General features: G+C 49.6%; 1 protein-coding gene across 6 annotated transcripts; it reads left to right on the top strand.

Moving 5' to 3' along the window:
- Positions 1-30,405: 30,405 nt before the first annotated feature.
- Positions 30,406-127,644, top strand: PTPRS (protein tyrosine phosphatase receptor type S; the record flags this gene model as incomplete). 6 transcript variants are annotated; one of them, XM_082011066.1, is made up of 34 exons in its annotated part: positions 30,406-30,493; positions 49,442-49,587; positions 50,545-50,686; positions 58,751-58,939; positions 68,539-68,649; positions 81,442-81,711; positions 83,871-84,452; positions 85,377-85,510; positions 85,680-85,824; positions 91,799-92,104; positions 93,535-93,728; positions 94,170-94,196; positions 96,006-96,123; positions 99,679-100,269; positions 100,930-101,027; positions 101,553-101,806; positions 102,229-102,322; positions 102,554-102,769; positions 104,554-104,711; positions 105,734-105,745; positions 107,549-107,661; positions 110,047-110,094; positions 114,249-114,346; positions 117,088-117,211; positions 119,896-120,071; positions 120,738-120,857; positions 120,987-121,141; positions 123,145-123,430; positions 123,921-124,099; positions 124,977-125,103; positions 125,186-125,311; positions 126,322-126,476; positions 127,153-127,288; positions 127,576-127,644. In XM_082011066.1, the coding sequence occupies 34 exons, from the start codon at positions 30,406-30,408 to the stop codon at positions 127,642-127,644; spliced, it is 5,787 nt and encodes a 1,928-aa protein (XP_081867192.1). The 6 variants fall into 6 exon arrangements, with proteins under 6 accessions (XP_081867192.1, XP_081867193.1, XP_081867197.1 ...); XM_082011067.1 differs by lacking the exon at positions 94,170-94,196; XM_082011068.1 differs by lacking the exons at positions 30,406-30,493; positions 49,442-49,587; positions 50,545-50,686; positions 110,047-110,094 and having other exon boundaries at positions 58,771-58,939.
- Positions 127,645-141,437: the final 13,793 nt, after the last annotated feature.

Here is a 141,437-nt window from a genome sequence, read left to right as displayed (position 1 = left end):
CGAGGAGCAGGAAATTCATGTGTAATGAAGGAAACTTTGGGATTGAGATGAGGGGGACTGGGGGATATTTTGTCCTTCTTGTGCTGCTGTACCCATAATGTCAAGGCTCTTGAACTGCCTTTTGAATTTTGCTTTCTTCTCCATGTTGAACAAAGTGGTGGCTAAGGGCTGTGGCAATGCAGCAAGTCTTATATCTGCAAGGTTGCTGAAGTCAGAAAGCCTTAAAACACTGGTCTGAAAAAAGAGTAATGAAAACTTCAGGAGCAAAAGGCAGAAAAAATTGGGGGGAGGGGGAGAGGAGGGAAGAGCTCACTGTAAAAATGCACACAGGGAAGTGAACAGCTGTGGTGTTCTGTGAAATGGGAGCTGCTCCAACTCCAAGGATTATTTCACTAACCAAGACCTGGTGTTTGCGCTGGGGCTGCAGGCGGGAGGAGACCTTGCAGGAGTCCAGGCTGCTCCAGGCTTCCCCGGTGGGTTAACTCCTGCTGGAGACGGGCCCTGGTAGCCAGGAGGGCTCGGGTCTCCCCAGCCTCTGCATGGCAGTATCGTGTGGGTGCTGTTCTCCTCGGCTGCTTTCATGCCATCCATGCCTTGGACCACGTGCATTGAGTATGTGTCGAGGAGTGAAAACTTGGTTGTTTGCCCTCGTTTCTCCAGTGGTAATGGATGTGGTGTCTTGGATGCTGCGGGACGCCAGAGGCTAGCACTCCTCTGCAGCCCCTGCCCCACCGGACCGATCCAGTCCTGCTTCAGGTCCTCTGCCGAGCAGTGGTGGCTTGGAGCTGGGAAGAAACTTAGCGCAGACGGGTAATTCCTCTGAAGCGTCGGCTTTTGGGTGCTGCCGGCGATGGTGTGCTGGACTAGATGAATCACCGTTGCCTCCAGCCCGACGTGTTTGATGGTTGCAGCACTGCCTTCTTGGAGGGGAAGGAATTGTAGTCCATTACCAGGAGTCCGTTCCTCTTACCGAAGGTGGAGCGTCACACCAAGCACCAAGTGCGACTTGCTGAGCGCGCCCGGTTCCTTGCAGCAAGCCTTGCTCGTGTGCCATGAAACACTTGCTTGACAGCTCGTTCCAGGGCAATATCCTGAAATGAATGATGGGCCCGCGCCGTGCTTTATGCACTGCCCTGAGAGGTGGGAATGTGTAAATCGCACCATCCGAATGATTTAGCCCCTGGTATAGTTGTGATTCAAAATGAATTTCTGTCCCTGCTTCTCCCTTGTGCCAGCACTGGAGTAACTGCTTGCTGTAAAGCAGTAGAAAATGGCGACAGCCGTGTGCTGGGGAGGCTGCACGGGGCTGGGCTGGGAGGGTGCCTGGCTGTACCCTCCTCTGTCCCCTGCGCCCGCCTCCCTGGTCGCGATGTGCAAGCGCAGGGTTGCCGCGTGTAGGTTTGGTATCGGTCCCTCTCTGTCTCTGGGCGACTCGTCCGCACCTGTGTCTGTCCCCCGGCGGGGAGCCGCGCGGCACACGGTTTCCATCAGGCCTAATAGGGGAGATGAGCGACGTGTTAAAAGCGACTTTAGGTTTCACGCAAAGCCGGTGATGCTTAAGCCAGCTGGTGGATTTTAGGTCTTTCAGCAACTCTCATGGGCCAAGAATTTCCTCGGGGAGGTGTCTGAGGTCCGGGTGAAGTTCTGAGGGACATCAAGGCCACGGGAGCTGTGGGTGGCTCATGTAGTGCTTCACACCTCGTTGCCCCTTTGGGGAGTTGATCGTCTTCCTGCTTTGGGGGGAAAATGGCAAAATCATGAGAAAGCTCCAGTTTTTTCTTTGTGGTGAGGAATGAATATTAATATTAAAGTATTTGGGTGTTGTGGGATTTTTTTCCCCCAAAGATTAGTTTTGCTTCTTGGCTGTTACCCTGCTTTAGAATCCCGGAATAGCTTTGGAAATGCAATCTAGGTGAATACATAGAAAAGATGAAGCATGGACTCTACTCTCTGCCGTTTTCCTCACAATTTGCTTTCGCAGGGAGCTCTTCTAGAGCTTCGCTGCTCTCCTGGTGCTGCCTGATGTCCAGGAGTCGGTTGTTTCTCAAAATACAAAGGTCAGAGGTACTGGAGGAGGGATGAACCCATCACTCTTTGCGGCTTCAGTCATCCTCCTAAAGCAGGTGTGGCATGGGGGCTTTCTTCTCGGGGAATTCTTACATCTACCTGTATTAATTTCACTGTTTTGAATTCTAGAAATTAAAACATGTCTGTAAATTCTAGAACAAAATATGCATTTGCTGTTCTTTGCCTGTTACGAAGCATGGTTTTGTGGATAGCCAAATAAAATTCTTGGTTCAAAGTGTTTCAGTAATGTGTTAAAGTTTATGGAGCATTTAACAAACTTTTTTAGTGTGCAGTAGTTTATAGTGCCAGCAAACAGCCAAGTGTCACATCAAAGTTGTAGACTTTTCTCACTTAATGGCTCAATGTTTAGTGCTGCTTCACTTTATCCTCGGTGGCTTTTCAGCACACAGCTCAGCATGGCTATTTCTTTCCTTTTTCTCCCCAAAAACTCAAACAGGCAGATTATAAATACTGATTTAGGGCCCACAATTCAAGCAGAGTGGTTGGATTTATATTTATCTTTAAAGAAAAAAAAACCCAAACAACTAATCACAGTGACTTCAGTGGAGTTCTTTCTCCCAGTGCAGTTCCCTGCTGGGCTGGGAGAGCAGAGCAGTGAGATGGAATCTGCTCTCATTGAAGGTGAGGGCAGTTTTACCGTCAGCTCTTACAAATCTGTAATGATTCTTCTTTTAACGCAGGAGCTGGGCTGTGTTTCGGAGCGGGATGGTCTCTGCAGCTGAGATTAGCGGATACGGTCGAGCCAGAGCCCACTGACACCAGCGTCAGTGAGGCTGTGAGTTTGGTGCCTTTTGCCCAGATTTTGGGATTTGCTCCTCCTCTGGACTGGGAGAGGATGAGCTTTGGGGAGCTCTGCGAGGGCTTTCCTCTGCCCCGGTGCTTGGGATCGCAGTCACGTAGGAGAGGAAAGGGGAAGGAGTAAAAAGGAGCTAAACCTCCTAAAGCAGCTGCTTCCACTGGGAATGTCCTAGAGCTTGGGGTTGTCATTTCTACTAAATTTAAGCTAAATAGGTGTAAAAACTTGATAACAATGTCTGGATAGTGCGTCATAAACTGTCTTATTTACTTAATTGTAGATTTAATTATGATAATACATATACACATAATTATGTCCACACGCAAGATCTATTCAGTAGGAAAGGCTTTATATAACGTTATAAATAGTGAAACCTGAGCTGTATCAAGGGCTGCCTGTAGCATCCTTCATCATATCCCAGCTGAAAGTAGGAAGTCTCCTCTTCCGTGTGAATTACACACAGTTGGGATTATGGAGGTTCAGCCCCGTTGAAGGGGTTGGGTTATCTGGCCCGGCCTGTGATTTTCATCACACTGCCTGCATTTCAGTCTTAGTTTGTTTTGGAAGTTTTCTGTAGAGTGGAAGACAGAATAAAGCGTCTTACTAATGTTGATGTGATCTGTCATCGGCAGTAACCAGTGAATTGGTATATAGAGAGGCATGTAAACGAATTTGAAACCAAAATAATCTGACTGTGTATTATTAAAAAACAAGCCAATATGCAGCAATATAATATGAGGAAATTCTATTTTGAGTTTTTAACGACAAACCTTTCGCATGTTTCTCCTATGATTTATATAATTGCCGAATCGCTTTGGTGGCTTGATGGAATTACAGCTCTGCATTACACGATGGATAATCAATCAAAATAAACTGTGTTTACCCCTTTGCTGCAGCATGTGTATGAAACAGATATGTTAAAGTGTGAATTACTCTTTAACGCTGGTATTCGTACGGAGTTTCGGGTGTGATCTCGGGATCTGATATCTGCGTGAACCTGACCTCACCTTGTAGGCTTCAAAATCATGTTGGCTTAAGCAGGGTCTGTAGTAACTTGCTCTTTCTATGGTGCATGTAGGAACATTTCTGCTTAAATATGCAGTGGGCTTGTTTGTTTAAATATCATAGAAAATAAAACCGCAGCAAGGAGGCAAAAGGTGCCAACACCTGAGCTCTTTGTAAGGGCTGGGTGAGGCTTGTAGGTTGAAATTTTGCCTTTCTAGGCAAGCTTGGAGTTGGTTGCATCTGATATTTAATAGGTTGTTCCCTGCCTCATTTGCTGCACTTGAGTTTTAGGCTATGGTTTTAGAGGAATTTCTTATCCTATTTACCAAATGTGCTGTTGTGAAATGTGAAAACCTTTTTTCTGAGAAGTTGCTGGAGTAAAAATTAAAACCAGTCTTTGTAGCAAGCATAGCTGGGCTAACGTATAAGTGTATTATGTCATCTGGTTAATATTTGTATTTAAATAGGTGACTTCTGCAGGAGGTGAGCCTGTTTCCTATAGCACAGAGCACAGTCCTGTCCTTCAGTGGGCCTTTCACTCTTGCCTGCCCCCATTTTTGGTCCGTTTACCTAGTGGCAGGGCGTTTTGAGGGAGGTTAGGAAGCGCGGCGTTTGTGTAAAGGGCGTCCGTGGTACTGCAGACCCGAGGCTGCGCATACGCAGCGTCCCTTCGGTCTCTCTCCTCCTCGTGCAGAACCTGCCAGATTCTGATGAAAGGGAGATAAAATGGAAGGACTCGGGCAGGGCCGCAGGCACAGCACCTCGTCGCTCACCCGCTCCCTTATTCTTCGCTGCAGCGTCTCCATCTCTGGCTGGGGTTTATTTTTGGGTCTTTCTCCTGCGGGAAGGCGTCTCTCCCCATCGCTTCTCCCTGGAGAAACCCTTCTCCTCTCCCTCCTCACCTCACTGTAAGGGGATCACAGCTGCTGAGTAAATGTTAAGATAATAGTGTTATTATGGAGTAATTATACTGCAAGTTATTGAATTAAAAGTGATGTGACTGCCTGTAACGCTGAATGGGGAGAGGGGGGAGAGGCTGGGTGGGAGAGTGCAGAGCCGGGAAGGTGGAGAATAGAGAAAACCTAATAAATTTCCTCTTGTTGAGAGCCCCTCGCTGCCGGGACTGGGTCTGGGACTGAGAATGAATGAAAGGGAAGCTCAAAGAGCTAATAAATAAACCATTTCCCTGAGAATAGAGGGTATAATTAGAAACCGTGGCCCTGTGGTTTTGTGTCTGCCCTGGGGTGGAATCTGCTCAGCACTGTACTGTGGCGATAAAACGGGGAGACAATGCGGAGATGGTGTCGCACAGTTGTTAACTTTTGAGGACGGAGATGCTTTGTTCCTCTCTTTTTCTAGAAAAAAAACCAAAAAAATTAAGCTTTATGTTGCAAAACTTCAATAACTGAGTATACCCTGGAGCCTCTCCATCAGTAACTCTGGCTGATCTTGCATTTTTCATTCTGTATATTTTCTTGGGGGGAAGGTGGTTTTCACTGTAAACTTTAGAAGACTACTCTTTTTTTCATTTTTCTTTTTTTCCCCAAATAGGGCCAAATAGGACTGTTTCTTTTTTGTTTCCCCTGTCTCAGGCTGAGATTTACCTACAAATGGAACATCTCTTATGTCTCTCCTGCTACAGCATTGGCATTGCGGTGCTTTTCAGGATGGTTTGCTAATGATGGTGCCCATTCCTCCTAGCTTTTATTTCGTCCCTGCTCGCTTAGCCTGTGTCTGCCCTGGAAGATCCCACCATCTTGGCTGTGGTCCGTTGGCCACGGGGCCTCCCAGCTTACAAGTACGAACAGCTAAAACTCGACCCAAAAGGAGGATAATAATGTGTTAAACTCAGGTTTGCGGTTGAGCCTCAATCTCCCCCTTACACCACAGGGATCGTCCATGAGCTTGGACAAGCTGCTGCCTCCTCTGGTCCTTCCGCTCTGCATCTTTCGGATGGCGATAGCGAGTGTGCTGGCAGATGCACAAAACATCGTGGAGCTGTGCAATAAATGCAGCGGGAGGCATGTACCGGGAATGCGTAAGTGGAAAGCCACAGGAGCATCGGTAACCTTGCAGTCGCGGGGAACAGAAGGAAAAGGGGATGGGTACCGTGCCCTCTTCGGGTCTGGACAGCCTTTCATAGCCACAGGGGTTTCACAGCATAGAGAAAAAAAAAAAAAAAGAAATTGCTGTCTCTTTCCTCTCCTGCCGGAAGACGTATCGCTGCCTGCCCGTGGCTGGTTCCTCTGCGGCCGTCTGCGAGGGGTCAGCAGCCGGTGTCCTGCCCGACTGCCGGGCCAGGGGCAGCCGCTGCCCCGAGCACTGGAACCGGCGCATCTGCAGGGCTGGTGGGAGGACGGGGGCCTGGGGAGCTGCTGCTTTTGTTTGTAATACTCGGTGGATCTTTAAAGAGAGGAGACGGTAACTAGTAATGGAAGTCTGGGGGAGGAGGGAGGAGAATGCGCTTTGCTGCTGTTCCACCTCAGAGGATTTTGGGCAGTTTTGGATAAAAAGGGGGATGATGTACTTGTCTCTAAATAGGAAGGGTCCCCCCATGTCCCCCCATGTGGGTGTATTGAAGCTTAAGTATTTCTGAGAAGCGCTTTGGTAGGTGCTAGAGAAATGCGGAGTGTTTACCTTACTTTACAATCTAAAAAACCCTAATAAAATACACAACAGGAATATTAACAATGAAACTATTTTGAGGATTATTAAGCTATTACGAAAGAATGGAAGAAAATCTGCCTGACATTATGTTCTATGCCACTAGATATTTAAATTAATGCCTTCCCTCTAAGCAGCTCCTTCGGAAATCTCAAGGCACTTAAACATCTTCAGTGAATTGGATACTTGGTATTGTTAAATGGCTCTTCAGCATTCTCTATTCATGTAGCAGACGGGGGAAACTGAGGCAGAATGATTTGGCCAATGCATTCATCACGTGCAGGGTAAAGTGGGGATCTCATTCATGTGGGTTTCCATGACCCTTTGGCATGATGAATGATAGAAAATGTCCGTGTCCAGCAGTGCTTCCCACTGCCCAAGGATGCTGGACCATATTTCTTTCTTCTTCCCCATCTTATCCTGCCGTTGTAGAGCAGAGCCATGTTGTGGGCACCAAGAAAATCCCTATGGTTTTGCCTTTTGCCTAATTGATGCCGTTGCAGTATTTCCAGCGCTGCCCATGCCCATCTCAGGGAAGCCCATAAACCCTGATGTAATGTTACTTACTTGTAAAAGGCAATTTGTAAAGATCTGGGGGGATGCTGTCACCATATCCATGGGATTTATTTCCCGTTTATTTAGTTTGTGCTCATGTATATGCGTTTTTTCTTTCCCGTCATAATCCAAAACTTGATTATCCCTTGGACTTTTCTGTCACTTGCAGTGTCAGCTGTGCGAGTCCCAGGGCTGCCTCTCTCACGCAGGTTGTTTTTTATTTTTATTTTCCTTTTTGTAGAGATGGAGAGGAAGATCTGTAGGCACTACATCAGCCTTGGTCTTGAAATTTGCTTCAGGAGGAGAGAGAAGGGCATGGAGCTGCTAGAGCAGTCATGCTGGGAGTGAGCTTCCCTGAAAACAGACCTTTTTCTTCCTTGCGTTCCTTGGTCTGGCTGCTGAGTGATTTGCCCCAGCCTCTTATTTTCCGCAGAGTCACAAATCCTGGGCTTGACAAACCTTCTTTTTCCGTCCCCTTTTCAGACTAAGTTTTCTGTTGGAGGTGGAGAAACGTAGCCGAGCAAAGGATGGGAGATAGCACCTCCAGGGCAACCTGGGTCCTTCAGCTCCCTCAACTTTTTTCTGCAGTTACCCCTGCCCAGAGCTGTCTGTGCTGCGAGGTAGCTAGAATTACGGGCTGCTTGCTTCCTGCAAAGAGGGAGGACGTGGTATCGACCGAGCGTGGCTTAGGACAGGGGCATGTGTGCTACGGTAGCACTTTTCCAAGTGGTCTTGAACTGCGTCTGGCTGGGTCGGGTGAGGCTGCAGCTGCTAGGCTGCTGTCAGTGGGACGAAGCTGTTAATGTGGAGCAAACCCCTGCCCTCTAACATGAAGACTGGGTGTAAAATTGCTGGGTTTAGATTTGGGTTAATGAATGAAGGATTTTCTGGCATTGATGGTGCACAAAGTGTTTGGTTCAGGAGTGAATGACTGACTTTAAGGACTGATTTCTCCCTGGTCTCTGCAATCTGCTTGTGATGGGGTTTGGGGACTCTTCTTGCTTTACCTGTCCTTAGAAGCACTGAGTGTCAACACCTGGAAATGGTAATTTTAAAAATAGGATTATGGCATCCAGCTAAAGGCTTTGATGCCTTAAATGTCTTTAATGGCCGAAGTTTGGTATATGCTCAAGATTTTTACTTGCTTTCACTCATAATGATCCCACCCAAAAGAAAGCCTCAGCTCTTCTCCATGCTGGATATCCTTGGTGGAAGACAACATCTGCCTTGAAGGGAAGGAGCCACTGCAGATCTGTGGCTGAGCTGGTAATAGCTCCTAGATCTTCAGCATCAATGTGCAATCCCTTGCCCGTTGAGCAAATCTCAAAATACATTCCGGCGCAGCCGTGGTCCTGGGCAGACGTCTGAAGGGGTTGTGGTAGCTGCTGACCCAGGGCTGCTTTCTTCAAGGAATATTTCAGAAAAAGGGACTTGAACTGGTGGAGTCATTTGGTACATGGAGGAACACACTGTAGATATTCTGAAAAAACAAAATCAAATGGGAGAACTGGTAGCGGAGCTCTTTGAAAATTGTTCAAAGGGACCCTGTCAATGCGAAACTCCTATTTATGTTTTTTCTTCCTCCTCCTTTCTTTTGTTGATACAATCTTGGAAGTGGGAGGATTTACAGAAATGCATGTGTGTTTAAGTTGCTTCTTCAGACACCTTTTTTCCCTTGTAAATATTGTGTAAGAGGCCGAAATGAAAAACACAGAAAACAAACATGGAAAAGTCCTCATCAGACCCCTCCTCTAATCACTTCAGAACTGGAAAATCGTTGTTGCATGTGGCGTAAATGTACCCCTGCACCTTTGCAGATGCACCAAGGATAGACCCATAAAGTCCATAGCTTGGACCCACCTTTAAGCCAAACTAGTGACTTCTTTAAAGGTCTGGTCTGCCAGAGCAGGGATGCTCAGCACCGCTGGGGCTCTCAGGGGAGGCACCTCCAGATTCATCAGCCTGAGGGTCCTGCCTCCAGGAGCTTCAGTCCTTCTTCTGGTGGACCTATCCAAGTCTGTGACTGGGAAGGATTACTTTGGTGTATTCAAGGGCATCTAAAATAACCCTGAAGTCGAAGGAAGAGGAGCATCCTTCAGCCTCCCCTGTGCTGAAGGAACTTTCAAACCTCACCTCCCCATGTTGGACCCCATCAGGGCATCTCCAAGGATGGAGACAAGGACTGCTCGAGCGGAGAGAGGGCTGCCAGCACTTCAAGCAATAAAAGTGAGTTTCAGAAGGTTTTCTGCCACTGGTTTTGGCAGCAGCAGCGCTAGGGTGGTGTGAGCGATGTACAGACCTGGCACACAAAGCCAAGAGGAACTGAGGAAACTATTTACTGAAGTTAGCACCGAAAGCTCTGCGAATGCTGCTTTTTTCTCCTTCAGGTGGCTTACTGGTTACTTGGGCTGAGCAATCTCAGGAGAAGGTTATTTCAGAGCAGACTTACATTTTCATGCGAATTAACAAGTGAAGGCAAAACTTGTGGGGTCCCTTGGCTTTTCACTCACCGCCTGGCTCATGGGAACTCTGTTTACTTTGGCTTCTGGGCGATGCTCTAACAAGCTCGTGCTAAAACCGTGCCAGCCCTGAGTTCGCGAGGAGCAGGTTTCTTAAATCTAAGTAAGTGTTTTTACTGGGGATTTGCATTGGTTTGGCTGAACCGTTTGCAAAGGTGCATGTGAAGGGGGGAGAGGGGATGGCAGAGCTTTCCTCCCTGGCCAGGGCTGTGTGGCTTTGTGCGGGCAGGGTAGTCCGTGCAGCACACGTGGGCAGAGAGCCAGAGCAGGCGATGAAGGGCATAATTACAGGGAAGGATGTGGAAACCAGTGCACTGAAAGGCAACATGGTTTGCCCAAGGACATGGGGTGATGGAGCTGGGGTTGGAGCTCGGCAGCTCTGTTTCGTGTGCTGGAGCACTGTGTCCAGGCTGGTGCTTCTGCCGGGAAGTGGTTTTGGGGTAGATTGCCAATACCTTTACCTTGATTTTTCTGGCTGTTGAAAAAGCCGTAAAGGCCTGGAGGACTTGAGTTCAAATGACTGGTCTGAATGTCTCTCCCTGGAAGCTATGGAAAGCAGTACTTGCAGTCCTGTTTGAACTTGTTAGTTGACAAGTTAAAAGGTTGTTTTGACCCTTCAGGATATTTTAAAAAAATATATTTCTTTCACCTTCCTTCTCCCAGTTTTATGAGAGGGCCGAGCCAAGAGTGTTGTATTCAGCAGTAGGAGTGTAATTACAGCAAGTCTGGGCGAGCAATTCTCCCCCAGGGCTGTTTCATAATCGGTTTTTTACTTCTCCCCCCCCAGCCATGTTATTGCTCTTACTCCTCCACCTCCCCACGCACGTGCGATGCCGCAGCAGCTGCGGGACCCCACTCCTTCCCCCAGAGCCCTGGTGGGAGCGGTCCGGTTTTGCAGGGGGATGCGGCCCTCACACGCAGGAAGCAGATGAAGCGAATCGGAGCCGGAAAGGAGCAGCCGCCAGCAGGGTCTGCCGCCAGCCGACCCCGAGCCATCGCCGCGGAGCGGCTGGACGGGGCCCAGCGCAGCTGCTCTGGCCGGGGGAGCCGGGCCCAGCTTTAAGCCCACGTGTCTGTGCAGGCTTGAGCAGGGCAGGACCAGCGGGCAGATGGAGTGCTGCCCGCCCGGGAAGCGGCTCCCAGCTCCCCGTGCCCGTGGTGCGGCTCGGTGGGGTGGGCATGTTGGGCGCGTGCCGCCGGCGGGGCTTTGCGAGCTCTCACTTTGCTCGTTTGTGCTGCCTTTAATGAGCAGAGAAGGTTTCTTTTTGCGTCTCGCCTCTTGGAAAGCGCCTGTCTCCTGCGGAGGCTGTGCTGCCTCGGCGGCTGTCGGCCTGCGCACCCTCGGTGTCTCGGGCCCTCCCCAGAGAGCACAAGGACGAGGAGGCCCGGGGAGCAGCGGGTCTCACGGCATGTCTCCGTCTTCCTGCTCTGAGCGGCGTGGGTCTGGTTACACGCAGCTGCTGGGCGCCGTGCACCCCGCTGCAACACTGCTTGCTTTTTGGGGGGTAAAAAGAAGCACTGACCGTTTTTGTGGGTGAGAGCAAGTGTGATCAGCTCAGTCTCCTTTGCCGCTTCTGCCAGCGGGATCTGAGAGTGTTGGAGAAACTGGGGGATGGATGTACAGCTCTGCCACTTCCTTGCTGTGTGACCTTGGTCATGCTCAGCAGCGTATAGGATGTGAAATCATTATTCCATGGAGAAGATAGAGCGTGGCATGTACCCTGCTGTTCACCCGTGGCACCCCGGCCCCCCAACTGCCCCGTGGACCAGCTCTCCTGCCCACATGGCCACCTCTGGCACATGTCTGTGCGGCACTTCCCTGGTGTGTACAGGTGCTTTATGGGTGTACATCCTCTGTCTGAAGGGGTTTTCTTTAGGGGTGGCTGCCATTAACCCACCCGAGCGCATTTTCAACCAAAACGAGCATGTGAGCAGGAGCATGGAGGAGGTTGACGGTGCTTCTGCCTCCACAGCGTGGTCTGTCTTGGGCTTTATGAATGTGAATTGAGGTTTGTGGTTCCTCATTACAGAACAGGATATTATCCCTGTGTTTAAAGAGGTGAGGGGCGAGCGAGCGAGTCCCCGTGGTGCAGACGTGGGGCTGGTGGCCGAGGGCTGCTCTCTGCCGCCAGCTGCTGGAGGAGGGCCAGGCTCAGGCTGGAGCAACACCATGGCTGTGAACAGAGGAAAATGCCAAAAGAAATCATGAATGCTTTGCTTCTGCAGGCGAGCTTTCTTGGGCTGAAATGGGTGCCTGAGAGTGCCTTGCTGTGCTCACTGCCTTGTGCCCGCTTTATTTAATCGCCAGCCTAACCGAGCCCTCTCCGGCCAAATACCAAAGCTGCTTGGCGTCGTTGCCAGCCAGGGGCACGCAGCAGCGCCTGGGGAGGTTGGAGGCATGTGTGGGTGTACAGAGCTGCAAGTGCATTTGTGGAGCTGCGGTTCCTCCCGTTCCCTAGCCAAGGTCTCTCACCCCAAGTTTCTTCCACCTCGAGGGCTGTGTTTTGGGGCCCCTTGGCTGGGGGCTGGAGGGGCAGCAAGCTGTGCCTGAGACCCGCGGCGTCGGCACCTCCTCCTGCACCTGAGAAACTCCCTGGTTGGAAAAGGTCCTAAACGCTCCGCTCTTCCTGGGGCCAGACCGCAGCTTGTGGCTTGATTTGTTGTTGTCCAGGGAAGAGCCGGTGTCTTTGGGGTCTGGTATTCCCCTGTGCAGCTGTGCCTTTGCAGCTCATCTGGAAGGCTGGATTTATCCTGGAATAAACTGGATGCAACCCCTGATTGGTTCTGCTGGAAGAGCAATGATCATCAAAGTCCCCTTAATACTCAATTAGTCTGTCTGCCCAAGGCTTTAAAATTGGTTAGATAAACCGCATTAAAAGTTAAATCTGAATTAACCTTTCCTTGCATAGGCGACCCCTTGGAGCCCTGACTGCAGCAAAGCAGGGCTGGGTGCAGAGCACAGGGGGAGGCAGCCCCTTTCTGGGGCCAAAGTGGGTGCATTTGGGTGCATTCCGCTCGCAGGACACCCGTTACAGCAGGGCTGCTCCTCTCTCCTTGGCTCAGCCCTGCTGCGAGCTGACCTTTGGCACAGGGCTGCTGCACTGGGGTATTTTTAGAGAAGATAAGAGCGATGGCAGGGGAGAGGGCTCCGTTCCAGGGAGCTCCGACTCTTTAATTATATTTTTGGTCTAGAAAATTATATGGTTCCTAGAGCGTAAATAGGGAACGTATGGAAGGTAATTGCACCTCTGGGTGCAGATTAGGCGGTAGCAGGGAGAGGCTGTGTGGAGGCCGGGATGAGAGGGAATTGCTGGGCAGAGGGAGAGCGAGAAGCCAGCTCCTTGGGGCAGCTGGGCATTGCCCTGCTGCGGGGCGGCTGCACCCTGGACGCCAGCGGGACCCAACAAGTGCCTGGCGTTGGCCCAGCCCCATAAAGGTGAGGACCAGACCCCTGAGCCACCCCACTGCCATTAGTCCCTGCGTTTTGAGGGCAGTTTCTTTCAAACCCGGCTCGGGGAGTACCTAGCCGGGGCCTCCCTGGGCACGGAGGCTGGGCCAGGTTTACTGGAGATGGTGGCACTCTGCCCCCCGCCTCTGGCTGGTGTGTGCCCCAACCTGCACTTGGCTCCGTGGGCTGGAAAGAAATTAAAACATGTTTTCATGCTTGTGCCTTCCACCCTGCTCAGGAGTGGGGTACACGCGAGGAGAGAGCCTCGACTTTTCTCTGTGTTTTCTTTTTCTTTAGCGCTGCCCTGATTTCAGATTTGTAATCCAGAAGTGCACGGGTGTGGGGCTTGGCATGCATCCCGCACCGCTGCATGCTGCCAAAAAAGATGCTCTCATTCTGCAGCAAAAATGGCCAAAGCAGGAGCTTTTTCTTTTAAGTGCCTGTTTTATATGGACAAGCTTAATGTTTGGTGTGTCCTTTTCTTTTAAAGAACTCATTAAGTTAAAAAACACCCAAAGCTCTGCGTTGGCGGCAGTGATTTTCTGCGTGGTTCGCTCTCCCTTCCCTCCTTCCACGAAGTGCGAGCGATTTGGATGGAGGATCCTGCAAACAAAGAGAAGGGTGTGAGCTTGGGCTGCCGCCGCGCGTGCCCAGGAGGATGGTGAAGGGCAGCGCTTTGAATCCGCCGGCTGCTGCTGAGCGTGACTGGTCTTGCAGAGCCGAGTACCTGAAGCAACGAGAGGCGAAACCTTCATTAGGTGCAGAAGCGTGAGCAGGGACCTGTGGTAACCCTGTCCTCGCATTTGCACGGTTCCCTGCTAATAGAGGCAAGGAGGTTTCTCTAGGTGGGACCTCATGGTCCAGGCAACTCCCTCCCAATCCCTGAAGTCCTGATGTTCTTGGGTCTAGAAGCCTGTATTCGGGGTGAGTCCAGCAAACTCTTTGCTTGAGAAGAAAATAAAAGGTCTTGATGATGGGAGGAAGCCTGGCTGCTGGTGCTGGGAGATAGGAAAGGGCCTCTGGAGAAATCAACTGGGATTGGATAAGGAAATTTGGGCTTCAGTCTCAAATCCGTCTTCGGCTGCAGTTTGTGAAGCAGTTTTGCAGAGCCTTCCCCCAGCCTCCATCCTCCGATTTAACCCTCCACCTGGCCAAGTGCTGGAGGTGTGGGATTTTCCCCCCCCGCCTTCTTCCTCACGGTTCCCAGTATAAATACATGGAGCAAAGCCGCCAGCTCTGTTTACTGAACACAAATAGAAGATAAAATAGTGGAAAACTAATTTTTTCATGCTCATTGGTGGGAAAGATTAAAATTATGCAAATCCTCGGCAGCGAGCTTGGTGCAGAGATAAGGGGATGTTCAAGTCGGCTGGCTGCCTGCTAATTCACTCATTGAAAAAGAAATGAGCAGGAAAGCTGTGATCAGCGTCACCGGCCCCTCATCGTGCTCACAGGGCTGGGATTTCTTTGCTGTGCTGGGAGGAGGAAGCTGAACAAAGGAAACCTTTTTTTGGAGGCGTGCAGGATCCATGCTGAGATGCTCACCCCAAAATCACGTGTCTGCCCATGCGCCAGCCATGATTGCTGCCTGATGAGCTCTGGGATGTAGCACCTAGACCTTGTCCAGGGCATTTCTGCCAACCTCCAGACAGTTTGCAATGACCTGAAAACCCCTAAGAGTGGTGGGTTTTCTTCCCCCTAGCATGATGATTCTGGGGGTGAATCGGGTGAAATCTGCCACCTTGGTGCTTTGTTGGATGCCATGAGCAGAGCAAGGCTGGCACCAAACACGCGCAATGCCGGTGCTTGGTGCTTTCTGCTGCACTGGTGTGGCTCTTGGGAGGCTGCAAGAAGCAAAGTGGGACTCAACAGCAGTTCACTAACGCAATATGAAGGGTCGTGCAAGGCAGGGAGAGGGCAGGTCTGTGCCGTGGGCTGGGTCTGGACTTTACCCCACGATCCCCCCCGATGAAACGGTGCCCATCTCTCCCCTGGAGCCACCCACTTTGTAGTGGAAAGCAAGTCTTGAAATTCCCCGTATGGGCACATGAGTTTTTTGCAAAGCAGCAATGCTGTGGGGGTTTTCCTGGGATGAAAGGCTGTGTGTGTGTGTCCGTGAAGGATCAGGGTATGTGCAGATGTGTTTGCGGTCAGGAAAAAGCGAGTGTGAAGCAGCATCCCATTGCCCCCCTGACTGCGGGTCTCTGACTCAGCCCCATGCTATGGCTGAAGGAAAGATTTAACTCCTTTTGACCAAACTGAGCCTGTAGTGCCGGAGAGCATTAGCTGCCCACCTCTCCCCTCCCGGAGAGAGATTGGGGCGAATGGTGGGTCTCTTGCTTCTTTTCTGCACACTTTGCCCAGCGCAGGCTACTCGGCCATCCGGCCCGTGCATTTATTTCTTGAAATCTCTCAAGACGATGCTGGTGTGCGATGCCCGGCACAGGGGAGACCGGTACCCCCTGGAAACCGAAACCCTGCGAAGCAGCTCAAACTGCCGACCGTGCGAAGGCACCCGGAAAATGATGACGGCTGCTCATCATGCTGGGAGAGGGACCCGGTGCCAGCGTGTGTTTTTGGAAGGGTTTGTCTGACTTCCTGTCAAATCAATATTTATTCACAAATCTATTTGTTTGCTTTTGTCACTGAAAACTCTTGTGGGGGTTTTTTGTGTGTGTGTGTACTGTTTTGTTCCCCTTGTGTATTTTTGGCTGCGCAAGTGCTGGCGAGAGGGGCTGCTACAGCTTTTGCTGGCTCCAGTCGTTCCAGCTGCTTCTCCTAACCCATGGTTTTGAGCCTCTTTTGTGAGGAGGGACTCGGCTGGCAGCTCTCCTCCAGCTGGGCACGTCTTTCTCCCCGCTCCCCCCACGCACCCTTGGGCTGGAGGGGACAGTGCTGCCGGGACTGGAAGGGGTTGACCTTAGCGAACGTGGACAGCGTTTTTCCATGGCTGCGTTATGGATCACAGTGGATGAGGAGCGTGGAAGAGATCAGCTGCCCCCCAAAACGCTGTGACAGTAGTGGTGCTGGCTCTGGACCTGTGCGTTTGGTTTTCCTTCATCTCCGTAGCCGTAGCCAAAGCCATTGCTGGTTCATGGGCACGAGGGGAGTGTGCTCTGGGTCCTGGGGGGTGTGGGACACCCCCGGCATCCACACGAGCGCCCCGGTTGCAGGAGCTGCCTGGATCGCAGCGTGCCGTGCCACAGCCCCTGAGCCGTCCCGTGCAGCGCATCTGCCCTGGCAGCCTGCCTGGGAGCGGGGGGGTGCGTGCGCGAGTGTTTCCCTCCAGGCCTGCCATCGTACTGAACTTTCACCGTCGCCACGAACCTTCCCGTTGATCTATTTTTCCATTTCACCGTGCGTGACACAAATAACGGCCTGAGCTTCGCCCTCCCTCCAGCCGCTCTCCCCCTTCTCTCTGCCTCCATCCCCTGACTCGCTCCCCACCGCCTGAGCCCATCCCGCTGGAGTTTGCGTGCTCTCACTTTCCGGCTGGTTTATTTGCGCAACCATAGTGCTTGGTGTACAGATGGGGACCGCGGGTGTAGCACCTCTCCTTTGCATCCAGCTGGCGCGGGTCCGGCTGTTCGCGGAGCTCTTTACACCTGCTAAAAGACATGTCTGATGGAGATGGTGCCATGATGCAGGCACAGCCCCGGGCCAGGGGCTGGAGCTGCAGGTGGAATAAAAAAGGGGTTTTTTAGCAGTCAGCCGAGGCCCTACAGTGCTCCCGAGCACCTTGGGCACGAGGAGAGCGTTGCCTCCTCCTGGGGTTGTCTGCAGAGCCCCGTAGCTGGAATATTATTTATCTCCCACTAGCCAAATCACGCAAAGCTAAATTGAGCTGTGGCAGGCAAAAGTGCGAAGCATATTATTAGGAACAGGGAGCTCTTGTTCCACAGCTGCTGCTGCTGCCGCTGCCGTTCGTAATTAATGTTTGAGGAATTGCAGATCTTCATTAGGAGAACAATTAGATTAACGAGAGAACCCGAGCTGAGGCTGTAGTGGGAAAGGGTTGGGGGGAGGCTTTAAAAACAAAATAAAATCCCTCCCTGGCACCCTGCCTTGCTGCGCCCGAGACGTGCCGATGCTCTCGGAGGTGTGCCCGGAGGAGACCAGTCCTTTCTGCTCGAGCAGTGACAGGCGCTAACGGACTCGCGTGCGGGGCAATCGTTAAGGAGAGGAAAGAAGCAATCTACGATTGTCATAAATATTTAAGGCAGCCCAGCACCCATCATTCGGCCACGGCACCAGGTTATTAACAGAGAGAGTGCTGGGCGAAGGCTGCTCAGGGCTTAGCGAGGTCCTGGGCTTCCATCGCTAAAAGCTTTTAATTGGTGTCCTTGTTACTGGAAACAGCAACCCCTCCAAGGTGAGAGCCACCCTGGCCATCGGGTATTGCCTTCAGGGTCTGGGCTTTAATTCAGGCCAGCGAACGGGCCTAAATTTGAGAGATATAAGATGATGCTTAACACTTTTTTTCAGCAAGAGGTGTTTGGGGTTCCCCCCACCCCTTATTTTCTTCAAGAGGTGTTTGGGGTTCCCCCCACCCCTTATTTTCTTCTCTGTGGGCTCCCCCATGCTGGGGCCGCCCGTGCACCTGCAGCGGGTTTGCCCTCGCGCCGCGCGGCCGGTGTAAGGTGCTGCACAACTGGCTGATGCGCCGGATGCAGCAGGAATCTGCTCAGGATAAATGAACCATTTAGAGAGGTTGTAAAATCATAGAAAATAACGACAGAAGGGAGGTGGGAAGGTCAATTAGTCCCTCTCGGTGGCCCAAGGCGGCATTGGCGTTTGGAAGTCGTTTGAGGCAGAGCATGCCTGGCCTTCTTAAAAACAGCTAGCGATGGTATTCCCGTCGCTGGGCTGCGCTCGCCGGCTGCCTGCGCTGCCTGGCTGCGCCCCGCCGCCGGCTCAGCCCCACACAGCCTCTTCCATGGGGCCCCAGCGATGTCCGCCCCGTGGGAAATGTTCCGTGTGGTTCCTCCGGACCGACCACACCGTCCCCCGCTTCTGGTGAAAGAGGGAGGATGGGGGATTCTCATCTCCTCTTGTTTTAGGAAATTTGAGCACAAGAAACTCTGTTTTCCTGCAAGGTGGAACCCCTGAGTGGTGCAGAGGGGTCTGTGCCAGGATGGGGGAAGCTGTGGGTCGGCTCCCAACAGCAAAGCGTGTGGGGGCTCAGGGTGGGGTGGGGGGTGTAAAACCCGAGTGTGTTGCAGAGTGGGCTCATCTCCATTTTGCCCACCTCCGCTCTCCTTGTGCGGGGAGAACGGGGAAAGCTTTGCCTTTCAGCGGACGGCAGATTTCTCCCTTCAGTAATTGATGGGGGCAGAAAAAGTTGCATTTCCCGGTGACTCCAGATGGTGCAGCGAGAATAAAAGCATTTTCTGCAATATGGTGGCTTTTGCGCGTCCGAAGGGGAGATTTGTTGTTGGACCCGTTCCTGTTTGGCTCGGTGCCTCAGAAGATGGACAAGTCATTACTGAGCGCTCTCACTGGCTGAGCGGGCGAGGGGTCGTGGGCTCTGGAAAGCTTCCTGCAGCCTCACTCATCAAGAGTGAAAGAATCTGCTTCTATGAGGCAGCGCTCCTCCTGCCCTGCTGAAAATGGAGGACAAAAAGCATCCTTCTCCCTGGCCAGGCTTAGCAACCATCAGTTGCATGCTGATGGTCTTCACCTGCTGAGTAAATATTATTGCATGTTTAATTCATTGTCCGCTTCTCACAGGGGCGTGCATGCATGTGCACGTGTGCTGTTCGGCATTACGAAAACACCCAGCCTACTCAGAAGAACCTCTTTGCCTGATCTTTGTGACGACTGACTGGTAACAAAGACACTTAGGTGATCTCACCAGCTTGTTAAAAAACCCCTTATGCTGGTTTAAAGTAAAATATAAAATGACGTGCCTACCAGGTAGAGGCTTTTTGAATCCTGGGTAATGGGTAGGTTCTCCCAGGGTCCTCTCTCAAGCTCCGTTCCTACAGCCTGCTGTAGGAGGGATATTATCAATCTCCAAATGCTTATAAATGTTTTAAGCCGCCTCTGATGCATCGCTGGTGTGGACAGGCTGTGTATGGGTTGCTTTATCTTAACCAATGAAACGCAGCTACCTCTGGGGTGGGATGTCTGTTAGCCCGGCAGGACCCTGCTGCTGCAGCTGCTCAGAGCAGCAAGGGAGGAAAATCATATTTAATAGAAGTAAGCCAGCGGGGCGAGGTCAGGCTGTCAGGCAGGAGCTGGAGTATCGCGAGGATGATGTTACTCCCAATTTCTGCTTTTCTAGCAGCCTCTTAATTTTGCTTCTCATATTGAAGGTAGAAATTGCAGCAAAGCCCTGCCTGGCCGAGCGGCTCGGCTCAGGAGCATTCCTGGCTTGCACCGCTCAGGCGTTGCCATGCGCTGGTGTGCTCTGTGGGCTTTCATTCCGTGCATTAAGGCAACTCCTGAAGGCACCTGCTAGAGATGGGGCTCTCTACAAGGATGTGACAAGAGCCAGAGGCTTCCCTAGGCAGACAGGCCAGAATTAAATCAGAGGGAAAGCAAGCACGGAGCGTGGATGCGGCTTTCTAGTCCCGTTGCTGACCTTGAGCAGTGCAGCCTAAGACTCTGTCCAGTCTGCTCTGGTGTCTGCTGGTCTGCAGGGCTCCACCAGCCCAAGTAGTGACCTAGCATCCTCCCAGCTTAGCTCTTAAATTCAGATGAGATCATGGCAGCGAGTGATGGATGGGGTTTTTTTTCTTTCTCTCCTCTTTTCTTAATCTCCCCTGGCTGGTGGGTCTGAGACACAGGATTCCTGCCAGAGCAAGGGAAGGGATTTGCTCATCTTCTGTCTTGCAAGCTCAAAACCAAATCCTCTTTATGGAGTTTAACCCCTTGAGTTGGCTGGCGGGGCTGGAGTGCCTGGCAAGGAAATGGTGGGGGGAGAGATACTGAAGGAAAAGGCAGGGAACTAGAGAGGGAGAGGGACCGGGCATGGCACCCCTGAGCCCTCGGTACCCAAGGGGTGCAGTCCACCTTTGTGTTGGTCTCGATTGTAGTGTGCTTGATCCTGGGGTGGAAAAAACACATACGGAGATGCTGATGGGCTGTGGCTGTGGGAGCCGTGCTGCCCTGTGTGCTGGCCGGTGCTGGGTCCCCGCGGCGGGGTGGGGCGTCCCCGATGTGCAGAGGTCGGGTGAAGCAGAGTGGATGAACATCCTCCCGTGCAGGGCTCCCGAGCAGCCTGCCACAAAACCCGGTGAAGACAGCACTTACTAATAACCTTGATTAACTTTACTTACTGGTCACTAATCAGCAAGATGCAAGCCGTGGCGGCGAAGCCGGCTCTGCGGTGTGGAGCAAGAAAGATGAGCCTCTATCCCTCTCACTGCTGCTCAGGATCCCCGTCTGCGCTTGCTGGGGGATATGCTGGTACGGTTGTGCTGCGCAGAGCAGCCGCACTCGCCCTCCTGTTTCCAACGCTGCTTCTAACCCTTCCTAATTGAAGCACGACAGTACCTTTTTCATGGGGCATGAGGAAACAAAACAGATCATCAGCTGCACTGTTGCCACGATGATTTTCATTTACCACCAAGTAGTAACTAGGCTAAACGTTGCATGTTTGCTTCACTATTTTTATTTCCTCTCATTTGTTTTTATGCTGATAAGCAGAGTGTGTGCAGGCGGCTCCATCCTCATGCAGGGACCGCAGCACTCCTGTGCCATCTCCCAGTCCAACTACCCAGGGATTTGCAGACAAGAGTGGCCATGTCACTTAAAGGCCGTGGAAGGAAATATATTTTTTCCTTTTTTTGTTTCCCAAGGCTTTTGGCTTGCCTATGTGTCGGCTTGAGCTGTTCAAGCCTCTGAGGTTTAATTGCCTCTTCCTGAGTGAGAAAGCAGGGGTGGTCCCTCTGCATCTCTGGGCCATGGGATACCCTAAAAATGATAAGCAGGGGATTAAGTTTTCCTCTGTCTCAGTGTATATCCAGACCAGCTCCATGTTAGTCCACAGGAGCCTCTCCGGGTTCAGTGGGGTGTGAGGGAGCAGGGTGCTTGCCTGGGTCTGTAGTGGTTAACTGAAATTCTCCAGGGTGTTGTGTTTGGAGAGAGTTTTGTTGTTTGGTTTTGGCCTGAGGTGTGCGTGTGTGTGATTTGGGGATTTCTGAGGTTATTTCTATTGTAGCTTACAGTATTGGGGACTGTGTCTACCTGGGGAAAAAAGGAGTCATGCAAAATCTGGGCAAAGCCGGGGGTGTTAGTGCCTCCCTCCCCGGGGTGATGCTGGTGGCAGAGGGGTGCCTGCTCTGCATGGTAAGCTCCTGTAAGAGCACCAAGAGGGTCCCACTGCCTCCCTCCCATGGGGCCCATCAAGCTGCCTGGGTGCTTGGCATCAGGTTTGATGGAGAGCTCCGAGGAGCCCAGGCACGGATGGAGATAATAAATGGAGGCAATCGATCAGCGATTGCCTGTAATGAGAAGGTCGTTCTTGCGAGAGGGCTGGTGACATCCTACGCTGGTCCAGTGCCCTGAGCTGGAACTGATAAAGTACCCCCATGTTCCTAATTAACTTTCTTACTTTAATTTTTTTTTTCCTTTTTTTTCCATCTCTTTTCTGTCTTCTGCTTGGGCTGAAGGCTGGTGAAAGACGCTTTGCTTGGACACAAACCCATAGCTGCAGGAAGTGAGCTGGTTGCATCACTCGGCTGCAGTCCTGCCCTGGAGTGATGGACCTCTGTGGGGCAGCGACTGGACTTCCACACTCCTGGCCCAGCTGCTGAGGCTGGGCACCCACTGCTTATCCTCGGGAGAGGGTTTGCATGAGACTCTTTGGTACTACCTACCTGTTTTGTGAGGAAGCAGCTTGCGTTGCACTCAGAAGGCAGCAGAAGTCTGCGCAGGAGCCGGAGGAAGGCCAGGCAGGTTTCTGTCAGTAGCTGAGCTGCCGTCAGTGAGGAGCAGCGTTGTCAGCCCCAGAAACGGGGTTTGTCCCCCCTGCTTGCACAAGGTTTTGGGGTCAGAGGGGGCTGCTGCTCCCTCCTGCTGCTCACGGCAAAGGGAGTCCCCATGCAGACCTGGCGGAGAGGGCGAGTGGTTTGGGGGGTGGAGAAGGTTGCAAAACACGGCGGCACCCAAGTTACTACGTAAAGGGAGCAGTAAGCCAAAGCTGGAGGGATTAGCCTGCTCGGAGGGACAGATGCCATCTGGATGGGCTCTTCCCAGTACAGGTCATCTTCCTGCCATGCTGCAAGTCAGAAAAGCTTGGTTCCTCATTGTTTTTCTTGTACATTCTTAGTTCGACACACACAGATGTCAGTCTAGGAAGTCTTTCCTCCCCAGGAAGGTAGAGCACTGATCTGGGATGGAAAAATGCTTTTTCTTAGTGTGGACTCCAGACATGAGAAATTCTGTTGCACCTTTGCTCAGAATGGTGGTGGCTATTGTTTGGTGGGACTCTTTGTTGAGTTTTTTTCCTTTTCCTTTTCCTTTTCCTTTTCCTTTTCCTTTTCCTTTTCCTTTTCCTTTTCCTTTTCCTTTTCCTTTTCCTTTTCCTTTTCCTTTTCCTTTTCCTTTTCCTTTTCCTTTTCCTTTTCCTTTTCCTTTTCCCTCTGCTTTGTTTGAGTGGTGGTTGATACCTCTGATTTAGAAAAGGTCCATGATGATTATGGCCACTTTGCCCAGGTCGGGGAAGGGACGGCTGTGATGGGGAGAGATGTTAGCGCTCCTACCAGCACAAGAATTTCGGAGCAAGGACTTATGTAAAGGGACACAGACCTGCAGGTTGCTAGTGACCAACATGGCTATGAACAATGTCACGTCCCTTGTGAGGAATGGTGTGTGTATGCAGGAACTGCAGCCTGGTGCATTTGCTGTAGGTCAGAAGTGGGCATATATTCCTTTTCTTTAGACTTATTCAGGAATCCCTACCTGCTGAAAACGTTTGTGACAAAGGAAGAAAAGATCTTAGTGGTTTTTTTAAATCCTATGTCGTGTTAGCTGGCAGTGTACCTAGTGTCCCAAAGGCCAAAGCGTTTTGGTGCCGAGTGTGTGCTCCTTTGCTAACCTGTGCTTCCCCGCTGGTCTTCGAGCACATTGCAATATCCCGGTGTCACCCATCTGCCCGGCTCCCAGGCTTGGGGTGCGGGTGCTTTGGGAGGGGGATGTTGGTGATTTTCTCTCTAGCCTTATTTTCTCACAGATCATGTTTATTCCCCTTGCGGAGGCTGGCTGGCGCGCTGTGCTGAGGATGCTGTGAGATGAGGCTGACGGACGATTATTTACCCAGTGCTGTCGGCGTGCGCGTGGCGAGCGCGGAGATGAGATGCAGTCTGTGCCCCAAGGAACTCCCAGTCTGTCAGGCAGCTAAGCTGGGGCTAATGATGAATGACTTCCTAAATAAATAAATAAAGCTCCAAGGCCCGAAAAAAGAAACGCAAAGTATTACCCTGAACCACAAGGAAATGTAGTTGTCGACGGTCGCTGATGCTGCCAGGCGCTCAGCGGAGGTCTGCGATGGGTTGTTGGTAAATGCTGAAGGACGGTGTGTTTGTGTGTGAGCGAGGGGAAGGGGTTGGGGCATAGGGGAACATCATCCTGGGTCAGATTCTTCCCTCCCTTAGTGGGAGGCTGCGCCTTTGTGCATCCCAGAGGAGAGCCCAGCTCCTGCCCTGCGTGCACAGAGGCAGAGGAGAAGCCACGTCTGCAGCTCTGTGCCGTGCCCAGGAGGATGCTGCTGGGATTTCTGGTGCTCCAGCATTGCCTCCCTCTCGCTGGCGATGCTGCTGCCGGCACAGGCTTTCTGCTCTGCCTTCACTGCAGCAGGGGTGGTCCCTCGGGGCCCTCCCAGGGCTGCAGCCACAGCACCCTACAGCGTGGGTGGGCTCGGGCTTAACAGGGGTGCAGCCTGGCCAGGGGAGCTGAGCTTCTTCCTCCTCTTCCTCCTCCTCCCTCGCTGCCGGTTGCCTCTGGCTGCGGCGATGTCCCCTCTGCCCCGTCCGTGCTGCGCTGCACCTGCTGAACACTGCCCGGCCGCCGCAGACACGTCACCGCTTGTCAGAGCTGTCCCTGCGGGGAACGTGGGGGGGAAATTAATTTCTCCTGATGACTGGAACCCGACTCAGAGCTCTCCTCTCTCATTTCTCCTGCGGTGACCAGGGCTTAACCCTCGCCATGCCATCGTGTCCCCGGGCAGGGAGTAGCATCTCTTGCAACACCCACACTGCTACACCCCAAAATGCCCCTCATGCCTGTTGCCTGGGGACAGTGCCGGGCACTTTGCATGCATGGAAGGATCTGAAATGCCGCAGGAAGAAAGAAAAAGAGAGCGTGTGCGTGTATGAGTGCGAGCACAGCGAGGGGCAGTATGACTTCATGCTCAGAGCACTGTCTTGGTGTGCAGTTTCCACTGGTTTCCCACATTGTAAAAAGGGATAATGCTGTCTTATTAAAGCATTTGGAGATCTGGGGATGAAAAGCAGCGTATAGGACCAAGACAGTCCTGATCAAAGCTCTTTTTTCTCCATCTGTGTTTGTTTCCCGATGGAAGATAATACTCTGCCTCTTTCTTGTAAATATTTTTTTTAAGATCTAAGTAACTCCCTGATAGATAAACAGTCATGCTTAGCTCTGAAGGATCTCTGCTGGCTGCTGGAATTGTGTTTGCCAAGACTATGGCCAGCATTTTGAAGTGGGTTGGGGAGTTGCGTTCGAGTGTAGAGGGGGAACTGCGTCCGGCAGCTTCGGAGGGGAAGGGGCTGTCTTGGTAACACTCCGACACCTCATTTTTTGGGCAGGACCATGCATCTCTCTGCACAGCCCTTGGAGCTGGGCATCTAGAGCCGCCGGGTAGTCTTGAGGTGAGCTTTGCTGGTGGATGGGGCTTGTATTTGGTTTAGGAAGGTGTATTGAAGCGCTGTGGGGAAGATGGGTCCCGTGGAGAGAGGAGGCAGTCCCATGTGCCCCAGCAGAGACTGGTCCCCTGAGCAGCAACAGGCTCCCACATACCCAGGGCGTCTTTGCTGAGCTGAAGTGGCTTAGAAGGCAAAGCCATTTTGGGGGCTTTGCTGGCCCAGTGAGTGTGATTCAGCGGGCATGGGGAGGTCTGCAGAGCGTGAGGAGTCTCCTTGTTGTGGGGGGAAGGATGTGCATGGTTCTGGCACTGGGTCTCACGGGGACTTGTAGCATTTTGCTTTTGTGGCTGGCAGGTTTGTTTTGTTTTTTCTCTCCTCTGAGCTAACCCTGTGAGCAGCAGCAACGAGGCTGTTGGGTGCAGACCCAGCTCCCTGGGTGAGCTTCCCTGGGGGCTCTCCCATCTCTGACCAAGATTTGAGGTTGAGCAGAGGCATCAGCAAGCATCTCCCTCTCTGCCCCGACACTGGCTTTCAAGTGCCTGACAAAGAACTGCGATGGCTGCGGTCTCTCCCCTCCTATTAAATATGGTTTAGCTGGTCAGCATGTTAGTGGGTGAGGGGGAAATGAGTGTCAGAAACACATACTTTGAAGCTCATGTCTTCATGCTCTGTTTCCCCAGGAACAGGGGCTAACACTTGCCAGCGAAGCAACCTGAGTGTGGAGGCATGGGCCACACGGGCTTACAGGGACAGCACTGCATGTTGGCATCTCCTCGCTCCCCGGCACCCACAGGGAAGGTCCCGTGGTGGGGTCCTGGGCCAGGTCCCAGCAGGCAGCTGCCCACATCACACAAGCCACCAGTGCTGGCATCCCCATCCCAGCCCTGGTGGGGCTGGGTTTGCCGAGGGCAGGGTGTTAGATAGGAGCAAGATAGAAATGTGGGGTGGCGGAATTTAAATTTCATCTCTCCCCACCCAGGGGAGGTGACAAATGAGCTAGTGGTTGTGCTAAAAGCTTTTCTTTCTTTCTTTAAAGAGGTTGCTGGGAGGAAATGAAGTGACCCACTGACCTTTGTTAATACGCAGCACAAACTAAGCTGGTGCTGCTGGAAGGAAAAGAGACCTCAGTGCAGCCCTCTGCCTGCAAGGTGTTTGCTTCGATTGATATGTCTAATGGGAATAATTCTCCCGCAGCAGCTACTGAAAATGAAGATGTTTAATCATCCGCTAGATCTGTGCGGAACTTTTTGCAAAGGATTTCTGTAAAATCGCCCTTCTCCTTTTTGCGTACAGGTGAAACAGAAGAGAAGCCTAAATGCATTTTTGTGATTTTTTTTTTTCAAGTTGTTGTAGTCTAATGAATCTGAAGTGAAGGCGTGATCCCTCTCTCCTGGATTTTTTTTAAATGCAGAGCAAACGTTTCAGTTGCTGGCTCCATGGGGGCCGAGAAAAAGTAACAAATGGCAAAATACCTGCATAGCTCTGACCCATCCCAATCTCTGTAGCTGTGCAGACACTTGTTTTTAGCAGTATTTCCCACAGGCTCCTTCTTTAAGCAGCAGGAACCAAGCGAGCCGAACTGGTCTGTAGATGAAGTCCCCTCCTCCTGTATCCCCTTGGATACCCAAAGTAGCTTAAGGGAGTTAGATGCCCAGCACCCTCTGAAATGGGAGTTACTGGGAGGAAAATCTTCAAAAGCATCTTAGCAGCTTAGGTTAAGTCCCTTTGACTCTCAATGGAACTTAAGCTCTTCAGAAATGTAGGTGCTTTGGAGCATTTTACCCTTTGTGCCTAGCACCCTTGGGTCCTTGGAGATCCCTAGGTCTGTACTGGCTGGAGGAGCCACAACGGGAGGCTGCTGCTTGCGACCGCTCCTCAGTTGTATTGTTTTTAATAACACTCTTCAAGACTCTGTGCCCAGCGCTTACAAGATGCACACATGTACCTAACTTAGAGCTACAGATCAAGCAGTGCACAAGAATGAATGCCTTACAGGAGCTCTTTTACTGTAAGAATTAATCTTAGTCCTGAAATGTGACCGTATCTAGCACAAATCTGACCCCACTAGGGGCCATGGCTTCACTTAATTGCATTCTTTAGCAAGGATTGAGGTCTATTAGGTGGTTTACTTGTGTTGCAGGGGATCCTGTGCCAGAGAATTTAGTGAGGCTTTGCAGGTCTGTGGAGCAGCGCAGGAAAACTGCCATTATGTTTACGTGTATGGTGCCAGGAGCTTGGCTGGATGCTCAGCAGACAGGCAAGAGGAGTGATGCAAACCTGCTTCAGAGAGCATAGGCAAGGTAAGCTGTGCACATGCGAAGGAAGGGAGAGGATGGGTGATGGAGCCCTGGTGATTTGAGCATTCGTCAAAGCATTTCCCACTTGAATTCGGCACCGGGGGGAGGGCAGGAGAACCTTGTTGCATGGTGGCTGGGTTTCCAAGTGTTGCTTGTTCAGCGTTGTAGGGAGGAATCGTGCAGTGGATAAGAGTTTGTTTCCGCTCTCCCTACTGCCAAGGTGCTAACCAGAACAGCAGAGCAAACTCCTGTCCCAGTCTCTCCTTGATATCCACAGGGGAGCCAGGTTGGGTGCACATCTTGCTGCTCTGAAAATCCCATGTCCAGGGGGAGACGGCCAGTGATGTACCTGCTCTAAAGGATGAGGTGCTGGATTGAAGTTGACGTGTCCTAATATCTCTGCCAGTACTTTCTGTCTCCGTGAAGGGCTTGGGAAGCACATTAGCACCGGAGCGGAAGTGTCACCCTCTGGCATCTCCTTCTCTGATCTTGGAGCAGTTGCTATATCCCCTTTACCAGACCTTCTCTATCGGAGCCCATTATATGGCACGAAAAGCTGTGCTAGATGTGGGAGAGCAGAGATGCCAGGCTCCTCTCTTCAGAGGAGGTGGAACATTTCCCTGACATGCCTGCGTTCAGCTCCATCATCGGGGGGACTTTGGGGGTATGCTGCACGGGGCGGTGCAGCCTCTTGGCTGCTCTGAGCTGTGGAAGGTCGCTGGTGCCACATTTGGAGAGCAGACGAGGCTCAAGGAGATGTTTGGTGACATTTACTGGGACTGCAGGAGTAGGCGGGGGGATATTGCTCTGATAAAGAAAAACAAGAGTTTCTGAAATGATGGCTGAGCTAGGCCTAGGGGTTTTTTTGCTTAATGTAAAGAACTGAAATGGTTTGGAGGATGCTTGCTCTCTTCAACTCCTGCCCCCTCCCCCTCCAGCCTCGCTGGTGGGAACTAGGAGCTGAAGCACAGAGAAGGGAGCGCAAGCAAACAGCAACTCTGTTCCATTTGTTGTGCTGGCATTGAGACCACATCCCCAGTTTAATTAACAGTTACCATCGCAGCTATTGATAATGTTCCTGGTCTCTGCTCGCCTCTGACAATGACAAAAGAAACCCCAACACGTTGTTCTGTGCCCTGGAACCCTGCGAACCCCACGTTAAGTCTGGTTGGAGCCTCTGTGTGTTTCTCTAAAAGCATCTAGAGCAAACATTTTAAGAGATTCCCAGTGGTACAATTGAGAATTTTTCTCTTTTTTGTGAGGGTATCAGTATTTATGCTTGGTTTCCACAAGCCAGCTCTGAAGCGCGATGGATCTAGACCAGCACAGAGCACACAGCAGAGGCTTTGTAATCCTCAAAGTGCAAGTCCAAAGCTTCTCTCTGAAAAATTTCTCTTTAGGGCCGAGTACATATGAGGACTTCTTGTTTATCCTGGCTTTTCTTTTAATTCTGTACAGTTCAGCCTTGGAGAGTTAATGGGACAGAAAAAGATTAAAATGCCCCTTTACACCGCCTGTCCCGATGGTCTCACACCCTGATGTGTATCAGAAAGCTTAAGCAACCTCACTATCCCCTTAGTCCTTCTAAAGCCTTTGATTGCTGTACAGTATCTCCTACCTGGCTTTTCTCCAAAGGGTGATAAACCCCGTTTTTGATTTTTAATTGGGGTAACTGATAGCAGAAAGGAATCTGTACAGATCTGAGAGCATCCTTCACACACCTCTGGCCCATTATTCTGGTGCTCAGAGTCTGTCTGATGGAGGAACCTCTTAGCTGCCGACCCTACGAGAAGGTTGTGGCTGCAGTTTTCACTCTATTTTCAGCCCTTCTGGGGCAAAGCTTGCCTCTGTCACTGAAGGAAGCGTTTACCAGTATTGACACACAGGACTGGGGTAGTTGCTAAGAATACAGCTCCCTTAATGCCATTCCAGCTTTGCAAAGGGATCAGGATAAAGCTGTAGGCAGGCAGCTCCGTTCGGAGCCAGGAGTTGTCTCCATGGAAATGTGCCGGCAGGACAAGGGGAGCAGGCTGGTGCTGAGCTTGCCCTGTCGCAGCCGTGCTAATATGCCGGTGCTGTCCTGCAGCCATGCTCTGCCATGTCCAGGACAGAAGCGGTCAGGAGAAGATCTCTCCTGCATCCTTTGGAGGTTATGTTTGCTTGCTGTGCCTTTTGGTCCATCAGGATCAACTGTGGTACCCCCTGCTTCAGGCTTTTTCTCTTCCAGTTTTGTATTACCTCAGTAACACGGTTCCATGTGTTGCAGGTGGGGAAACTGAGGCACTGAGCGGGGTAGGGACTGTCAGACATGTATAAAAGCTGCTGTAATCCCAGCCCTGGTAAGAGCCTGGGAGGCTCATCAGCGTGCGTTTGCCTTGCGTGGGCTCTGGGACGCCCACGCTGTTTCCAGGGCTGGGGCTCAGGCTTGCTGCGTTGGGGTGAGGGCTGCGCTGCGCAGAGCCTGCCCGGGCGGGAAGGAAATCCCTCCCCAACAGCACGTATCCTCAGCAGACAGAAGGGGACACAGAGAGGACACCTCCTGCTTCATCTTGCCTCTTGCAGGGGATATTTTTTATTTCCTTTCTGGGTTTTTCATGTGTGAGGTTTCAGTTTTTCTTCCTCCGCCCTGCGCTTTTCTGGAAAAATCGCCCTTTAAGGGGGTCCCTGGGCCCTGTCGGGTCAGATCCCTTCACACTTCATTGCTCGTGTGCTGCTTGGCCAGTGCTGCTTTTCTCCCGTGTTGGGGAGGGGAGAGAAGCCAACGGGTGTTAAACTTTAAACACGGGCTCTGCACCGTTGGTGCCTCCTGATGACGCTTCTCTTTCTTGCGCCATTCCCTCCCTTTGTGTGAGTGCGTGCACGGCAATTCGCCGTTGCCTGCCGAGGCGGGGAGGCTGGAGCAGGCTGGCCTCGTGCCCCCACCAGTCCGCGTGGCGATGGAGCTGGCCAAGTCCTTCGTGGCATCAAGGCGAAGGGCTGCCTGGCCTCCTGTGCACCACAATCGCTTTCTCAGGACCCCGCTGCCTCTCTGGGCTCTGCTTGGCTGCCCTCTCTCTCTGCGATGTCGGCTGCCCTCGTTCCTCCCTCTAAGAGCTCTCCCCTTCGCATTTGTGCATCTGCAGGTGCTGACAACGCTGGGGAGACACTGTGAGTCCTGCTGACCCGGAGCCGTCCCGGCTGGGGCTGAAGGCTGTGGCAGAGAATGAGGATCCTTCCCAGCCCTGGGATGTCTTCGCTGGTCTCCCTCGTGAACCTCCTCTCTGTGCTGCTGATGGGCTGCGTAGCTGAAAGTAAGTGACTCTGCTGTTCCCTGCCCCTTTTTTCCACCCATGCTTCACCTCCCCTGGAGAAGGACAGCACGAGCAGGCTCTAGTGCTTAGAGCCAGCAAACACATCCCCACCTTTGTAGCATTAACGAAGTGCTCAGTACCTGATCATGTCTCTTAATTTTCCAGCATATTTAGCTTTTCACCAGTGCCTTCCTGTTGTTCCCAGTCCTGCCTTAGAGGGACGTTACAGGGCAGCCTGCTTTGAATCTCGGCTTGCCCCTAAGGCTGCCAAAGAGCTGGAGAGAAGGGGAGGGAACTGCCTGACAGCTCTTGCCAGAGCCTTCCTCCCCCTTCCTCTGGCCCCATCTCCACCCAGCTCGCCCAGATTGTCCTCTCCTGCTCTTGCCTTTCAGGCATCTGTCAGACACTAGTGACCGTTGTCATGTTACTCGCTGGGGCTGGATTCAAAAAAGCATCCAAAGAAAGAGTATTATGTTTCATCTTCCCCTGAGTGAGCCAGTTCCAGTTTAACACAGTTTTTATCTTTGCTGCCTTTCAATTCTTGCTTTAAAAAATGAAAAGGGGAAGAAAAAAAAAAAGTGAAAATCTTCAGCGACTTGAATGTAATGTTCCTTCGACATGAAGGCTGATCACTCGGGATCAGTGGGGAATAGACTCTTCCAAGCTGATTGAATTGTGACTTTTTTTCCTCCCCAGCAAAGCTGCTTGAAGCTGGTGAGAGGGCTGCTCTGGTCAGTGTAGCCCTTCACAGCTTTTAGCGTAATCGCTTCGTTATCAGGGTTTATTAAAATGACGCGGTCACTGGGGATTGAATGGATCCTCGGCCTTTTGTTGCTGGGAGATTTTTTTGAACGGTGCTTTTTCTCTTCTCTGCAGTAGACGAATGAGGATATATTTGCCCTTGCCTCTCTCCTGAATTTTGTTCCGTTCATTCTTAGGCCCTCTTTTGCAGGGAGACACATTCATGTGCAGAAAGATAATGTCTTCTTTTGTTCTTTTTTGTTTAATAAGCCCGGGAAGTGAGCCGGGCTCCGGGAGGTTCACTACAGGACCATTTTTCTGGTGTGTAGCTGTGGGTCAATCTGTACCTCAGATGGTGCCGCTGGTGTTCATAAAGACGTACCCAAGCTTCAGTTTGAGCTGCCTGTCTTGAGTAGCAGGAATAGTGCAGTGTTTGGCAGCAAGGCCAAGCTGGCACGAGCCTTTTGCCCAAGTATTTATCCAGGGTCCTACTTGGATGTTGCAGCCAACACTTTTGTAGGTTCTTTATGAGCACCCAGGGTAGATGGTTAAAGCTAGCTGCTGTGTTCCACCTGGACTCAGGGTGACCTTGTTGGCTTGCGAATGTGGGCACTGGTGGCAGGTAGGCTGCTGCCTGCGTTGGCTTCTGCAAAAGCAGGAGACTGCAAGCAGAAATCTCCGTTCCTGGCTCTTTGTGCAGTAGAATCAGGAGAGGAGGGGACGATTACGGTGGAACATCCAGTATTGGGGCTCCAGGGTCCCATTCCTGCCACTGGTTTGATGTAACACTCCTGGCCAAATCACTTTGTCCTCTTGTTTCCAAGGCCCACAGTGCAGCTTTGCAGGTGCGGATGGAGAGTTCATGTGTGTGCAAGTGCCTCTCTGTATGAGCAAAGCCCTGATTCATCTACTGTGATGTCTGAGTGCCTGTGAAAACTGGGGTCCTTTTTTTCTTAAGTGTACACCAAGCCCTGTGTGCTCACTGCTGGGAGTGGGCATTCTGCAGAATCAGGGCTTCTCAAAATCATGGCTGTGTGACTTCACTTTTTCTGTGGATTTGGTTTTCCTGGGAAGAAACCAGCATCTTGTCTGTCCCTGTCTTCTGCAGGGTGAGATTTGCTCAGAGATTCCAGCAGAACTGGGAGATCCCACATGCTGTCTGAGTGCTACAAAGCACTTTTGGTGGAAATGTGCCCTCAGGAAGGGCTGATGCTGATCAGACGCAGAAGGCAGCCGTTGCGTAGCCCAAGCCCTGCTGAAATCTGTCAGTGCTCAGCAGACACCTTGCTGCTAGCAGCCGAGTTTCTCGCTCCTGTAGCTCTGCAGTGTCCTTGGATCCTGAACTGTGAGGTTTTGTGCTTTTTTTTCCTCTTGCTGCTCACAGATGTACGTACTGGAACTTTGCAGGTTGCAGGACTCGGAGTCTGAGGCGGGGCTGCCCTTACCTGCTTGGTGTGCAGATGGAGTTGGGCCGGGCGTTGTTCCTTCTCCTAAGCTGTAGAGCATGCCAGCACCTCCCTGAGCTGTTTGCCCCTGGGGATGCTCCCCGTTATGTGCCAGTTGTTTGGGTTGCTCTGCGGCTGTTGCTGTCTGCCTGGTGATGAGGAGTTGGTAGCTCCTGGGTTCGGAGGGGCTGTTGAATTCTGCCTGGCGAGGTCTGGCCTGTGCCGGGCCAGTCCACAGCATCCGAGCCGGTCTGCAGTGCTCGCCACCGAGGCGTGCGCACAGCAAGCAGCTTTGTCTGTCACAACTGCAGAGACTGTGTGGGGAGCTGTCACTCTGTTCCGACTATGTCCTCTCCCATCGGATGGCCCTGGGCTCTGTCACACTGCCTCTCGCGTAATCCCTTGGCCGGCATCCATTTGGCTGGCGCTTGCCATGACGCTGACCCGATTTCCTGCCCTAATTCACCAGAGGGGCTGCTGGCAAGGTCTTGCAGCCCCCAGGGCGGGCGGTGCCAGCAGCGCCGGGCTGGTGCCCCTGCCGCGGTGGGAAGCCCACATCACAGGTAGGAAAGCCCTGGGACGTTGGCTCTTGGAGGGCACCGTCTTCCCCGCTTCGCGGGGGAATGGCTCCCCTTGCAGCAGAGCATGGGGCTGAAAGCTTGAACCTGCCTCCTCTTCCAGTGCAGCGCTGGAGACGCTGTGGCCTCTGCGATCAAAGGACCATTAAAATCCTTCCCTTGTTTCCTAGGCTAATTGATCTCAGTCAGTGATTTAAATCTTTCTATGGCAGGAACATTCTATTTAAAGGAAACTGCTATTTAAATTAAAGAACCAAAGCACCACACTGCTTTCTGCCTGCTGTTCTTCCTTGTGAAGCTGAAGAGGACAATAATTGAAAGGTATAAGGCAGACCTGTTTCTTCTCTTTTTCTTCAATTGCATATGGACACTTTCTTTGTCTCTTCTCTATGGTCAAGGGCAGCCACAGAACTGGAAATTGCTAACTCCATGGTTATTTTCAATGGCCTGTCATTAAATGGAACACACTATCATTTTATTAAGGGTTCATCTGGTTGTACGAGTAACGTTAAATGGCATTACTGCAGTGAGTCAGGGGAGGCCTTCCCCAAGAGCTGCACCCCAACGTGCTGCACAGCCAAAGAGGCAGGTCTGGTGCCCCGTAGAGCTGATAGAAACCAGACAGCACAGGCAAAAGAGGTCTGGATAAGGGTCCGGGGAGGGAAATAGTTTCCCAAATTGCTGATGTACCTGGGCACAGAACCAAGCCTTGCTGTTTCCCGGTCATGCCCCCAGCCCGAGTCATAAAATCTCTGCAGTGGGCACCTTAAAACGTCTCATTCTGTGCGTACGCAAAATCAGTCTCGCTTTGCTGGCTGTAGCCGGATGGGATGTTTTCCTGCGCATGCCATGCAGAGCGCAGCTGCCTTTGACGGGGGCTTAGGGCAGTGGTCAGGTACTCCTGCCCTCCCGTGCTACCCGAAGGAACGACGCGCCCGCTTTTAAGTGCTCCTCAGTTGCAGATAAAAAGCCACTTACTGTATGGAAATGTGGTAATTTTTATAACTGAAATCAGCATGCTCGCTGTTTTCAAGTGGATTTTTCCCATTGATTAAACCTTTGCGTTTTACAATAGTGCTTTGCTAATTGGTACTTTGCATACACAGAAGGCTGGTGTGTGGCTCTCTCCGCCCCAGCAAAGATTTGATAGCAGATGCAGTAGCGAACATTACTTATTACTTAGGTTTCCTTCCTTTTATAAATCACGTTATAGGACGCTTACTAGCACACTCTGAAGTATTACCATAAATAATTAAATCTAAATTGCAATTGAAAAAATAAAAGAATAAAATCCCTTTTATGATGCATTACCCTGGCTTTCTTCCCTTTTAATTGCCCTTGCTCCATCGTTAATTTGCAGAACCCAGTAATTCATGCCGGGCGCATGTGTGTGGGGGGCTCCTGCGCTCCAGGAGCTGCCATGCATCCGTGGAGGCTGGCGGCAGATGGCAGCGAGGGTTGCACCACGCGTGGGGGGCTTGCGGAGAGGAGGGAAAACATGTGTGGTGGGTTGGGAGAGGAGCTCATGTAGGTCCATGTTCGGGCTGACAAAGCGCCTGAGGTCCTGCGTTTTGGGAGCCGGTACAATGAGAAAAGGCGCATGGAACATGTGTGCTCCGTGCCGCGAGATGTATGAGCTGGTGGGTGGCTGCATGGCTCCTCACGCTGAGATCCAGATCACGGCGACTTACAGGTGTATCTGACTCGTCTCCTCTGGCTGGTCCCTCGTGTGCTGTTATCCACCGAGGATTAGCCTCTGCAGCAGAGCTCACAGCTTTTAGCTCCGGAGTTCCTCGCTTTGATCTGTTGTTGGCCAAGACAGCAGCTGTCAGATAAGATGGTAAAAATCAAGGAGGCTCGATCTTAGGACTTGATAGACGTGTTAAGACGACATCAGTGGGAAGTGAATCCTTCTCCACTGTGAGAGAAAGCCGCTCCATTTATAAGTGTTTGAGACTGATTTGTGACAAGGCAACAGCATTGGCTGGGGAAAAAGGAAGGTGTCAAAATGTGGTGAGGCTGAATTGCCCCACAAGCAATTCTGGTACACGACAGTGTACCTGCTGGGGGCTGAGGAGCCAGGGCGATGCTGCAGAAAGACTTTTTCCCCTTGGTGGGTGCAGGCAGGAGGGGTAGAAGTTAAGGTGGGGACGTATAGGAGGTTGTGTGGTTGGTTGGCAGGTGGTGGAGTTTCTACTTGGTGTTGTACGTTGTTCCTTAAATGAGTAGAGTCTAATGGTGTGCAAGAGGAGGCAGCATCTGAATTGCATCCGCCCAGAAGGCAGAGATCCCCGAGTCCCTTCCCCGGATCCACTTGCAGCTTGCGTTCCCCATGCACCGGTTGCTTTCGCAGGCAAGGAGACACCTTGCTGTCCTTGTTTCTGAATTGCCCTTTCCTTTGTTGCCTTCTCTGTCTGCCAGCTGCGATCCAGCCTGTGGTTGCTAAGGGTTCTCGACTAGTTGTCATCCCACTCAAGGACACCAAATTAAGCTTCTGTGTCACCTTAAGTGCCTGATTAAATTAAACCTTGCCTGCCTGGATCGAGTGATGTATTTTTTTTTTATTTTTTTTTATTTTAAGATAACTCAAATTGAAAAGTTTGTGTCTTCTGTAGGAGCAGGAGAGGAAATAAATCACCTTTTGAAAGAGCTTTCTTGGGCGCAGGGGGGCTGTCATCTCCCAGGTCTCAGCTGTGCCCCACACTGCGAGTGCTTATTGGATTAATCTCTGCTGAAGAGCACCTGGGGACAGCAGCAGCCATGGGTGTTTGGGACCCAGTCATGGGTGTCTCCTGGTAAAGGATCTTTTCCCAACCAGAGGTTCTTGCTGCTCAGCTTCATTAGATGGCTAAGTTAGGGGAAAAGAGCATCTGTTTGTTGTGTAAACAAGCAGCTTGTGTGAAAATGTCATCTACATAGTGTTTGTGATGGAGAAAACGTGTCTTCACCATACCTGGATGCCAAAACGAGGGCTTTTACTCTGTGTCCGGATTTACCAAGAAGCCAATACTTATTTCTTTGTGACTTTCCCCTTTGGGTGTGCTTTTCACCAGACAGTTCTTGCACGTGGTGCCAGGAAGGACAGGATCTTTCTGGTATCTCACCAAGAGCCTGGGTCACATCAGCTTTTCATCTGTCTGGCAAGGTCTGTGTGGTTGTGTCTTTTCAAGATCAATTAGATATGAATGTCCTGGGTCACTAAAGGGAATCTACGAGGATATTCCCATCCTTTTTGTGGCCTGGCAAGCCCAATATTATTCTTAGAAGGCAAAGCAGAGTGTTTTTCAAGGATGCCCGACCAGAGGAATGTCGTTCTTCAGTGTGCGTGGGATGGAATCTGGGCTCGAGCTGGCCTGTGAGACACAATCTCCAAAGAACAGTTTTATTTACTCTATGCCACTCTCCCCTCCAGTCAAGGATGTTCTTTTGCAACATAATTGGTCCCAGTTCCCACCTTAGAGAGCTGTGATGTTCCCTGCATTGCAGCTGCCTTTAATTTTTCGGGGGTTGTTAAAGTTCATGAAAACAGTCACGTTTTATGCCATCTGCTGCATGTGGAGGAGCTAACCATCGTACAGGCTGCAGGCTGGGTAGTGGATCACAAGTCAGGAGCGTTCTCGCTCCGTGAATGCGCTTTCTCAACCTTTGTTCCTGCTTTTTGCTTGTCTAGATTTGCTTTTTTGAGCGAGGACTTCTCTCGCCGTGTTGTTGTGCGGTGTAATTAGTCTCAGTCTTGGTTTGGGGTTCTCATACTGCAAACACTAAATAGTCATGTTACAGTTTGGCAGGAGAGCCACCTGCTCCGTCCAAGGGCACAGCAGATAACAGCGTGACTATGGAAGAGATCGCAGCTAACCTAGACCTGAAGGTTGCCAGGACAGAGCATTATAAATATACTTTGGGCGTCTACTGCTAAGATTTTGAAAGGGGATATTGCAATGAATGATTTGAACAGTTGACATGAAGGAATAAGGATTGACCTGTTTCCACAGTATCGTTGCGTAGAGAATTTTTTGCATGTCCCATCTTACTTGTTGCAGACATGAAACATTGCTGTTTCATGCAGGCTTGGTTAAAACCAGTCCCACTAGTTTCAGCTCTAATGCACAAAATCATTTCTGTTTCCTTTTGAGGCCAAGAGGAAAAGCAAAACTTTAAAAAAGAAAAAAATAAACAGAAGGAGCTGCAACTGGTTTAGCATTCTACAAAGTTTCTCTGAGTCCTCCAAACCTTTAATTGACTCAGGAGCATAAAATTGAGAAGGGGAGAGAGTGAGAGAGCGTGTGGAGTGGCGCGAGCAATTTGAATAATTTATTGTCCTTTGAAGTTGCAAGAGAAATTTCAGCTGCCTTGGGGAGTAATTTCTCCCCATTCTGAAAGGGTTTCTCCTTATTTTAAACTCATTCAGAGGATGATAGTTTTGCATTTTCTGCATAATTAATGAGCATAGCTCCCCCCCCACTCTCACACAACCTCTAAAGAGTGGTAGGGTGATGAAACTTGGTGGTTTTTTTAATTAATAAAGTCAAATTAATTTGACTATGTCCTCTTCCTCCCTCACCTCCCTTAGAATTTGTGGGTTTATTCATAAATTAGTCTGAGCATGCTGTTAAGAGTGCCGACACTTACAAATCTTTAGCCTGGACTTTGATTTGTTTGAATGAATTTCAAAAAAGACGGTGTAGGGTTTTTTTCAGTTCAGCTATTAAAGATCACCTTGAGACTGGCTCTCATGAGATCACTCCGTGAGCCAGGAAGATCCTTCGGCTCTAGTTTTTCTTTGTTTATCTGTATGGGCAGGATCCGTTTGGTTTTGAGGGCTTTCTCTGTGTGGTTTTTTTTTTCTCTTTATGAATGCTATGATACTCCCCTTTCCTTTTAAGACCTGCTAATTGTGGTTAATTCCAGTAGCTGCCACTTGAGGGACTGCCTTCACCTGAAAGAAGGCGACATCTTCTGCCCTGGTGCCTGGAGGGGCTATATTACAGCCTTCTGATAAGAAGCCTTCCCTGCACCTCTTGCAGGCATCAAACATGAACAGAAAAAAAGCTCACCTTCCTCAATCACTGTCTTTGACAGAAGAATTTAAGGGGTCCTTGCTGCTGCTTTTCCATGTTTCCATTTCTCTCTCACTCATGTGTTGCACGTTTTTTCGAGCTCACTGAATCTCTAGTTATCCCAAAACTGAATTTGTTAGGTTCCCAGTACTGGCAGTTCTCAGCACTGTTGTTGGATTCTCCCTTTTTTCTTTTTTCGTGTTGATGTGCCCACTGCAAATCTGAATGATGAGTATTGTGGTTCAGAGACAGAAATTGAAATGACTCGTGTGGTAGGAGTCGAAGTTCATGATTGTTAAAGGTTGTGTTCATCCATTAGTCATGGCTTTATTAGGTTTTGGTTTCTTGTTTTCAAGATCTCCCATCTTAAGCTCCCTTGACATCCCAGTCCCAATAGACGAGCAGTTCAAGCTCATAATATACTGTTAAGATCCAGGGTAAGGTTTTTCAAGCTTATATACTCAGAATCTCCTTTTGTCCCATGGAAAATGTGGGCTGGAGTCTCTTACCAGAGGTTGGATAGGACTGATGTAACAAGCTTTTGAAAATACCCAAAATTCTGTGCTCTAGGAATTGTACCTTGCCCTTTTCCAGTAGACCAGGGAGCCTGAAAGCAAGCAGCAGACAACAGCTAGTAAGTGGAAGTAATGTAGCTTTTATTTACAGGAGTAAAAGCAGAGTTTTATCAGGTGGTATTTTATGTATCTGGTGTGCTTTTCATCCCCAAATGATCCCTCCGTGCATGTATTAGTTAGCAAATCGTGATTGGGATCATTCATTTGCTGCACTCCCTTCTGACCTGCCAGTGGGGACCTAGCTGTGTGGGTACATTTTGCAAAGGTCTTTGTCATATCGCTAAACCGAGGGTCCGAACTGATGTCCCCAATCACATCCTTAGGGCTCCTAGCACTGCGCTTTCTCTGAAAGGCCGTGAGATGCAGAAGCTTGTAGCAGTTTGTTTTCCCCATTGCTGCTGAGTCTGCTGTCACTTTTCAGTGGCTCGGGACCTCTGCTGGGCTGTATTAAGATGGCATGGCCCCGGGAGTTGGGATCCTTGCTCGTTAAGCTTTTTCTTATTTCAGGCTTGTCCCATAGGAGGTGGTTTTTCATGTTCTGGTATCCCCCATGGACTCTGATCCTTTAGTGACTCAAACAGAGCAGTGCAAGTTGGGCGAAGAGCAAGTCCTTTCTAGCTGTGTCTTTTCTAGGCAGGGGGTGAATTGAGCTTCTCCGGGTTGCCAATATCGATGACATGGATGGAGTAGAAGCTGTCCTAACAACATGGCAAGGGGAGAGATAGGTCCCTGCCTTAAGCTTCTGATTGCAAACAATCTGGGATTGCTGTCATGACACTTGATGGACAAAGGGCCCTCATTAAGTTGCCAGGATAGGTCCGGGGGTTTCTTGCTCTTGCTCTGCTCTGGGTTGTTACGCTGTGTGATAGGACTTGTGGACAAAGACGAAACGAGATGTTGTTAAGGTTGATTGAAAGCACTTATGTACCCCCAGGGTCCTGACTGGCCACGTTGCTGAGGCTGCATGTGCTCCTGTGCATGCTGATCCCAAGGCTGCCATCTTCCATGCCAGCACTGCTTGTCTGCTTCAGCTCTTGCTGGTCAGAGGGAGCAACTTTCCTCCTGGCATTCTGTTGTAGTGCCAGAACGTGAATGGGAATCCTGGCCAGAGGTCCATCTGCATTACTACCTTCTTGCTCCCTTGCCCGTCAGTTTGGTTTGCACCAGGGAGGGAGGGCAGAACTGCTCTGTGCTGGGCGCAGGCAGTAAGCAGGGAGAGAAGTGGTTGGTACACCTGAAGCTCTTCAGCTGAACAGGTAAGAGAGGGGAGGTGGGGAAACTGAGGCACGGGAGGAGGCTATTTGTGGAGCGGGGCCACAGAATGCACTGAAAAGCAAACTCAGTCTTTTATCTTCTAGATCACATTCCCTTGTGCACATACTTCGTACACTGCTAAGTGTTGCCTCTTTTCCATCCTTTCTTGCCTTATGTGCAGAGTCGTGCTCTGATGGGACTCTGGCAGCACTAGCTGCCTGCCACGTTTGCTGTCCTTTACTGCCAAAATACAGATCCCTTCACCCCCAGTGTTAATCCCCTATTTCTTATTCATTAAGGTGAAGCCCGTGCAGTGCTCTAAGCTTCCACCATGCCACAGCTCTCACAGGATGGGTAGTTTCTGGGGTGTGCACGCTATGTGGCATGAGGCACCAGATAGCCAGTTTTCCTGTGTTAGGGAGGGAAGGAGGAAGGTGGTCCAGAATACCATCCCACTCCCTGTAGAAGAGGGACAGCTCTCTGTCCTGTAGAGCAGTTTGCATCCTGTGTATGTGTATCGTTACAGTGTGCCCTGTACATTCGCATAAATCACAGTTGGAAGGATGTTTTCCTTGGCTGTATCAGGGTCACTGGGGCTGGGACTATCTGTGGCAGTGACAAATACCCCTTGTGCTATGGAGAGAGGTGGCTCCTTTCCATACATACGGATGTACGATGGTAGCCTGGAGAAGTCCTGCTGAAACTGGATGACTTTGTACTAGCTGCTGTTCCCATGCGATAAGGCACAGTCCCATCCCCAAAAACTAGCAATTTAAATAGACCAGAAGGAAGGATTACGCTTCCCCTCCAGCGGGGAGGATAACGTGGTTTTTCTCACCTTGGGTGACAGAACTAGGAATAGATCTTTGGTAGCCTCAGTCTCATCCTGCCTCCATGGCTGCAGGCTCGTACCTCTTCTTCCAAAGGGTCTGTATCTGAGTGCTTTGCAAATAGGAGCCTGAAGGCTGTGTGTATGTGCCAGATCCTCAAAATTACAAGCCTCATGGTAAGAACAGCTTGCATGGTGCTGGCTATGAAGGGTCTGCTGCCTCATCCTGGCTGAGGGGAAAGGTGGGAGCTGGCAGCACAGGCAGGCATCAGAACGGAGCAGATGTTGGGGTTGTTGGACAGCCAGCGTAGTAAAGGTGTATGAAATGAATTCTTGATCTTTCTCACCTGTTTTCTGCTGTGTTAAATCCTGTGCTGGGTTGCATCCTTCACTGCTGTCCTCCCTTCTCTGGGGCCTTGCAAGAAAGGAGAGGGGTAGTCTTACAAGTGACATTCCTCCGTGTCCCAACAGGGGAAAAGCCTGCATTCACCTGCATATAGCCCAGCTTTTCTGAGTCAAGTAAGGGCTTGTTGGATCAGCAGCAGGGGAATAGCAAGGTGGAAGTATTTCACTTCTAAAAAAAGGTCCTCGATCTTTTTTTACCCTCCTTTCCCCAACCTTGCCAGTCCCATCTCCCTGAAGGGAGCCAAGAGCTGCTGACAGTAAGAGGAAGTCTCTGTCTGAAGCCTATAATTATCCTGTCTGCCTTCCCCGAAAAGGCCAGTTGGGGACCGAGCGTGCTTCTGTTTCATGGACCAGCCCTGCGTTCTGCTGCCTCCCCAATTACTGCTTAATGGACTTTTTATGATGATAAGACGACTGGGTTGGGGAGAAGTTATTGACGGGGAAATGGAATATAATTCACTCTCTGTTTGTTTGTTCTGTCAGAAAATCCTCATTTTAATTTTATTTGTGAGGCACTGAGAAACAGCCCTTGGAAAAAAAGTGCAAAATATGTCAGTAAACCCGTGGATTTCAAGGGGACCAGTCTCTCTGCAGGACCTCTCCAAGGGGTGTTTTCAATCTCGTTGAGTATCTCCACAGAGACTCTCCCCACAGCCTGCATCAGTCCTGCTACCAGTTTGCAGCTCTCACACCTCTCACGAAGAAAAATGTAAATTATGGAGCCATCTTTCTTGCCTCTACCTCTCTTGCAAGCTCCCCCGCTCCCTAATGCCGCTGCTTTGAAATACGTACCCATTCCAAACATCGCATTCTTGCTCCCCACTCTCCATCTGTCTCAAATTTGGCTGCTCTCTCTTGTTTTCATCTGCTCCGTGGTTCGTCTCCTCTATCTAATCTTCACTTCCTTGCTGTCTCTGAACACCTCCCTCCTCTCCATCTTGCTCCAGTTCTTTTGCATTTTCCCTGTTGATCTCTTCTCTCCTTATCCCCACTCATTTTCCCAGCCTTTCTACCCTCTGCTCCCCTCTGGCTCCCCAACTCACTGGTGTGACAGAGCTGTTCCTCTGCTCCGCCGGCCCCAGCTGCTCCACGCTCCCAGCCCGATCCCTCAAGTGCAGGGCTTGCGTCTGCTGCGTGCAGGCAGACCGCAGCAGCACGTGCGTGTAAAACGCGTTTCCTAAACCAGCAACCAAACGCTCAGTGCGTGGCCGGACCCCGATCTCACATTCTCGGAGAGGTTTTTAGGAGGGGAGATGAAAGCTCTACCACCCAGGGCTGTAGTTCGGGGAGTACCTTGTGCTCCTTCTCCGCTTGTGAGCCTGTCAGCAGCTGTGGAAAACAGGGATGGAGTTTCACTAGATCAGCAGAAAGTTTCAGCCCAAAAACCAAAGGGGAGGGGGAGGAGGACGAAGAGTAGGGGGGTTTAACCCTTTGCATCTCAGTGAGAATGCTGTCAGATTCCTTCCTTGTTGTTCTAGAAGTTAGCAAGGGGTGAGAAATAACGAAGAGAGATGTCCCCGTTCAAGCTAACAGGACCTGGTTGTTGAGAGATTGCAAAGCTTTTGTCTGGCTTTTGGTTTTTATCTTCTCCAACCAAGAAGTACATGTGGAAGAAGGTCCGAGAGTCCTGTCTCTAGTGACTTTTTTGTGGTTATTTTCTTTTTGTATTACAGTATTTAGAGGCTGTAGTTGTGTGCAATACCACCTGGGGTATTGAGTGCTGGACAGATTTGTTCTGAGACCATCCTTTGCTCCAAATTGCTTGTAGTGTCTAGACCAAGACAGGCAGGCAGGCAGGTGTGAGAAATGAGGATTGTCACCTCCGCGCTACATGTGGCAGACTGAGGTGCGGGGAAGGGCGAGTACCCAAGGTCAGCCGAATTTGCGTCAGAGCCAGAGATCTGAATCCCGATTATGGGAATCATCTGGAGCCTGGAAGAGCGGATTGGGATGTGCTAATGCTTACAGTGAAATACCATTGACCATGAGTGGCTTAACGGACTCATCTTTTACTTTTGTTCTGGAAAGATAGAGGTGCATATGTGTGTGTGTGTGTGTGTATATATATATGCACAAAAAAGGGTACATTTTGATCCGTTCAGTATTTTTGAGCTAGGATACAGGTTGTCATTGGCTAACGTGCCCTGAATCTCTCTTGTAGCGTGGGCATGCTCTCATGGTGGGCAACTCCACGGGGAAATGTCGGGCTCAACACCACGGGGCCGTTTGTGGAAGGTCAACTGGGAACAGTGAGCAACATGATGGCTGCAGTATGCATTTAGGAAGGCTACGATAAGCCAGCCAAATGGCAAGAAAATGGCCTGCCTGCTATATTCTTGCTTTTGCTTTAGTTTCTGTGGCGAGTCTCAGGTACAGTGGAAAGCCCTCTCCGTTCCCCAGGGTGGCAATAATGAGTGTTTCTTCACCGGTGAAGGAGGAGCCGAAAACCGGCTCCTCGTGTGCCAGCGCCGTGGGTCAGCGGCACCGGCGCGTGGGCCTCCACCAGAGCGCTGACAGCGGGGAGCACAACCACCAAAAATGGAAGCAAAACCTTTTAAAATATGCGTTTCGCAGCTAGCTTTCTTTTGTCTCCATGGATTGTTGCCACTGTGGGCGAGGGGCCCTTTCAGCCAGGCTCACGCTGCTCTCTGTGCTGGGGCCAGACGAAAGAATAAGTGGTTTGTCTTTATTTGTGGTCCATTGTTGAGGTGCTTTCCTGGGGGTGGCAGGAGGAGGCTGCAGAAGCGAGGGGTTAAGCAGAGAGGTGAATTTTGGCAGCTAAAATCAGCACTGGGTCCTTGCTGTGGGGCTGGAGATGCGGGGAGAGTGCTGGGAAGGTCAGGAGGAAGCAGAGATATGGAGGCGCATCTCTGCAGCCCCCTCAGGGAGAGCCTGCAGGGTGGAGGGACAGCTTACACACACACTGCCCCTTCCCTCCCAAGGCTGGGGCAAATAGTACAGTAATGTGGCCAGGGACCATCCTCTGGCCTTTGCTTTGGTGCCTGTGGGGTGAGATGGGCCTGTTACTATGGTGGTGGTGCCTCCCGGCCTCCCCTGTGGGGAGTGGGTGGAAGGGGACACGGCAGACATCTTGTCCCTCTCCCTGTAGGAGCAGCTTTCTGCCTTGGACCTGCCCCAAAGCTGTCAGGCTGTAGCTCAGGAGGGAGGAGAAATTTCAGTCAGAGTTGGGTCTCCCAGCCATTTTGGCAGCAAAGTGTGTGGGGTCTTCTCTTCCCTCATGGCAGAAAGGTGGAGGGCTGCGTGCCGCCGGCTGATCCCACGCCTGTCAGTACTGAGGGCTTTACCTCAAGAGCTTCATGGTGTAGGGCAGGTTCTGGCCATATGTGTGTGCTCCTGCAGCCCAGGCTGGAGGGGCAGGGGGCTGTCTTCAGTCTGCTCTTGTTGGCCCATTCCATACGTTTCCCAAATTGTCCATAGTGGACAATCCCCTGAGCCAGCACCAGAGCGTTTTGGCTGCGGGTGGCTGGGACGGTGTTGGGGTATTGATCTGTCAGGCTGACACAAAATGCTTTGAGAATCAATTTTGTCTCAGGCCCAGGGGAGTCAGTATGTCCCCACCATGACCTGCCCCTCTCCTTACGCCCATTTGGGCTAACTCTGGTCAGCCTTCCCTGAAACTACCCGGAGAGCTGGGAAGGGGACTGGCAGCTGCCGTACTGGTTTTACACAGCCCTCTGCACCACCAGGACTTCATTCGACTGCCTTTAGCTGGGCCGGTGTGAGTTTTCCCCTCAGCTTTTCAGGCTGTCTCTCCTGTTTTATGGCTGGAGCACACTGGGGTAGAGTGAAGAAAGCTGCTCCTACCCAGTGGTGTGGTCTGTGAGGCTTAAATGCATTCCCTCCTTGTCCCTCCATAAACCCACTCACAGTGCTGGCAGGAGGGGCGGCCGGCTCAGTCTGGGGACCAGGCTTACGGGAGGCAAGGGAGGAGGATCCATGGTGCAGGTTCATAACTGTGCTTTTCCTTTTTCTCCTCGCCGCACCAGCTCCCCTTCGGCTGTCAGCTCAGATACGTTAAGCCTGTTTGTGCTCTTGCCTCTCTCCCACCCCTCAAACCACCTCTGAGTTCTCGATCCCTTTCTCTGTCCTTGGGTTTTGATGTTTCAGACAGGCATATGGTGGCCAGCCTGTCTCCCTCGTTCCTCGTCCATCACCCGCCATTCACCATGGCAGCGGTTCCTGAGGGGCATTCGGGTTTAAAGGGTGAGATGTCCCCTCCTTCTCCCCACTCCTACATCTTTCAAGCTTCCTTGCTGCAAAGCTTCCAGACTGTTTTGTCGTCTCTGTATCATTAGCAGGGAGATGTTGGTGGTTTTTTTTTTTTTTACATGACTGCGTTTGAAGAACTTTTTCTGCTTTGGTGTCACATGAAAGAAGGAAGGAAGGAGAGGTGAGGCAGCAGCATTTTCCTCTTCTGTGAGGAAAGCTGCCTTGGTGTGCAGCCCTTGTACGTGGGCTGATGTCTTACCGTGCTCCTGTAGTGCATGTGCCTCGGGGATGAGTAGGAGACCCCACCTGTATCACCTCGCAGCTTCTTCTCAAAGTCTGCGTTAGAATTCACGAAATCCCAGCAGCAAATGTGGGCCATTACCCTTCTGAACAGATGCTGGCACCGCCCATGTTTCTCTAGGCCTGTGCTTTGGAAGGTGAAGCCAGCTGGAGGTTGTGTCCGCGTAGGGGTGACCGGGAGGTGAGCGCATGGTCCCATCAGCTGCCCTTGCCAGCAGTCGGGGACGCAGGGCGGGAGCAGAGCTGGCTGGAAGGGGTGGCAGTGGTTAGGTCAGAGGGCAGACCGTGTGCGTGCTGATGGTCTTTGCGGACACAGTTACAGAGCACGAGATGGATGGTGAACATGTGTCTCTTCCTTACAGTCTGTGGCAACTATCCAGTGTGTCACTTGCCCTGGCTGTTGCTTTTGGGAAGTGCGTAGGCGTTGGGCAGGAGTGAAGGGCTCAGTTTGACTTGATGGCTTTCCATTAAGCTGTAGAGAAGAATCGCAGGTACACAGCAGCCATCCGGTCTTTTCAACCTCCTCTCCGGAGACCCAAACCCAGCAGGAAACCTCTCATAGTAGGAAAATTCTTTTAAGCTCCAGGTTTTTCCATTGCTGTTTTGATACTGCAAAAAAACAGGTTCTGCTACGTTCCAAGCGGAGAAAGAGGAAAAAGAACTATCTCTTGTGACAACTGGACCTAGGTGGAACTCAAACTCAGTCTTTCCAAGACTGACTTGTTCTCAGCTCTCCATGGGGGAAGATTGGTGAAGTGATATAAAATCTCCTGGATTGCAAATATGTCATCTGGAAAATGCCTGTCTCTGATTTTTGTTTTTTTATTTAAAACGGAGGTCCTGCAATCTTGACAAATGAGGGGAAGCACGTAAGCCCCTCTGAGTGGGCTGATAGTGTTTCACTTTCGCACTGCACCTTGTTCCTGCTTTTGGAGCCTTTCAAAGCAATTTGCAGAGCTGGAGACTGAATTCTAACTGCATGTTTCACTGCAAGCCAGACCTGGCACGGCAGAGCTGTGGCAGTCCTACGCAGCATGTAGGAATTTGCTTCAGCTTTGTATCATCACCACCTCGCCTGCGATAGCGCTGCCTTTCTCGTTCCCGGAGGGGAGAGGGTGGCTCTGCGACTGGCGTGGGCAGAAGCGCCGAGTGCCGCAGTGACTAGGACGCATAGGTGGAGAGCGCAACGGGTGATTTGGCGGAGGGGGGGAGAATCAAAGTCTGGAGCTCAGAGGCTTGGGCAATTTTAAAATCAACAATTTAGCTTTGATTTTCATTGATTTTCCAAGTGAGTAGCAAAATCTAATGGATTGTTTGATAGGGATTTTTGTTTGGTTTCGTGTGTCTCTGTCTCAGAGTGAGTTTGTCGTAGGCAGTTCAACATCACAGTGAGCTCTGGAAAGCAGTGTTCGCAGAGCAACTCACCTTCCCCGTTACCACACTCTGGGTCAACAGAGGTCCCCAGAAGAGGATGCTGAGCAATGAATCCAGGCTCACACTATTTTTTGGAGCACCGTCCCTTTCTTCAGGACAGATATAGAACCTTATTTTTCTCCTTAGCTCTGCTCTCATCGTACTGCTTGCACCCATTTAAATGTATATGTGACGTTAAGGATTATTAGGAGCTTTTATTTTAGGAAATGAATAAAGTGTTCTTAAAATCCCTGGATGTTTTTGGCTGTACCTTCAGAACTGACTTCTGCAAGCTCTTCACATATTGAACTGAGGCGAGAGGAAGGAGGTCGGGTTGTGGGCAGAGTGAGCATTTATATTTTAGCCTGAAGCAAAGTTTTGGTTTTACCTTCCTCAGGTGGAAGACAGATTCCCTGGTGCCAGTACCTCCAGTGGGACTTGCTTGATAACCTTTAGCTGTAACATTGCAAAGACGACTCTGACCTCTAAATATAGATTTGGATATTTATAAATCTGATGCTTTGTACACACAGCATTCGGCGGGATGTAAACAGCTCCAGCAAATTGTATTTACCTCCAGCATGGAAACAAATGCTTGATTGCATCACATGAGCTTGCTCAGTGGCTTTTATTTATATACTGCTGGCCACACCAGGCAGGGAAAGGGAAGAATGCTTCGTTTTGTCTTTCGACCCCTAAAAGACCCTGGAGATGTCTCTCTAGCTACCATTTGCCCTCCTCTTAAGCTCTTTGGTAGGCTGTTTACATCTTATTTTATAGACTTTGAGTATGTACGTATAAAACACACATTTCAGAGTCATGTGGTCTACGTTTCTCAAGAATAACAGACGGAAACTTTATGATCTGAGTGATTTTATTTGAACACAGCTGTGGCCTTGTGATTTAAATATTTCAATAAATTTTAAGCTAACTACATGAGAGAAAACTGTGCAGGGAAAACAGGTTAGAGCACAGAAGGAGGATTCCCTGAGGTTAGAGGCAATATGGGCTCTGTGTGAACGCTCCTGGCCTCGTCTTCCTCTCATGAGGAGGCCCTTGACACCTTCCTTGGTCAGAAAGCCCATCCCAGCATCCTCTTCCCTCCTTGCAGAGGTGCTCTTGAAGGCAGTCAGACATGCCTGGCAATCAGTGCCAGGGGGTGAGGGAGAGGTGCTGCGAGCTCAAGTGTTGTTCTGTTGCATGAGGTTTGGCTAAAATGCAGCCCCAGACTCTGAGTGTGTTTGTTCAGGCATCACTGCACCTTTAAGCATCTGGTTATGAGAGGAATTCTGAGGAGCTTTTGGCTTCTTCCTTCAGCAGCATGAATTCCATGTTCTTCTCAGATGTTTCTCAGATGAGAAGGGGGAGAAGAGGGGAGGGGGGAACTGCAGGAGCAGACGGCAGACTTGGCTGCCATGCTCTTGGTCTTGACAAACGGATTGTTTTGAAATGATCATGACTGTCGTTTGTTGGGCTGTATCCTATCAACTTGCCTGTTCCAAAGCATGGCGTGCCTGTTGCTGTGTAAGTGTACCAGTGAGGGTCAGGGTAAAGATTTGCAGCTAAAAACAGAGGTGTACTACGAGCCAAGGAGGTTTCACACCCTAAAGCCACTGGCATCAGCCTGTTTCACACCATCATCCTCAGGATCTCATGTGCTCCGTTTATTTCATGGTCCTTCTCCCACCTTTTAGCGCTATGTTCCCATAAATCTCCCCCATTCCTCGGTGTTTTGGTCATCTGCTTGGGTATGGGGAGGGCAATTCAGTGTTTCTAGATGTTGTTTTCAGCTCTGTCAGCCTTTGGTGATGATCATTAGATGGGTTTTGCAAGGGCAATTTCACCTGTGCAAGAGAGTTAAAAAATCCACTTTTTAAGAGAGGCTTTGCAACACCATCATATTGCAATTTCTTGGTAGGATCAGGCTCTTAATTATTTTGTGCTGTAGCTTCTTCGTATGTAAAATAGAGGTAAAGACTTCATTCCCAAAAGGCCAAGAGGTTTAATTCCATCTGGGGTTGTTAGAGAATAGCAGTGATAATGCTACTATTAATTACAAACAGTGTTTATTAGAGTTTGTCTTTCCTTTTGCCAATGATGACATTTCTTTTTTTCCTAAAGGTCCCCCTGTGTTCATTAAAAAGCCTGTGGACCAAATTGGTGTGTCGGGAGGGGTGGCCTCCTTCGTATGCCAAGCGACTGGGGACCCAAAGCCACGGGTCACCTGGAACAAGAAAGGGAAGAAAGTGAACTCTCAGAGGTTTGAGGTAAAATATGTCCTTGAAATATGTGTATGTGTAAAGAGAGAGAGACTGACAGAAAGCAGCTAGCGCTCTTCGTTGGCCGTTCTCAGACACGATAATAAGGGGCGTTTGGAAGGGGATGAGTTTTAACAGCAGCAGGAGTGAAATGCAAGCTCTTGGCCATGTCAACAGCTGGATTTGTTCCAAAGCCAGAGAGAATTTGGCTCACTTACATTATTTGAGTTTTTCTTTTGTTTTGTTGTTTTTTTTCCCCTCCTGGGATATAATATATAGCTGTCTTCTTCCTTCCCTAAGAAACAAAGTAAGTACCAACTAAGCTGGTGCTTCTTCAGCTCTGTACATGCACCTTTCATTACCCATCCATGGCTCATTATTTTAACCCTGGGACAGCCTGGAGTAACCATTACAGTTGCTGGCAGCCAGACCCAAGCAATTGGTATTGGTGAGATAGAAATGAGAGTGGAGGAACAAGGACCAGGAGGTCATCCTGTGGAATTTGCTGTGGGACTCAGCCCTGCCACGCAGCTGTGCGCTGAGAAGAGCTTTGTGGTGTCAGCTGCCCATGCAGATAGAGGAACAAGGCAGGGGTTCATTTTTATTTTGTTTTCACTTGGTCCATTTTCTGCTCCTTCATCACAGTTGTACCCTGAACACCCACTCCCCCCAACCCCATCACCATGGCTCATTCTTTCAGAGCGTTTGAGATATATGTAGCAGTTTCAGTGGGTCAGTGGTCAAGGACAGGGTTTAGCATGGGACAGTTCTCTGGCACCTTGACGTCAGTGGAGAGACAAGTTGACCACGTTGGTTATGTGTAGCGTATTGTGGGGCAGCTGCTGAAGCGTATTTGTGAGTATGCATGCTTGTATATATGCTGATGCCTTCTTCAGAAGCAGGAATGAACCTTTTACTTGCAAGCCAAGGATACTTACTATGTGTGTGTCTCTCTTTATTCCCCAGACAATTGAATTTGATGAAAGTGCAGGTGCTGTTTTGAGGATCCAACCCCTCCGGACTCCCCGGGATGAGAACATCTATGAGTGTGTTGCTCAAAACCCCCATGGAGAGGTCACCGTCCATGCCAAGCTCACCGTCCTCCGAGGTAAAGAGCATGCCTGCCTGCCATGCATCTGTGTTACAGGGGAGAAGGGACCCTTCAGCTTCTCCCTTCCTTCAGATGTGGCCAAGGCATGAAGTCCTCCTTTTTTTGGTTTGTTTTGACCTGTCAGATCTGTTTGCTGTTATTCTCCCAGAGAGTCGTAAAATTGCTATGTAAGAAACAAAGCTAAAACTGGACTACTTTAGGAGGTTTGACTGGATGATGTGCCCAGGTTCCTTCCAACCTGAATTATCCTATGATTCTGATCTTCCCTCCCTCCCAGTAAAAATTCCTTCCCCAGGTTTATGAGCAGCTCCCCATCATTCTCCTTAGAAATGTGGCATTGTTCATCCAGCCACCCAAGAAAACTTTGTTCATTGAGTAATCGCTTAATGGGCTGAGGTTAAGATGATTATGCATCTGCATGGGCTTTCATGTAGTTGGCAGTAATGCCAGCCTCTTCCCTTATGCAGGATACCTATTTTGCTTTCTGGGCATCTTCCCTCTTTCCAGAGGTCCTTTGCTCCATGCGCTCTCCAAGGAAACAGTTCCCCTCTCCATTTTGTTCTGGTTCTTTTTTTTCATTTGTCCCCACCATAGAGGATGTTTACATGGATGCCTCCTTCATGTCATCTGTTTGAAATCTGCTCCCTGAACTTGATGTGGGAGAGGGAACAATATGTTATTGCTGTGGATGCCTCTGGATGTTTACTGTTACTACCCCGGAGATCTGTAAAATTGCTATGTGAAACACTAAGCTAAGCTGCTTGCTAAAACTGACCTATTTTAGGGGAAAAGATGTGTGGTGTTCTCTATTCAAACCACAGGGCAAAGCAAGTGATCCTGGCAGAAAGGGTGTGGTGGATAACTGCCTGAGAGCTCCTGAAGGGAGTTTAGCTTGGGAGCATCAGCTATTGATGAAGCCATCAGCAGTAGGTGCTATAGAAAAGTCATAGGCTTTTGAATAGGGGTACTTGCAGTAAGAGCCATCATTTCTGCAATGAGCGTGGCTTACAACAGTTTTAGGTGCTCCAGGCAGTGTGTGGTCCTTGTAAGGCCAAGTGGTAGCTCTGCCTGTATGACAGTTGCCTTTTCTTCAGCAATTTCAGTGTTCTCTCCAAGAACGTCCTAAATCTTTTTGTTTGAACAGACAGTGAGCACATCCTTAATAGTGCAGAGCGAAATTAGTGTGCAAATCCCCAACGTACAGCAGTAAATGAAGACCAGACATAAAGGGCACATGGCAAAGCCCTTGACCTCCCCTTGTAGCAGGGAATATTCCTTCTGCTGCCCACCTGGAAGGCTCTGTGTTGTCAAGACGCTGGCTGCCTTTGTGCATGCAAGCCCATGGTCCAGTCATGCCTGACAGATTTATGTAGGTGCACTTAAATCTCTGTGTAGCTCCTTTGCCTGGCATGGCATTTAACCTTCTGTTAGCAGTACATGGTGGGATGTATCTGTCAGGAGTTTGGAACAGCGCTTTATGACAAGAGCATGCCTAGCTGAGGTTATCCCAGAGGGCTGGGAGCCTTATTCTTCACAGTTGTTCCCATATATTCCTTGGGAGCTGTGACAGTTTGGGAGAAGTGCCCCTGCAGTCATATTCAAAATTTCTACCCCTTGAATTTAAGTACAAGCAGTGGCAAGAGAGAAGGTTGTCCTCTAGCTGGTGCCCTCACAAATCCTCTGGATTCTCACAGCATTTTTAAGGCACTCTCCACCAAAAGAAAGCTGCAGTGTATGGGAAATGATGAGCTGAGCTCAGTGACTGTCCTTTGGGACCAAGGTTCTTTGTACGTGTCTTTTTGCAGCTCTTCCTTCCGGTATCAACATCATACACATGTCAGCTAGAGAGAGAGAAATGACAGAGCAGGAGCTACATCTCCCCACTGCCTGACTAATTACACACTTTACTGATCCCACCAGAACATTATTACTGTGTGCTTTGCTCCCGCGTTGTGCTGCTTTCACAAGCACTCCTGTTCTGTTTGCCTAATAGGCCCTTGTTCGGTAGCTTTGCTAACCGACTGTGCAAGAGCAGCTAGGGTGCCCTGGTCATGAAACTGGGGGGAATGGTAATTAGCTGCAGGCCTGGGCCAAGATGTTGTTGAAGAGCATCAAGGAAGCAGTTTTTATTGCATACCCTCCCGTTTCCTGCTCAGCTGGAGTTACTCCATCCTTAATCTTTCCTTAGCTTTCACACAGCAAAGACTGTCTCCTCTTTATCTGCATTTTTAAGTGCTGGGAAAGTTAAAAGGACCAAGCACAAATCCACTAATCTCCACAATGACAAAGTTAGCATGCTGGCATTTATTCCCCTCTTTTTCCTTCCCAATTCTGCATTCACCCACTCTCCTGTTTGTCTTTTCTCGATCTTTCCTTGCAAGGCCGCCTCCTCCTTTCCGTCTCTCTTCTCTCACTTTCAGAACTAATGCTTAGCATAAAGATGGGGGCTGCTCCTCAGCTTGGAGATGAATGTGAGCTGTCATTTGCAGAAGCTGTTACCTTGGAATACTGTGGAGTATGGAAACCTGGGCCCCAGCTGTTACAAACTCTGCAGGATGGGCTTTGTAGTAAATCAGCCTGTTGGCTGTGCTGTTGTAATCACAGTTCGACATTCATGTGTGTACCTTCATGCTATACACATGCATGAACAGTTACAGGATTTCCTCAACACCGGTGCAGATAGTCTCATGAACAGAAGAGAAAAAAAACCACATTCTTCCCTACTAGATGCAGCTGCTGAAGGGATTGAGAGTAAACCCCTTTTGAGCTTTTGCTCATGACTACTCCTGGATCAGACCCTGATAGAAATCCACATGCATCCACTTAAAAACAGAAAGCTGCAGGAGAGGAAACCTTTGGGAGGTTCTGAGAAGCAGAACTTGTGAGATGGACACCATTCAGCTTACACAGAGTCTCTTAACACCAGCTCTCCTGGCTTGTTTGTCCTTCCTGCTCAGCTTCTCAAGGGATCTGAGTTTTGATAGGGCTGTGAAGACTTGCTGTTCTTTCCACAGCTGGCTAGACATAGTGCCTGCAAACCTGATTCCTGCAGAGCCTGAAGAAAAGGAAAGAAAGCGGTTTTGGGAAGCATTTTCCAGTTATTGTTGACTCCAGCTGCTGTCATTTTTCATTATAACTTAGGCAGAAAGGAAGCTAATTGGCACAGGCACCCCAGCTCCCAGTTGGTATAGTTTCTCTACGCTCCACACTCCCAGGAAATGCATACATATTTTTTATTATTATTGCTTCCTGTATCCAGATTATACTTTCCCTCCACTTCTTTAGTAGCCCGAGACAGAGATTCTTGTGCTGCGAAGGATTGTCCTATGCAGTCAGCAGCTGAGAGTACAGCCTTGCTGCAGCTTGCTGTCTGCATTGCCTCTGCTGCTGGGAGGCACAAGCTGGATTTCAAGCAGGGGCTGGACTGGCTTAGTTCTTTGCTCTGTTCAAGCTGATAAGAGTTCCGTGGAGGTTACCCTTTGCAAGTCGTAAATGCAACATGAGCCCATACCCCAGTGCTTGGTCCAGTTAAATGTAATGGAACAAAATTTACTGTGCCCTGATATACCACTCGCTGCATACTGGCCAATGCCGTCTTTACTCAGGCTGCTATGGACAGACGTTCAGAACTTCTTTTTCTAGTGATTCCCCGTTGATTTATTTTTATGAAGAGTTCTTCTCTGACAATTCTGGCCCGAAATTTTCCTCACACATTTCCTGCTCCAAGAGGACATCTGGTGTGGGCATGTATAAAGTTCTAGCAAGATCCCTGCTGTTTTGTTGTTTTTTGTAATTGTTGGCTTTAGATCAGCAGAAGGTAAACAAAAAGCAGTTCTAGATGCTCATCAGAAAGCATCGAGTCCCACAGGAGCACATCTTAAACAGAAGCTGGCCCCTCTGAAATGTGACCTTGCCACTTGAAAAGTTCTTAGCAGTCTTTCTTCAAACTTGACTTGTTTTGCTTTTCTTGTAGTGTCCTGAAAATCAGGCCGTGTTGAAAGCAGAGTTGTTCTGTAGCTTATGAATAATGTCAGAGCAATTTTAACTCAGATGCCTTTATAAGGAGGGTACAGAGGGATACATTAGCGTAGGGATGGCCATGTATTACCTGCTCTGTTATGGGGTCCAACACAAATGTCTAAGTGTGTATTTATTGTGTATAAGCCTGCAAATTTTTAATAACAACATTGTTATGCTATTTACTATTTTCATAGCAAAAGTTTCAGATCAAAATACATGGAATCAACAGGCGGAGCATGTCACTGAGACTCCTGGCATGTATTAAAATTGCCTTTGGCTGTGAGATAACAGTTAACTAAGACACGGGTATATACACATTGATGGAAGTATCTTGTTGATGTAATTTCACAAGTTGCAGAATGCTGGGATACCTGTTGAGGAGGGGCAGCTGTAAGTGAAAAGAACAGGAATAAGTTTCAGGAGTGCTGGATTTTCATGTTGATTCCGCTTCAAACTAATGTCACTCAAGCTGCTTCATCTCTGTGCGCTTGGTTCTTTCACCTTGAAGTGGTTGGCTGCTTAGGGACCAGCCAGTATCTGTGAGCTGGGTCACATATCTCCAGAGAAGAACGAAGAATTCCTCCTCTTCTTCATTTCAATCGCATCCTCATTGTGGCTTTCTGCATTCAATACATAGTGCGTCTGTATGTGCTCACACCCTCCTTCTCCTCTAAATTATTAAACAACTGTGCACACCCTGCGGGAAAAAGAGCAGCAGCAACACCCGCTTTATCTTTCTTTATTATCCTCATTTCCAGCACAGCTAATTATCTAAACACAGAGCTGCCACCTTCTAGAGCAACAAGGAGACAGCGAGCACCGGTGTCTCCCTTTGCTGTAGCTGGCGTCCCTTGCTTTTTCTGTGTGACCATGTGTGTGTCAGCACATGCGCCCAGGTTGGTTCGAGGCGTGCCCCCCAGCACAGAGCATGTCCTCCAGTAGGATTTATTATAAATGAACGCTGACATGCTCTTCTCTCCCTGCCTCCCTCCATCCCTCCTCCCCTATTCTTTCTCACCCTACTTTGTTCAGTGGCCTTGAGGTAATTCACCAGCTTTGCATCGGTGGGGGGACTTTCAACAACGCAGTCAAAATTTAAACAACGCAGAGTTTGGGTAGGAATGAGGTGTTTGGGGTGCTCTGTTAATATGGCAGGCGCAACATGTGAAAACATTTGCCTGTGTAAGCTAACATGATTTTCAACAGCAGGCAGCTGCCCAGATGTGCCCTTGAAGTGTCTTCAGCTTGCATCTTGGTTCTTTTGTTCTTGCAGTTACCCGAGCTGCTTTTAGAACGAGAATTCAGAATCCAAACCATTCCTTATTTATTTATTTACTTGGTAACAGGTTTGGGCCGGTGTTTGGGGATGGATGGGGAGGGTGACAGGGCATGTGTGTGCATGTCTGGTGGGGATTGAGTTGAGGTTGTAATTGCATTATTACAGGGAATCCAATTGTTAGGGGATGAAGGCAGTTTCACTTTCCTGGCAGGAAGGAAATCTGAGCACTTGAATCAGTGCAGTATGTGATGTTCAGAGATGCTTCCTCTGCTGATCTGATCCTCAAATCTGATCACGCCTCTAGTTGCAGTTGTTTTAATTAAACTCAGAGGAATTCTGCACGTTGTGCTGCAAGATTAACATTTTTGTTTAATTAGAAACACTCCGTAATAATAGTTGTACCAGGCCTCCCCCAACACACACGCACATGCACACACACACACACTCACACACACCCTGCCAGTCAGAGGGCTATTCTCTCTCTGGGTTAATTGGTTCATGGAATTAACGGACGCAGGTTTGAGCCAGGTGGAGTAACATCACCAGGGAGCAGGATAAAAGCAGTAATCAATAATGATGTCATCTGCAGCCAATGCGGCAGCAGCTCCTCGGCTCCTTAACAACACACCACCGCCTGGTTAAATAGCAGAAGGGAAGAGAAGACGTTAAAAGCCTGGCTGAAAGCTGTGCAAAGGCAGAACAATTCCCAGGGCCCCTCTGTCCTGAGCTCACTCTTGGCGGGGCTAGGGTTTTGCGGCACACATGATCTGCAAGAGCACACGCTGTTTGGAGGCTCCTACAGTGCCCAAGCACAGCCTGGTGGACTGAGAACTCAAAGGTTTGGTTCAGTCCCTAGTTAAAGATGTTTATGTTTCTATTTAGAATGCAGTATCCTGGTTTAGGGGTGCTTCAGATGCACTGAAATGACTACACCTTTATACAACTGTAAGTTTGTCCATACCAGGAGATCCATTCTACTTTAGCAGTTATAAAATGTTATGTGTTTTTGTTTGTGGTCAGATTCCTTTTATGTATGAGGAGAGGTGTGGTTAATACATTTCACTCTCCAGTGAGTCACAATAGATCCTTTATAACTCTCCAACAGTGGTCAGAGGAAGGAAACAATGCACATTTTAAACACACAATTGAGGCATTTAAACCCTTTTCTTCTCTGCCGTAGCTGTGTGCTGCTAATAACAGCATTAGACAAGAGTTCCTTGGCCTCAGGTATCAGAGAAGCACACAGACCTTTAGCTCTGCCTTTGTGATCTTCATAGGTTTTTAGAAGTTGAGTGTGAGGCACAGCTGTGTGGAATAGCTCTTACCCAAATCATGTGTGTTTGGAGCTTGCATAGAGCAGTACTGGGATCTGGCGGTTCTGCTTTGCTCCTACAGGAAAAGGCAGCCACCATAGCAAGGCCACCGCGTTTCTCTCTTGTTCCACCATCTCTGGGATCAGCCATAGGTTTGACTCCGTTGCTTCTGTTATGTGGTGTGCCAGCAGTAGGAAATGAGCTCTTCTGTTTGCAGTTGGCAGGGATGTTTCCCACCAAGGCAAGGGTTTCCAGCCCATCTCTGCTGCCGCTGTGAGAGCTCCCATGCGTTTCAGTGGGGGACTGATTGTGATGTACGTTGCTTTTTTAAAAATCCCACCTTTTAAAATCCTCTATGTTCTTTCCTTTCTGTTTCCTTCACCTGCTTTTGGGATGCGTTTAATACCATAGATTCCCAAGGCTGTGATTCCTCAACACACTTCATTTGAAATGATGGAGAGTCCCTATAAAGTCTCACCCTGGTGCCCGCATCCTCCTTCCAAGCTGCCCTCCCGCAAAGACTGATGTTCTGGGGGAAAAGAATGGCATGTTCCTGAGCTGTATCAGGCAGCATAAGAAAGCTCTCTTCCACATGAGTTAGGAGGTTGTGACAGAGATTATGGGGGAAGCGCTGAGGTTTTGTATTAGTTATCACAAATTAGTCAGCATCAGTTAGGATTGCCCTCGTCACCCTCATTAGTGAAGGCAAAGGCAAGATTGAGAGGAAGCGAGAAGCTCAGTTGAGCCTGTCTTCTAGGTGCTGATGCCACGTCCCTCTTCTAGGGCAGCAGCACTCTGAATTAATAAATCTAAAAATCACACCCTGTCTGACAGCACTTGGCTTACTGTTGTTATGTGTGTCCCCTCTGGTAACTACAGCGGGATGATATTTTCCTCTCCTTTCTCTCCTGGTTTCCACTGTATCTTTGACAGGCCTTTTCACGTAGTCGCTTTCATTATTTCTCTTGTGCAGTTTGTTTCATACTATGGGGTTTGGAGGGGGAAGATGAACCGCTCCTTTTAAATGTCACTGTATATAGACTGTACTCTGCAGTGCAGGGATCTTTGCCATATGTATGCACAGCTTCTGCTGTAAAAACAAATAAGTGCAAGTCACTTACCTGACAGAGGGATTCAGTGCAAGACCAGGAGAAACTTTGAAATTGCTATTCCTATGCCCCAAAGGATTTTAATAGATTGCATTTAAATTTAGAATCTTCTTGTGGGACGTTTCAATAGTCACACAAAATGGACAAGCTGGTACATTTTATTGTATCATGTGTTCTCACAAACCATCTATGGACCATTTACTGTAGCCTTGTTTTAAACTACATTGCACAGAGTACTGGCCAGCAAGTCTGCTTGATGCTTTCTTCCGTGAATGTCTCCTTCACCTGCCCGGGTCCCTAGTGCATGTTTAACTACTCTTCCTTTGTTCTCTACCACCAGAGGACCAGTTACCTCCCGGCTTCCCCAACATTGATATGGGGCCTCAGCTGAAAGTGGTGGAGCGGACACGAACAGCCACAATGCTCTGTGCGGCCAGCGGGAACCCAGACCCAGAGATCACTTGGTTTAAAGATTTCCTGCCTGTCGACCCCAGCGCGAGCAATGGGAGAATAAAACAACTGAGATCAGGTAAGGCATCTGTGTGAGACTGGAGGAATTGAGACCTAGGTAGAGCTTTGAAGAGACTGCTCAGAGGTTTCTGAAGCAGAAGAGAGGGCTGATAGACACAGGCTCCACTGGTGTGGATTGGGGCATTAGCTTTTCTTTGGTTTTGGGACTCACGTTCTTACCCAGGGAGTGGTTGGAGTATTTTCCTCTTCAACCCCTGACGTAAGGGGAATCATAACAGGGCAGCTGGTTCACACCCAGGAGACACAGGAACTAGTTCACTGGATAATGGTGCCCTTGTGGCTCAGAGGAAACTGGGGAGTGGATGGGGCCTGAGGGTTTCTTCCTTAGACCAAGAACCGGGTAAGGAAGAAAGAGAACCGCTACAGCAGACATGGCATTTTAAGGCCACACACCCCTGGTATACGGTCCACAGCTCAGGCAGCCTCTTACTGTCAAAACATGGTCCTGTTGGAGTAACTTGAGCCTCTCAGAACTGGTGTTGAAGAACAGCTCTTGCAACATCTCTCCGGCATCAAGTCCCTGCAGTCATCGCTGGAGAGCCATTGTGAGCATTCTGGAGTGACCCCTTGGTGTTCAGTGGCAGTGCCCATGGAGTGGATCTCCATCAACAGATGTACCCCAGCTCCGTGGCTCTTGTCAGTCTTCCGTCTTTCCCCATCTGCTTGTCCATCTGTCTCTTTTGTTTGTTTTATGTTTGTTGTTTTGTGTGTGTGTCAATGTGACATTTCTTAATATTCACGTTTCAGGAGCTGTTTTTATACTTGTTAAATCTGCCAATTCACTGTGTGAGAGTGTGTGTGCACGCGCGCAAGGAGGGCACGGGTGTATTTATTTTTGAATGCTACTGATAAAGCGCTTCCATTGTTAGCTGCAAAAATGAAACAAGCTTTGGAATTTTTACCTTTTGACAAAAAAACAACATAAGAAATAATCCTTTTCAAATACTGCTTGGACTGGCTGCTTTGACCCAGCCTAGAGAAAACGTGTCTGTGTGGCTGGACCTAGGAAGCACAAGTGTCACTTCAGCTACTCAGAACATTCTTTTGGCCAAGAGAGATGGGGCATTTTCAAGAGTCTTTTTTGGCAAAAGAATGGCATTGTTGTAGGCAAAGGGAAAGCAGAGGCTTCAGTGAAGCAACTGGGGTTGCTCTGTTCATATTAGACATTTTACAAGTCAGCCAGTCAAGTGACAGCCAGCTACTTCTGCCCAGACCTCTGCTGGCCATGAAGATATCTGTTCTGACTACTGTAATGCTGGGTCCGAACATCAGAGAAGGCAACTGCCTGGTTTTTCTCTTCCCTTGTTTGGCAAAGATTCTATATAAAGATTTTTAGTTCAGTATAGTTTCAGTTCAGTGTAGCTTTTATATATCTGCATAAATGCATCCTTATTCAGTGAAGCAAACTTACAAGCAGATACTTAAACTGCTTTGTTGAATTAGAATGGATTGTTGAATCCCACAAACACAGATGAGATTGACCTCCCTGTTTTATCGTAACAGCTGAGGCAAATGCAAATAAAAAAAAAAAATCACTCAGCATAAATAATGAGAGGTAAACTAGAATTATATCATGCTCTGTGACCATGATCTGAAATGCGAGTAATGCACAGGCAGGTTATTTTTAATACATTTATCATCTTGCTAGAATGCCTTTGTACTCCTTAACTGGCTTTGATCTGGTATTTTCCTTAAAGCCACCTGAGTGCTACATTTTTATTCCAGTGAACTGGTTAGCCTCAGAGTGAACCCTTGGCCTTTCCGACAAATCAGAAGATACCTGCTGAGAATTAATCTCATTTACAGCTGCTTTGAATTAGTAAGCTGGTGAAACCGTGAAGCATGCTGTTGTCCTTAGGGGCGGAAACCTGTTGCTTGTGTGAAAGGGAGTGCAGGTTCCTGGACTGTCAGGACTTCCCCTATTTCATCTACTTTTATGGCCTTTCAAAACTTGCATGTTCTGTGATGCAAAGGCCTGTGAAAATGCAAAACATATTAACATTAGGGTCATCTCTACTGTGTTAGTATTTTAGTTAGTGGAAAGGAGTTGTTTTAAGACCAAGACAGAGCAGATTCGAGTGTGTATTTGTAACCCAAGTGTGATGTGCAAGGCAATGCCTGTTTGAGCGCTGATGATGCTGCTAAAGTCAGAGCTTAATTTAATCCATTTATCTTTTCAGAAAACAAACTTCGCTGCCAGAGGTGTGGCAGTCGCACAAGTTAGGGTATTGGATGCTTCAGGACACTGCTAATGAGCTTTAGTGTCTTTCACCCACGGGTCATCAGTATAACTCCAGCCCAGCTTCTTGGGCATTAACAATTAACACCCAGCTACCGGGTGTTTCACAAGCCCTCTGTGAATAGGAATGCAGGGAGGGGGAATGACCCTGGTACTAAATAACTTCATCGCTGCACTTTGTGCTAACAGATGTAGCACAGAAGCCAGCGACTGTGTTGCCTCTGAAGATTTGTCTGTGCATTGCTCCCTGATGGAGACTGGGACAGGCTGAGAGAGCAGCAGGACAGGACAGTCACTCAGATTCTGCCCTGAGATGAAGTCGTCAGGGTAGCAGCCATGCTGCTTTATTATGGAGGGTGTTAAGAACTGAATTTATATCAATATATGTTAGTGGCAAACATGCAGATTGGCTCATTAAAAGGTACAAGTGAAATGTCATACACAGCTTTGCAAAATTGGGTAGCCATGGCCAGATTTCGTTCTCATTTATATTAAAACTGAATGTTTCGCTGGCAATATAAATGGACCTCCCAGACCATGGTCATTATATTCACATCATCTTGTGGACCCATTATTTTATGGGTCTTCAGCATAATTGAGGAACAGGTGATATGTCATTAACTATAGAGGGTTTGCTCTATCCAGTATTTCTTGTTCTCCTTTCCATCTCCTGATAAACTTTCCAAGCAACTGGAAATCTTTTGGTGCTTGGGCGTTTTGACTGAATGAAAAGCTGGACTGGCAGTCAAAGGTCTAGGCTCGTGCTTCCCTTAGACATGCATGATCATCTCAGCCTTAAAGACCCAGGTTGTCTTAAGCGTTTAAGTGGTCTTGGTGGTAAAGAGAAACTGCTTAACCCTGATGCAAGCAGTCTCAGAACATTAAAGGTAGAAGCCAATGTCCTTTGCTCAGCCGTGCCACCTAGGGGGATAACGGGAAGCAGCCTGCAGCCACCTTCTGGCATCATAGAAACACGAAAACCTTTTGTCTTGTGTGTTGTCTTGTGTTTTCTAAATAACTGGCTATAACAAACTTTTTTCCTTTTTTTTTCACTTTTTTTTTTTAACATTCAGAGACCTTTGGTAAGTTTGTTCAATTAAAAAAAAAAAAAACACCAAACCAAAAAACCCCAAACCTGCTAATGTCCAGATTTGTAACCCTTGCCCTTTAAACTAATTCCTTTGTAACAGCTTCTTGAGAGGCATGCTATGCATTTCTTCTACTAACTCTTTCAGTAGGGATATTCTGCCCTCTTAATGAATTTCTGCAGGGGTATTGCAGGCTACAAAAGAATAATAATCATCCTAATTAATATAACTGTATAAAGAGATAACACCTGAATATGAACCTCCTAACATTGGATAGATTTTTTTTGTAACTTAGCAACAGTTGTCCTGGAATTCCCCAACTACACAATAGCTTGTACCCTGGAACTGTGATAATTGTGTTCACACCTGCAGGAGGTCCTGGAGTTTCACATCTAACAGGGTTATTGGCATTTTCGGAAGGGAGAGGTGGGGGTGCAGCATTTTCAAACTGAACCTGTAAATCACAGGTCATTGGCTATGAGAAAGGGCTGGGCAAAGGAAAAGCCCCCCTCTCCAGATCATCTCTGTCCCTTGAGAAGCCAGGAGCCTGTCTGCGGAACTCGCGTCACACTTCTCCGTGTGCCAAGTCCCCTTTTGTTATGAGAGATGTAGCGGTTGCAGCTGTCAGCCAGGATCCGGCATTTTAAAATTGCAGAAGACCCTTGATGATTGCTTGCTTGTTTAGAATAGAAAGCTCCCTCCAGCCTTCGGGAGAGGAGCATAGCGCACACATGTTGTCACACGTGGCCTGACAGAAGGTGGGGATGTGTTTTCTGTCATTACCATGGCAATGGTGACTTTCCTCCTCTCCCTGTTTTTCAAGGCTTGGAGAATCCGTAGGCAGCTTGCTGTGTGGGAAGTTCAGGGGACGGGATGGTGGAAGAGCAGATCCCATCCTTTGTGACAGAGGGGGACACCTGCATGTGGTATTCTGCCTGGCACCATCTTGGTCCTTTATAATCCAGAGCCAAGTCCTTTAAGTTGCCTTTTGCCTCTGCTGCTAAACACTACGCTGGCCATCTGCGCTCATGCAGCCCCCAAATTTGCCCTAAATAGGCAGATTTACAGATCCTGGGAGGCTGTGGAAGGCAATATGAATAGTGGCATCTCAAAACTAGCTTTTCACTCAGAAAGTCAGCATCCAGTGTGAGTTCCTCCTCCGTTAGTTTTCCTGCAAAGCTGGTGCCTGTATTCTGCCCTGGACAGTGGTGAGCCTTGTGCATTTGCACTGCTAGGACACCAGGTAAGGACACAGGTAGGGCAGCTGGTGAACACAGGTGCCTCCCCCGCCACTCCGTATGAAATCTTACAGGACCTGCCAGAGTTCTTCAGAACAATTAATTTATTTCAAATCATTTTCCAGCACCATCCTGCTGCCTTTATATTGAACATGAAGCTGGTTAGATGTGAAACTCCAATAGTGAAAATCTACCATCTGTGTCCCTGCCGCCATTCTAACTGCTGTTCCTTCTTTGCAAGTTACTTGATCTCATTTTGATTCAAATTGTGTCCCCTCCATCCCTGGTGAGGAGCATCTTGCAAAACGTGTTTTGCTCCTCACCTCTGTGTCCAGTGTGCCAGAGTTAGAACTGGAAGGACCAAGGTGGCATTCCTTGGCTTACGTTGCTCCCCGAGAGCACTGTCTCCAAGGCAGTCTGTCTCTAAGAGCTGCTGACAGCCTACTTCCAGGGGCAACGCTGATGCTTAGAGGGAACAGGGAATAACTAACCTACAGTGACACAAGAAGGTAACGGCTGCTGTTGTATCTGTGCTTACGTAGCTCTCACTTCCAGCGTGTCTCTCCGGTCAATTAGAGTGAACCTTTGCAGGAAATTGCCAGGCTTAGCCAAGGCCAAAGAACCTTTATAGCAGTGGGTGATGTTGGGGTCTCTTCCCCTCCTCTACCCTCTTCCCATTAGCCTTGTTCCGTATTTGTGCCACAGATGGCAGATTTTCATTCCAGTTTTGAGACAGAAGGATGTATCAGAGGCTGTTTTTATTTCCACTGAATTGAACCGTAACCCTTTGCTGCTTTCTCTCTCTCTTGCGTGCTTTTTAAAACCTTCCTGCCGTCTCCTGTGTGGAGATCTGCCCAAGTACACGCTCCCCCCACCTCTTTCTCTTTCAAGCGCTGTCTCTCCAACCTTTGTCCTGATAGCTAACCAGCCTGCTTTATTAACCGTAGCTAGTTCCTAACCCTAACTAGATGCTAACTTTTCTCTAGCAAATAACCTAACCTTTTAACTAGAAGCTGAGTATAACTAGAATCTAATATCCTAACACTGTAATACCTCTCTTCCCTCATTTCCTTTGAAAAATAAAGCTGAACTGTAATCAGTATCTATATATTTTTACCTTCTATCCTGAAAATGGAGGATTGAACCGCAGCACAAAAAGGATGAGCAGGGCTGAAGGATAAGGAGGGAAGGGGTTTTCTGGCGTTTAAGGCAGAAGATTGGCACACAAGAGGCTTTGACTCCTGTTCTTGCCTCTGTGACCTTGGGCAAGTTGCTTTACCTCTACCTCAATTTCCCCTTCTCTAAAGAGGGTGTAATAATGCTGCTGTACCTCTCTGGGGGAGAGGAGAGACTGTAAGGCTGGTATTTATCAGTAATGTGCTATACAAGCCCTGGCTGGGAGGTGCTGCAGAATGACGGCATTGTTACCATTGCAGAGAAGCTCTTGCGTTTCTCCCTAGTAAGAGGCAAAACTTGTACTTGCGGAATCTGCCCTGTTCTCAGGATTGGGGTAAAAACGAACCAACTAAAACCCCTTCTTTGATAAGCTATGTGACAACTTTGAATGCCACTGTGAGCAAAAGGACCTGCCGTGTTTTCAAAGGAAGATGGTTGCAACCTCAGGAGGTCAGACGAGGGGACAGTGATTTTACCGTTGACGGTGGCGTGGTTCACCAGCCGCAGTGTCACTTCCCCTCATCTGTGAGACCTGCCTAGGCAGAAGACTCAGGTTAGGCACTAGAGACAACTGGAGGGGGTTTGAATAAAAATAACCCAAGGGAGATGCAGTCAACAGGCAAGTGTAGCAGGACTCCTCTCTCTCCATGCAAACCCCCTCCTGTACTGGTGTTAGGGAGGCTTCCAGAGCAGTTGCACGAGGTGGCCTTTTCACTTGTACGGTAGCATGGCTGCCTTTAGTGCAGAGCATCTGGCTTCAGTCTCTGTGCTGAGCCACTGAAGGATAACTGAAGCTCCTGACAAGGATGTGCATCGAATTCCTTGCATATCTGTGCCAATAAATATGGAACTGGGACTTTGCTAGCAAAGGTGGGATCAATCCTGCAACTCTTAATGTGATGCAAGGTGCCTGGATGTCCCTTTCCTTGTCTGGGCTAACACGGCCATAATGCCAACCCTTTTCCCCAGGAGTGACGAAGATAAATGCAGGTTCATCATACGTTCTGCAAGCAGCAAACAGTAATGTTAGCTGAGAGCTTGAAGACTTTCTTTGCATTCTTAGCAACAAAATGGAGCCAGTCTTAAGACTTTGCAAGCCAAGTGCCATAGAGGCTCTGTAAACAGCCAGCTGAATTGGGCTGCTTTAAAAAGGGCATCCCCACCTTGAGTTCTCTGAACCCTCCTCAGTCTGTCCCTGTAATTTAAGATGAGGTAGAGCAGGAAGTTTCCTACTGGGAACTCTCTTCCTTGAGTCAGGTCCTTTTCCCACAGGCAGTCCAGGTGTTTGGGGTTTTACAGTCTTTTCACCTATTTTCTTTGTTTTCTTTGCAGAAGGTACACCGATCCGAGGTAAGATATCCCCAACTCACTCACTCACCCACGCTCCAAACACTTCTCTCCACTCAGTTCCTGTTTCATTGACCTGTGCTCAATACATATTCTTGTTGTTGTTGTTATGTTTTCTTGTCCTGCTTCACCTCTGGATATTTCTTTTTTATACCTGTCTTTATTTTATATATGGTTATAATGTCCTTTTTTGTTTGCTGGGTGCACTTCGTAATACCGATACCGTTATTCTAATAACGTCTCAGGCTGTGCTGCCTCAGATTTATGGCAGAGTTTTAAGAGCTAATCTCTCCAGGACTGTGAAGGACTGAAGTTTATCTTGAGCATTAAATGCTATCAAAGCTTGGTAAATACTTAGAACCTTCTCTCGATTGTGCAAAGTGCTCCCGAGCCACTGATGGTGATGAAAGTTTTCTAATCCTTTGCTCAGTCAGATCTTCAGCACTTACCGTCTCAGCGTACTCATTTGTTTGGCTTCAGAGCCTTCTTTCCCCTTCCTCCCAACTCTCTTACCCTTAGGTTTTTCTGGGAAAGATACCTGTGGTAAGTAGCTTCTGCGCCATTTTAATGGAGCCAAAAAGATACTAGACCTCAAGCTGTCATTGAAAGTCGCAGGAATTGGGTATGTGCCCCTTGGAAGACCCTGCTTTGGTTTTGTCTACACTGGCAAATGTAAAAGTCCGTAATTCTCTGCTGGTAAAAGCAACAGGAGGTGCTGTAGGTGAGATCTACTTTTTCACACATCGTTTCTGTTGGCTCCTGACAAGTGCTGAAAACTCATTGACATCTCTACGGTACAGTTTTCCACCGTTGCATTCACTAGCAAAGCTGCAGTGGTCCAGATGAAAGGGGTGAGCCCTTATTCCCCTGGCGAAGCTGCCTGCCTGCAGTTCATGGTTCTGTTCCTGCTCTGCAGTGCGGCTTCATCTCCTGTTGTGTACCCTCAGACAAGCAGTGCTCATGAGCCGCACAAAAAACTTGTCTGGAACCAGTGGAAGCAACCCACAGATTGGTCCAAACTAACAGAAATTCCTAGGAAAACTCACTGACCAGCTCTCTGCCCAAGTGGAGCTTTCCAGTGACAGAGCATGCTCGAGCTGTAATTCAGTATGAAATATCCTCAGCTGGTGTCTCAGTGTGAAGCTTCAGTCTATTTGGTTTCTAACTCCTGTTATGCTCAAGTACCCACAGATTCTTTTGAAATTAATTTAGTTCGGTTTAGTGGCTGGGGTGGGGTTTTTTTGGTTTTTAATTCTATCTGTTTTGCCTTTGGGAGCTACGAGGCCCAGTGGATGCTGGCAGGAGTCACACTATCATACCCCATCCCTGTCACAAATACTCTCACAGCCTCACATCTTCCCACACAGCATCCTTTTTCACCCATGCACACACAGAGGAACATGAGCTCCGTGTCCTCCTCGTGTGAACACATTGGTTTTTCCTTCCTGAAGAGGCTGTAACTGCAACTAGCAATGATATCATTTGCACTTTTCTCAAGATTTTATCAATAATACTACGCTGAGCTGGAATTGTTGGGTTTTCATATTTAGGTTTTTTTCCAGAGATGGGAGTTAAGAGTCTTGCCACATGTGAGCTCTGTCCATATCTGTAGTATAATCATGTACTGCTAATACATAAAACATTTGATAGTTTGTTGAATTATTTATGTAGTATGTATTTTAACTGGAGTTTTGCAGGGATGAAGCCTTCTGAGGTAAATGAGGCGATTTTCTTCCATGTAGTTACATGCTGCATATCTGTGCATGTTTGCTTACAGGAGTGTTTAGTAGGGGCTCTGGGTATATTCCTGTAGGCTGCAATAATGTACAGGTTTAAGAAAAACCTTAATCCTTTTGGCCCAGTTGGTGTAAACCACACAGGCAATTTTGAAGTTCCAGTTGCAGTATTTACAGGGTTTTCCCTTGGGAATATTCACTATCAGAAAGGTGCTTTTCACACTCACTCTTACCTCCTGTAGGCTTCACGTGAGTCAGGTGTTCAGGCACAAAACAGGCAGCGGTGATGAAGCTGCTCCAGGGATCCTAGGCAGTGGGTGACAAAGCCTTTCACTTTTATGGCCACTGCTTCAAATCGAGCAAGGGAGAGTCAGCAGCCTTCTGATAGATTTCTGGGGATCGCAGTAATACGGATTATTGAAGTTGATTGCATCAGTTGTGGTGCAGAATGCCTGCATTGCAGAAGCCAAAAAGTTGCCATTTTTGCTGATCATTTCAGTACAGAGAGTAACACTTAGTGTAGCGGGGGGTATTACATTTTCTCTTCCTGTTGGGCCTGCGTCCAGCCGCGATGCTGAGCACGGGCATTAGCCGATGCTGGCAGAGGGCTCGGTACTTCCCGAGCTCATAGCCCAGAAGCCCCAGGGACTGTCCCAGTGTGTATTAGCCCAAGGGGAGGAGAAAGCAAAACATGGATGGTGTTGCTCTCTCTTAAAAACAAAACAAAATGGTGATGATCGTGTCTTTGCTGCGGTCTTCTTCTCTCCTCCCAGGTGGCCTGCAGATTGAAAGCAGCGAGGAGACGGACCAGGGGAAGTACGAATGTGTCGCCAGCAACAGCGCCGGAGTGCGCTACTCCTCGCCTGCTAACCTTTACGTGAGAGGTAGGGAGCGCGTCGGCTCACAACGCTGGCAAATACCTCCCTCCCCACGGCCTTCCTTTGTCCCCAGCTGTGTGATTCCATCCTGTCCCTGAGCGCAGGGGAAGCACCGGTGTTAAGCGGTTGGATCCTTACAGTGCGCTGCTGAGCTCGCAGGGGGGTCCTGGTGCGCCCGCGCTTCCTCACCGTTGCTGGTGGCTCCAGCTACCGCACCAGAGTTGCAGAGCAGCAATACAAGGCTGTGTCGCCCGCAGCGAAGGCAAGCGTGGCCCAAGGTAGCGTGCCCAAGAATCTGCCAGCATCAGCCTGCAGAGCCCAGAGGGGAATGAACAACTTTGGCTGCAAAGAGGCCGTAATTCCCTTTTCTCCCAAAGCATCCCTGCTCTCTAGAAGTGGGAAGGTTTCAGTTCTACTGGTGTGGGTGTGAGAGGAGGGGAGGACCCTCTCAGCCCCCTCCACTGAGCTCTCTGTCCCCCGGATCTCACCAGATTGCAACAGGAGGGTGCATTCTCACTTCTCGCCTAAGTCCCAGCTGGTTTTCCCTTTGCCAGCAGTAATTTGTCACTGGTTCCTTGGGCGTGAACGCTGGCCGTGGGCACAGACTCACAGAAAGCTGGAGACAGCCAGCAGGCATCTCTGCCGCAGTGACAGGTTCCTTCACCCATGTAGCACGGGGAACAGATGACAGGGGGATGGGCTTCTGCTTGATGCCCCCTCGATGTTCTCAAACCCAGGGGGACAATAGCCTTTCCACTTTCTGTGTTATTTTATTTCAATCTCTCTGACCTGTAATATTTTGTATGTAGCTTTGGTTTAATATCTTTCCACAGCATAACCCTTTTGGTAATGAGAGAGCAGGGCTGGGCCTTCTCGCTTTTTTTAAAAAAGAAAAATAGCATTGGGAGGAAAAAAGAAAAGTTACATCCCAGCAAACTGTTCCCATTTCCATCCCATCGGCAGAGGAAGCGCCTCCCACCTACACTCACGTTAACTCTGCTGTCGAATGCAGAGCCATGCTCCTGTGTGCACTCCTTTCTCTCTCTCTTTCTCTCTCTCTCGTGTCTCACGCTCACTAAATCACATGCACATGGAGAGAAGGCTTTTAATAATTTAATGTTTCCAAGCTAAATTTTTAAATAGCCTTTTGTGGCCAGCTGGAAAATTGCGTTTGAAATTTGCCCTGTTGCCTGGGCCCCAAAATTCTTCTTTTGGGAATGTAAATCTGGATCTGATACTAATTCAGGGCTAAACCCTTTGGAGACAGCTTAGCTGGAATGTTTTGGGTTCTTTTTTTTTTTTTAAAAAAAAAACACAACACAGGAAAAAATGTGGGGATTTATTCTTTTACCTCTAAATTTCCTCTACCTTTCTGGCCACTCGGAAACTACCCAGGAGACAAAGGTTGTTACCGTGGGTTGCTTGTCTCCGCACCTGGATGGGAGTCGGCTCCAGGTGGATAGCCCTCTCTCTGTCCAAGTTAGCCTGTGTGTACCCGAGGCCTGCCTGCAAAACAAGCCAGCATTAGCCGGCCGAGAGAGTGCAGAAAACACCGTCTAAGCAAGCTCGGCCTGTGGTTTGGGTGTTTTTCATGTTGTTTAATTCCTTCTTTCTTGTGTGTTATTATCGTGGAAAGGTAACAAATTTCTGAAATGAATTTGCTTTGGTGGGAGGGAAAGTTCATGCACATTTTTCTTCCCGTTTTTTGTTTTAAAAGAGTCTTGAACACTCTTGTGTTTCCAATTGACTTGTTTCTCCCATAACATGCTTGTCTCTAGAGAACACCTGGGATAGGAGTTGTAAGTTTTAACATTGCAAGGAAATGTTTTGGTTTTGTTTTGCTTTTCTTTTCTTCTTCTAATTATTTCTTTTTCCTTATTCAGTCCCATTGTGGAGTTAGCGCAAGCAGGGCCGGGCGCGGGGGCTGGTGGGAGCACGGGCTGGGGGAGCGGATTTCCAGCTTGGGATCTCCTCTGTGTCGGGTTTTCCCTGCCCGGTGCGGGTTCCGCTCCCCCTTCTCTAAAGAGCAGATGGACTTAAAGAAGTGGGAACTCCTTTCTGGGGTTGGCACCTCTGGTGGGTGCTGATTCTGGACCAGGATGGCTCACGGTCCGACCTCTGTACGGAGCTTGGTTGTTCTTAAACAAAAGGTACCTAGCTGGATGGGAGGGGGAAAGTTAGGAAGGCAGGAAAGAGGGTCGTTACTATCTTCATTTTTTTTCCTTTCTTTTTATTTTGGTTAAGAGAAAAAAAAACAATCAATTTGCAGCTGACAGCCTTGAGAAGGCCTTTTTTTACTCTCTCTGTGTTTCCCCTATTTTTCTCTTCTCCTCATGTCATTGTGTTCCGCATCAAACCCCCTTAACATCCCTCAGAGCTACGAGAAGGTTGGTGTGGTTTTTTTCTTTTTTACTTTCTTTACCCACATTTTTACATTCTTAGAAAAAAAATTATTAAAAAAAAAAAAAAAAAAAAAACCAGAAAAAGCAAGAAATCTTTAAGATGAGCGAGACCCGCCCGTTCCCGGGTCTCGCAGAGATGAGTTGAGTTGCATTGTGGGCCTCTCTATGCATCCTTTGGTAATGTTGCTGAGTTCTTGCACTTTTTTGTCGTCATGGTTACCTTGCCGTTTGGACATTGGGCCTGATGCATGATAGGAGAATGTAACAATCTTCTTTGCATGCCACTTTTTAAATTAATTATCAATTATTTTTTCTATATATAAATATGTAGAGGTTTGTGTTTTTTTACAATTCTGGTTTATTTGAAGTGGATTTACTCTTATTTTCTAAATTTTTTGTTCTGTTGGGTTTTTTGCTTTCTCTTGATTTCCTGTTTCAGTTTTGATTGGTTATGCTGTGCCGTAGTTTATTCCAAACGCATTGTGAGAAGCCAGTGTTCCTGCCCACCCGGTGGTAACTGAACTCCTCAATCCCTCCAGGAGGAAAGGAGTCACACAGCTCTAACGCCTGTCCATGGAAGCCCTGCTATTTGGGACAAGCCTTTGTTTCGCGGGGAGGGAGGGATCTGGGAAGCGGAAAAGATGGTAAGAAGCCAGGGTGTCGTTCCAAGAGCTAGAGCAGACCCTGGGTCACGTTATTACGTACATATTTCTTGGAGGTGTGGCTCTTGTTCCACATCCTGCACGCAGAGAAAAACCCTGATCCCTGCTCTGAAGGGCTTCCCCAGCGATACAGAACTTGCTCACTGGTAACTGGCCGTTTCCCTCCCGGGATCCCTAAGACCCGGCGTGTACGGGAGCTAATCTGCTTTCAGCCCGGGACGGGCAGAGACAGAAAGCTTCCTGCTGCGTCACCGAGTCACAGGCGGTTGTCTTTCCTGTAGCACCCACGTGTGCGTGGAGAGCCCCATCATCAGCCCGTGCCTTGTCTCACCAGCAGAACTTGGCAGATTCCCTTGTAGGAGGGTGATGCCTCGTCCTTGCAATGTCGGAAAAGAAGGGCAGCCAGCCAGCCGCCTTCTGCAGAAGGGTGGCTGGATCTCATGGCTCTGCCTCTCCCCATTTACCTTCTCCTTTCCCTGGCATTGAACCATTATTGCTGGCTATGGGCGCCCTGAAAACCAGCCAGGTTCAGAGAAGGTAGAGCCCTCCTTTCTAAAGGAGTGTGGAAAGAGAAATTCAGCAGTGGTAGGCACTAAAAGAAGCTGCTGGGACACATCTGGCAGCTGCATCTATTGTAAACAGCAACAAGAAATCTGACAAGTCACATTCTAGCTGAAAATGCCTCTTTTCCCTCTTCTCATCTCCCTGTTTATCCCCATTAAGCTTCTGTTGCCTCCCATGTGTGCATCCTGAGCGGGTGAGCCACATGGGACGGTAAACAGCTGGGGGTTTTGCAGTGTGTTAGTTGTACCGTTGGTGCTTGGTGCTTTTGCCCGTTGCAGAATTGAATGCCCTTCCTTTCCCTGTTTTTGCGTTTCCCTCTGCCCATCAGTCCTCACTACTCAATAATCTACCAAAGGAGTGGCTTTCCTAGTGTACAGGTATTAAAGCTGTGTGATTTTTGAGAAATCCAGTGCAGTATTGACACAGTATCTGTCTCTCTCTTTCTCTGTCTCTCTCTTTCTCTCTGTCTGTCCTTCTCTTTTTCTTAAAATGCTGAGATTTCAGTGCTCGGACCCTCAGTGCTGGTATTCTCCCCTCTCCCTTTCAAGTCTCTCCCCCTCTCCCCTTAGACACAAGGGTACCACTCCGAAATGCTGCACTGTTGATAATGTCTTTCTGAACGGGCCAGCTGTGGCTCTTCTAACTGTGATGCCAACAACAGCCAAAAGACATGCCCCAGCCCCAATGCTCTATTTAAAGAAAAAGGGGGGAAAAAAAAAAAAGAAAAGAAAAAAAGGCTTGTTCTATTTAAAAAGAGCAAGAGAGAAGGAATAGTGTTTGAAATGAGATGTTCCCATCCCACCTCCCTCCTGCCTAGGACTAAAAGGTGATAATCACTACTAATTACAGGATTTTCCTTCATGAATAGGAGTTTGAGTTTCAGGATTTAGGTGCAATTAAAAAGGGATTTATACACCTTTTTTTTTTATTTGTTTATTTTATCTTTTATAAAGTATTTCTAACATGTCCAAACTGCGCTGCTGCTGCTAGAATCTCTTGTGATCTGAGAAGGTTTTAAGATTAAATTCTTCCTTAAGAGCCAATAAAAATAATAATAATATCAACAACAATAAAGTAAAGCTAAATTGGATGTAGTCATGATAGACTGAAATGACACCGGGCAAGGAAATAGAGATTTGATACCTGGTTAAAAGAGCTCATATGGTTTGCCAGAAGTTATGGGCATGGTCTTGAAATTACTGGTTAAGGGTTTGCCTTGTGTATTATTACAGATCAGATCATGCCATGGTCCAAAATAACAGAGAGTCTGCTAACAGGGAATTTCCAGGGTCACATGCAGAAGTATCTTTATGGAGACCCACAGAAGCAGATCAGAAGTAGGGGACATGAGTTCTGCCACCTGCCTGGGGTCTATGAAAGTTTCTGGTCTGAGCCTGTTGTCTAGATTTCACCTGTAGTCAGTGAAAAGAAAGACACAGTTCTAGCGGGCAAGTCCGCACACCTTAAGATGGGAAGCTGATTTTTATGGCAGCTATACAACTCACCTGCCTTTCAAAGGTCCCATTGGATGCTTCCCTGTATCCCTGGGGACACAAATACTATCAAACTTCTGGCCCACAGTGATTGCAGGGAAGGACAGGTTCAAAGTCCTGCGTATCATGGGTTGCCTGTCTCTGTGGTGGTGGCTGAGAGCGTCGTGCCTCTCCTTGCACAGCGACAGAGGCTGTTGGAGAGCCTGGCCGTTCTCATCCGGAAGCGCATGGCTGTCTGTAGCTTCCGTGCAGAATGCTGTGTGGCTTACTTTCGGCTGGGATGGGAGGGAAGCGTTCTTGGCCTTTTTAAGAGGCTTTGAATCTTGCCCAGAAGGGCTGAGATACCTACTCCACTTCGGTGGGTAAAGCCAGGTTGAATCACTCATACCTTTTCTCCAAGCGTCAGTGAGTCAACATGTGCCGGGTCCGGGCTTTGCCCCAGAAAGGGCATATGTCTGCTTGTTCAGGATCTACGGCCACAGATGCTTTGCTCCCTTGAAACGGAGCAGTTTGTAGTTCTCCTCTTAATTTTGAAAGCTTCAGACTTCCACCTGGATTGCTCTGTTTTGATCCAAATAGCCAGCTGCTTGGCTCAAGAGCACTGTATGGAAGGACCGAGCGTCTCTGCATGCTCTTCCGTATTACAAAGAGAAAGGAAGAATGAACAGTGCACCGTAGAGCTGTGTGGGCTGTGCTTTAGCAACCTCTGAGTTTGCAGAGCTGCTGCGTTTGGTACAGGACAAATTGTCGTGGTTGAGTTTACCAGAATTAAAAATTTTCCCCATTTCACACAGTGCTGCCCTGTCAGGAGTTACAAAAGGCAGCGGTTTTGGTGCTGCAGGGATAATCCTTTTTCCCCTCTGCTCGAGCTTCTTGTTGCTCTGCTCTTTTCGAGCCCAGGGAGTTTGAAATGGTACGGCAGGCATTTAAAACAGCACAGTGCACTCGCTGTGCCTGCTTAGGCCTTGCCTCTTCTGCCACGGGAGTCGAGTACAGTGCTTAGTCACCCAGGATCGGGTTCTGCAGCCCGGTTCCTGCCGAGAATGTTTCAGATATTTTTCAAGGCTCTCTGGAAAACCTCAACTCATTGAGAGACCGAAGATGAAAACAGGCCAGGGCTAAACACGTAATAGCAGAACTAGTTGAAATCAATTAAAATAAAAACCATAGAAAACACAGAAATAGTGTGCTTAGGACCTCAGGAAATAAAGCTTCAAAATACATTAAACTGTGACTAATCTAACGAATAATTTAGCCCGTAGTCTGCTCCTGGGTTAAGTTTGGCTCATGTCTAATTTGACCATTAAACCAGAGCTGCTGGTTGCTCAACCCATCCCTCAATAGACAAGTGGAACAGTTGCTAAGCTTTTAGCTTTCAATGCCATTTAGATGTTAGAAGGAAATAATTTCAGTTGCACTATAGATTTAACAAATAGCCACAAGGTCAAAACAATCATTGGTATTTTAAAATGTAGGAATTTTAATACCTTTTTAGACTAGCATTGATAAATTCTTCAATGGAAAAGGAGGGAGGCAGAACCACCGCTGGTTTGTACAGCTGCCCCTGTGGTGCCGTTTTCCAGGTGCTGGAGTTTAGGGAGGGAGAGTTCTGTGATGATTTTTAAGCATTACGTTAGCACTTCCATGGGTGGGGGAGCACCCTCTCTGTGTTTGGGGTGTCCTCAGCTCTGAAATTCTAGTTTAAAACCAAACAAAGCAAACAAACTTCGCTGTGTTTCTGCAGAAGGATTTCTCAAGGGTATCAGGAAATGGAAACGGATACAAAAAGCCACCCCCCCAAAAAAACAAAACAAAACGAAAAATCCAAAACTCTATCTGTATGTATATATATGTATATCTCTCTATAGAGGGCACTTTGCAGGAACACTGTGCTGTACTGATCTCGAAATCTCTGCCTGCCTGTGTCTCTTACACCTTTTGCATCGCTGTTCTCTTTGTTTTAGGGGAAAAAATTAGATTACACCTTGTCAAATTAAAATAACAAAAATAAAATAGTAAAGTCTGTGTTTAAGGTCACAGAGCTGCTTGAAAAACAATTGGGTTCAGATTATTTTATATTCAATCCTGTAAAAAGCAACAGAAAAAAAAAGAATTACAAAAGACCAGACATGTTCAGCCAGCCTGTCACTCAACTAATGTGTTTTTTTAAGTGGAAAAGTAACAGTGATTGGGAAGGTAATGGATTTCCTCCAGACCAAATCCAAGCCTTGGTCTCATTCTTTATTTATCTACCTATTTACTTATTTATTTTTATTTACCGTGAAGGAAATTAGGAAGGAGATGGGCATGAAGAGGGAAGTATCTCGTCCTCTGGAGGGACGGAGGTCGGAAATCCAAACCCGAACAGCGTCTCGCCCCAGCGGAATGAGCTTGCAATTGGAATGGGAGAGGGAGAAGGCAGAGGCGGCTGCACGGACAGCACAGGGGCAGGGACGGACCACCTTTTGGGAGGGGAGGACAGGTGTAATCTAAGCTTCACTAATAATGTAGAGGCTGCACATTATTTTGGCACCCTTTCCCCTACCCCCTCCTCATTTTGGAGCAAGACGGAATGACTCCTGTCTCACCAAAATGGCCAATAATGTCCGCCTTCTCACCTCATTTGGAGCAGCAGCTTGCTGAGTGTCAAAATGTTTAATACCATTTGGTTTTGTTTGGTGCTTTCAACCAGTCACTTCACTTTCTTTTGTTTCCTTTTTCAATTAATTTCTTCTTTAAGATATAAATATGTTTATCTTTTAGTTGGTTTAATGTGAATCGGGGTTTGAAGTGACGGGTTCTTGTCTGGTACGTTCTCCTTTCCCCACCTCGCTCTTCCTCCAGTGTTTTTCTCTCTGAGCTAATCTGGAAGGGGCTTAAAAAGTGGAACCAGTGGGTTTCCTCAGCACAAACTGGTTGGTTGGTCGGTCCTCAGATTTCTCTCACTAGCAGCGTCCTGGGAACACATTTTAAGGATGGATTCTGGTGTTGCAAAAGTCAACCCTGGATCTCCCAGTGTCTCTTCCGATCAGGTCTGTAAATCTGTCCCTTTCAAAAATGTCTCTCACCTTGTGGACCCCAGCTCTCTGTTTAACTGAGTGGTGGTGGTGGGGAACCTTAGTGATGATGATTGGTACCTTCTCGCTGGAAAGAATAACACACCAAAGATGCTACTCACAGAACACAAACTGGGTTAACCTCTCTGCATCCATGAGCAGCAACAAAACCAACTGGCTTTACAAGGGTGTGAAAAGTTGTGGATCTGTCCAGTTTCTAAATGAAGGTTATGTTAAACAGAATTTGGGATGCAAATTTGCCTGTGTGAAATACTTATCAAATAGACAATATTAAACAGACTCATAACTCACTGCACCTAGGAAATCTTTCTGTGCCTCAGAAATGGCTTCTCTGCATTGAAGTAATTTGACTTGCATCACAAATATCCAGCTCCAGTTCTAAAATCTGGTTCTATCAGTAACGAGCTGTATCCTTGTTTGAAAAAAGCTCCTGAGAGTTTTTTGGCCGTTGAAAATGTGTGTTTGTGTGTGCCTGCTTGTGTGTGTATATCGGGAGATGTTGCACATGCACATGGAGCATGCACATACGTATGCATGCAAGTTGGCGTTGTAAAACAGGTCTGACAAAGCTGTTGTGGAAACCAGACATCCCTGAAACTCAGGGAAGGTGATTCTTAAAACCAGAAATTGGTGACAGTATTAGATAACTGTCTATAAAGTAGAGATCTGACTGCCCCATCCCAACTTCTCCTTTCCAGAGAGGGCAGTTCTTCGTTTCTTTCCAGTTCTTTGAATGTGTTGGACAGCAAAATGGAAGGAATCTGTTCACCGCAATTTTTACATGTAAAATTTCACTCTTTCAGCTGCTATGTGTGAAACACAGCTGGACCCAGAGCTGAAATTGTTCTTGATTCAGTCTCTTAGTTGCACTTCAAGCTTGCTTCCCACCACCGCTCTCCTCCTAGGCCCTGAGCTAAACACTGACGCAGAGATTCTCAGCTTGACAAATCTCATGTCAACAGCCAAATCAGAGTGGAATAGCCATTAAAATAAACAGCGGCATGATGGTTCTTGGTATCCAGAGATGAGCCCTATAAGTATTTCCTGTTACAATAAATGCAGTTGTCACAGCCCTGAGCCATAGCAGGGATGTGTCTAGGGACTCTTTGAGGTCTCCAGCATTTAATGTTGGAGTACTTTCACATCCCAGACTGGTGTGTGGATGGTTGTATATTTGTGCACGCACAGGAGTGTGTAGCTTTTTTTAAACCAGGATGCACAACAGAAGTACTGCTGCCTGTTTGGTCTTGCATTAGCCTGCCGCTAACCCGAACCCCAAATTCTTCCTTTTCGCAGAATGCGCATTGTTCTGGGCTGGCATCCAGATGTGCTGGTTGTTTCCATTAGTTAAGTGTGACAGATGCTGTTAAAACAGCCAAAAAGTCGTGCTGCCCTGAGACCCCACAAGGCTGAGCTAGACCCTTGGGTGCTGCGAGGAGCGGGGGGGAACGGCTTTGCAGTTGTTCGTGAGCGTGCTCTGCACGGCTCCGGCTCCGTGGCCCTGAGCTTGTGTTTTGTGAGTGGATCTCTTCCTTTCCCTGCCCAAAACCACGCAGACGGCAGCAGGCTGTGCCCTTCAGACTCCGATTCTCAGCACTCCACCATACATCAAATGATGCTTTTCAGTTATTAAATTCCGGTTTGTTCTTCCTTTTTCTTTTTTTTTTTTTTCTTTCTCTTTTAGTTCAGTTTTATTTCTTTGTGATTAGCCTCGGTTTGAATTACTTGTCTTGTTCTGTTTCCATGACAACTCAGTGTTTGCATCTCACCTGCCGTTGTTTGTTGCTGTTGATGCTGTTTGCTGACCGGATCTTGTCCGGCATATGTCTCCCCATTTCTCCTCACCTCTTCCCACCTTGCCTCCCCTCTCCAGAAGGTTACATATCAGCCCCTCCTCAAAAGAGTCATCCCCACCCCAGATCTGTCTGCATGTTGACCCCACTTGTTTCTTTTCAAGTTCTCTCCATCTTGTCTCAGATTGTGACCGGTGTGGTCTTCACATGGCTCCATTTTCTGAAATGCGGTGCCTCCTGATGCAGACAGTGGAAAGAAGGATGGAGTAGGCAACAGGGACGTACCCTCATGTCTAGGGCTAAAAGTCTTCCCTAGCGGTGTGACAGGAGGCAGAAAGGAGCATGTTGCCTGCTCTCGTGAGCCAGCGCTGGTGCCTGAGGCTGTGCAAATACCGTGGTACTCTCCTTAGACCTTTCTCTAAGCAGCAAGTCATCTTCTAGTGTTAGCATCCAGGTGAGTTTGCAGCCTTTCCCTCTGCACTCCAGTGCCTTCCCCGACTACGTTGGAGGTGAGGGCATGCTATCCATCCTCTTCACAAATCCGTGCATGCAGGAATTCTCCTTTGACATCTCTGAGCTTCTAATGCTGCAAATCTGGAGATCTTCTCTTCCTTGCCTTTGGTTCCTGACTACTGGTAACTGCAGAAGAGGATCTGATAACACGATGGGAAGAGCGCAGCTTTCTCTGAAGACATCTCCTGGTCAGCTTGCAGGAGGAGGCGGAAGCTATATTGGCTTTCATTTAACAAAGGCCCACTAAATGGAAAACAGCCACTACCTCTCCTGGCAGCACCCTTCCCATCTGAAAAGATCCGTAATCTTGAGCAGCAGCCAGGGAAGCAGGCTGGAAGATAAAATGCTAGAAAAACCCAAGACATCAGTCCCAGGGGACACCTGAAGGCGCTAGGACTTGGGAAGAGTGATTGCAGGCTAAGCTCTGATGTCCTTTGCATTGCTTGTGCATGGATGCAGTTGCCACTAATTTTTACAGAGGCTGTTCAGAGAGGTTACCTGGGAATATGACAGCAGGGACAGCTATTTTTCAGGCCCCCAGCTCTCCTAACTCTCATGCCCCCTCGCTCACCCTACCTGAGAGGACTTTACTGCATGGCTGTCTCTGAAGCTGGAGGAGTCCCGTGCTCCTTTTCTCCTTAGACTGCTGCTGTGCCTGCACCTTCTCGGGGTCTGTATCCGTTTGTCTTTGCTTGCGGGATGGGACCTTGCCCTCAACTCCCTCCCTAGGGCCTCTCTGCTCCACTTACGTTTCTCCTTTGTCTGTTCTCCTGCTTTCACCCCTAAGGATGAGCACCCACCTCGGCCGCTCGGCCAGCCCAGTTAGTTCAGAAAATGGAGCCAAGGAAACCGCACCCTCCCCTTTGCGTCCATGTTCTTACTGTGTAAGGTCTGGAAGCTGCATCCACCTCTCTGCTAAGGAGATGCACAGAACATGTCACTGTTTTCTCAACGTTAAAGTTTCATTACCTTGTTTTTCTTATTAATTCTATTCTATTATTCCGCCAGGGCTGAGATGTGACAATGTGAGCCACCACATTGGGTCACATCCGCTAGAAAAAGTATGCAGCATTAAAGTGGGTTTCCCCCTCCCCTCCCTCTCTTTCTCTTCTTTCTCCCTTCCCCTCCTTGTTCTCCTTCTCCTTGTCTTCCTTTCTTTCTCTGTCGCTCTCTTTCTATTAGTATCCATGTGGGCATTTGCTAGCCGCCCATAAATTATATTTCTCTGCATTCTCCTCTCTCTTTCTATCTTTTTCTCTCTCTCTTTTTTACCTATTTTGCATGATGTTTGTGACTCTGAGAGCTGCATCTATCGATGGAACCGTGTCAGATCTTAAAGAGGCTTCGTTAGGGTTTCTATACCCGAAAACCACAAAAATTTCATTAGAGTTTCTCATCTTTTCCACACTCTTTCTCGCTCCAGGGGGACTGCCTCTCCCTGGACGGTTCTCACACGCAGGCACTGACTAAATTCTGTCCCGCTCCGGGGACTCCCTCTCCTCCCTTTTTTATATTTTTGCCTCTATACTTTGTGAGTGGTGTTTCTCTGGCATTTGGGGATGCGATACTTCTCTCTCTGTTGGATCCCGCGGGTCCAACGAGGCAAAATCATGAGAAGTTTCCACCTCCATCCCAGCCTTCTCCTTGCCACCGCCCCACCGCTGCAGCAGCCCTCGGGCACGGAGCGACCGGGTGGGAGAGGGCCCCTCTCCGGAGTCGGAGGCGGCACCCGGACCGTTCAGGGGGTGGAGGGGCTGTTCCGTTCTGCCGTGGGAGAAGGTGATGTGGGAGTCAGGCTCCACTGGAAAAGGGGAGGAGCAGGTTTCCCGGGGCGCGGAGCGGGGAGCTGGGGGCCCCAGCGGCTGTGGAGGAGATTTTTCGACGCTCGCCATGCCAGCTCTTGCCAGTAAAGATGAGAAATTGCTAATAAATTTTTGTGTATTTATCTGTGCTGTGATGGGTCTAATCTTGATCAATGGAACCCTGTTGCTATGAAATATCGCTTTTATGTCTATATTCTATATATTGTTTGTGAAGTAAAAATTTATTTGAAGTTTAATTTTTTTTTTGGTTTGGTTTTTGATTTTTTAATTTATTTGCTTTTTGTTTTGTTTTTGATGAAGGAAGACAATAAGTGATGACAAACCCCATCTATATTTAAATTATCTTTTGCTCTTTTTTCTTTTTCTCCCTTTTCTTCTTTTTCTTTACTTTCTTTTTTTTTTGTTTTATTTTCTTTTTTTTTTTTTTATTTTGTTTTGTTTTTTTGTTACCTCTGTGCGTCTCGTCCACAGTTCGCCGTGTGGCCCCTCGCTTCTCCATCTTACCCGTCAGCCACGAAATCATGCCCGGTGGCAACGTCAACATCACCTGCGTGGCCGTGGGTTCGCCCATGCCATACGTCAAGTGGATGCAGGGAGCAGAGGACCTGACACCTGAAGATGACATGCCTGTGGGCCGTAATGTCTTGGAGCTCACGGATGTCAAGGACTCAGCCAACTACACGTGTGTGGCCATGTCCAGTCTGGGAGTCATAGAAGCCGTTGCTCAGATCACGGTGAAATGTAAGAGAGTGTGAGCACGCCTGCGTGAGCGAGTGCGTGGGTTCCCCGACTGCGCACGTTTGTAGGAGCGTGCATGCGCAAGCGTGCGAGCTGCTGCATGGGTGTATAGATGTGCAAGGCACGTGTTGGGTGCACGGCCGTCACAGAGCATCTGAGCATGTGTGCAAAGCAAATGCGGGCACGTGTCATGTTTGTGCATGTGAGCATTTGTAGATACGTGGTTGTGCCTGTCAGCCTTCACTGGTGCATGAGCGTGTGACTGTGTGGGCACCTGTTTCTGCTTGTGTCTTCGGGTGTCGGCATGGGGTGAGCCTGTGGCTGTCTGAGCCGCACATGAGGAGCGTGGGGTCACAATTACGCATGTCAAAAGGTAGTCGTGCATGAGTGTGTGTGCGTGCATGGGAGAGGGAGCAACGTGGCTGTATGGGCATGTGGGTGCCTGACTGCATGTCTGTAAGTCCGTGTTGTTACAGGCCTGTATGTATGTGCGTAGGTATGTGAGCATGAGCAAGAAGACAAACTTGGGCACCATGAGTGCCATGTGCTGGGATCTGTGCATGCATCTTCGGGGATCCCACACACCAAGAAATCCACAGCGAAGGGGAAGCTGGTGGCTTGAGATTTTTCCTCGCTTTAGGACAACTGAGCTGTTTGTTATGACGAAAAGTGATTCAAACCCCTGCATGCTTGTTTCTGTCCTGGGGTACGGGTCTGGCTGGGCAGTTTGCAAGGAGCCTTGGATGGCTTGAAGCCTGCATGCTGTCCTGTTCCAAGGTTAGAGATTCAGCCAAGGCCCTGAGGGTCTCTGGCATGTGTGCTCTTACAGCAGAGCCTAGTTCCAGCATCTTAGTGGCCGTTGTTGCCTCAGCAAGAGGGGGAATAACCCCGGCTTCCAGCTAGCAATTCCCACAAGGAGCATGGGTGCAATCTTCAATCTATTCTGTCCTCAGCAGGGGAGTATTAAAACCCAAGCGGGATGCCCTTGTGGTTGGGTGAGTGTAGAGCTCTTCGTATGAGCTGGTGTCTGCTCCGAGTGCTGGCATTGCCCACGAGGGATCTGGGGGGAGAGGGGTGGGAAAGGATGCGGGGGGTGGGGGAGAGGAGGATAAATACTTCAGAGAAGGGGAGGGCTAAAGAAAAACAATCCTGTTGTATCAGTGCATCTGACTAAGGAAGGTCCGACAACAGAAATGAGTAGGAACTAGTGAATCTTGACATGACACTCATCCTGAGCTTCTGCACAGGGAGTGGGCTCACGTGCTAGCAGAAGGATGCCTGGGGCTGGAGTGAGGTGCTCTTTATTCTCCTGAGTATTTTCTTCCTTCCCCTTTTTCCCTGTCTTATCCTATCAATTTAGAAAGCTGCTGTGTAAGATACCTTGCTTCTGCTTCCAACTGTCCAATCTCCTCAGATGGGGAATCTTGCCCTGCTGGTACCTTCTGCCTTTTGTCATTTTGTTTGTATTCGGTTCCCCCTTATGTTCCTGCATGTAAGCAATCATTCCCAGGCAGAAGATGAAAGAAGTTAGAGCTTTAGAGGTGCTCAAGTCTAGAGAAGATGAGATTGGAAAGGGTCTAAAGCATGTGGTGAGGGAAACACGTAAAGCTCGCTGTTAAAGGTGTCTGACACTTAGCGTGCAGTCTCCAGCAAGCTCCAAAGGTTGTCTTCTGGATGAGGGACCAGGGAGATGACTCTTAACACACGTTTGTGGCTTGAGAGGAAGCACTCCAAGTATTTACAGTTTTTTCGTTCTGGAGAGCGCAGGCCGCACTATATCGTTACCAGCACACTAAACATGGAGCGATTCAGCAGTGCCGGAGCTGGGCTGCCAGCGCTGCTTCGGAAGATCTGATTACATGCTCGGAAGGAGCTCCTGCAAAACTGCTTTTCCTTACTGCCGTGTGAGCCGGCGGATGTGCAGCTGAAGTCTGTGCTAATGATTCCAGATGTTTAGCTGAACACTTTCCTTTTGATGGAGCAGTTTAAGGAGGATAATAGAGTGCATAACAAGGTTCATAATATTTCAGCAGCACTTTACTGAACTGCCGCACTGTGATTGGTACTGTGCCGCTGGCTCCTACAGCCCTAACTAGCCCAATTAGGCACCATTTCAGCATATGTGTTTGGTTTTTTAAATGTCTGTTCTTCCTGATTCTCAGCACTCCCCAAGGCTCCTGGGACACCAGTGGTGACAGAGACGACAGCAACAAGTATCACCATCACCTGGGACTCTGGAAATCCAGACCCTGTGTCCTACTATGTCATTGAATACAAGTCTAAAAGCCAGGATGGACCGTATCAGATCAAAGAGGACATCACCACCACACGCTACAGTATTGGGGGGCTCAGCCCCAACTCTGAGTACGAGATCTGGGTCTCTGCAGTCAACAGCATCGGGCAGGGGCCTCCCAGCGAGTCAGTGGTCACTCGCACTGGGGAACAAGCTCCTGCCAGTGCCCCCCGTAATGTGCAGGGACGAATGCTGAGCAGCACCACCATGATCATCCAGTGGGAAGAACCAGTGGAGCCCAATGGGCAGATCCGTGGCTATCGTGTGTATTATACCATGGAGCCTGATCAGCCCGTCAGCAACTGGCAGAAGCACAACGTGGATGACAGCCTCCTGACCACGGTGGGCAGCCTCCTTGAGGACGAAACCTACACAGTCCGGGTCCTGGCCTTCACCTCCGTGGGAGACGGGCCTCTTTCCGACCCCATCCAGGTTAAGACGCAGCAAGGAGGTGAGAACCTGTGTCACTAACCTTGGATGCACTGGGCTGGACGAGGGAGAAGTGTTGGCTTACAGCATTATCCAGCTGTGGCTGCTATGTCACCAGAGCATTTTTTTCCTTCACTGATTTAGTTTGGTTAAAATTAGAAGTAACCTTCTGGGAGAAAGATCGATCCAGTGGCTGGAGCCAAAGGGCCTGGTGCATGATTTCTGATCTGTTTTTTTCTCTGAAAGGTTGTTGCTTAAATGGGTGGGACAAGAATTATGCAAAGATAATCCGTTTCTGCTTTGGCATGTTTCAAAGTGAGGTATCTTACTGCTTCCAGTTTCTAAATGCCTTTAACAGACCTAAAAGCACTCACTGCTCAGGCAATGGTGAAGCTTAGTGCTTATCAAAGTACCCAGAAACTACCTTCTCAGAGAGGAGTGGGGAATGAGCCTTATTTTGCCTTTTTCTAAAAAGAGAGCAAAAGAAAGCCCAAAGTGTCACAGCAGATGTGTTGAGCTGAGAACAAAAGGTGCTTCATCACAGATTGTCATCCAGTGTGCTTTTGGGTGCTCGACTTACGGCATGGATGAGGAAGCCCTGCGTCCTCAACAGGCTGCTCAGGGGCTTCCCACTTCCAGAATCTTTTAATACTGAGGATTAGTGGGAAGGGCTGTATTCTGCACTGCCAAGAAAGGCATATGATCCAGTAGGAATCTTCCATCTCCAGCAGCTCTGGACATGCTTGCATCCTGCAGTGGGATTTAACCCTCCACTGCGTTAAAGGAAGGGCATGCCCACTCTGCGGCGTCGCATTTTGCTGCTGACATGCTCATCTCACACAGGCTTTGAAGAAAACAAAGTAGGAGTCTTCTAATTAGCCAAGTTAATGTGGTTTCTCCTGTGTCTCACCTTGTCTCTGCCCCGTGGGCTCCTTCTCTGTGTCAGTTCCCGGGCAGCCGATGAACTTCCGAGCAGAAGCCAAGACGGAGACGAGCATCGTGTTGTCGTGGAGCCCTCCCCGCCAGGAGATCATAGTGAAGTATGAGCTTCTCTATAAGGAAGGAGACCATGGCAGGGAGGTGAGTCCAGAGAGCAGCAGCACAAAGGGTTGGGGCCCTGAGGAGCATCCCGGCCCTCTGTTCCCCAAGGTGGTTGAGAGAGGGGAGTAGGGCAGGTGTCTCTGGGCAGGGCTCGCCTCTGCTCCTTTTTGTTTGTTTTTATTTTTTTCTTCCCCCTCGCCCATCTCAGGTGCCGAAGAACTTCGAGCCAATGACCTCCTTCACTGTGGAAGGCCTGAAGCCCAACACTGAGTATGTCTTCCGGCTGGCCGCCCGCTCGGCTCTGGGCCTGGGGGCCTTCACCCCGGAGGTCAGAGAGCGCACCTTGCAGTCTAGTAGGTGTCTCTCCTTTTCCCACCCTTCTCTGAGGGGAAGACAGTCAGGGAGCCAGAGATGGTGGGCACAGGGGTACGGAGCTGTGGGGCGGATGTTCGCGGTGCTGCGGCATTTCACAGGTCTGGGGTTGCTCTGCGGGGGGGGACCTCTGGGACCCGCTGCCTTCTCCCTTTGCTGCCCCAGATAGCTGAGATGTGAGCGAAGAGTGGGGCTGGTGCATGCTCCGGGGTGGGGGTGATGGGGGAGGCCAGTTAGCACCATCCACTTGATGGGGTGTGGAGCAGTGAAGAGCTTGTTGATGGGCCCCGCCGGCCCTCGGTGCTGAGCATGCTCAGGGAGGACGGCAGCCCGCGTCGCGCCGCAGCTTGCCTGTCCGCCCGCAGAAACTGAGCAGCGGCTCTCTGGAAGGGGGGCACAAGCAATGGAGCAGGGAGACGGTGTGGGAATCGGGAGGAAGAGGAGAAGGGAAGGTGATTAATCAAAAGTCCAATGTCTTCACCAGCCTTTGGGAAAGCAGTCCTCATGCTCTTTTCCATGAGCGACTTCATAGCCGTGGGGAGGAAGGCCTGCTGGCCCAGCGAGCGCTGGGAACAGTCCCATTTGGGCTCCGGCAGCGCGGGAGAGAGGAATCATGTGGAGGCTGTGGGGGGGATACTAATGACACCAGGATGGAGCGTATGCAACCAAAATGTGCTGGTTTTAGTTTAATGGATTGTCTCCCTTCGCTGTTGCCCTGGGGACAATAACCCTGGATGGCAATATTTCAACCTGGGCTTTTCACAGATCTTTGCTTTTAAATGAGGTGTTTTTTCACTGCATGAGTGGCTGTGGCAGCTGTTCTTTGTGTTTTCTGTCTCCTCTCATCTCTACTAAATCACTCCGCTGCAGTTTGGAGTAGCCGGGAGCAGAACTAACTCAGAAATGGCTCTGGTCACCAGTGTGAGGAGAGAGAGCGCCTGCTCCCATCTCTCAGAGTCCTTAACAAGGGAGAGCAGCGGGCTCTCGGCTGGGCGCCTGCCCCATCTTTCCATTTTAATTGTCACGTCCTGCTGTCTCCCTCTCTTTCCCCTGTCTCTCTCCTTCTCTTTCTCTCCCCCCAGGGGTGGGAAGAAAGGGGAGTCTGTTTCTGCATAGACAGACTTCCTTGCTGGGGCTTTCTCAGGCCTCCAGTCCATTCAAAGATATTTTGTTTTCTTCTTTCCTTCAAATGTTTTTCCCCTTTTTTCCTTTTTTTTTTTTTCCCCCTTCTTACTCTCTCTACATACCGAAAGAAAATCCTTTCCTGGCTGTGCTGCAAATCTGCTGGTTCTGATCCCAGTATGGTACTGTCAGAGGGAGCATCACTGTGGGGTGGGGGGAAATGAACTGAAAGGACCTGAAAAATAAGTGTCAAACTTACTCACACTCTGCTTCTGTTTTCCAAGGGGTTTCCCTTCTTTGAGATTCATGGGGATGGGAGGAAAAGAGGGTCTGGGATTTGTGCTTTCTGGTTTGATAAAAACAGGCTGGAAGAGGGGTGTGGGAGCTGATGGCGGTAGGGTTAGTGATGCTGAAATTTTTTCCCTAAAGGGTGGAGAGAAGGGGATCCGGGAAAGGGGAAGGCTTTGGGGCTTTTTCTAACTTGGCACCTGCCCAGGATGAGGCCTGGTTTATTTCTCTGTAGCTCAGCTTTCCTAGGGATAGTTTCATTAATTTAATGCTCTTAAGAACATCAGCTGGGAGCTGTCAGTGTCCTGTAACATGGTGAAACATTTTTTCCTGGCTGGCTGTTGGAGGAACGAGTCAATTCTCCCTGGTCCGGGTGACATCCTTCGGCTCACAGACCTTCTGGCTCGGGACAGGCTTTTGTGTCTTCCCTCTGCAGCTCCTTTTCTGTTCAGCTCCTCCTTGGCCTGCTCCATGGCTCTTCTTTCTTTTCTCTTCTGCTGTCTGCTTGCTTGCCTGCATGCTCTCGCAGCCCAGTGAAACCAGCTCCCTGCTCTCTGTCTGTCTGTCTCTTGCTGGGCGGTTTCACACCACGATGGCATCTTGTCTCTGCAACGGCAAAGCCTCCTTCGTCCTCCCGCAGCCTGCCGAGGCGTTCGGTGCCCTTCCCCTCCTAACTCAGCTGGCAAGCATGTGCCTGCATGCCGCAGCCCTCCCTGCACTGCACACCTTTCTGCACAACACCCTCCACCTCCCTGTCAGGGTGGCTCCTCCTGAGCATCATAACCAAAGTAAAATCCATTAAACTAAAGGTAAAGTATCTTTTTCTTCTTGAAGTAGCTGGGTTTTAACTCTTCAAGTACCAGAGACGTAGATTGTAAAAACAACAGAATCTCCTGGTTGGAGGAAGCTGTTTTGCCCTTTCTAACTAGCCATGACCTTCCCAGGGCTCCTTGGCAACTCTCCTACTCAGAAATTTCAGAGTGCAAAGCATGTATCAAAAGACAGGGGTGGCAGGGTGGGTGCTGTGAGGCTGTGTGTGCAGGTGTAGAGGAACAATGGGGCTTTCTAACCCTCTGTTCCTTCCTAAGAAAGGAAGTTTCCCCCACCCATTAGCTCTGCTCTCCTTCCCTTCCCCCTTCCTCACAGTATATGAAGTGAATGAAACTTATACAAAGTCTATGGTACCTAAAGGGTTAAAAAACATTGTATTGTGCAAGGTCAGTAAGGGTCATTCTTGTGGCTTGGACAGTCAACTTTAAAGCATGTAAAAGATGCAGTTCAGGTGAGTACTGGCTGGTCTCAAGCGGATTCACAAATACAGTCCACCCTGTCGCTGCAGGCTCACGCACACGTGTGTGGATCTGCACACACTGATGTATGTCCTGGAGCCCGTGGGAGGGCGGGGAGGGCTTCCCAAAGAGCCGTCTGCCCGGTAAAAACAGAGGCCAACGGACAAAGGTGATGATGTCCTGGCTGGGGGGCTCTTGCCTGTGCTGCGGGTCCCTTTCCAGCGAGGGGGCTGGTTGCAGAGATGAGCTCGCAGCCTCCAGTGTGGGCTGCGGTACGTTGCCTCCTGCGCGCAGCTCCCACCTTCTCGGTGCTGTCCCCACGCGCGCGTGCGCGTCTCCAGAGTCACGCAGGTTGGGCTGGATTGTGAAGGAAACTCACAGTGCCATGAACTCCCCAGATGCGTCTCCAGTATGGCCAGCCAGCACTTGGTGGCTGTTTTCATCCAGGTGCTGTAGTCGATGAGAGTGACGGGGACGGGGTCCGGGTGCGATCTGGGCCTTCGCTCCCATCACCCACCCACCCCACCTTTTTGACCAGAGAAAGTGCAAACCGTCCCAAAAGGAGGCCTCGCTCCAGGGCCCCTCGGTAGGTCCCTGTGCTGGAGCGTGGAGGGTGAGTGAGCAAGCGAGCGTGGCCACGCGCAGCAGCTGCCAGTGCAAACAGTGAACCCAAGTGCCAGCTGGAGCTCGGGCTCTGCTTACTGGGGCTTTCATAATGAGTTTCAGGATGGAAAGGGTAGGTCAGGTCAGACCCTCTCTGCAGTGGGTTTCTCAGCCGTGGTGGCTTCGGCTGGACTGCTAAGCAGAAAAGGTGGCTTTTAATACTACCAGCCCCTGATGGGGAGAAAAACGAAGCAAAGAGCATCATGGCAGGCACTGGAAGAGGGTTGAGTCTTTTCCTCCAGACCCTGAAAGGGACTTGAGTTGCTCCTGGGGTGTGGGAAGGAGCAGTGCGCCTCCGATTTGGAGACGCCGCAGATGGAGAGAGCCGTAGGGGGAAGGAAACCCGCCAGTGGGAACCTGCCACCCTGCTCTGGGGTCTCTGCACAGGTAGCTTAGCAGAAGAGAATAGATTGGGGTCCAAAATTGGCGTTACTGCGAGAGCTAGGGTCCTGCTGGCAGGCGGGGGGTAGCTCGGTTGGGGTAGCTAGCAGCGGGGCAGGGTGGCATTTTAAAAGCCAGTCACGTGCAGAAACCCACCAGGAGCTTGGTCTGGCCTCGTAGCTCAGTTTCTCTTGTTCTCTCGTAAGAAAGTCTTATAAGTTAGCAGTTGAAGCGTGGAAGGTAGGTAAACAGACTGGGAATATTCTGGAAGGAGTCACTTTTTATATCAGTATTATTTTATTATTATGATTTCCTTTCTGATTTTTTTTTTTTTGTTTGAAATTACTGGCTTGATTTATGTTTTATTTTCCAGTTTGTTCCTTTTGGTTTTGTTTGTTTGACATATTTTGTATTATTTTGCGTGGCTAGCCATGGCCGGGGATCATCACCCTCTGCAGTGGGATTTCTGAGGATAAGGGTTTCATTCTGCCATTTTAAACACAGCCAAAATGTAGCAATAAAGCATGAAAGTAGGAGGACAACACCCAAAATGTCCTACTGGGCAGAGTGCTCAGCACTGCAGCGTGAGGGCTATCTTTACCCTTTCTGCAAAACCCACTTACCTCTGTTTAGCGGAGGCATATGCAGAGCGTGTGGCTTCCATTCCAGTGCAAACTGGGCAAAGCGTGACTTGATTTAGCGGAGCCCTCAAGGCAAGCTGGGCCTAAACATCTTTGTGACTCAAGGATGGGAGTAAGAGGTTTGAAAAAATCATTCCTCAGTAAAAGAGCCTTTTGTTGATTAAAAAGCAACAGAGAAATGAGAAACGATGACCAGCATTTATCCTGTGCTTTTTGCAAGTGATGCTTGGGGGGCTTATAAGGACACCCCAGTTTCTGGCAGTGCCTGCAGAGAGTTAAGAACTATTTACTGCAGTTTGGCTGTATCAGGAGAGATCAGATTTGCGGAGTTGCTTTGAAAATGTATCGCTCTCCCTGCTTACCAGGGCTGATTGATTGATTGTACTTCGTGATTGAAAGAAGCCTGGTCTAAGATTTCCCAAAGTGACCAGGTTACAGTCGGGGTACAGAAGTGGCAGACTGTCCAGGCTTCAGCAAGGTCTCAGACCCGTGGCATCTCCATCAGCAAACCCGTGTTTCTTGCATGGCCCGGGTATGGCAACGTGCGGTATGGCAACATGCGCGCTGGCACGTAGCGTCTGCCGGAGCTGGTGTCGGCGTCCTGCTTCCTACTGAGCAGACCGTGCTAAAAATTACCTACTGCAGTTCAGTAAACACCGAAGTGAGCAGCCCCGCTCTAGAAAGCTGTGGTTTACACCTTCCCCGTCTCCTGAAAATCAGCCCTTGGACCGTTGACTGTTGCCATGTGAGAACACGCGGCTGCGTCGGGCCGCGTTTCCAAGGGCGTCCTCCTGGGACTTTCAGAAATACCTTATGTAGTTCAGGCTGAGAGTGCAACGGGAGTTGGACCTGCTGCCGCTTCTGAAAACTCCACTGGGTACCTGAATGCCTTGTCAAACCTGCTGCCTCCCTCCTTCGCAAGTATTTTCTCTAAAACCCTCCAATCTAAACACGCTGGGGGCTCATTGCTTGGCAGTATCCTGGGCATTACCACCGTGATTTTTCACCTCCTTCAGTCTGCGGGCAACTAATAACTTCCATCTGGAGGTGCAGACTCTTAAATGTAAGCCTCCTGGCAAAAGATTTGCTTTTCTTAACTTATTTTTCACAGATCCCTTGAAAGAAACTCAGATCCCAGAGACTGCAGTTTGGAAACAAGTGCTTTACCAGCCAGGGCAGGGTTTGCCAGACTGCTGTAAAACAGGGAGCTAAAGGGAAGCTCTTTTATAGGGTAATGCTGGGTGCTTAGTTTTGCGCCAGCTACACTTAGTAGAAGCAGCAGGACCCCTCTTGGCTAGCCCGCTTGCTGTTCTAGTCCTTTCCTTTATAACATTTCAGTTTTGATGCCCCATTTCATTTCCGTTGGCTTTTTTTTCTTTTCATTTAAAAAAAAAAAAAGACAACAACAAAAAGCTCTCCCCTTTTTTAATTTTATCTTCCTAAACCAAATTTTTGTACGTTTTATTTTAGATTTTTTTGTTATCATTTTCCTTTTTTTTTTCTTTTATCTTTCCCATCTTTTGTTTTTTCCCCCTTCTTCCCTTTCCCTCCTGAATTTTCCCCCCTCGTAGAACCGTCTGCCCCCCCTCAAGACGTAAAATGCGTCAGCACCAGATCCACCGCCATTCTGGTAAGTTGGCGGCCGCCTCCGGCTGAAAGCCAAAATGGCATCCTGGCTGGATACAGCGTCTACTATCGAGCGCTGGACTCTGAGGACACGGAGCTTAAGGAGGTGAATGATATCCCCCCAACCACCAGTCAGATCCTGCTGGAGTCCCTGGAGAAGTGGACAGAGTATCGCATCACTGTCGTGGCTCATACGGAGGTGGGGCCGGGCCCGGAGAGCTCGCCGGTTATCGTCCGGACAGATGAAGACGGTAATTGCACTTTTTCTGATTTCTCCCCGAGTCCCCGGGTGAATGCGCGTCCCTGGAGCGGGCTTTTCCCGCGCTGGGGAGGACATGTCGAGTCCCTTCTCGTGGCTTGTGTGGTGCAGGACCAAAGCCTGAACGGGGCCTCAGCGCAGCCTCTGGTCCAAGACGTGCAGCATCCTTTGCTGCCATCTCCCCAGGTCCCTCTGGGAACTGGGGTCTGTAGGGGTGTCCTTCCCTGCTTTAGGGTTCTTTTTTTTTTATTGGGAGGGGGCAATATCAAGCCTCTGAGCCTTGACTGCGCCAGTTTTCCTTCAAAGATGCTCTTGCTGAGCAAGGAAGTGGCTGAGGCAGCATGGAAATGAAATCAGAGAAGAGGAGACAATTGCTGCCAGAAACTGTTTTAAAATATTAAGAGTTCTTCCCACATGTTCCATGTTACTAGCTCCTCTTTAAGTCACAGTTTTGGTTAGTGGTAGAAAGGAAGAATTTCTGTTAAAAGTTTCAGAAACTTTCAGTGACAAGCAGTTTAGATTCCACTTCGGTGGCCCAGCTCAGAGACTTCTAGCACAAACAGGAACAAGAAGACTTGAATTTCCCTGGCATTTCTACAGTAAAATAAAACCAGGAAAAAATGTGAATGTGTGCATGAAGGGAGAGCACCCTCACTGTGAGGGTGAGGTAGGACCCTGAAAAAATATAGGTCAGGTAAATAACATAAGTAAATTCCGAACTTTTCAGGCTTTCTTCCGCCATCCCAGATAAAAAGAATTTAAAAGAGCAACGGGTTTGTCCACAGTGTGGGTCCTGTTTTCCTGAGCATCTGCCCACATCCAAATGGATAGAATACCCTGCTCAGAAAAACTATTGTTTTCTTGCAGATGAAGTTGTCATGCCCGTTATTATTATTTTATTTCCAAAAATTTAGCCCAAATTCCATCCAAGACATCTCTTGTTTCCTGTCTTGAGATTATGCAGCGGTTGTAACCGGCAACCCAGCTGCCCTGCCTAAGAGTCGAGGGAACTCTGCGGGCAAGTCCCCCTCTGCACCCGCTCCACCCTAACATCCCACAGGCGGGACCAGAGCTGTTCTGGCTCATTAGAAATTGGCTTTGCCCTCAGAATGTGATCTGTATGCCTTCTTCCATCTGAGCAAGCTGGGGACGAAGGAGCCTGTGGAAGAATGGCTGGACTACAAGATGGACCTGTTTCCATACACGTCTCCGAGCCATGCAGATAGATCCCCCAGAACTGCTTCCCTGTGCCACTGAATAAAGGCCGTGGCAGATGATGGGATCTAGTTTGACTGTTAAGTCTCCCCCACCCTTTCAGGGCTGTAGATTCGGTGTGCGTATGTCCCATAGGTGAAGTGACAGGCTTCAGCTAGAAATCCCCCAAATCCCCAAATCTTAACCTCTTTCTTCCCTTCCTCGCAGTGCCCAGTGCGCCGCCTCGGAAAGTGGAGGTGGAGGTCCTGAACTCCACTGCAATCCAAGTGTTCTGGCGCTCTCCAGTCCAGAACCGCCAGCATGGCCAGATTCGCGGCTACCAGGTCCACTATGTACGCATGGAGAATGGCGAGGCCAGGGGGCTGCCCCAGATCAAGGATATCATGCTGGCTGATGCCCAGGTGAGGATTCGTCTCCTGCTCCAGTCTCCTCTCATGGAAGGTTTGAGGGGGGTGGGTGCTCCAGCCGCCTTGTCTCATCCAAAGCAACACAATGCTGGAGAAAGTAGATGAGTGTCTCTATGACAAGGTATATGTTGTCTTTCTGCAGTTCATTTGCCCTCCCAGACAATAGCTATTGTGGAAGAGTATGAACTGCTGTCCCAGCACTGAACTAAATACCATCCATCCTCCCTGTGTCTGGGAAGTCTTTTAAGACAGGCAAAGGCCACAGTGGAATCTACTAATTTCTCCCACTCTACTTCTTCCTTCATGCTGGCCTGGTAACTTCTGACCTTGTGTGGCTGCTTGCTCAGGAACTCCTTCCTCATGCTGTGTCTCTGTCTTTCCCTTCTTTCCCCTCTTGTATTCTCATGTGCAAAACCTCTCTTGTTCTCTGCCCAGTGGGAAACAGATGACACTGCTGAATACGTAAGTAAAAAAGAAAAAATCCTCCCATCCTGGTTCTGTCCCTTCCCTTCTCCCACTTCCTGTTTTGTGATATTTTCCTTTTCCTTTATTTTTTTGCAGTGCCGGTGTGCCTGTTTTAAAGCCTGTTGGTGGTGTTCCCATGCATTGTCCCCACCCTGTTCACTTTGCTCTGCAACCCTGTGTGATTGTGTAGTTTGTCAGCACGCAGCAATACTGCAGGGTTTTCCCCTCGGCTCTGAAGGAAAGACGAGTCTGCTGCTCTTGCGTGGGGAAGCAGATGGGACATTGAATTTGGGACTACCTTGAACGTGTGCTTGAAGATGAGTTGGTCTGCAAGCACCTCTGGCTTGTGTCTGAAAAACATAGTTAGGCTGCAAAGCATTGGTTATTCAAAGCCCTGTAAGTCCTAAGCTACCAGGGCATGAACAAATGCTTTGTGCTCTTGAAGGGCTGAGACTTTTAGATACTCGTTGATAGAAAGCACTGAATCGCTATTGGCCATTTTACCTTTTAAGTAGACCTTAAAATCAGCTTGGCTGTTTGGCATTTACTACTTCTGCTAAAATGCTAAAAGGTTTCCATGATCTTAGAGCTACAAAGCAGTAGGAGAAAGCATTTTCTTCTTGGAATGGCAGGGTCCCAAGGTAATACACTACTGACGTGGGTATATGCATGTTTCCTAGAGATTGCCAAGTGCCCTACAGAAGTGAGGGGCCTCTGTTTCACAGGTGGAGAAACTGAGTCACATGGAAGGCAAAGTCCCTTGCCTAAAACCATAATAAAACTTAGTGGCAAATGTGAAAGCAGAACCAGTTTCTTGACTTCTGGAAGACAGACCTGTCTCTGTAGCTAATGGCTTCCAAACTTGTTGATCAAGTAGACTTTTGAAGTTCTGCTGTTCCACTCCCTGCTCAGCTTTGGGGGCAACACCGATATTTTCAGGAGCAGCACATTCTTCCCAAGTGCCGCCCTGAGATTTAATACTGAAACCACAAAGGGACAGTAGGGGGTGAGGTGAGAGAAAAGCCATAAAACATGCACAACATTCACATCTCCCTCCTTTTCAGGGCCGTGGAGAAAACCCTGCTGCGTATGCTCCCATCCTGTTTGATTTAGCACGGGTATTCCTTTTACAACACAGCCTTTTGGAGGGCTGAATATTTCATGGGGAAGGGCTATTCTTGGGCCAGTCTTCTGAGAAAGGCACCTGGGAGCCAGGTGTGGTGAGGCTGATAGAGGATGGAGGAAGGAGGGTGTTGGGGATTTAGCAGAGAGCTTTAGCGTCAAGCAGAAAATGTCGTCTTGCACTTTGTGTTAAAGCAATCCCTTTAATATTCTGAAGGCATTAAAAAAATATCTCTGAGGAAGGAAGGGAGGGGGGTAATGGAGAAAAAAATGTAATCTCTTTGAAACCGCTGAGACCTCCTCCGAGACAGCGTAGTGAAGAGGAACACTTTGAAGAGCGCAACAGCGTTTTGATGGCTGAAGCAGTTTGTGTTGAGATAGGGAATGTGTGAGAGGTAGATCTGGAAGAGAGCGCGTTGAACCAGGGCCCTGCTGAGACATGCTGTGTTTACAGAGGGACTGTTTGCAGCCAGGGTGTGCGTGCCTCTCGCGAAGGGAACGTGGCGCTCATCCTCCTGCCAGTTGCCACATCTACCCAGTTGCCCCAGAGGGTCTCGTGGTTTCAGATTCAGTGAATGTTCCTGCATGATAGAAAAGGGCTGGGACTTCTGCAAGGAGGGGAGATCTACCTGTGTGCATGTATCTGAATATTTACATTATTTTCCTTTGGAATCTCACAAACAGGAAATGATCATAGCTGGGCTCCAGCCTGAGACTGCATATTCCATTACCGTAGCCGCCTACACCATGAAGGGAGATGGTGCTCGCAGCAAACCAAAAGTGATCACCACGAAGGGTGCAGGTAAGAGTTTTTTCCTGAACGGTTGGGATTCACCAGTTTCCTAAAGCCAAGAAGCTTTCTCCAGACTCAGCTTCTTTCATCCCACTCCTTTCATGAAGGACAGACATGCAGCAAATGCCATGCTGTCCCGAAGACAAAATTATTTCTAACAAGGCAGAAATCTCTTCATTCCTCACATGTAGCCCTCACTAAATGACATAATTTTCTGTCCAGTGCTGTAGGAAGCCCAGACACACCCAGAAATGCAACAGAGGATGAATTTATTGCTTGTAATGTCTTGTGCTATAAATTCCAGTGCACCAGAAGTAAAGAGAATTTCTGCCTGGTCTGAGACTCTGTAGCTTTGATGGTTGGTGCACAGGGAACAGGAGAGCCAGAGGTCTGCTGTCATGGTGTTGACTTGCAAAGATCTGAAAAGCAGCAGGAGGACAGTGGTGCCTTATACTGCCCACTCTTCTCTTCTAGTATCGTGTCTGAATATACGTCCCCTCTTTGCTCAGGACTAGTAGAGGGGAAAGTGCTGACAGTATTGACCTTTCCTCCTAGCATTTCTGGGACCTGGGCTCTCTCTGCACATACCGTCCAGATTCATTCCTCCCTTTGACCTATTCTTTGTGGCAAAGTGTCTCTCAGCCTCGGTGCAGAAGATGCAGTGCCAAGCTAGGATGGCAGGGCCTAAACAGAGGAATGACAAAGGGCCCCAGGATATCCCTTGCTCCTCCAAACAGTTGTGCTGCAGGCAGACAGGACAGCAACAGTTGTACTGTCCACAGAAAGGACATCTGTCCTCTCAGCGTCTGCATTCCTGTGGCTTCTGCTCTCCTGGCTAAACCTCTGCTCTGCCGTATGGGAAGGGTTTTGTGCAGTGGAGGAAGGCTACGGTGCCTAGACCTGGAGTTGTCCCTTGCCCAGTCCATCTCTTGTTGGACTGTGGTTACCTTCTCTCACCCATCTTTCTTGTGCTCTTTGTTTTGTTCCTGCTGTCAGATGGCTTTCTCCCCTGTCCATTTCTTTTCTTTGTCTGCTACCTTCCCACCCCTGGCTATCTGTTCATTTTCTTCTTTGATTTGGGGCAGTCGTCTTCACCCTGCCTGTAGCAGCTGCATAAACTGACATCATCCCTTGTTTCTGGAAGAACATTGCCTCTGCAGGGATCAAAGGCCTTTGGTCAGTGCAGCATAATTAACCTGGAAAACTGTGCTCAGGCTCTGGAGGCAGCACAGGCACTCAGCTGAGTGTATGGGACAGGGAGGGCTCAGGAGCCCTGGCCTGGAGCACACAGGGCTGGAGCCGTGGCTGCCCTCCGTGCCCACCCTCCGTGCCCTTCCATTTCCCCTGCCCTAACTCGCATCTTCATCTCATTTTATGTTCTTGTGTTCAGGCAAGTGAATGAGATTTCAGCATTTCTCTCCCCTCTAGCCTCTCCTGCCTAGTTAAGAGAACGGTACACAAGAGAACAAGGTTGCTTTCCAGGACACCAGCTCTTGCAGATGTTACAGCAGCGTGCGTTTGGATGTCAGCATCCAGGCTCCTGTCCTCACGCCTTGTCGTGTCAGTGTGCTGTCAGAAGCCTTTTCCTTCACTTGCCCTCTTCTCCTTCCCCCTCTGGCTTTGCGCATGTTTCTTCTCACTAGCTCCCTGGTTCTCTCCTCTTGTTGCCTTCTTCTCAAAGCTCTCTACCCTTTTCATTTTTCTCTCCCGGAACCTTTCTCTCTGCCTCCCTCCCTTGTCACTCTCTCTTGTCAACCTCCCTCATCTCTCCCCATTAGGATTTGCAGTGCAGGTGATCAGTCACAGAGGGATGTTTTCTCCAGCACAGCAGCTATTACCCAAAACTCAATTTCCCCCAACTTGAAATAGCTATTTTAAAAAAAATCTTTCAAATGGCTCTGTAACATGCTTATCTTCTTTGCAGTGTTGAGTCAATATACCTTCTGAGAGGAGAGATTTCTTTCTTTATCATTCAGGGCTAGGGGCTGAATTTAAATACAGTAATACATCCAATTTTCTCCTTTACTGTCCAAACCAATTGCAAAATAAAACACTTCCCTCAGCCTTGCGCTTTCTTCTCACCTTTCTTCCAAACAATATTTGTTGTGCAAATGTAATATTTTCAAGCTCAGCTGATTATAGTAACATTTGTGATAAAAACCGAAACATAAAGGTAATGGCATTGTTTTTCTCTTCAATGTGTTTCTTAGACATTTCCAAGGGAGGCTCTCCTAGCACGCTCCCTAGCCATCTTTGGCAGTTTGAAATGAATAAAGCATTTGTCTCAGAGACAACCCCTCGTCCCTGTGTTCCAAAGTCAGTCGATGCAGCAGGCAAAGTGGTTTCCCCAGTTTGACTCTGCCAGGATCCCTGCCGCAGGCAGCATCCTTCCCTGCCGGCTCCTTCCTGCTCGCTTCGTTAGCCGCACTACAGCTTTCCAACCTGCCGACCCTCGGTCGCGCTCGTGCTGCGACAGTGGGCTGGGATCTCTCCTAACTCCATTCTCTCTCCCCCTCCTGTTCAGCCAGAAGAAACACCAAGGCAGAGAGAAGGAAATTAGATCTCTAATAGTGGAGTTGAGTGCAAATGACGCGTGAGCTGCTGGAATTAATGCTCTGGTTTCTCCAGCTCCAGGAACCTCTGGGCCTACACATGTCATTTAACTGTGGCTGTGGGCTTGCTTAGTAGTCAGGCAGTGCCAGGGCTCATTAGACAGAGGCATGGCACTGCTGAGCTCCAGCAATATCCCCCCAAATGCGGAGCAACTAACTGACAGGTTAAGGAGGGAGCTAACTGAAAACACACCGACCCTCAGCTGTCTTTTCCCTTCCTCCAGAGGAAAGAAATTGCACAGAGCAAGCAGCAACTCTCCCTACCCTCTGCCTTGCACAGATTTTGGGCTCCGTTTCCTCTCTCTGCGACCTTCCTTCTTTCTGTACCCAACTGGGTGATCAGATGCCTGCCAGACTCACTTAGCTGGCCTCGTGCCTGCTGCTCAGGACCTGGGGCTGCCCAGACTTCCTTTCCCATCCTTCATTACTTCACCCTCAGCTGCTCTGGACTTCCCAGCCTGAGCCAGTCTGTTCCAGTCTCTTTCTGTGTGAGTTGTGCTGTGTAACGGAGAGCAAGAGAGAGGGGATGAGAGTGGGGGACTCTGCGTTCGTTCTTCCCTGCCCTGGGAAGCGATCTGCTTGGGTGATTAGGACAGGAGGCTGGGAGTCAGGACTCCTGAGCTTGTTCTTCCCAGCTGTGGGTGATTATGTGACCCAGTGATGAGGGAGGAGCTGTGCATCCTGAGGAAAGGGAAGAAAATCAATCTAGAAATGTGTCAGAATCTCACAGCTGACACGTTGACAATGCATCTCATTTCCTAAACTTGATACGTTACCATCCACCTGTACATCCAGCAGTCCAGCCTGGTTTACAGGGGGAGGAGTACACCAAGTCGAGCTGAAACCTTGCCACTGATTTGAGGAACCTGTTGCTGCAGCTTAAGAGACTCTGCATCTCCTCACCAGCCATCCTGTCCCAACTTTGACTGAAGGTGTTTCTCTTTTCTTCTAGTCCCAGGCAAGCCCATCCTGTCTGTGCACCAGACAGAGGAGAATACTCTTCTGGTGAAATGGGAGCCTCCGCTGGATGCGGAAGGCCAGGTGATGGGCTACCGGCTCCAGTTTGGCCGCAAGGATGTCGACCCCCTGGCTACCTTGGAGTTCACGGCCCTGGAGGATAAGTACACCGCTCCCAGCATCCACAAGGGCGCCACGTATGTTTTCAAGCTGGCCGTGAAAAGCCGGGCTGGCTTTGGGGAGGAAGCTGTGCAGGAACTCACCACCCCTGAAGACATCCCCAAGGGTTATCCCCAAATCCTCGAGGCGAGCAACATCACTTCCATGTCGGTCCAGTTTGGCTGGCTCCCCCCCGTGCTGGCCGAGAGGAATGGAGCCATCATCAAATACACCGTGGCCTACCGGGAAGCCGGTTCTCCCGGCAACCCACTGGAAAAAGACCTGCCCCCCTCCCCAGAGAACTCGTACACCCTCAACGGCCTCAAACCCAACACCGCCTATGATGTTAAAATCCGTGCTCACACCAGTAAAGGCCCCGGGCCATACAGCCCGACCGTCCAGTATCGGACGTTCCAGCTGGATCAAGGTAGGACTTACCGGTTTCTCCTCCCTCTCTCTCCTTCTAACCGGGGCTGGTGCCGGGAGGCAGAGAGCTGGAGAGGTCAAGCCAGGCTCAGCCAGGCTCGTGAGTAAATGCAAAGCACTCTGGTTTCACACTCAGTCCCTCAGCTCCTCTCTGCCTTGTGCCAGGTAAGTCCCTTTTACCGCTTTCTTCTAAGTTAAGTCCGGACGCCCTTCTTTCGCTGGCACCTGAAGTGGGGGGCCAGTCACTGTACAGGTGGGAAGAACATTTTCTTCAGCTTTTGCAATCAGCCAAAAGAAAACAGAAAAATCAAAATACCTCAAAACTTGACCTGTCATTGAGTTTCCTCACCTGAGCATGCTCAGAAAGCTAGCACCTCGTTCCTGCAACAGCCACCCAGACCCATAAGCGTGTGGGCAAAGCTGCACACCCTCCCTGGGGTTAGGTATGGGGACAGGGAGCACTGGGAGATGGACCTTGGCAAAACTCAAGCAAAGTGTGGAGGAGGGAGCAAGCCCTTCCACTCCTGCAGCGGCAGCCAGACCCAGACTGGCAGGCCCTTTTGCCAGTGCCTGACATTCTCTTCCTTCTCTCTTGCTCTTCCTTCCCTCTGCTGCCTTTTCTTCTCCTTTCTCCCCTTCCTCCTCACTTTTCTCTCAGCAGTTTTACCCAAAAACTTCAAAGTGAAGATGGTGACAAAGACGTCTGTCCTTCTGAGCTGGGAGTTTCCTGAGAATTACAACTCTCCCACCCCATACAAGGCAAGTGGAAGGGAAGAGTCAGAACTGTGTTCCTTCTCGTTCCCCTGGGAGTCTTGTCTGTTTTGTTGTCTGAGGTTGTAAGAGGCAGGAATTCTGGATTCAGTTCTTAGATAGGGGCAGATAATGTTGGCAGATAATAATGTTTAATCACTAGATCAAGGAGACGGGTTGAAAATCAGAGTATTCCCACCTCTACTACGAAATCATTGCCTCCCTAGGCAAGCTACCACAGTTTTCCCATTTCCAAATAAAAAATTTTCTTCCCAGAGAAGTCTCAAGGCTGTGTCCTCCATCTGCCTTATACTTGGGGACCCTCTTGTGCAGCAGGCACAGGAGAGAGCTTCCCACTCAAATGCTTCCTATTCCTGGGTTTGCTCCAGCTCTGGCAGAGCTGGGTGGAGCATGGCACAGCTGAGTGCCCCAAGTTCTCTGCAGATTGAAGCAACAGGGAGGACAGAGTCTGGTTGCTTCAACAGTATCAGCCTTGCTCATGGTACAACTTTGCCGCCTCTTCGCCTGCCGCAGATCCAGTATAACGGGCTGAACGTCGATGTGGATGGCCGCACCACCAAGAAACTCATCACCAACCTGAAGCCCCGCACATTCTACAACTTTGTTCTCATGAACCGGGGCAATAGCATGGGTGGCTTGCAGCAGAACGTCGCTGCCTGGACCGCTGCTGACATGTTATCAAAGAAGCCAGAGGTGACCCACAAGCCTGATGCTGACGGCAACGTGGTGGTGATTCTCCCAGATGTGAAGAGCTCTGTGCCTGTCCAGTAGGTTTCTGATAAACTGCAGATGTGGGGTCCTCAGTTTATGTTTTGGGGATCAACCCTGATGGCTGGAGTCCACAATAGAAACCCAGAAGGGCAGTGGTGGTGGTGGGGGGTGTTCCCTCCATTTTTAGCCTTGCTGACTGTTGTCTTTTGGAGCTACTTCCCAGAGCTAACAGGGGATGCTAAAAAATGCTAAGCGAGTAAATATGGAGACATGTCATACAGGGCTGCCACTGAATCCAGGCTCGTTCCAGGAGCAGCGGTAACAACTGTGCTGAATTAAAAATAAGGGGCTTGCTGGGTTGGGCCAGGGGGCTGCTTGGGCAAACCTAGCCTTCCACCAGCAGTGTGTGCATTGTCTTCCGTGGCTCGTAGAAAGAGATTAATTCCTCCTATTTCTTCTGATTATTCCCAACTCTTAGAGCTTACTACATTGTGGTGGTGCCTCTAAGGAAGTCCCGGGGAGGACAGTTCCTCAGCCCCTTGGGCAGCCCTGAGGAGATGGACCTGGAGGAGGTGAGTGTGGGTGAAACTGAAGCCAGCTGTAAGGAGAGAGCAAACAGCTGTAATGGGTGTGACGGTGACCTGAGAGCCTGGGAAGGGTGGTTTTGGGGTATCTGTGCTCCACATTCTGAATAGCTGAGGTGAGGCCAGTCTGAGTGGGGTGGTTTGGCTCTCCTTCCTTCCTTCCCCCTTGATGGGATGCTGAAGGCATCAGGTCTCAGAGTGTTCCTTTGCTTCCTCCAGCTCGTTCAGGACATTGCCAGGCTCCGACGCCGAAGTCTGCGTCACTCCCGACAGCTGGACTTCCCCAAGCCCTACATTGCTGCCCGTTTTCGCTCCCTCCCCTCCCACTTCATCTTGGGGGACATGAAGCACTACGACAACTTCGAGAACAGAGCCCTGGAGCCAGGGCAGAAATATGTCATCTTCATCCTGGCCGTGCTCCAGGAACCCGAGGCTGTAAGTGCTGCTTGCTTTCTCTTGCCCTCTTCAGATGCTTGTGCCCCTCTGTCCCCATTATGGACCAGCGACAGCAGCTGCTCCTTCGTGAGCTGCCACAGCCCTGGTGCCCTCCTGGCATTCTCCAAAACTTTCTCCCACCAGATGCCAGAGCTTGAGGTTTTTTGCTTTGTAAAGACCTTCCGGTCCAGCTGTGGAGCTTTTGCATGTGGCCATTGGAGCTGTTTGTGCTTGTGTCTGCATGCAGCAAATGTGCTTTTCCAAGCAGACAGGCTAACGGCGCATGCATCTTATGCACTGCTGCCGCATTTTGCCGGTCTTCATAGGCAAGAGTTGCTACACTTGAGTCCAGAATGGGGAGTTCTGAACTATCCACTCAGGACTACACTCAAGTTCAGAGATCCCTAGGTCAAATGCTTGTACAAAGAGTAATTTCTTGTAAAGGCTGTCCTTGTATTCCTTAGAGCAGTGACCCTAGACATCCCGCTTTGAGAGCAGCATGTCACACGCCCTGGTCATGACCAAGTTCCCCACCGTGCAGAGAGGGGAGCATTTTTTATGGAAAACTAGATGTGCTCTCTGCTCTTTTTACCACTTCAGCACCTCTGCTGATTTGAGTGGTTCTGTGTTTGGCTTTATGAAAACAACTGTTTGAATATTTACCTGCCTCCTCCCTCATGCACAATAGGAAGCAGTCTAATACTTTGTTGTTTTTAAATCTCCCTAGGGAGTTGTACAGGGAGCTATTTGAAATTAAGGATTTTCAGAGGGTTTTTTTCCCAAATAAATATTTAGTTGTATATTTGATATTAAAGGATTAGGCTGACACGCTTCTGAATGGGTTTCTCAATCGGATTACTGCAGCTTGTGGTAATTTCTGCTTTAGAACAAGGTACTGCATACTCGCTCACAACGACCTGGATTCACAGCAGCTCCCAAGTATGTAGCAGTATTTCAGTCTTGTCGAGAGCTGACAGAGGTCAAGAACCCAGAGCCCAGATTTCCTGTTCTTGTCCTGTCACAGACTTTTCTCTCAAACCAGGGCATGCCAGTTCTCCTCTGTGCATTTTAGTTTCTGTAGTTTCTGTGTAAGATGGGAGGGAACGCAGTCTTCCTGGGGCTGGGAGACTGTAGCATTCATGAGAACAAGCAGGCAATGCCTGTTAGTTAGGACTTTGGTGGGTTTGAATGTGCCTCTGATTATCCACAATAGCCCAGCTCACTGCAGAGGGAGCAGAGGAGACATATTGCATTTTATTAATTTATATTTAATTGTAAGGGTTGGGTTTTTTTCAGTCACCAGACCAGACTGTTTCTAAGCGTTAATTCTTGTTTTAATCCCTTCCCTCTTTTCTCTGTAAACCCATCTGACTGTCAAAATCCAGATGGTTTTATGGGAGCTTGGAGAAAGTGTTTCTGTGTTTGTGGCAGTGGAGAGCGCTCACGGATGTGGTGGAAGAGAGGCATAGTCAACTGGTTTTCTAAAAGCACCTTCCTGGCTACAAGATCATGCCATAGGCACAAGCCAGTCTACAACTTCATGTGAATGTGATTTTTCAGTGGTCTGTCGTGCCTGGAGCATTGGAGGAGGAAGATACCTGTCACACGGGTGCTCACAGACAAGAGTTTTTTCTAAAGCTTGAAGAGGGCATTTGCTCTTATTACTTGGTTTATGCTCACATCCTCTCTAGCAATTTCTCTTGTGGAATACTGTATGCTTGCCCATTGTTTTCAGTCCCCATTCCATCTCTGAACTCTGTTCCACAATCTTTCATGTCTTCCAGACTTTTGCTGCTAGTCCTTTCTCCGACCCCATCCAGCTGGACAACCCTGATCCACAGCCGATCATTGATGGAGAGGAAGGGCTGATCTGGGTCATCGGGCCTGTCCTGGCCGTGGTGTTCATCATCTGCATTGTCATTGCCATTCTACTCTACAAAAAGTAAGAGATGCTTCTTGCCCAGATCTGTGACCATTCTGAATGTTCCCAGCTTTAGCCCCTGAAGGGAATTTCCTCCTTGGTCCTGTAGTTGTCAGCTGAGGGCAAATCCTTCCACCAGCACCAGAGAGAGGAGCCCTGAGGCACAAATGCTGAAATGAAAGGGTCTGACTGGCACAGGAGAGATAAGCAGTGGGTTGCAGGGACTTGCTGCTTCAGATTCTACCCCACAGCACTCTTGAGTAAAGCTGTGCTTGTTTATAGGCACTCTGTTGTGGCATGTGCGTAATGAGTTTGTCAAGTCTCTTGCCTGTCTCTGGCAAGAGAGCTGCTCTGGAGCCACAGCCTTGGGCTCCCCTTCCTGCGCTCTGTGTGTGTACGCACAGTGGGGCGATGCAGAGAAAGCACCTTTGTGCTGTGGATCAGCAGAGACCTCCATTGTTTCCAAACTGGTTTACAGCTGGAGTTGTGAGACGAGCAGGAGCAGCAGGGGTGTAATGCGAGTCTGCAGGAGGGAGGAAGGAACAACTGCTGGAAATCTCTTCCTTTTCCTTGGCTTCCAGGGCATGGGGGCTCCTTGAGCACACGCAGGCCACACTGTGCAATGAAAGAGGACAGGAAAGGAAGCAGATGCTGAGCAAAATACATCAAGGGGCAGGATGGCAGCTATGGCCGATGCAGGGGTGTCCTTAGCTGGGACATCTAGTACCCAGGTTGGAGGGAGCTCCTGTAACGCTGCTCCATCTTTCATCTGCATGGATGTGTTTGTTTATGCACATGGATGTGTCTTTTGCATCCCAGCATGTGTGAAGCTGCTGGACATACAAGTGCTCTGGGGTCAGGGACTCAGGTGGTCCTTGTTGGTGTTCATTAGCACTGATCTAAATGGGTTATCTTTGCTGGTCCCACCTTCCACCTGTGTTACCAGGGTTAGAGCTGAGCAAGTGCCCCCCCTTTCCTCTCCAAGGCCTTTCTAACCCGAACATTTGTCTTGTCTTCTCTCCACTTACTGTTTTCCTGGACAGCAAGCCAGACAGGTAAGAGCACCAGATTTGCAATTTTCTTAGGTTCTTTCTTGCTGGGCTGGCTGTGTGTTAGGCAGTGTTCGTTGTCTGTGGTGATGGGGCTTTGTTGGTACAGTTCCTACCATTAGGTCTGTTCCCCGTGTCAGGCTAGCACAGGACCATGTTTGAATCAGGGCAGAAAAAGCAAAGAAAGCCCAGCTTTCTCCTGCTTGTCCATTCCTAAATATAATGGCCCTTTCTCAAGCTGAGCAGCGGTGACAGTAAACGGTTCATAAAATGTTGGGTTAATGGAGCAGAGAAACACCCATTTGTATCACAGTCTGAGGTGAAAGCAGGTTTTCTCCATGTCTGACTGCTCCATACAGGCTGTCCCTGAGCCACTGGCATGCTGGAAGCAGAATCTCACCAGCTGAGCTGTCCTCACCCGTTGCAAAAGCTGTTCTTGCCCCATCAGCCAGGGACTTCTAACAGAGTTCGTTTATGACTGCAAAAATGAGACTATTTCGAATGATTTCCAAGGCTGGGAGAGCTTTCACTGGAAGTAACCAGTGGGTTTAGCCAATGAACTATTAACAGCAGTTTCAGAACTGTGGCAAAAATAAACTACTCCCAAACTGCAAAGTGGTGTAATTCCAAAATGCTGCCCCATGCAGTGCTGGCAGGGCTCGTGCCACTTCTAGCTATTAATGACATTAAGAGACAGCTAAAATTGTACTGAATAACCTCCTCTCTGCCTAAGTAATTGCTATTATTGCTGCAGGGATATTATTGGAGGCTTTTGTGCAGCCCAAGGAGGAGAGGCAAGAAGCTCTACAGCCATCTTACTAGAAGGGCTAGGACAGTATTTGCAAGCCTCAGGGTGTGGGTACATGTTCTCTGCCCTCTGGAGAAGTACTGTTCCTAGCAGCTTGTCACCGTTCCCTTGCCAGAGGTTATCACATCTTCAGATCAGCACTAGGCTTTGCTTCCAAATTGTTTTCAAGGAGAACGAGCCAGGTCAGCAAAGACTTTTTAACTGCCTCAGCTAACCTAACCCATTTTGAGCAAAATATATTAGGAAGCACTTGCATGTGCAGCTCAGCTGGCAGGTTGGAATGGGCTTCAGCTTCTGGCAAAGAGGTGAGAGAGATCTCAGCAGGCACAGCTGTGATGGGAGAGGATATGTATAAACTGCTTTTTTGAATCCAGATTTTTAGGGTTCTGCAGATCAAAAAAGGTTGAAAACCACTGCTCTGACTTCTGTTGTCTGCAGCAAGGCACTGAGAGCTCCTGAGCAAGCCAACAGAGCAATATCGGTACTTTATGTCCAAGGTCATGGCTAGGAGATTCTGTACTTTTCCAAATTACTACGTTGGCTCTGGTTCTTTGAGGCTGAAAATGGCTTGACCAGAATTGGAAGGTTTCTGCTTGCAGAGCTCTGCAGAGTTCAGTGGAGGCTTGTCTGTGCAGGGAGGCTGAGGTGGGAGTTCGCAGCACCTCAGCTGCTCCTCGCTGCCTGTCTGTACTTCTGCTGTGAGCGAGGGGGAACTTCCAGACTTGTCTGAAAGCTGCTGAGGGGCTGCTGGGCCGTTGTAAACTCGTCAAATACAGCACTGACAAAACCTTCCAAACCTCATCCCTTTTCTGATACTTTTTATGTAACTTTTATCCTTGGCTGCATCTGGCCATGATTTCGGTGGAAACTGTACTCAGGTCTGAATGTGGCCTGAGTAGCTGAAAAGGCTAAAAGGCCCATAAGCTAAGATGCTTTGTCTTTTTGGGTTTTTGTTTGTTTTTTTTGGTTTTTTTTGTTGTTTTTTTTTTTCCCCCCTAAAGCAAACGGAAAGATTCAGAGCCACGGACAAAATGCCTCCTGAACAACGCTGAAATCACCCCTCACCACCCTAAGGACCCTGTGGAAATGAGGCGCATCAACTTCCAAACTCCAGGTAACCGGCTGCAAACCGGCCTTTTCTCACTGGGAAGGCAGGAGCGGAGCAACTGCCCTTTCCTTAGCCCCCTCCCGCCCGGGTGAAGGCTGCTGCAGCGCTGCCTTTGAGACCTCGTGCTAACCTGGGATGCAGCCAAGGAACCTCAAAGCCTTGTCTGCGCTAAACGAGACTGCTGAAAGAAACCTTTGCTGGGAAACCTCACGGACCTTGCCCAGGCTTTACCCAGCAGTAGCAAGGCAGGAAGAAGGGTTTGCCTGGGTACCCAGCTAAATTGGTGCATTCTGGGCTAAGTACACAGCTGCGAGTGCCGTGGCCGTGCCAAGCTTGCCAGACTACCGATGCCGCCGCGCAGCGCCGTGCCTCGCGCTGGGAGATCCCCAGGGGTGGTGGAGATGAAGCGTGGCGGGCTGCCTGGCACGCGCTGCTCCAGCCACATCTGCAACTGGTGCTTTCTGCATACATGCCAAAACACTCATGTGAGGAGCCAGGCCTGCCCCGTGGGTTGTGTGGAGAGAGAGCGGCAGCTGGCTGCTTCGCGCAGACGAGGCAGCGTCTCCCCGCTTAGTGCGGACGCCGTCGCTGCGAACAGCCGCTGAGCTAGCGTGTAACTGCACATAACTCCCGGGCAGAGAGGCTCGATGCACCCTCCTTTCTGTACACGTGTGTCCCCATGTACATGCATGTCGAAGCTGCCTGCATGGCACCTCTGCAAGCCACCGCTGACACGGCCTGGCACGGGCATGTCCTCACGCGGACGGACACTTGGCAATGCCGAACAGTGCCTGCACACTGGTACGCACCTCTGCCTCGGAGTTCCTGGTGCTTGAAGATTTGAAGGGAATTTATTGTGCTTTTTGGGGGCTGGCTGTTGTTTTCAGTTTGTTTGTATTTTTTTGCTGTTTTGTGCTTGTTAGTAATGTTTCTACAGCTCTTGTTTCCCCTTCCCATCCCAGTCCTGTCCTTAGCGTTGTCTGAGTTTTTTTAGGGTGAGGTTGGCAAGTCAGTAGGTACCCAGAGGGCAGGGTTCTTCGGGGAAGCACGAAGGCAGCACTGAGCTGAGGGCTTCCTATGAAAAAGAGTTAGGAACAACCCTTTGGTATCAGCCCAAGCTTAGGAACGATTGAGTCTCAGCTGAGGGGTGGAAGTGGGTTCAATCCAGCATGCCCAGACTGAACACAGAGCAGTTCAGCAGTGGTTAGGTCCCTAAATCAGCCCTTACTTAGGGGTGTTCTTACAGGAGAGTCTGAAGGTGTCTGAGATCTTTTGAGTGTCCCCAGCTGCAGGTCAGCAGCAGTTTGCATTTGTGGGGGCTCAGTGTTAAATATATAACAGGGTGCAAAGAGGACCTCCCTTTGGGGAGTGTTCAGGTTGGCTTCTGGGTGCTCCAGGTGGTGATGTGAGACCCGAGAGAGAGAGCTGCAGCCCCCCAGGTGAAACCTGTGCTGAGATAAAAATAAAAGGTTGTGGCCATCATCCAGCTTAGCCTGGGTGCTAAGAGGCAGCTGGAAGTGCTGTTCATATGTTTCCCTTACTGGGTGTTTCTCCCTGTCCCCGCAGGACAGCGGAGTCAGCTAAGGGCGCTTCCGAGCTTCGATTAACATGATCGATAGATGAGTGAGTCTGTCTTCTGCTGACCCTGCTGTTTTGGTCATGCTATACCTCTGAATTCTTGGTCTAAGAGGCTTGTGAAAGGCAGCGAAGACATGCAAACCTGCCGTTAAGGCCCTGCTAGAGAAAGGTCTGCACATCTCAAAAGACCGGCTTTGTCCAGTCTGGCTTTAGAAAGATGCTGCCACCTTTTCTTTCTAAGTTTATCTAGCCAAAGAGTTTAGCTAACTAGTTTAGTCTGCTATGTAGTTTGTAAAGCAGTAAAAGGATTAAAGGATTTGGGAGACTTGGTCGCCTGCCTCCCGCAGAATTTTGGTAGCAGTTGGGTGAAAATGGACACGGATGGAAAATCAGAGCTTGAAGTGTGTTGGTGATGGTGGAGAGTTTGTGGTGCAGTTTGCAGGGGAAGACTCCGTAGGTGCTGTCTGAATTAAAGCCATTTGAATTAAATACATTGTGGTTTAGAAGAGGGTTTGTAGGCTCTTCTCCAGCCGGATTACCCAGGGTCCAGCAAGCAGAGAGTCTCTGTCCTGTCCCCTGCAGCAAAACGGGGGGGGGGGGGCGGGACGTGGGAATGGGAGTGTGCGTGAGCATCTGTGCAGCTCGGAGAGGGGAAAGCATAGCACATCTTGGAGAACCTGTCCTAGCCTAATCAGCACAAAAAATAACTTTCTTTTCCTCTTTAGATTTATGTTGTTTTTTGGTTTTTTTATTAGCATGAAATTTTTTAAAAAGTGTATATTTTATTTATTTATTTTTTACTGTTTTCTGCAGATTCTGGTCTGAGCAGCCCTCTCAGTGACCCTGAGTTTGACTTTGAAAGTTAGTTCCTGTGTGTTTTTGTTCCTGTTGGTTTCATTTTTTCCCCCCATTATTATTTTTTTCTCTTCTATCGCTTTCCTTTCCAATTCTGTTTTGTTCCTGTTACTATTTTTTTTTCCTCCAAATTCTCTGTATTCCTGCGGTGTTTGCCCATCTCATCCCTTTTCTGTGCCATCTGTTTGTCTGAACCGCGCTTCCAGTTTTACAGTATCAAATAACAGGCCGTTTGCGAGACAAGGGTAGCAGCAGCAGAGTAGAGCCCCCGGTAGCAGCGTGGGACACTGTCCGTCCTTCCGTGTCTCTTTTGCTGTCTCGGGAGAAAGACCTGGGTTTCAAGGCTTCCTTTTCTCCCCATTGTTGAAGATGTTTCATTTCCGAAGCTTGGCTAAACGTCCCTCGTACTTATTCACGGGCAGAAAGCGATCTTCAGTGCACCAGCGTGTGAGCGTTGTGTGTGTGTGCGCCTGTGGTTTTGTGTTCGTTGCTTTGTAACGTGGGGAAAGAGAAAAGCAGAGCTGCAGCTGACGAGCCCGTCGTTCTTTGGAGAGAGCTGCACGGGCACCTTTTCACGTCAGACGGGGAAAAGGGCCATTTCCCATCTGTGGCAGGTGTCTGTTCCTTGGCAGCAACTTGTTCCAGGAGCACAAAGACCAGAGGCCTCTCGATGGTCCTCCACACCCCCTGGGTTTCATGCGAAGTGCCATCCAGCCGTGGTGATTTTGCGAGGATAAATGGGTTCTGGCCCGTGTAACAGATGTTAGGGTGACGTTTCTGGCGAGTTGGCTGGTGCACAGAGAATCGAGTCTTTTGTGATAAGATTAGAGAGATTCAAGTGATTGAAATGTTAGATGAGACTGGCTCTAAAAGACTTCATCCCATTAGAAGCCAAGATCCCAGCTTTGCTGGGTGGGTTTTGGCTTTGATATTTTTATTTTTTTTTTTATGCTGGGCAGGGAAGTAGATGTGAGGTTTCAGCTGACAAATGTGAAGAATCACAGATGTTGCTTCTGCTCCGAGATGTGAGGGCTGGGACATTTTTCTGAATAGTTTAATCCAGATATTGGTCTCTTTGGTATTGAATACCCCTGTCAACACTGCCCCAGTCCAGCTGCCACCTCCCCTCGACCCCCTTATTGTAACAGAGGGGGGTTGTGTGTGTTTTCAAGCCCCGCTGATCCCTGGCTGAACCTCAGCCCAGGGCAGCGCTCCCTGTGCCACCCTCGCTGCTGCGAGAGGTCTCCCTGGGTGGTGGCCCTGCAGGTAGCCGGGAGGCCACTGAGCAGAGGAACCTGCGAGCCATTTCCCTTCATGTCTAAAAAAAGAGTTACTGACTTAAAGCAGACAAAAGAGAAGCTGCTGCAGCTGACGCAGCCGTGCAGGCTGGTACCACTGGGAAGTATTGCTCCTGGCTCATTTAGTATCAAACTCCTCCTGGATCGTAAATGGGAACCCTGATGCACTTGACGTTTTGACCAGGAAAGTGTTTATCGCTGCAGAGGTTTCCGGTCTTCTTTTATTATAAAGAGCCCTAGAAATCGATCCGACAAGGAGATTTCTGTCTTTAACAGCAGCAAAACAAGTTCCCATGTGCTCTCAGCCAGTGTCTGGTTACAGCGGGGTGGAGGCGAGGGCAGGATGTTCCCCAGCAAAGAGAGCTAGTTTTCAGGAGCCAGTCACGCTGAGGATTTTTCTTGGAGCTTTTATGAAGGAAACTCGTGAAATGCCTTCAAGGGGAATGTGACTTCTCATTCCGGATTGGCACAGTGGGCCTTTCCCATGCAGCCCGCTTGCTCAGGGAATGACACATACTGCTCCGTGCCTGCTAAGCCAAAGAGAATCTGGGTGGTTTGTTTTTTTTTTCTTCCTTGCTCATTATTACTGGGTTTTCTGATGGTTTACTTTTTTCCTTTTAACCTACATGTTCATCATTTGGGATTTAATTTACGGCACTGTGTTTCTAAGCACACTTCAGCAAATAATCTCTAGGCTTTTGCAGCACTCAGGTGCTGGCAGCTGAGCCGAGGGCCGCTGGGCTGCGGGGAGAAGTCAGTGAGGAGGTGACCCACAGGGATGCGGAGACGGCTTACGGAATTACCAAAAGTTCTTCTGAGTAGGGCTCAGCTTTGCTCTTATGCTGCAGCTCAAGGCATGCGCAGCCCTTATTTTCAGAGGCAGAAGGACAGACATTGAGAAGTGTTTATAATATTAACTTGGTTTGGTCTCTGATCTCGGGCATCTCTACCAGTGTGGCCTTCCCATCCCACGTGGGCGGAGAGAGGGCCGGTTCCTCCCAGGAGCCCCAGTCTGCGGCTGGTGCTGTGGTACTGGGGAGGATGGCAGCCGCCTTCCAGTCCAGGGTGGGAAGCAAAGCAGAAATCCTTCTCCAGGTGCAATGGGCTACGGGACAGCAGGAGGCTAGTTGGGAGCTTTTCCTCCATGAGCCAGGAGAGACTTTCTGCCCTGATGCTCAGCAGACTAGAATGGAGCCAGCGCAGCAGAATACTCCGGGGTTATTTCTGTGAGCTTTTTTGTCTGTTCCTCCCCCCTACCTTCTATTTTCAGCTAGACTTCCTTGTGCTGAAAACAGACGTCTAGTTAGCTTTAGGAGAAACCTGTTGGAGTGGTGGCTCAAATCCCCGCTCTCTGGCAGGCTCGTCCTGTCCCCAGGCCTGGGGGAGGCGGCATCTCTCTAGAAGTCACTGTAAAACTGAGGATGTCATGCTTGCTTTGCCATCTCTGTGCTGAGTTTTCAGAGTATCTGACCATGCTGCTGCCACCGCCGCTGCTTTGTCACACACCAACACCCACGGGGCTCGAAATTCTCCCTGGCTTCCATCTCTTCTCCACTCCTGTCCTTCTCATTGGGGGCACTGCCCAGGGCTTCTTGGCATGCTGCCGTCCTTGCCTGTCCGCTGTCGTTCGTAGCGGGATCGGCTGGCAGACAGCATGGGAAGCCTTTGGGAAAACATAATCCAATGCAGATGAGCAAAGCACGGAGCGCTTTTCCACCGCGATTTGTAGCGTAGCTATTTGAGATGATAGGATGGGAAGGATCCCGGCTCCAGAGCTCCAGCTGCCCCTCTCGGAGCAGGATGTGCAAACCACACTTAGACTGAAAACCGAGCCTGCCTTGGCTGCTCAGCCCCGTTCGTGGCTGAGATGTGCCTTCAGTCTGGCCAGTCTAATGCAGCGTGGCCCTCCGGTATGTCTTGGAGAAGATCGAGTCTGTTCCCTGGTGGTTCTGCCTGCCTCAATACGGGCACAACCACGTGTTGGTGAGAACTGCAAGGGCATCAGGTGAACCAGGGTCATGAGGCATCGGTCTCTGCAGCAAATTGTTTCCCATCCCCGAGACTGAGAAGAGGCAAGAGGATCTTTTGCCTCTCCATCGCAAAAGGTAACGACATCCCCAGGAGAGGCTGCGATGGGGTCGGTACGGCCTGCCCCCAGGTGGCAAAGGGAGGGCGAGGACAGAGCAGCGCTGGCCGTCTGCGGGCTGTGCTGTAGAAGGAACATCATCCACTGGCCGTGAGCAGGACGAGGAGCCAGTGCTTGACGTTTCCATACCTGGTTGCACTCTTGGAGCGGTGAAGGTTAGACTGGTGCGTCCCTGAGCTCAGCAAGAAGCTTCCAGAGCCAATGATGTGCAAAGAACAATTCCTGAAAAGCCTCCCCTGCTTCCCCCCATCTGCATTCCCTTCCCCTGCCCCACATCACCATGGTTGGCTGGATCTCTGCCCCTTTTCTTCTTTGTGTTGGAGTTTGTTTATGATCATTGCGGGTGCTGTAACATTTGCTGCGTAGGTTCCACTGGCAGCATTTGCTCATTTTAAGTCCACTATTGGAATCGCTAACACACATCTGCTCTTCGGATTTTCTTTTTGTTTTGCTCTGATTTACGCATTGAAAATGGGGCCATCAAGGGAACACGCTCATTTTACTGGTTTTTTTAGTTCCTTGATTTTTATTCTTTACTTCCAAGGACACAATTTCGAGCCCTGAATTCTTCTCTTCTAACCTCCCTACTTTCATTGCAGATCTTACATTGTAATTTTTTTTTCTTTTCTTGTTTCTTCTCTCTTATAAAATGTGCAACGGTTGTGAATTTTAGTTATTATTAAATGAGATTCTTTTCCTGCTGTCTTGTCTTTTAGGTATGCTCAGCCACCCACCAATCCCCGTTTCCGAGCTGGCTGAACACACAGAGCATCTCAAAGCTAATGATAACCTGAAATTGTCCCAAGAGTATGAGGTATGAGCAAGAGTGAGTGCTGTGCATGGGTTTGCAGAGCCAGGGAATTCAGACAGGCCCTCATCCAAATAAACAGAGCTTCGTTGTAGGGATCTGGTTAATTGGAAAAAAAAAAAAAAAAAAAAAAAAAGTGCTATTTATGTATTGAAAATTAATTACTCGCTGAGTGCTTTGCTAGGGTCCATTCCAGATCATAAAAAAGGTGCGTGACCCAAGAGCTGACCCTGTCCAAAGAGGGGTCCTGTCCATCTGGGGCAGGGTCTGAGCTCCCTTCGTGAAGAGGGGATGTGTTTCTGGAAGCTGACTGGCAGACCGATGGGATGGGGAGTTGTCCTTGGGCATGCCTGTGTCTTGCTGCTGAAGGTGGAGAGGACCAAGCCAAGGCACGTGATAGCCAGTTTTAGATAGCTGAAGTTAGCACAAGATAAACAGTCCGTCCTCCACAGCTGACGTGATCAGCAGCCACGGGGCTAAAGCTGAGAAAAACAGGATGACTTGTGCCTTTCTTGTCGTGTCTGGGGGTTTTGTGCTCTTTTTTTTCTCCTTCCTGCTAACGTTTGGTTACTCACATGGGCTTCTGCAGGTGACCAGCTGTGGCTACCGGACTTGCATTTCAAATTACTATCCTGGGCTGTAAAATGCCCACCTTGCCGGGGCTGACAGGTCGGGCCGGTCCCCAGGCAGATTGAGGGGGAAGGCGAAGAGCATCGTAGCCGCCGCGTTACCACCGCTACGTAGCGTGGCGTCCTTGTTGCCAGCCAGGGCAGGGCTGCGCGCTTGCCCAAACCCGCTCCTGTCCGCTCAGGCTGCGTCCGCACCGGTTAAATCCCAGTGCGAGCGCCCGGTGCTGCCGGGGCCATCGGTGTGCGGGTTGCTTTCATTGCAGATCGAACACGTAGCTGAATCTTTTTTGTTGTTGTCCAAAGACATAAAATGCCCCCATATTTTTAGACTAATAACTAGTCTAGACTGCCTAGTTCCGCTTACAGGCGGAGAGCGAGGGGCTATCTTTCTGAACAAAGGACTGGTTCTGGGCTGCTTTCTCCCCGCTCTGGCTTGCAAATCCTGGCGTGAGCGAAGCAGCTCTGCTCGCAGCTCCGCGCCCACGGAGCGGGATTGCGCGGAGGAGAAAGCGCGTTTGCTCTGCTGGGCTCTTCCGCCCCACCTTGGGGTGCGCGGCGAGCAGCAGCCTGTTAATGTGCTCTGTCCAGATTTCAGAGGCTGATTTGCATAATGCAATATCCCAAGTGCCCTGGCTTCCTTCCAGCACAACCTCCTCTAGTGGGAGAGCCAGAGCTAAACAAACATCGCTAATGAAATGAATGCGAGGCGAGATTAGAGGGATAGAGAGCAAACAGACACATTACAACAGTATAAATACCCATTAGTTAGAAATGCTCCGCGGCGAGAGTGCGAGGGGACGTTTGTGTCGGGCGGTTTTGTACCGGCGTTGCCGCGACCGCCGGAGCTGAGCTGTGCCCGCGGAGCTCTGGGGCCGGCACAGGCAGGGCAGTGGGAGCCGGAGCCTGGCAAGGGCCGACCCCTGCGAGCTCGAAGGGACGAGTCCAGGCAGGCGTGTGCGGGACCCTGTGCCCACCAGCCAGGAGCGGCAGGCAGGGAGAGCGAACAGCGGGAAACACGGCTCGGCACGCTCCTGCCAAGCCTCCAATTGAGGCAAACCCCTGGGGCTCTGCAAAATGATGAAGGAATTAAGCCTTTGTTTTATTTAATTCTCTGGCTGAGGATTTAGAGGTAAACGTAATTAACCTAATTTCCATATCTGGGACAGCTGGACTTTAGGAAGAAAAAAAAGCCCCACCAAACCTGGCATAAATCACCAGGTCAGGCAGAGAGGATTTTTCTCTCCAGTGTATTTCATTGCTTACTGCTTCATCCCTTCTAGGAAAAAGCCGTGTTGATTCAGTTTCTTAGGGCCGGGGTCCCTACCCTTCTCTGTGCGGGGAGAGGCACTGCTCCCGCCCCGCTGAGCAGGCAGGTGCCTGCCCCTGCCAGACTCCCTTGTGCTTCCTCCCCCCTTTGCACCTGGGAGACCTTCCGCACTGAGCCTGTGCTGTCCCAAGTAATGCTGTCTCTGCTCTTCATGGAGCAGCCCGGTCCCTTCCTGCTGCCCGTGACAGCCAGGATTTTCCCTGATGTTTCATATCCCGCTTGCACGCGTGGTTATAAACCTTGTCCTAGCTTAAATATTTTCTTCCCGGGTATTAGTATGCAGCAAGACACTGCTATATTTATGCTTTCTTAATCGTTGTTCAGTTTAACCGTGCGCAGATTTAGCCTCTTCACCATTTCATAAATACATCCTGATGTGATTGTTCCCGTTGTTCTCTCCCAGTTGCCGGCCGTTTATCAGTGTCAGTAACGCAGGGCCGTAACTAATCCGGTACGGCCCCGGCAGAAGTGCCATCCGAGGCCTCCGTATTGCAGCCTGAAATTGCACTGATGCTTTTGCCACTGGCTTGCACCGCATCGTGCCGGAGGGGGAATTCTCTCCGGTACCGCTCCCTTGGGCCAAGGGAGATGGGACGCGGGCACCCTGTGCCACTGGGCTGGGGCTTTTCCACAGCAAAGACTGGATCTTGAGGGAAGCAACCGGTGAATGGTGCGTTCCTCAGCTAGATCTTCAGAGCCGTGATCTGTCCCACGCGGAACAAGGTATTCAGAGCTTGATTTGCTGCTTTTCTCCTCTCTGACTCTTCCATTTTCTCTCCCAATTCCTCCAGTCCATTGACCCTGGCCAGCAGTTCACCTGGGAGCACTCCAACCTCGAAGTGAACAAGCCCAAAAACCGTTACGCAAACGTGATTGCCTACGACCACTCGCGCGTCATCCTGCTGCCCATTGAAGGTACTGTAGCATCTCTTCTCCCTTCACTGTTACCCTGTATTTATAGCTTTAACGTCTCTTTGGGAGTTTAGCAAGCAGGAGATACCTCTTGTAAACCAGGCATTTGCTGAATTCTGGTGACTGACATATTCCCTGGAGCTGCCATCTCTCATTTCAAGGGCTGGTTTATCAAGAAACTGTCTTCCCTTTACTTGGAGATCCCTGCTCGATACGCATCTGACTAACGGGAAGAATTCAGACCACATAGTGTTTTTGAGAGGGCAGTGGGAGGCAACGAACGTGGAGCGTGTCGGTGTGGTGGATGAATGAGAAGTCAGCACAGGGCTAATTGTACAAATGTCAGTGTCGGCAACATAGCAAAGATGTGGCTGCTGAGTTTTACAGACATAAAGATTACTTGATATGCAGCTCCTGCTGCAGTCCTGGCCCCTAAAAGGCTGAGAATAAGAAGGGGTTAGCGTTAGCCTGGTAGGTCATGGATTGTTTCCTGAGCTTCCTATGTGAGTGATGGTGCAGTCAGAAAATTTACATTAAATTTCACAACTCGCGGCTCTTGACGGAGTCGCTCTGGTGCACACTAGGATAAGAGAGGTTTTTGGTGGAGAGGAGATGGAGGCAAAACAGGGCACCTGCTCTGGTTGCTGCTGCTGAGACAATACTTGAGTTTCATCGTCTCAGGTTGTGTGTGGCTGTGCTGTACGGCTAAAGCATTTAAAACCGCCTTGTGTTGCCAAGAGCTGATGATCTGAGCAGAGAGGATATGGGATGTCCTAATAACCCCCTGGTGAATGTAAAGGTTAATTCGGAAGCCTTCGTGACAAGGGAATTGCTAGAATAATCTCTCTCTGCCAAGGTAACTCTGAGGGACATGGGGAAGTGGAAGAGCTGTTCCTGAGGTAACAACAGATCACAGTGATTTGCCAAAAAGCTGCACAAATCTGGATTGGTCTTGTCTGTCATTAGAGGATTTTCAAAATTTCTCATTCTGAAAATGACTGTGTTCTGGCTTCTTTTTCTTCTGAGATTAATATTGTATGAGCCAAGGAGAGCAAAGTCTTTACAAAAGTAGCTTTGTCATTCAAGGGAAAAGAGAAGAGCACAAGTGTAGAAATGAAGGACACTTTGGGCTGATCTTAGGAAAGCAGAAGCACAGGACTGGATGCAGACAGCAGTCCTGACTCTGCCCAGGTGGCATCTTGAGGGACCGATGGTGCAAGTGTGATGGGCCAAGGTTTAATTTTCAAGCATCTGAGAAGTTCTTACATGTCTTGGGTGGTGTGTTCCTTCTTACCAGACTGTATTTTATGCCGAGGACTGGAAGATGAAAAGAGTTGGAGGAATTAGTTGTTGCTTTTTCTTTGTTTTAAATCTGGATTTGTCAAGGCTGCAGATTGTCACCGTCTGCTTGGTCAGGAAGAAGTAGCGGCTTTAATTCCGTGACTCCTCTGTAACTGGGCCTGTCACGCAGCGAAACATTGCAGGAGCTCATGGCCACCATTCTAAATTACAGAGTGGACCCGAGGGGAGATTAATTCTGGAAACTTAGCCTTGATCACGTTCCTGCTGCTGCTGTACAGCCGCCTTCCCTCCTGAAATTTCAGATTGAGAAGAAACGGGGGCAGGGAACTCTCCAGAAATTTAATCAAACCCCATTTCTACCAGCAGCTGAAATTACCAAGTACCCTTGAGGACTGGCAGGCAATTCAGCGTGGATTGCACCTCTCCAGCAGAAGCAGCAATGTCTATTGCTACAGCAGGATGAGGACTAGCAACCCAATTTCATATTGGTACTGCTCCCCACCCTTGGCTCCCCGTCAAGACTGGAGTTAAGCATTCTGTACTGAGTTAATCACAGGTTGGCAGAAACCTGCCAACCTTGCCAGCCGCTCTGCTCTAATTAGGAATGGGCCAAATTGCCAAACAGTGTGGCTCCTCCGTGCCAGCCTCGGAGGCTCTCTAAAGCTGAACCCGAACATCAGTGCTTGCCAGTGTCCATTTTAACTTCAGAGCAGTTTTCTCCTGCCACGTCCCAATCACCCTCTTCACTCTGGCAGTACCTCCTGCCGCTCTCAGCAAACCCCTTGAGCAAGGACACGGGCAAGCAGCTGTAACTCAATAGCCTGTAACTCATGCGAATAGGGGGAAAAAAAAAACCAAAACACTCCTAAAAATGACAGCGGACAATTTAAAGCAAGTCAAAGCCTGTAATTTCAAAGCCTTTACTGGCTGAATCGAGCCTAGTTTTATTCCTTACTTTGTCCAGCTGTAGCTCACTGCCTGGTTTAGACTGCGGGCTGTGTAGTGCATCGACCAGGTGCGTTCGCTGCCCAGACTCTGGGTGTTCTGGCACAAGGACTTGGTTTTGTCCTGTTTGAGACCAGTGAAGCAAGAGCCTTAGGCCAGGACTTTTGCCCCTATTAGCAACCCGTAAGAAGGCCGTGGTTTCAAGGCTTGATATTTGGTCTCTTCAATATCTTTTGCAAGAAGTTTTTTGTCTCCCTGCAAAGCAGACCTTTGAGGCAGGAGCTTCAGCTGGGAAAACTTGCAAAGAGCCTCCCAGCTGTGATTCTAACGCCACAAAAGGTCTGGTGTTTTTGCAGGGGAATTCTCATTCCTGCAAAGATCTCCTCAACTATATAAAGTCCTGCGCAATTCTCTAACTTGCTTTTGCTGATTTAATACAGGAATTGTGGGCAGTGATTACATTAACGCCAACTACATTGACGGCTACCGGAAGCAGAATGCCTATATTGCCACGCAGGGGCCTCTGCCAGAGACCTTTGGAGACTTTTGGAGGATGGTGTGGGAGCAGCGTTCAGCTACTATTGTTATGATGACTAAGCTGGAGGAGAAATCACGGGTAAGATGCATGAGAGGGATGACTTGTTAGTCATAATCCTGGAGGATTGGAGGATGGGGTTGGGGAACAGCAAATCCCTTTGATCTGCAGCCCACAGTTGTGTCATTGGCGGATTTCTGCCAGCACCCTGAAAGTTCAGTGATTCATTGCTTTTAAAAAAACCAAACCATTCGCCCTGGAAGGCTGCAGCCTCCTTTGCAACTCCTAGAGAAGAGGACACTCAATCCCATTGCATGCTTTGTAGGTTTGTCTCAGAGTTAATCATGTGGCAAGTTTCACATTCAGTTCTCTTGTTTAACAAGCCCCAGTACATTCGCTCTAATCTTCAGGATCATTCCAGTCTATTGTCTACGTGATTGATGTGATACATCAAAGCCTGTGCTTAAGCAGGAGGTTTTCATGCTGGGTCTGTCCCTATCCTGGTGCTCTGGAAAGACATTTCTTCATTTCTTGCACCTTCCCTCTGCTCTGCGACCTGGCCAGCTTCACCTGCAACAACATCAGGGCAGCTCTGGAATGAGCTTCCCCTGCAGCGTAGGGTTTGTTACAGAATCACAGAATCATTAAGGTTGGAAAAGACCTTTTAAGATCATCAGGTCCAACCGTCAACCCAAGACCACCATGCCCACAATGTTCCAGCATTGAGCAATGCTTCCTGTCTTCCAGATAAAGTGTGACCAGTACTGGCCGGGCAGAGGTACAGACACCTACGGGATGATTCAAGTGACGTTACTCGACACCATTGAACTGGCCACGTTCTGCGTTCGAACGTTCTCCCTTCATAAGGTCAGCTTTCTCTCGCTCCTGTTTTTTCCCCAGAGATGGGCTGCGGCACGCTCTCCGTACGCAGCACAGGCAGGCTATGGCGGTGCGCTGGTACCTCACGTTACTCTTGGTGCTCCTTTGTCTTTGCAGAACGGCTCCAGTGAGAAGCGGGAGGTCCGCCAGTTCCAGTTCACAGCATGGCCTGACCACGGTGTACCCGAGTACCCCACCCCATTCCTGGCTTTTCTGAGACGGGTGAAGACCTGCAACCCCCCTGATGCTGGTCCCATTGTGGTGCACTGCAGGTACCAATTTCCCTCACCTAACTCTTGCACGGGGCCACCTGCACGGCAGGCAGAAGTTCAGAAGGATGTTGATTTGCACCTAGGAGACGCCTACGGTCTCCTGGCGGGTACCCAGCAGCAAGAAGCTGTCCTGTAAAGTGGATTCCCAGACAGCATCTGACAAGGATACGTGAGGTTTTCACTGGGCGCAGAATTTCCCGAGAGGATGAGTATGATTTAGTTTGCACCAAATCACTTGGATCTTGTTAGCAACGGGAAGCGCCCCGTGCCGTACTGGTGTCTGGTTCTGCGCGAAGGGGTTGTTTCTCGTCAGAGTGGGAAAGGGGGACGATCGAGTGCGACCCAGGAAGCTGCTTGGTGTTGCTGCGTCGGGCGTTCGGGAGGCAGAGCTGCCTCAGCTGTCAAAGGGAGAGCTGACAGTGATTGAAAGAGGGGGTTTTTTGAGTGCTGCAGCCATTCTGATAACGACAAACTGAAGGCCCCTATGGGCAGGTAGTGTTCCCTAATTCAGTTTACAGCCCAACGAGGAACGCTTGCAGCCTCAACTTAGATAAATCCCAGTGTTCCTCAGGAGGGTGTGGAGGAGCCTGCAGGTTACTCGGCGCTCAGGAGAGACATCTGAATTTTACAGGCTGCTGGGGGAAGCTAATCCTGCCTCTCCTAGAGGATGCCATTTAAACAGTCTTTGTAAGTGGGCAACTTATCGCTAACCTTGCAGATGGCAATTATCGTGCACCTCTCAGAAAATGAATAAAGAGAGCTGTCAGCTCACAATGTGCAGGCACCAGCGCCCAGATCAGCTGCTAAATTCTTGCCAAAGCTCGTCACCTGCTTGGTTCAGGTGTTAGGGAGTCTAATTAACAGAGATCAAGGGGACTTCATGAAAAAAGGGACTGCACCAGAATAGTAAAAGGAAACCCTTTATTAGCAGCGGCAAATGCATAGACCCCCAGAGCCCTGCTGATTCACAAATGCCATTACACACAAGTTTGATGTTACCTCGATGCACAAAAACATTTAGGAGAAGAGGTGACGCATGTTACTCATTACAACATCAGTAGTTTCTCATCTGCTGAAAGATCTGAGTGATTAAACATGTTTTGTAAGCCCTTAGATTGTGCCAGCCTTTTGTTCAAGCCTAGAGCCCCTGCCTAGAATTGTCGTAATTGTGCGTCTGCCAGGAGAGCTCCCGTCCCGGAGCGGTCGCAGATGAAGAGGCAGGAGAAACGGGGCAGACCAGCATGGAGGGGCAACAGGCATGTCACCAGAGGCAACTTTTCATCTTCCATCCTTGTCCTCAGGCGACATAAGACCAAACATGATTTGGGAAGTTTTTGCTAAATTGAGCTGAGCAAAACAAACCTCTGCTCGTTGCAAACTCTTTGGGGCTAAGCCTGAGCACTTCTGCGTACACAGAAGACAAGGGGACCTTTAGGTCCGCCGGCTCTGATCCAGCAGCCTCTTGCCGCTTGTGGCAGCGCTGGCCCCAATAGGGTTCAGATAAAAAGCTTTTCAGGTTCCAGTGCAGGCTTTGCCGGCCCCAGTGCGGCACTGTGCTCACGCACCAGAGTGACTCGGAGCAGCAGTGACTTTGCTGTCACCGCTGCCCTCCACTGCATGCTGTACCAACTGTCCAAACCCTCCAACACGGTATTTTTAAACTATGTCAGGAGCAACGCGCTGAGGTGAGTAGGCAGTAGTGCTCACCACCACCAGTTCCATGAGGCAAGTTCCTTTAATGCAACAAAATTCATGAAACGGCCGGACCCACGCGTTCGGCTGGCTTGCCAAGATTGCCTTTGCCTCAGGCCAGCAATAGCTGTGTTCACGAGGCCGTGGTTCCTTCCCAGACACCGAGTGCGTTTGTTGTTCACTCTCTGCCTTGCCCATCTGTTTCCACCCCGTGTTTACTGCTGTCTGTGGCAGTGGAAAGATCCTCACTTCTGGACTGTCCTTCAGTGGCAGGATAGTCCATCGCTTCATTTTTTCCTTTTTCTTTCCAGTGCGGGCGTTGGACGGACAGGCTGCTTCATTGTGATCGATGCCATGCTAGAGAGGATAAAACATGAGAAGACAGTGGACATTTATGGGCACGTCACCCTCATGAGGTCACAGCGCAACTACATGGTACAGACAGAAGACCAGTACAGCTTTATACACGATGCCTTGCTTGAGGCTGTTGCTTGTGGCAACACAGAGGTCCCAGCTAGGAATCTCTACACCTACATCCAGAAACTGGCACAGATTGAAGTCGGAGAGCACGTGACAGGCATGGAGCTGGAGTTCAAGGTAATGGTAGATGCTCGAATGGGGACAGTAGTCACCGGGGAAGGCTCTGTGTTCCTCACCGGAGCTTTGTTCTGCTGGCACTCGTGCGTAGCAGACAGGGAGCCCTTATAAGGCTGATGGGAACTTTTTGGTCCCACGTTAGAGAATTACTTTTCTGACTTACGCTACCACAGTTCTCAAGGGAGATGTACCTGTTGCTGCAGGAGGCTTGTCTGGTCATTTCAAATCAAGATTGAATTTGCTCCCTCCTTAGATTGGGTTTTTAAACTTTTTTTCTCTCTGAAAGCCTTGTTTAGGGAAAGGTCTTAGATTCTGTGTGTGTGTGTGTGTGTGTGTGTGTGTGTGTGTGTGTATCTCCCCAAAAAAAAGGAGGGCACGCCGGGTAGAACAGCACGGCGGAACACGGAGGGCAAGTTAAGTGGGCTGGCATAGGGCTCAAGGAAAAAAACCAAAACTGAACAAATGGTTGTGACTCCACTTTTGCCTTCAGCGACTCGCAAACTCCAAAGCCCACACCTCCAGGTTCATCAGCGCCAACCTCCCATGCAACAAATTCAAGAATCGCCTTGTCAACATCATGCCATACGAGACCACCCGGGTCTGCCTTCAGCCCATCAGAGGAGTGGAAGGGTCAGACTACATCAATGCCAGCTTTATCGACGGCTACAGGTAAACGGGACCTTGCTGCCCCGCCCCGGTCAGGAAATTTTCTGTGTCTGAGTCGAAGGATGCAGATGTACTAGGGGCTGGACTCGGTCTTAACATGGGTAGGCTGTTGTTCGTCCCATCACCTAGCTACACCCGCACGTGTAAATTCCCTCTTGCTGATGGCCAGCAACTCACACAAAGACTCAAACGCAGCCTTCTGATAAGTCTTATTCCCTGTGGTCTTAAAATTACTTATCCCTGAAGCAAACCAAACCTTTCTCCAGCTGTAGGTCCTAAACATAGAGTGTCAGTGGGGGCTGGATTTTGCCACTGGGAGGTTTCTAAAAACAGATTAGCCTTTTTATTACTTTTGTGATTCGGGGACGCTGCGATTTTGACAGCTTCCCACAGGCAATACATGCCATGTGCTCCAGCCCTGGGAGCTGCAGCTCTCCACTGGTGTGCTCGGAGCCCAGCCAGCCAAAGCTGAGCCCGAACTGAGGGAACAAAGCAACCCCACATGCAATGCAGCAGTCCTGGCCCTGGCTGGTTAGGGCATCTCCATGCCTGGCAGTTGAATTCTTGGTGCTACTCAGGCCCAGAAAACAGAGATTCTCATGCCAGGAATCCGGCATGCAGCATGTTACACCACCTTCATCGTGGTAGAGTAATCTAGATTTACCCCTTGGAAATACTTCACTGTTGGCTTTGGGGTTATTTTGGCAATGAGCACCAAAGACACCTCCCACCACTTTAGACCTTGGGCTGGTCTAGTTCTTCCCGAGCATTTCCATTTGTTCTCCTACTCTCCAGCCTTTGCATGCATTTCCCAAAGCTTCTGTCCAAGCGATTCTCCACACCCCCTTGACCAATCCCTTGCGGACGGGCTCTCTTTCAGGCAACAGAAGGCATACATTGCTACTCAAGGGCCGCTGGCAGAGACCACTGAAGACTTCTGGCGGATGCTATGGGAGAACAACTCCACCATCGTCGTGATGTTGACTAAGCTTCGCGAGATGGGTCGGGTAAGTAAGCGTGCGCTAAGGCGAAGCACGGGGGCAAGCCTGCAGCACAAGGACTAACAGACACCTCCTTTCCCCTTGGCAGGAAAAGTGCCATCAGTACTGGCCAGCGGAGCGCTCGGCCCGCTACCAGTACTTTGTAGTAGATCCTATGGCTGAGTACAACATGCCTCAGTACATCCTGCGAGAATTCAAGGTCACTGATGCCAGGGTAAGTGCGTGCTGCGCAACACGCAGTCTGTGCTAGCTGGGGCAGGGCTGGTTCAAACGCAGGCGCTAAGGAAGGTGGCATGTTTTGGCTCCTGTAAGAAAGATTCGGGTGTAACTCTTTCTCTCTGAAAGTCTGGGATTATCATCAGCGGGGGAAAGCTTAGTTGTGATGAGGAACGGAACACACAAATGGATTGTACTTAAATATATCTTCTTACAAATTGAAAGTAGTTTTCTAACCCCTGCTCTCTAATCACAGCAGTGAGTCGTTAGCTTTTCGTTTTACTTGGAGCTTATATGAGATGAAAGCAGAAAACAGCATCTCCCCAAGCAGCTAATAAAAAGAGAGTTGCAAAGGACATTCTTCACACTACGGGAAACGTACACTTCTCCTTGGGTTTTAAGAGGAACTGCCCTTTTGAAAGGGGCACATTGACTCAAATAAATAATCTTAGATTCAATGTCAGGTTTCTCCTATGAAGGAACATTTCAGTACCTTCCAAAATTTGTTTAGCAGATGTAACCCTCAAAGTGAAGTCCTCTGCTTCTGAGGTTGCCAGTATTGTAGAACCTGTAATTCTATTTGCAAGGTTGAGAAGGAGGATGCCTCATCAGTCCCCATAGAACAAGATTTATCTTCCTGTCAGCTGTAATTCTGACACTACGGCAACTCTTTCTCAAGATTGATAGAGAGGCCATAACCTCACCTTGAATGTTCCTTTGCTGAAGACTCCATCTGTGCAGTCTTTGCAGTGGTCAGGGCTTTCGGCACACCTGCCAGGAGCGTAGCTCCGTACTGACAAGCCGACTCCAGAAATGTCAACTGCAACGTGAGCAGCTTCATCATTATACAGAAAATATATCTATTTTCCCCTTATCATACCACAAAGTTGGTTCAATGTTTTATGCTCCTTAATGAACTAGCAACGAAGGCCGGGGGGGTGGGGGGTGCCTTTTGTATTTAGTACCACAAATACAGGATGTTTTAAACATTACTGTTTTCTCCCCCAGGACGGTCAGTCACGAACTGTTCGCCAGTTCCAGTTCACTGACTGGCCAGAACAAGGCGTGCCAAAATCAGGAGAAGGTTTTATCGATTTCATTGGACAGGTACATAAGACCAAGGAACAGTTCGGCCAGGATGGCCCCATCTCTGTCCACTGCAGGTATGTGCGAATGGAAACATCTAATTCATCTGAGGAAGCAAAAGAGCAGAAGGAATTACAATCCCACAGATACCTCCCTCCTTTCCTACCCCATCTTCCTGGGAGTTTCTGGAGGACAAAGCAAACTCAGCTCCCTTCGGACCTGGGTGCTGCCCAAAAGGCCTTTGACCCTACATACCATACCTAGGGGAGCGGTATGAGATGCTGATGCTCTGAAAGAGCTGGGAACCACGGTGTTACTCAAGAGGTGACCTGCAGAATTAGAACTACTTTTTACCAGCCTTAGCCTAGTTCTGCACCTCTAACACTGCTGGCTTGTGTTTGCTGATGGAAAGAGTTGTACCTCCCTACCCCTGGGCAGGAGAGGATAACGCACTCTTCAAATTATTTAATTTAAAAAGCTTGATGTTATATGTATTAGTAATAATTTTCACACTGAATGCTGTTTACCACTACCCAAAGCTTTTGATTATTTTTATTTTGCTTTCTGACATTTGTTTGGCTCACACACTCTAGCAGTTTTACTATTTCCTACCTCCTCGAGGACTGACAGCCTCTCCAGTTCCAACAGATCCATGTTCGTAAGACACAGCTCAACCATACCGTGACCTCAGCATTTAGGAAAGCCTTTGAACGTTGTAACATCCAGTTTCCTTTTTTCCTCCCATTCCTGCAGTGCTGGCGTTGGCAGGACTGGAGTGTTCATCACGTTGAGTATCGTCCTGGAAAGAATGCGTTATGAGGGTGTTGTAGATATTTTCCAGACAGTAAAGATGCTGCGAACACAACGACCTGCTATGGTGCAGACAGAGGTAAGGACTTTTGTTACAAATTCTCTTAAAGATTTCATCCCAGTCCGTCAGCCCTGCCTCTAAACGCAGCCCACAGAGCAAGAAGGGTTACTGGCGGGACGGTCGGTATCCATGAGGTGCACAAACAACAAAGGGAAGAGATTTCCTTTCCCGGTAGTTTGCAGCTCTCTGAGAATAAAAGAGTCTGCGCCTGCTTCCTGCCCAGGCAGGTGCTGGCTGGAAAGCAGGGCAGGGATCCTGAAGAGCTATTTCAAACCTCTGAAGCTGGTTCTCTTTACTGTTCGCAGGATGAGTACCAGTTCTGTTACCAGGCAGCTCTGGAGTATCTGGGAAGTTTTGATCACTATGCAACATAAAAAGCCATCCGTTGTGCAGACTCTACCAACCACTTAAGTCCTGGAAGGCCTCTTTTGACCCAGGAGGAGCGCTTGAACTTACAAAACTGAATCGGAAGAAGTACCTTTTCATCTGGACAATGCATTGGGGAGCAGGGGGAAGGACTGAAAGGAACGCCCCTTCAGGAACTCCATGTTGTAACCTGGACCGTGAAGAGGCAGCTCAGGAGATTGGTGAAGGACTGCTTTAAGTGGTGAACTGCTCTTGTTACCTCAAGTGGTGTTCGCTGTGGAGGATGTACGGACATCGTGGAACAGATCCAAAAGCTAGAACACACCTTGCAAAACGTTACCGCTGGAGAAGGGAAGGAAACCGACTTTGGTTACATCATTAGAGTTCAGTTTATTTACTAATATAGTTGGCAGTCTTTAAAGGAAGTCACTTGCAGAATTGAAGGTGTTCTGTAAAAGATAAGGAACTAAATCTCAACACCTAGGCAAAACATAGGGTCGGGAGTTCTTCTAGCTGGAGTCTTAAGAACCTGGGCTGATTCTGGGCTTGCAGGCACCTTGCAAACAGCGTTCACTAAATGCCCCTGCCACGCGACAGGTTTTATAGCTCACATTTTGAATACTTGGAACATTCCTCATTTCTTCTAATTCCAAATTTTTTTTTTTTTTTTTTTTTTTAGGATATTTAAAATTATAGAGAAAGAGATGCCAAACCCAGCCCCGGCTGTGTGGTGTGGCCCCCTCCCCTTGCGCAGGGTTGGGACGGGTAGAGGTGGCGGCACCCCTGGGCTGGGTTCGCTGACCGCTGGCTCTGTTCCCCCTTCTCAGCACATCTGGCTAAGACACAGGCATGAATTTGAGCAGCGGTGGGACACGCCGTTCCCCTTCTCTTTGCACACTCACACCCCCGCCAGCTCCCGCCGCCGGAGGCCAGGAGCATCCCTCTGAAAGGAGCCCAAGAGGCACCCTTAAAGTAACTTCCGCTAGCCAACGGCTGCTTGCCACCACGGCCTCGCCTCTGAGCACAGCAGCTCTCCGGCAGCGATGCAGAGATACTCTCAGGACTGTCCCGGCACCACGTCACACCCAGCTCCCTGGCACAGCTACGAACATGCCCTAGCTGTAAAAATAACGGGGAAAGATCGAGTAAGATGCGTTCAATGGCATATACTGTGAGTGGCTTTCTTTAAAGTATCGATGTAACTGTAACGAGTGACATTACCTTTTTTTTAAATAGTGTATTTTTTCCTTTTTTTTTAAAAAAGACAAAGAATATCAGTCAATGAATTTAAAAGAAAAATTTGCTTATTTGTTCATATTATGTTCAAAGACAGTCTATTTTTTCACTGTAGAAATGTTACGTGTAATGGCTGTGATATATAAAAATGCAGTGCAAATTGCTACTTCTACATATTGCTTTTCTACCATTTAAAAGGTTTAACTTGCTCATGTAAGAACACAATGTCCTTTCTGGATTTTTTGGAGGGTTCTTTTCTTTTAAATCGCAGACATATCACATGTCTCTGGAAGGGCGTGAGCTTAGCAGGCAGGCCTAGACGCGGCGGCAGTGCCAACCCCCTCCCCTTCAGCCGTGGCCGTGTTGCCTGGTCTTAACAGGGCCAGGGGTGAACTGGGAGATTAAACAATACCAGTGTCTGACGCTGGCTGAGGACGGCAAGACGGTGATTTCAGAGCCACGGCACACACCGGTGCACACACACAGGTTTTTAACCTCAAAGGTGTATTGTAGGTAACGGCTCAAGTCTGTCTGTGCGCTGGGTTGTAGATATAATGCTCTCGCGTGTACGTGACCAGGAGTTTTCTTGCAGAAGTGCAGAGAGGACAGCAGGTCTTGGAAAAGACGCACTGCCCTGAACACTGCTTGCCTGTGACTTTCCTTTTTTTATTTTTCTAGAAGGGGTAATCATGGCCATCAAGTGCTACCCAGAAAACCCCACAACACCCTCTTTCCTGTCTTTAATGGAAAAAAAAAAAAAAAGAAACTAAACGAATGAAAGGCTTCGTCAAGATTTTACTTCTTATTTGTGTGAAAGTTGCCCAAATTTCTAAGTATGTCGCAGCAAAATCTTACTGGATGAGTTGGGGGGAGGGGGGAGGTTTTTTTCTTTGTACGAGAGCAAAGTGCTGTTGCTTTCACACTGTTATTTCAAACTGAAACAGTAAGTGGTTTTCATACCACTGTGTATGTAGATATATTGACTTTGTATTAAAGGAAGATTGTCTGAAAGGCCTGACTGCAAACCTGTTTGTTTGAACGAAGCACTTGCTCTGTGTAACGCCGCGACCGCAAAAAAGCTTTTCGCTGGCGCCCACGGCCAGGTAGCAGGTCCCTCTCCCTCTGCCGTGCTTACGCTCTTTCTAAAAATAGGCCACCTTCACAAGCCAAACGTGTGGTTGCAGAGAAACGCGCTCATTCAGGGAGCTTTTGGCCAAACAGCCGCAGCGACACCGGCATAAGCTTGCTGCGAGGTTAGCTAGAGCAGCGAGGACTTCGGCACGAGCGCGGCCAGGACCGTGGCTCGAGCGGGGGTTATGCCTCCCTCGAGGTTTAAAACCTTTGGTGACCTCCGTTCTCGCCGACTTGTCCACGTTTCCCTTAGGTGGGGCGGTGGCTTTGAAAGGAGCAGGTCCCGTCCCCTTCCCCGCTCAGTCTGGAAGAGGTTGCCAACAGCCGCTGTCAGGTGCCACCCTGGCTCTGGAGGCCATCCCCGCGCCTGCAGGCAAGTCATAAAAAAAAAACTCTCACTGAAGAAAGAGACTTGCCCAAAGCAGACGGCAGCGAAAGCCAAAGCTTGAAGCTCGTGGCCACGGCAGGCGGGGAGGGCTCCCTTGTGACGCTGCCGGAGGTTACCATGGGGGGACTAGTCCGGGAAGGGAAAGCAGCTCACAGCTCCGCCGCCGCCTGGGAAAGCCCAGCCCTCGCGCTGCCGTGACCTGCATCACAACGGGGTGGCAATGCTGAAAGCAGAAAACTTACCTGCCTTCTCAGTGCCGACATGAGCCGCTTAAAAACCTTCGTCCAGCGGAGCCAAAGCCCACTAAGCTAAACCATAGTCTTTAGTAGGTCTGGGCTAACGGTGGCTCCTACCCACAGGCAGGCTCAGGCGGACTGAGCTTCCCACTTCATCCACGGTAAGACAGAAAGGAGCTCAGCAGGGAAAGGCTGGCGATGACACAGGTTTTTGGAGGACGATGGAGGTACCGCGTATTTTTTCCCTCCTGTTCGCAGATGGGCTGTGCCAGCAAAACCCTCTCCCTACTGCAGTGACGCCGCCACGAGCATTTTGGCTCAAGCTTAAAGAAAAGGAGGGGGAAAAAAAAAAAGCGCAAGTTAGCACAGAACCGTGATCAAACATCAGGTGAGCTGTGAACCCAGGGAATCACATCACCTTCGCAGTGGTGTTTGTTACTCCATGTGATAGATGGAGCAGACGGGGGGCAAACAAACATCAAACAGCAACAACGCTGACGGCACAGGAAAAAAGGAGAAAGAAAAAAAAATTCTGCTGGTTCATAATCATGTCTCATGTACTGAGTACCTCCAGGCAGTTATATGAATAGTAATAATTTTTGACTCTTCATAATCCCATGGACTCAAAGGTAATTTGTAGCGCTGAGCTCTACAGATCAGCCATGCAACACAAGACAGACACCCTTCATCAACCTTACATCAATCAATGTGCTGATTTTTGACACTTTATTTTATCATTGAAGAATAAAAAGGAAAAACTGGTATTGCTTCTAAGCTCTGTTCATCAGCCCCCATCCTAGGCCTACCTGGTCTCCTGCACGCTCAGCAATACTGTTCCTGTCTCTCTGTGACGCTAATCACTCCCATCACCGCTCTCCAGTCTCTTATTTTTGTTCTATCCTTTTTTGAGCTGGCGCGACCATCCGCCTTGTTGAGATGCAAAACCCTCACAGAACAGAAATAAATTCCGCACGGACTACAGGAAGGTGAGTGACAAAGAGAACTGGAACAACAGCTGGGAACTAAGCAAATCTTTCCAAAAAAGCCAACCAATACAGTAGGGAGCCAGTCAGAGAAGCAAATACAAAACGAAATCTTCTCTCTCGGCGCGCGAGTGAGGCTTCCAAAAGCTGCAAAGACTTTACGGTGACCCTGAGTCCACCCTTGACACTACGGCAGTGGTGATTGATGGTCCTACAGCAGCTCCTCTTCAAGGTCAAGAAACACAAGCATCATTGCTAGGAAAGTCTAGCTACCTTCTGATTGCCATTGCATCGCTCCCTGCAAAACTTAAAATACACGAGAAGAAACTTAAGCAGAGTCTGTAGCAGCGGGAAGAAACTCGGCTCCCTCCCGCTCCTCACACCACAGGATCAGGAAGAGCATGTGGGAGGAAAGAGGCAGCAGAGCCCTCCGTCCTTAGCCGATGGACGCACCGGGATGCTCTGGAGAACGATTCTGGCACAGAGAAACCCATCTGAGGTGTCCTGATTTGACATCCATTGTCAAATCAACATCAGAAACCCCCACTGACAAGGAATGGAGCTGAGACGCCCATCGCCAACCAATACCTCCGGGCATCCCTGCAACCAGCACAGGCAGGGATGCCTGGTTTGGATGTACCGCGGGTGACCAAAGCAAAATGCTCGGTGGTCTGGGAAAAAAAAAAAGGTCACATTGCTCAGAGCAGGGGCTGACTGGGACCATCGGAGTCAAACTGCGCTGGTCCTTGTGCTTTTAGATACCTGAAGATACCTACTCACAGCAGAAAAGCCAGAAAGGACCAGAAGCAAAGAGCAGATAACACGTACGAGCTCCGAAGGGCAAAGGAGGATAACGGAGGACCTGCAGAGACCTGATCTTGGCTCCACAAAAACCTCCTAGCTACTTTGACTTAGCTCAGTGTAATTCATCCTGCAAAGCTTTTCACAGATTCGTTTGATCACACAAATAAGCAGCAGGTTTTACGCTCTCTGTCTCTGCTTTAGGCCAGGACATCCTCCGCCAAGGCACCACGAGCAGATTGAAAAATCTGCCCAATCTGCCCAGAACCGTCCCATTGACGCAACCTTTTACTGGTGCTCATAAGCTGCTGAAATTACATTCTGACTTGTGGTTTCTGAGTGCGAGGGACCGATGTGCTAGTGGCGTGATTAAGCACAAATGATTCCGGGCTCCAGGATGCGCGCGGTACATCCCGGCTGCACCGCGGCGCCGGTCCTCGCTGCAAAGAGCAAATGAAATCGGAGTTCTCGCTACAGGCTCAGTCTTTCAGGGCTTGCGCTGGCAGACAGCGCCAGCCTGAAACGCTGGCACACAGCTGGCTTTCCTTTTATTTTAATTAAACACTAAGCGATGGTCCATTAATGCCCATTTCCAGCAGGGCAGTAGGGAAGGCTCTTATTTCTTATTGATCCAAGGGTCTTTTTTTAATCTCTCCGTCTCACTCTTCTTTTTCTTTAACATCAGCTCTGACAGACAGCTTTGACAGCAAGTTTATTAGTGATGCTAGCACAGGGCGGAAGGAGTAAATCGCTGCAGGTAATATTTTTACAGAAAAGGACCGTCACCAGCGCTCTCGATCTGAACCGATAGGATTCCTTACGCAGGTGAGAGACGCATGGGGAACGGAGCCTGACCCACCCCTCAGAACAGCCCCCAGCGCAGGTGCTGCTGAGGGACAGAGCGTCCGGGGCGTATTTTAGAGTTTGCTGCAGGGAGCGGTATCCCGCAGCCGCCGGCTCGGCCGGGAGCACCCGGCAGGGTTCAGAGCTGAGCCCGGCCCCGGCCAAGGCTGGTCCCACCACCGGGGTCCCGCGGGTGAGCGCCCGCGTTGCCTTAGCCGGCGCTCACCCCCAGCCCCTCGCTGTAGCCTGCGGCACAGCCCCCTCCGGCAGCAGGTGGATCTCGAGGCGTTTCCGACATCATTTATACGCAAATCCTGAACCGATTCTTTTCACAGTTCAATAAATGTCCCCGAGGCCTCCCTCTCTCCTCTCCCTTTAACGTAACTCTCCATTTACGCTCCATCCAAAGGTCAATTCTGAATCACTCCCTCTCTGCTCGAGCGCAGCTGCTGCAAGGCCACCAAGCCCCTCGCCGGGGCCACCTGCAGACCCCAGACCACGTCGGGGCACGTGGCAGCACCACCCTGCCCAAGCCCAGCCTGGCCACCCCAGCCCCAGGCAGCGGAGACGCTGCACGTCTGTCCCTCCGTCTGCCGTGGCACGTCCCGCCGGGGCCGAGAGGGCAGAGGGGGCACCCGGACCCCCCCCCGGGCAACCCCGCAGCGACGGGCCGGCGGGTCGGCCGAGAGCAGCAGAGACGCGCTGGGCAGAGGAGAGCCCGCCTGGGGACTGACTGGGAGGGAGCAGGCTTGTCCCAGTTCTCATTCGCGCCACGCTGGGCAAAACCAGCTCGTGCACCAGCCTTAATTTGCAACGGCTTGGACGCCAAACCACTACGGGATTGATTTGCAAAAGCCCCTACGCCTCTGCACAGACCTAAACCAAGAGCCCCTTCAGTCCCCTGCAGCAGAACAAAGACTTTAAAGTAGATGTAACTGCAATTTACATTCCAGAGGAAAAGGAAAAGCCTTTCTTGGTTTGCAGAATTACCCAAGTGGCAAACCAGTTCCCAGGCCAGGAGAAATTCTTCACGTTGCAATATGCTTTAATTATACCGAGAGAAGCAGTAACAGAATCAGAAATCAATTCCTTTTCCTGAATACGATGGTTGCAAATTCCAAGTCAGTAACTGAACAGACGTGGAACTGAAATGGAAAAAGTAAATATCCTCGTAGGCGCTGAGAAAATTGTCTTACTATCTCAACCAGTTCATCCACTGGGAAAGGGATACAGGGAGACTGCTCCCACGTCTCCTAAGAAGGAAACCAGAACCTCAATCACTTTTATCGCAGTGCCACAACAGGCGCCTGAACGGACACGCCACCGTCCCTCTCTGCTGCACAGACACCCTCTCTCCCCTTCCGGGAGCAAATCCCACGGCGGAGCACGACGGAAGCTGCAGCCCAAGAGCCATCACAGCTTTCTCTCCCCGCACCCGAGCTTCAGTCACTTCCGCAGGATCCGAAGGAAAAACCCACCTCTGGCTACCACTTCCTTGCCACCAACCGCTCCCATCCCTCCTGTTCTCGGCACGACCCTCGGCTCGTCCAACACCAACTCCCGGCACAACCAGAGCCATCCCGGAGCCACGTGGCAGCTCTTGCCCTTCCTATAAAGCCAAACACCCCATCAGCCTGGGGAGGAGCCTGCTTCACGAGGGAAACCCGACATGCTGGCAATGCCAAAAGCATGACGCCGGCGCTTTGACTCCACGGACAGTCCTCAGACCCTGGCTTGTCCCCGCAAGTGTCCGAAGTGAGATTCCTCGGACGTTCCCCTCCCGGGCCGACAGGCATCGGCAGGGCTGCGCTGGCTGAATCGGGCTGGGTTCGGTAGCGATGGGTCCACCGCACGTCCCGACCACCAAACCCATCTATCCCAGGGAAGCGGAGACGGTAACACTTGGCTCGCTCTGCACACGCTGACCTCTCAGCTACCGGCAGCATCGGGACCCAGCTCTGCCGGCAGCGGGGATCCGAAAGACAAATCTAAGTTTGAATCTCAAGTGTTGCTTTTCGCTTGACCTGCGATTTCTTGTCCGAGACGATACAGGAGGTACCGAACAGCCCCGGAAAGGAGACAGCTTCGCCTCCGACCAGCGCGTGAGGAAGCCCCTCTGCTCTCACTCCTACTCCCTTACTTGTCTCTGGAGCGGAAAGCGGGGGCATATATTTAAAGTCACTTTCAGGGTACAGCAGGTAAATACAGAATTAGGGAGAAGTCGAGGAACATGCTGTCCTGGTGACTGATCGTGCAGCCACAGGTAGTTAAAAGGCAGCGGCGATCGCTTTAAACTTCACCCACGCGTACGGCGCTCTGCCTCTTGCGCTCGCATTAACGATTCACAATAAAATCAAATTACTAGATCGTTTCAAACCTAGGAAGATGGCTGCAGCCTGACCAGCAGCGCTGTATTTCTGGTTTTTTAACAGTGCGTTCTCTCCAGCCATTTAACGTATTCATCCCAGTGCGTCTTTAATCTATTTCAATCCAAGCCTTTTTCTATTGTCTGCTTATCTATCCCTCCATCTACACGCGACAGCGGTAACTCTACATCCCTTTGCCATTTGTACAGAGATCAGACATCGCCGTTGCTACCTCATCGCGCCTTTATCTCTCGAAAGGCCGACGCGCACAGTTCCCTTCCAGTCGTTAGAGATTCCCGATTAAGAGAGTTTGGGGCTCCGTCCATCTGGGTACGTATGCAGCGATGCACAGATACAAGCACGCGCATACGTGCAGATGGCAACCCTAGATTAATAGGTTACACAAGGGTTTTATCCCAGGCTTACTGAGAATAATAAAACCCTCTCAAAAAAAAAAAAAAATTTGTGTCCAAACGATTAGAAAAAAAAAAAATTTCTTTTCTTTAAATACATAACACTCTGCCTGCGCTGCATGTAAGGTGCTGTTCAGGAAATTGCTAAACGTTACTAATTTAGGTCCCGATTCCACCGGACCCTCCTTCCGTCTCTTTCCGGCTGGGAGAGCCAAGCGCTTCCCAGTAGAACAACCAACAGCCCCACGGCACGGATGGGGACGGCGCACTGATATTTCTGTGAACAACGAACGAGCCAGGCTCGTTACGTACGTAATATATGGAGGGTTTTGTGTTTCTTTGGGTGGTTTTGTATTTGGGTTTTTCTTTTCAGGGCAATACGTGCCCTGCTTAAGGCTCAGGAGGTGTCCGCATGCATCGAGCCTCAGGAGAAGGAAGGCGGGGTGGTTCTGGTGCCTTCCCGTGGTCCGTGGAGATGCCCGGAGGAGGCACCTGCGCCGGGATCCACGCTGAGGGGCGTGGACCGCAATGCTCCCGGGCTCCACCTGAGTGGCTGCATTTCCAGGATTCACCATTAAAATAAGTGGACGTCCCAGTTTTAAAGATGGGGGGAGTTGCGAGACCTTTACTGCGCAGCTTATTTAACCCATCTCAAATGCTCTGTGTCAGGTTTTGCCAAGGAGCTCCTGGTTTGGATTCAGCAGTTCCTCACCCTCATGCAGCACCAGGACGAGACATGAGCAACTTCCTTCACTTTCCTTGGCCAAACCCAGACAACAAGAAGGGACGGACAAAGCAATCGAGTGAAAACGTGCATTGGTGAGTCCTCTTTTTAATTCCGTCCCTTACAACAGCCTCACCCATTTCTGCCAGACACCGAAGGGGCTTTTCTTAATAAAACCTGACCATGGCTTTCTAACACAACTCATCGCGGCACAATCGGATCAAGACATCTCAACAAGGCCAGATTTTCTGTAGGCACCTCCGCTGTGTCCCACACCCCACCAAGCTGTTACTGCAAACGGGACGGCACCGGCACCGCCAGCGTTATCGTCAACGCCTGAGGACGCAGAAACGCAAACGAGCGCTTGCCGGCGACCCGCGGCCATGGGCCCTCCAAAAGGACGCGGCGACACCAAGTTAAGCAGCAGCAGAGACCTTCTACTTGGTTCATTAACCCACGCAATCATTCTGAAACGGGTAAAACAAGTAACACTTTCCATACTGCTAGATTTAGCAGGCAAAAGAGGACACAGCAGAGATTTATACATGTTCTCCGAAAACACGGGGGAGGGAGAGACGGCGAAGTTTCGCTGTAATACGCATCCAGCTTCGCTTCCTCCAAAACACGACGATGAAATGAAGCGCGCGGAGCGTTTGCCTTGGGGGTGAGGTGCAAACCCTTCCTACAGACTGGCCTGGAGACGACAGTCGAGGCACGCGGCACCTCGCTGAATCACACAGCCAGAAACACAGTTCAAATGACCAAAAAAAAAAAAAAAATTAAAATTATTTAAAAATCACCGTGGGCCCTGCAGATACTACCCGGGGGATATTTTTAGGGGGTGGGGAGGAGGTGCTGAAGAGTCACCTCTGGAGAAGCCAGGCCAGCTTTCAGTGAGCCAGAAGACGCCGGCGGGGCGAGCGCTGCCACGCTTCGCCGTCTCCCGGCAGCTCCCTTTGACCTGGGTTTGCCCGGGGGTGCTGGGGGTTCTCCCTGGCTGCCACGTGGTCACCACCACCTCCGGGACAGAGCTGGATCTACACGAGCTTCCACACCACCACCAAACGCCCCTCACAGCCTCCTGAAGCAGCTGGTGCCCAGGTACTTCAGATGGGCAAAAAACATCGATTTTGGGGGTGAGACGCAGACACTTCGAGCCCCGGCCCTCCCGTGCCAGCGGGGCAAACAGCAGGAAGGTGAAAACGTCTCGGGAGAAGATGGAGGAGGGACAAGGGACTAACATCAAAGCAGAAGAGGCTGGGAGGACTACTGCTAGGAAGCTGACAGTACCGGTAGCTGCAGGTCCACCACGTCCCGCACGACAAACACGACCAACCTTCACGCGTCCCAGCTCACCTCCATCCACGGGGAAAGCGAAGTCTGCCAGCGACGCTGAGCCCATGGACCTTCCTGGCGGCGCCTGGATCAGCATGTGCCGGATGAAGCAGCGAGCTGGAGCGGAGCAGGATGAGAAAGCGGCATCAGGTGTGTGATTTGGGCAGCGAAGCAGCTGGATGGCACTAACGGCCCCTTCCTGGCCACGAACAAAAGAATTAATGTTGTTCTGTTCTTCTCTGCTTTATCTGAAAGAGAAGCAAAGAGAAGATCTGCTACAGCTGTCACACGAAAGAAAGGATCTTAAAGATGTTTAGGAACACAATTCCCAGAAAACCGCCCTTCCAAAATTAAAAGAAAACTGGTTGTTGACCCTCACGTTCTCAGCTTTGGAGGCTGTCAGAATTCAGAAGATGCTACTCCGACTCTCAGGTGCTTTAACAACACTTAGAAAACTGTTTGTTGGGCACGCGGAGATGTTCTGCTGTTATGAGGAAAGGAGGGACATCTCTTCTGTCCCCGCTCCCCTGAAGAACAGGACTCTGAGGTGACCAGGCAAACAAGCCAAGCAAGCGCCAGAAGCGACGGCAGAAACGCCGCGGCTGCGGCACGCCGGGGAATACGGCGCCGGGAGGAGCGGGGTCTTGCGTCGGCACCGTCTGCTCAGCCAGGTGAAGCTGGAAAGGGCACGCTATAAACCATCCGGTGGGACCTCCTGACTCATCCGGTGATGCAATATATGAGAAATTCCTTCTTTAAAATAGTCTTATACCAGCCACAGGCCCTTCTTGACCAAACCCACCCTCTGTGCTTCCGTGACGAACACCTCTGCCCCATCCTCGCCTTTTCAAGCCAAATCCCTGCAGAAGCCGTGCAAAGCACGGCCTCGGGAGGTTTGCTCTTCATGATTTTATTTTTACTAAGGTCAATTAGCACCGCTCTGGTGAAGCGGCAAGGTCTAGAAATCACGTTGCTCTGACCCGGACGGGTGACACCTCGAGCTCTTCTCACTTTCACACCCGCCCTTCAGGCACCAGCCGGAGCTGAAACCACCGTGCCCCCGTTCCCCGCGCCAGCGAGGAGCTTTCTCCGCTGTGGGTGGTTTGCACAGCCTACGGCGCGGTGAAATGGGATTAGGTGCATTGGGACAAAAGATGAGCTACGGGGCGACGCTCGTCCCGGAGAGCAGAGCTTCAAAAGCAAAGTCAACCCGGCGTTTAAACCAAGAAACCGTGAACAGCTTTTGCTCACCTCCGCTTTCCGCGGAGCCGAGTGCCACGGCGTGGACGGCTACGTGCGTGTTTGTGAGATTTGTGGAACTCCACCGAGGCAGATGTGTCCGAACGCCCCGGTGATTATGTGCAAAAGCTCACCCAGGGCTCGCTCCGTCTCTTCACCGGAGAGGAGAGGCAGAAACAAAGCGCCCGCGGGTCCGATCGCAACGGCGGGTCGGCATCCGAGCGGGAAGCGTTCCACGGGTGATCACCTGGAAACACAAATTTCACCCTTTTAAGCAGGAAGAAACTCTTTCACAACGTCTTGGCGTCAAATGTCTCGCTCCCCGTCTCCCAGTGCCATCCCATCGCATCCAACCACCCGCCTCCCTCTCCTCAGGGCTCTCGGACATGCGGGGTGTGGGTCTTGTATTTTAGGATATTACCTCTTAGCCATAGAGGAATTTTTTAGGTTGAAACCTAAAGATAAATCAAAACAAATTACTATTCCACCAGGGAAAGCAGATTCGAACGGCTGCGCAATTTTTTATCTAAATAATGTTTAAATTTTAAAAAGGGGGAAAAAAAAACTAATTACATCTTTGTGTGGAAGATCATAAATCACATAATTACAACGGGAACCTCTGCATCTTTCCAACAGACTAAAAGCAGACTACACAAGTTCTTATCTCATTACCGTTTAATTAAGAATTATGTTTGAGCATCTTCTTTTTAATTATCACGGAGCCCAGATGACTTCTAATCTCTTTTTTACCCAAAACGAGGGAGGGTGCGGTCCAAAACGGGCACTAATGAATTTACAATTTGCTCTTTGGGGAACTTTAATAAAATTAGCCCACATAGAAGGTTAGCGCTGATAAAGTGAACTTCCAAGGAGAACATTCGGTTCTTTCCCATTAGCATCACCCAACTGTCAGGGGCTTATAAGGGGGATGCTGAAGTGCCACTTTTTGGGGCAGGGATGGGCGTTCCGAGGTGGGGTACACCTCATTCCAGTGCGTCTGCACGTCCCTGGCTGCATATACACGTACATATATATGTAGGTACGCATCCGTGGCTGTGCCTCCACCCCACAGCACAGCCCCACACGGGGCGGCAGCGATGGGGGGCAGTGGGGGGCAGCAGCAACCGCCACCCCTGCCCGCAAACGCTCCCAGCCCTCGTAAGGCTGCAGAGATTCTCGCCCACCAGCTGACGAAGGATCGGATCCTCACGCCGCCTCATCCCGCAGCGACCGCAGGGAGCTTAACACCTGACGAGAAAATCTCGGGAGAGCTGTATTTTCTTTTGTTGCTGTCTCTGGATAAAATCCCTTTATTAAGGCTGCGGGTGCTTTGTGTCCATCTACACAGAGTAGTTACTCAGCAATAACCGAGTCAGAGGCAGTGGGATTCCCCCAGCTCCCAAGACGCTCCGGTTCCCTCCTCAACATCTGGGGAAAGTTTTTTTCCCCATGGAAATGTTTTGCCACCGAGAGCCCCTGTACTGTGTGCCACGCTAAGCCCTGCTGATGGTCACCACCCGAGGTAACAAGTTGCAAAAAGCACTTTTTTTTTTTTTTTTTTTGAAAACCGAGCACACAGCGAACACCTTTTAATTCAATTGGTTGAATTGACACGGAGAGATTATTAGTTTTCAGTAAGATTTGATTCAATTAATTAGCCTGAAAATATCAGCACAGCCAGGCAAGCAAAGAAAAACAGAGATAAATCCCTGCCATAGCACTGCTTCATCTTTTAAAGGCAATTAACTCTTAGTTATTAGCTTTTAATTAGGGAATAATAATGATACCATTAATACAGTTTATTATACTTGTCAGCAGACAGCTGTTCCAAACAGATTTTATTATCAGATCTTGGCAGCTTTGGTCTGTTCCAGGCAGCGACTGCCCCAAGCGCTGGCCGGGGGGTCCGTGGGTGAAGCCCCCGGCCGCACGGCTCCGGCCACGCAGGAACCGCCGAAGCCCCTGCTCCGCGCTGGGGTCTCGTCCGCTCGCTGCCGTCAGCGGGAGCTGGCTCTCGTCCCGGTCCCCTTTCCAAGGAGGGATGCAGAACGGATGTCAGCTCCCTCCGAGACTTCAAAGGAGCCTTACGTAATTCGCAGGGATTTT

The sequence above is a fragment of the Phaethon aethereus genome (genome assembly GCF_964289735.1).
Source record: "Phaethon aethereus genome assembly, chromosome: 26".
NCBI classification, from domain to species: Eukaryota; Metazoa; Chordata; class Aves; order Phaethontiformes; family Phaethontidae; genus Phaethon; species Phaethon aethereus.
Note: the sequence above shows the minus strand (reverse complement) of the source record. Positions and strands in the feature narration are given on the sequence as shown.